Below are 144179 nucleotides of genomic sequence, written 5' to 3'. Positions count from 1 at the left end.
TGAGTCATGAGGGCAGTGGTTGCTGTGTTTGGAAAAAGCAGTGAGGGGAAGGCTGACGGCATGTAAGCAAACAAACAGCATTTGCAGAAAAAGCAGTGGCAAGTGACCTCATGGGTATCTTCCCTAAGCATAAACAGACAGGATTGTTTGTGCTGTGGTTAAAAATGACTATTTCTCCTGCATCCTTTCCCTTCTCCTGCTTCTCCCTGCAGTTTCCTTGAAAAAGTATTTCATTCATCACAGCTAGAAATTTCTGGAAATGTATCAGTTCTGACCAAACTTACCAAGAACATTTTCAAAACTAGGATGATTGTAAAGGGGGGTTTGAGAGAATTGACTAGAATAACTGCTTGAGTTTTGCATGCTCAATGCATATGATAATATGTGTTGACTAATTTAGAGAGGTTTCCCCCACCACGCACCACTTTTCCTCTCCTTTTTAAAGGTCTAGTATTGTCCACTTTAAACATCTCAAAAATGGACTTGCAATGCCAAGAAAATTTTCCTCTCTGATCTGGTTGAAACTGGAAATCCTGCAGGAATGTGATGTGTGACGTGGACTGCATAATGCTCTCATGGGATGTGATGTTTTCAAGCTGCTTGTTCTGCGTGCAGCTAATCCATTTCCATTGGCATCATGGCTGCAAATTAAGCAGGGTCCATCTGCACACACATGTTACCTTTTATAGGGCAGAAATAGTCCTGTGGGACTGACAACCTTCTCATTTGCTGCTCTGGCCCATGTAACTCTGAGTCACAAACCCGTGTGAATGGATGTTGCTCATTTGGAAGACTCAGCTTTTATGGAAGTTAATGGAAACTACATTTTAAAAAAACCTATACTTTTATTTCTTTTGTGGTGAGGCATCCTATATCATTAGCTTTCAACCTGTATTAGTCCAATAAAGGCAATTAGTTTTCCCCATGGCAGAAAGCCTGTTCTGTATTTGGCAACTGCCCTTGGAGCATATCCTTGGAGCAGATGGCTGCTTGCCTGCCAAATAAGATACAAATTAGATTTCCAGATGATTGAGTGACAGTGGCAGGAAAGCAGCCGTTCATCTTAACTCCTCCTCTCTAGCAAATCCAGTTAATCAGAGAGAACATAACCACTCTCTGCTGGGCATGTGTTCTGCAGGGAAAACCTGTCTGTGCATGGGCCCCACAGGGAGGAGGTGGGAAAAGTTAAAAGGAAATGTTTTACTCTCTTAAATATTTATTTATAATGAACAGCAGATCTGTCTTCTACACGAGTGGATTGCCAAGCCTTATGTAGTCGATAAAGAAGGTAATAAATTAGTATCAATGGTCCCCATATGTGTCTCCATCAAAGTCCTGCACTGTCTTGTAACTAGGCTGAGCTCCCATGCAGCAGGAGGATAACCGTGGAGCTGTATTGTGTGGCAGATCTAATTATGATCAGCTTTTAGGTTCAAACACCAACTCCCCATTAGCTGCGTTTGTGTATCTATCAAATGGGAGTGCACTCTGCTCGGCCCAGGAGGACAGGCAGCAGCCTAGTAACTTGTGTTTCTCTCATGTATTGTTTCTTTCTGTGTTTAAAATAAGACACAGTTTTATATTTGAACATGGTTGTTTCAATATAGTCAAAGATAAGCAGGTGATTGCTGACAGGTAAAGGTGACAGCTGGACAAATCACTTTAGTTCTGTTCCAAAACCCTTGGAAACAGCCACAGACTCACCATGCACCTATAAAGTGGAGCCAAGTTACATTTGGAACCTCATGTTCTAGCTAGATAACTGGGAAAAAAAGCACAGTGAAAACAAAATAGCTTTGGAAAAAGACTTGAGGGAATAAAAAGAAATATTTCTCTCATGAAGGAAAAATAAATTCAGTAGGGCCACTAGTATGCTTGGCTACAAAAATGTGTTTCCAATAAAGTTAGCAGTTATGCTGGTACAATTGTGAAGGCAGTCTGGCTTAGCACAGAAGTCAGAGAGCAGACCTGCAGCTGATGCAAGTACAGGTGGTCTCTCCTGTGGTCCAGGAGGCAATGCTTATCTGCAAAAATGTAAAGAGCTGGCTCGAGAACAACTACAGTGTAAGGACTACTCTTTCATGTTCCATTTGCCTTCTGTAAAATGCAGGTTTCTCTGTATCTTTGTCTTCTCTTCCTTTCATTTAAATAGTGTGGAGAGAAAGATTTGTAAGCCTGCAGTAATTTAATTAGTCTAAATTTTAATATTATTTTCTCTGAGAGAGAATTCTTTCTACTTGGTGTATCAATGAGTACATAGATGTAAAATCAACTACATTAGTGTTGCTGTGAGGCAAAAACTAAAATATTTGTGGTAGCTGTATTTTCAGATTGTTGTAAATGCATTGTCTACTGCAGCTATCCTTCGACCTAAAGAGACTTAGTTAAAGAAATACATACAGTTATTTACTTTTTAAAGAAATGTAGAAAGGAAGAAGCCAAAGTCGGCAAAGGATTTTCAGTAGGGTCAGCAACATTCAGGTTTGCCATCCCAAGGGCAGCTGGGGTGCAGAGGCTGGCTGGAGAGAGGCAGGGATGGATCGAGGTGGATGCAGGATCTGGTCACAGAGCAGGACAGCTTGAAGACCACAGGAGTTTTTTCTCAGGAGACAGAGAGGGGCAGAGGGGTTGGAATGAGATGATCTTTAAGGTTCCTTCCGACCCAAACTGTTCAATGATTTTATTGATAAGTCAAAATGTTAATAATAGTATGGAATTTGATGAGGAGGAGTGAGCAGGAAGGTCTGTGAGGTTTGCAGTGTGGGGGTTCTCCTTTTCTCTCACTTTTTCTTCCCTGCAAAGCGGGATTGTATGATGAAGTTCCAAAGAGGGTCTTGGAGAATCAATCAGGTTTTCTTCTCCTGCTGGTGCTCAGGATGGGGCTACAAATTGGGCAGCAACAGTCTGTGGGGCTGCCTTAAATATCCCTCAGAAAAGCAGAGCTGTGTCAGCAAGAGATCTGTTGTGACAGTCACAGAATAACCCCGCAGTGTCTGGCAGGGTGACTTGCCACCCCGGGCCACATCATGTTTTCTGAGTATAGGTTCTCAGGAGGAAACTTCAAACTTCAGAGCTGTGCTCTGAAAAGAAGCCAGAAGGGCTTTAAAGTTTCCATGTCTCTTATTCCTCAAAATATGTGCTCAGTTTAGAAGTAAAAGAAGGTTCATTGTCCTGCTGTTTCTTTGAATGTTCCAGCTGAACCTTTTCTCTGGCTTCCACCTGTTACAAAGGCATACTGCCCTAGATTTAGACCCTCTAAAGATATGTGTACATTGCTTGAACAGCTATGAGCTTTTCTCCTAATTTCATCTAATTTTTGTTTATGTTAAAAGCTGAATGCAGACAAAATGGTTACAGGTTACAAAACGGTTCAGGTGCATTTAGCTAGCTGTATGAAATCCACAGGTTGCCCAGTGTTAATTTTCAATAGTTCTTCTGTGGCTAATATTTATTGCCATCAATGCAGTAGAGATTTAGAAGAAACTTAAGAACTGTGATACTCTGAAAAGGTACTTTTTTTGCTAGTAAAAGCAACAGCAGTGGTACACCAGTGCCACTCCATTGCCTGAAAGCAAAGAGCCATATTGATTTAGCGTGAAAAAGAAACTCACTTTAATTTACCTCCCTTAGTTGTATTGGCTTTGAATTGGTATCACAATAGAAGCCAGTGGTAGCCTTAAATGAATAAGCCTAAAAATCACTAAAATCAGTGCACTAAAATCAATAAGCTTAATAGTCACTACACAAAGAAAATACATCTAAAAGCTAAGCCTGTGTCCTCAGAGAATCATGTTCAGCTTGAAAATATTAGTGGATATTTTTCCTATTTTGGTTGGTAAGAGGTTATTTGGTTTTGATTTTAATTAGTTGATGGACAAACTGAGGCATAAAGAGTAGAAGACGTATCTGTTGTAGTGCACTGTCTGTGGCACAAGTTGTACTTGAATTAAATCTTCTGGAATTTTTATTTTTACCTTGCTATAGCATCTCTAGCATCTAAGACCTGAAATAGGAAATGCCCTGATATTTGCATCAGTATGTGCATTTCTGTACACTGCCAATAAAATCTGTCTTGAGAGCAGCATACAGGCAATATGTAGATGAGAAAAAGAAATTTTTCAGCAGAGCTACTTTTCAGAAATTCTGTGGAACCTTTAATCTCCCATGAACTTTATTCATTCATTCATTCATTCATTCACTCTCTCATTTTAACTCTCCCTCCCTTTTGAGGCAAAAATCTAAATGACACACTTGGAAAGCCTGGCATGGACCAGCCTGACGTGGTGAATTGGTGCTATGTACAAAACTCTGTGAATATTCAGAGATGGTGGATGCTCTGTAGTGGGACAGACCCTGGCTGCCCCCGTCTGTGGAGGAGTCTATCACATAAAACAGCTGAGAGGTGGATGGCAAATGTTTTTTAAAGTAACTTTTTCTGTCTCTTGGTTATGAGTCAAGTGAGTATAATTTACTAAATGTTCTAGGACATACTGTGCCTCCTTGGGACTAAAGACCTGATTACACTTAGACTAGATGCTGGAATTTATATTTATTGAGTTCGTGCTCATAAATCAGAGCTTCACTGTACACCTAACCCTTCAATTACCTTCTCTCCAACAGCAGATTTTTCATGTCAGTGCTGAGCTTTCCTTCCAGGCTCCCTCCCTCCTCTCTGCCCCATTTATTAACCCTTATTAGAATGAATCTGCCCTAGTGCACCTGTTCTGGCCAATGTATTCGTACTTCAAACAGGCTCAGAGCTATTTTAATTACTCTCCTTTTGGTAATTATTACCTCTGTCTTCACACTGTATCTTCTTTCCCCACTCTGAAAGCATTTGCAAGAGGTTTTGCAATTTTGCAACATTAGATAGAATTCTGCTGATCAACTAATATAATTTCTAATGGGATTTCAACTCCTCAGTAAATTTCAGTTTCTCTCTACATTTTTCAAGGAAATCAAGAAAACGTCAAATTTTGTATTAGAGCAAAATTACCCAGCAGTTCACAGTATCCATCACTTTTACCTATTTACAAAAGTTAGGCCTCTGTCATTTTGGAAGGGAACAATAAGAAACGACAGATAGCAAGCACATCTCAGAAGAAGTTTATCATCATAATTAAAGTCTAAATGATATAGAAATATTTTTCTTATGTTTTCACAGCCACTGTGTTACTAAAAAAACTCCAAAACTAACAATGAGCAAAAACCCAACGCACACACCTTTAACCCCCTTGCCCCCTCTCCACTTTGAAAATTTTCACTGTTGAATCCAAATCTAAAACTAGTTTTATAAAAGATGGATGTTTGGTGTTTTGGTCTAATTTCAGTTAACATTGAATCAAATGAGACTGGATAGATAATTGGAGAAAATTTCAGACTGACAAAATATGGAGTAGATGGCATAAATAATCTTAACTGTTCTGCTGCCTATCTTCATGTGCTGTGAATTGTATATAAATATTCCATAATAAACAGCTTGGCAGAGTAAATCATGTAATCAGAATGATGTCTAAGCTATGATGCTACTTGTTGCATTTTTATGGTTAAGAAGAGAGAAACTATGATTTGTTGTAGGTAGATTATGGTTAAAATGAGTAGATGTTTGCAGGGATGGCTCTTACATGATTCATGGGGAAAATGCTGATGATGTTTCAGTTTCTTGCAGAACTGGAACTTACACAACTGTAATAATAGATGGGCTGTAAATTATTTTCTTCAGAGCTTTGTGTTTACTTGATGACTCTCAGATCTGTGACCTACTATTAGGATTTCTTACAGGAGTCTAAATTAAAAACACCAGTTCAACGAAAGAAAGAAACCTGTATAGCCTATTGAGCTGGGAATTTTATTGCTGTTTCCATAATGTGCTGTAATTAAAAAGGAAAATAGAGGATTTGGGGAAAGTAGAGCAAAGACAGAAGGCTTTGATTCATGTTTATGTTTCTGCTGCTTTCATTGCTAATTGTCCACCAGTGAGATATTGTAGCTGGTAGCAGTCTAAACCTGTTCTTAATTATGAGGGAATAGGCTGAGAGTAGGCTTGCATCAGGGATGGACAATCTCACATCAGGATAGTATTTTTATATTTTTTGATCTCCTTTCTTCAGTGTTTGGTGTTGCTGCTTCTCAGCTATAGGATACCAAGCTAGGTAAACCAAAAGCTTGTATCTTGTACAGAAAATAGCAGCTAATCAATACATGTTTTTCCTTGAACAGCAGTGGTCCCTGCTTCATATTGCACTCTGTACAAGAGTATCCATTTCATGGTCTTTGAAGCCTCTAAACAGAGAAGGGAGTTAATCTTGTTCTCAATGGTTTGCTTTTTTAAAAAGTATTTTTCTTTAATTCAGCCATAAGTTTCTGGTTAAATGCTTCTCCTAAATGGTACTGATATAAGGTCTATTTCCAGTTTGCACAGATTCTCACTCTGATTAATAATTTTAATTCTGTTTCTAGCAGGATATAGATAGCAGATGCTAGCAGCCACTCCAGTGATGCTGTTCCTCTGCTGTTTAAAGATCAGCCTTTTTTCTGGGTTGTACTCTTTCAGATTTTAGTACTGAAGTATTTGTGCTGTTCCTTTATTTCTTCAAAAGACTTTTTGTAGTCTTGGTCACTCTTATTCTAATGCAGTTTCCTGCAGCTAGTTGTCTAAAAAACAACTTTCTTCACCAAGAAATGCAAAGTTTGCACAGATTTGTTGCTCTTTCTTTGAATATTGAATACTTCATTTGTTTACAGATGCAATATCTGCAGAGGGTAACAGCTGACCACAATTTGTGAATGGAAGAGGAGTGATTTTGGTTTTGCCCATAAAAGTTGTAAGATTTGGACATCAGCAAATGACACAGTGAATGGTATGTTCTCTGGCATTTATTTCTTTGTAACTTTTTCTATATTTTAGTATTTCTTATCTCTTTTTTTGTTGTTGTTGTTGTTGTGAATAACTTAAATTGTTGTTGTTGTTTTGTTTTTGTTTTGTGTGGTTCCTCCACACACAAAAAAAGTGAATTTTTCCTTCAGTTACTCTGCTACAGAAAATCATACAGTTCCTATTGAAACACTTCTAGAAGTCAGTATAATCCCAGTGGCATTCAGAACAACTGATGTGTGCTAAATGGGATTGCAAAGAGAGCCACTCTTCATAAAACCCTACATGCCAAAATCCATTTAATGCCTCCTTTTAAGAGCCCCAGCTGAGAAAGCACAGAGTTTTGTTAAGCTTGACAAAGTAACATCTCCCTCCCCAAGCAAATGCAACTAAGGTGGATGGGTTCTAACAACATTGTAGGGAAGAGAATTTTGATATGCTTAACACTTGCAAGTTTAAATGCTTATTTTCTTCAGAATATGCAGAAACCTGCGCTCTGCCCTGCTGCCTGCAGGTTTGATGTGTTACTCTACAGGGAAATTGAATTATATTATAATGTATTAAGTTAAACAGGACCATGTTTGGGTATCTCATTCTCATCCGGTTGGCAGACAGGAATTATGGTAGAAAATCACAAGGAAATGGATAGCAAGGTTCTAGAAAATAACAGGAAAAGTATTGATTTGCAACAGCCTTTCCTGACTTTGCATCACTTCTACAGGAAACCCCACGTTGGAGGGATCCTAGTGACTAAAAATGGTGACTAAAATGCAAGACAGTAGGGGAACAGGTTATGAGCAAATTGAAGCTGATAAGGAAATACAAGAATAGGAAGTGTCTGTCTGACTCAACCCAGGTGGAAGCCAGGAGATCTTATCCAAATTGTCATCAGAAGGAGTTTCTGAATGCAATTTTGTATAAAGACCCTTTTTGTTAAGATAACAACCAGAAAGTAAGGATCCTTTTGAACATTGAAAAAACTGTCTTTGAATGGAAGCTGAAGTTTTGCTCAGGTAACATTACAGGTTCCCACAGACAGAGGTTTAAACATGGTGTGTGTATCATCTTGCTGGCCAGATTTTACACGTGACAAATGGAGCAGGCGAGGGAGGCACAGAAGCTCTGGCTGTGGCTCCCCTGGTGGGTGTGCTCCAGACAGACTGAGTGTGTCCAAGGTGCAGTCAGACATGTAACATCATTCCTCCTCTATTGCCCTGCCTCTGCACAACGTGGTTGCTGTAGTGCTCACATTTCTCATGCTTTCACTCTCCTCTTTTCCCTTTGTGTAACATTTACTCATTGACCAGTGTCCTGTCTGCTTTCATATTTTCATAGCATGCTAGACATTACTCTCAAGAATGTGCATCAGTCTCCTTATACTCCTTCTTTTCAGAGGGATTTTTTTCTTCTTTTTTTAATGCAGGATGAGCTTCACTACATTTATTTGTGGTAGACCTCATCACAGATTTGTGCTATCACATCCATGAACAGCTGGAAATGTACAAGTTATGGGTTCTTGCCAGCATTCATAAAACTGTGTTTGTACTTTATTTTTGCTGGCTCCTCATCCACAGAAACTAATTTAATAATTTTTATTGTTTCATTCATTTAGAATTGCAGTATTAATCAAATATTGCAGTTGCCTCAACTGCACCTGTCTGTTCTGCTGTGCTCCCCCATTGGAACACTTGGATGCACAATGATATTACTTCTAACCAAAGAACAAAATATTTTTGCTTCACATTTCTTCTTCTCTTTTGAATTTATTAATTCAATATAGAAATCTACCCTTGTATTACTCATGGAAAATTTTTATTGTTAATACACCATAGTCAGGATCAAGCACGTGTTTTCTATGGATTGAAATTTCAAACTTTTGATGGAATATATCCCACTCCCATCTAAAACTGGAGGACTGTCAATATCACCGTACAAAGCAGCTTGATTCCTGGTAAGGCTAAGTGTGCTTTGGACAGACCTCAGCAGGTGTCCCACCTCTGCAGAGCATAAAGCATTTCCAGTGCCTCCTCTCTGGAAGCTTTTTTTTTTTAATGAGAATTTAGCACCATGTCTGAAAATTCATTTAATCAGTAAATTATACGCTTTTATGTGATCCTGGGTATATTTGAAGCTTGGTTAAGAGGCTCCCAAAGCAGTTGGAGTACTTTTGTTCCCTCATCCTATTCCTATTGTCACTAATATCTATAAATCTTAATTGAAATTACAGAGCTGAAGAACTGTGCTAGTCTGTACTCAGCTGGGATGAGAAGTGACTCTCTGGTCCTGAGCCAGCAAAGTAATCAACGCTGTTTAACCACTTCTAATTGCATAGGGTCGGTGCTTTAAAGTTTGAAATAAGGTTGTCATACTTCAAAGTTAAAGTTAAATACAGGTAAGGGGCTGTGGGAGTTTGAGAGAGTGTGATGGAGTGAAAAAGCCCAATGATCACAACTGTCATGCTCCATGTGTGTCTCTGAATACTAACCCATCCATAGGCAAGACGCTTTTTATTTAAATACGTATTTCATCTGACTATGTAGTAATTCAGAACTTCTTTTCAAAGTTAACTCTTGGAAAAGGATATATCTAAAATGAGGAGCTATGTATTTACCACAGGTTGCACTATGTTGATGTAGGTGCTAGGGAACTAGAGAAAGTACTTGGTACCTAGTTAATCTGTAATCTTCTGGTGTAGAAATGATGCTTTGTTTAATATCTTATTGACAAATTGGGCGGCTGAGGTATCATGGCCAAGATGAATAGTAAAATGTAGTATTAGAACTTTCTGCAGAAATTATTCTGTTCCAACACAGAAGGAAAAATATCTGACTGACTCCCCCAGGAAATCTAACCTATTCACTAGATGTGATTTCAGCTGTGCCTTTGTAGCACTTTCTCTCATGCCTTCACATCCTCCTTACAGTGAGTTTATCTGTCTATAGCAGCAGTGGGATATGATCTTGCTAATCTGGTGCTGAAACTCCCCTCTAATTCTTCACTGCATAACTCAGATGTCTTTGCATGTGTCCATGTGTGTGCTGGGGAGAGGGGGCAGTCCTGTGAAGAATTATTCTGCCCTGTTTTTTTGCTTTTATCCAAGATTTTGGGTCACAAATTCCTTTTGGTCCAATTCTCATCTGTCCCCTAGAGCCCAATTTAATTTTTACAGCCAACACTGTCTCTGAGGTGTTTGCAGCTGTTCCTGTCTCCATGAGTCTGAGTGAAATGGGGTTTGTTTCCTGTGTTGCTGCCCAGTTTGAGCTCGTGCTGGAGCACTCTGCAGGCTCTGCTGACAGAAGGTGCCCTCCTCCTGCCCCTGGCTTTATCACGCACTGGGTTTATTTCATCTCCCCTCCTCTGCTGCCGTCTGAGGGCTTTAGCAAGCCGAGGGGACAGGACTCTAGGGACACACATGCTAGACTGATGGCAAGAGAGAGGCTTTTAGATACTGTGTGCTACCTGTCAAAGAAGAAAACCACCAAGATGTTACAATAAGGAAGAGTCTCCACAGACCTGACAGCTGAACTTCTGAATGAGCTGTAAAGTGCTTTTTAGCTCTTCCGTGCATTGGAATTTAAAATGGTAACTGCTCATGGAGATGAGCACTCCCCCTCTGCTTTCTGCTGACTTCTGCACAAGGTGTGGGGAAAATGCACTTGTCAGGCTTTGCTTCAGGGAATTGGGGCACTTGGGTTTAAGCAGCTTGGAGACTCTGCTTTGGAGGATAGCTTTGGAGGATAAGCAAACATACAAAAAATCTCATGCACTCTTCCACGGAGGATTGTACAGTTTTGAAAGAGATTCCAGGATTTAAATGATCAGTCTCAAGGCTCCTTGGCAAAGTCGATGCATCTAGATTGTTCTGGTGGATGGTCCATAATTTCTGACTAAATAATATTTGAAAGTAATGACTAAGTTTCAGGAGAGATTATTCTTATATGTGTTAAGTGTGCATCTTATGAATGCTTATAGGTCAAAGGAAGGATCTTTCTTATATGTCTAATATATTTCTTACGTAGGAAACATTTTTCTTCTGTATCACTGTACACATCTGGATACAAGACAGATGTAAGTATAATAGTTCATACAGATGAGGATGAATTAAGTATTTTGCTTGTGCCATAGCATGTAAAGACATGCTAAAAAGTGGAAGGAAATAACAACCAATCCAAAAACCTATTTTGTTTTCCCAAAACAATTATACCCGATTACTTTTACACATACTCACTTGAAATGACAGTCTTATAAGGCTATAGGAGTTATTCTTCATTATTTCTTCTTACAGTACATGTGTAAATACATTAGTGGAGAACTATATGAAAAATGTAGGTTAAGGATGGTGGTAATATTCCTAAAGTCATACATTATTTATGAAGTGCTGTTTCTTGAATTGTGATCTGCTGTCAGCCACAGGAGATGTATAGAAAATGGACTTGACCAGTATAGTCAGGCAATTGACTCTGCACTTGTCCTAAATTCTTATTTGCCTAAAACATTTTTTCCTGGAGACAGCAAAGGATTTCAGTTGGGTTCCTCCTCCAAGTTTATGCTCTTATGGGTCCAACTTCTCCTGTTCTGTAAGGTTTTTCTTTGGGGGAGAAGTTGAGTTGTACAAAGCTGTACAAAGTCTTTGGTTGTACTTTGTTTCTATGTTCAGGAATCTTATCTACTTATTCAAAGTAGCCATTATCTTTCCTCCTTGTTTTCTGAAGGCTTTCTGGTTTCATTTTATAACTTTTCTACTGACTCTGCTTTCTGATGCCTAAGGAAAAAATATAGTATTGTAACCACTCTTTGCCCTCTCTGTCCTTGTAGTCAGGATCCTTTCCTTAATTGTTCTTAAAGGAGACCCCATGCTTTATCTGGGCTTGACAGGATTTACTTTACTTTTTATTGGTTAACTGATTTGCATCCATCCAGACCTAGAATTTGTTGTATCGTAGTTTCCTCTGATGCTGCAAGGAGGTGATCTTCCACTCACCAATCCTGCAAAAATAAATCCTTTACAAAAATGCTCAGATTATTCTGTTCAACTCTAAGGAAAATAGAGGACTTGTTTAGCTGTAATCTCTTTTTTCCTGCCCTTTGCATCTTTTTGTCGTTCTGAAAGAACTCCAGAGTTCAGTTTCAGCTGGGAGCTTTGCAGTAATGCAAAAACATAATTCCTTATGTGATCCAGCAACTTTTTTCTTTCAGTAGTAATACGAAAATTAGGGGGTTAATACAGAGGGTTATTATGACCATTCTAATAGTATAAGATTACTGTTATTGTAAACTCCTTTTTATTGTTTAGGCTTTTGGTCTCACTGCCTTGTTTGCCATCACAGCAATTTTCTCTTTTGATGTGACTTTACCTGCTTCCAAATGGAACAAAACCAGTGCTTTGCTTTGAACTCAGAGAATGTTTTACACAGCAAACTCTTAAAATATGGGGATTTTGAATATGAAGTATGCTTAGAATTTCAATAGGCTTCAATCTTCATTAAATCTGTCCTAGGTGAAATACAGTATAATATATTCTGTCATGATTTTGCATCCTAAATCAAGGGTTACTTATGCTGAAATCTGAAACTTTAAATCTTCTGTCAAATTTGACAGTAAATATATATAGATTTTGGCAAAATTAAAATATAATTAATGAAATATAATAGATTTGTTAGTTTGGCAAATATTGGTGGAGCTAGAACAAGAACTTTTGTGAGTGAAAGTGGCAGTAGAATTACCCAGATTCGACAACGTTAAGGAAGCTGGAGGAACTTTTTTTACTCATTTCTTGTAAGTGATTTTGTAAAAAGAACTTTTTCCTCTGCCACTGCTATCCTTGATAGATCTGTTATAAAAGTTAAAACATTTATCAAAACTGCCACAGATCCTATGACCCATAGAAGAAGGACGATCAGACCTTAATTGCAATAGCTGTGTAATTACAGAACTTCCCTTCCCTTGTTCACCTACTCTCTGACCTTTATGTCAGCTTCTAATTTCCTTCTGTAATTGACTCTTCTTTCCAGAGCAGGAAACTGTGGCAGCAAATGCATCTTAGTGCAGAGGAAGATCCAAACAGTGCTGTCAAGTGCCTATCAAATTTACTTTATAATCAAGCTTTTCGGGAAATAAAAAAAAAGCAGGTAGTTTGAAGAAGTCTCAGATGAAAAAGAAATTAGTTCCCTAAATCTTGTTGTGGGCATTTTGTTTGTAATACATAAATAAGGACTTAAAATACTACCTTCAAGCATGTGAAAAGACAGCTGTTTGCTCCAACAATTGCTTATTTCAGCAACACATATTAATGGAAGTCCCCCCTGAGTTTACTTTGCATCAAGGGACAGATAACCAATTGAGACAGGAAAGGAGAGGAATATGCCCTGAAAAGTCTTTGTATTCTCCTCCAAAGGGAGGTTTCTATATCATGCATGTTTCTATATATTTTCTATGTCACAATACATCTCAATTTTATTTCCTCGAAGAGATTTCCATGTCAGCACTGCCTGTCCCAGCTCTCCCCGTGCTTTGTGAATTTACCCATGAATGTCCTTATCTTAATGGTTAATCAATAACACCAACAGCCAGTAACCAGAAACACACAAAAAAAGCTGGGCTAGAGTTCCAGGCTACTCCACTAGGAAGTAATATTTAAATGAATCAAAGTATCTGCTAGTAAGATAATGTTGCTGTCATTTAGAACAATTTAGAACAAAAGGCAGAACTTCATAATTTGCCTTAATTCTCTCTACTTTGTTTTAAAAAATAATCTTACAACAGCTGAAGGGTCGGCCCTTTGAAATGAGGAAAGAAGCAACTGTTTTTTAAAGTTTAGATAACATACAAACTTCATATCTACATCCCCTTCTAAAGTTTTACTAATTTGCTTCCCTCTAGGTACTGCCAGAACAAGAATGGGTCTCCACTACCTGTTCTTCAATATCTTTGGTGTCACATGCTATTTTAACCACCTTTGGCCTCAATGGGGATAAGCATCCATCTAGAAAAGAGTCTCCTTACCTTAACCTGTTTGTCTTGATTTCCCTTCCATTCATGGGATTATTCAAGATCTCAGTTCACAGCATCCTTTTTGAAAGCAACTGTAGCTTAAAGAACAGCTATCCATCATCAATTTAATTCTTATCAATTAGATCACTTTAAAACACTCCTTGAATATTAAGATAAGTGAAAAGTATACGTTTACAGAAATTTCTGAAATTTCCCAAGTCAGTGAACATTTCACACTCTTCTGTGACTGGCAAGATAGAGTCCCTGTCTCCGAGACAATATTTTTAGGAAAGAACTAAAAGAACAGAATTGTCATCCACAGGACTTGTCAATACAATAATATGCAAAATAGAAACTGAACAGCTGCTGAGCCAAAGCTGTCATACATGCAAGTATGCATGAAACTGGCATGCATGATCTTCCTCTCCTTGGACTAAAACATTCTAGTACTCAAGAAACACTGAGCACTAATCAGACTGTATTAAAAATGTGCTAGAAACCAACAACATCTAGCTTTTTGATTTTATTGAGGACAATTGGCTTCAGGAAAAGGAAGCTCACGTCCTAAAAATTTTATTATAAGCATGTTCACTTTTCATTTTTCAGAAAACATTGAATATGGAGAAGATAGGAGATATTCCTATCTGGGAAATCTGATATTTCTATTATACATTATGGATTTTGCCTCCTGGTAGTAACTCAGAGCAAAATCTTTATAGGGCCAATGGCTCTTTGAAATCATATAATTATTTTCATTCCACTTCCTTCATGATACTCCTTACTCACTTCTCTCCCTACTACAACTAAAACAGAATACTGAAGGTAGCTCTGAAATTCTAAAGGAAAAGAATAATGACCATTCATTTCCAATGACAATGACAGAACTTTTTATTCCTGTTTGTAAAGTTTCGGATTTGCCAGCTTAGAATTCACGGTGATGAAAGGTGGCTCAGGCCAAGTGCCAGAACGATTCCAAGCAGTTGACATGCAAAGAGGTGCTCTCTCCTGGGTAAATACTTCACTCACAGGAAAAAACTGCAGGTTTGTATAGAAGCAGTAACTAGATTAGCTTTTGTGGCTCAAGAGCTCAAAACCCAGTTATCCCAGCCTTGTGCTGTGCTCCACATCAGAGACTTCTCAAACAAGTATCTTGGAAAGAGCAAGAACACTGTTTTGCACAGGTGAGTGGGTTTAGTAACTACAGTGTAACCAGAAAATAACAATTTGCATTGTTTAGATTGACTTAGAGACCTACTCATCATGTTTCCTAAGTGCTGTGGTTTGTGTACACCTATGCAGGCCACATGTAAATAGCACAGTTCCAAGAGAAATGGATAAGAGCAAGTTTTTGTCCCTACAGTGGCAGAAAACCAGGAGAGGAAAAAAAGCTTAGACAAATAAACAGATAAAGTAGGAAGAAATAACAGAAGCTTAAATTGTAAATGTATTCTAAAAGTTATAAAAAAGCATCAGGAAACCTGAAAGGCCACTTCAGTGAGCTGGAAACGTGCATTCCCATATAAAGTTGTGAGTCAAATAAGGTACAGCTGAAAGAACAGTTTTGGTAAAAGCTCAGGTGGAAGGGGAAAGGGAGAAGTAATTCATGACTGACAGAGAAATAGGATGCATATTTTGTCTGATATAATAATGCCTCTTTGGACTGAGTGAGAGGTAGGAAAGGTAATTAGACATGGCCTGAGACCTGCTGGGTAAGCTGAGCAATGGGAAGCAGCAGAAGAGATTAGTTTCTCCAGGGAGCACACAATGTGCACTGGCCTGGCTGCACAGCCTTGTTTCTGCATCTCCTTTGCTTATAGAGCAGCTGCTCCCAGCTGTCAAAGAAAACTCTCTATGATAATCTCTAGGCATATCACTATTATTACTTTGCACATATTGAGGAAAGTATGAACTGACAACCCACTCCCTCCATAAGCAGACAGGAGAAAAGATTTCATATTCAGCCTAAAAGATGTTTTTGCTACTGCAGCTAATGTCCAGTCCAGAATCAGTATGTTGATAGAGACTTCAAATGGCATTTTCTCTGAATATAAAGTACTTGTCCCATCGCATTATCTGAAGATAAGCAGTGATCCAAGAGAAGCAATTATGTTTACCTCTTTTGTAGTTATATCATGTAGCTTAAAATATAGGCTAAACTTTGAATTTATCCCTTTTGTAGGGGAAAAAAACATTGATGTCTTGAGGATGGAGAGCAAATTGATAGATACCCGTGGGAGCTACAGTGTTTCTAACTGTAACATTGTGTGCAACCATTTCCTACTGTAGCTAAAAAGGTTAAGGAAAAAAGACAGATGCTAGTTTCAGAGTGATGTGAGTTGGGTTATTTTTGTTGCTGGGGTTTTTTTTGTTGTTGTTTTTTTTTTTTTTTTAGCTGAGTGTTGAATTCCCTCAGTCAGAGATCATTTGTAAGGATTATTTTTTTCCTAAATCACCAGTATATTTGACAGGGGCTGACTGATGGCAGACTGTGCTCATTCAATTCCTGTTCTACACAATCTAGAGAGCCTCTGCAGGGAACACAAAGATGACTGGCAAAAAAAAACAGCCAAAGAGGTCCTCAGCCAAGGGAGAACAGGTAAAGAACTTCCATTTCCATGACTAGAACTTCTTTTCTTCTACTGACTGCTCAGTTTCAGCAGATTTCCTTAAACTCTCAACCTTTTGTTCTTCTCTTCATTATTTCCTCAAGAACTTTTAAGTAGAACTCTCTTGGGATTATAATGCCTGAACCCTTTTTAAAGTAAGAGCTTTTGTTTAAATAAACCTTCCCCTTTTCATTAAAATCACTTTGCTCTTGTAAATTAAAACTAACCTTTGGAATATAATAGTGAATTAAACCTGATCTTCTCCTCTGCACACTGAACTGGGGCACCTGCTCTAGTTCAGAGTGCTGTAAAGAATGGAATCCTTTAACTACAGTTTAAACATGATCATAAGTCTTATTGAAATCAGGTGAACTAAACAGGCTGATTTGCAAGCACAACTTACTAAACATTTTGAAATCATTTGCATGAAATATCTGAGATATCATGCTCCAAAGAGCTGGAATTAAATGTGAAACTGGTTGTAAAATCAGTGAGATGGCCCTGAAGGAAAATTTATTCTCTTAATAAATGCTTTTGCCATAAAAACACATTAGTTTCCTATGTCAAGAGATTAACTGTTTTCTAGCTAATATTGTTTCCATGCAAACCCAAATTGCATAATCCTTGTGAAATGAGAATACTTTTAGTCAGGAAAAAATTTTATGTCATATATAACAAAATTTATTATCCATTTGTACTAGAAAATCCTCTTTCCTCATATGAAAATAAGATGTAACTCATGCTTTAATATAAAACCTTGCTCCTGACTTTCATTAAGACATATATCCCGAGTCTTAGAATGCATGGAGAAGGGGAAAAAATGCCAAAAATGCAGCAGAAATACTTATGACCGAGCCCTTACTTATAGTGAACTAAATAACACTGCAACCTTTTCTATTTTGTCTGTACGTTCAGACTCACCCTGCATATATAATCAGGGTCATCTTACCCCTGCCTGAGCTCTAGGGATTTTAAGCAGCAGAATGAAAACACTGAAAGTGGAAGCTTGGTTTTGTGCACTTTACAGTTCTGGAGCACAAAGACACTTGTCTAAGGGGTAGGGGTGGGACAGCAGGGAATTTCTTAGTAGACAGCATCCAAATATCATAGATCATCAGCTGGTGGTGTAAGTCCAGTCAAAGCAGCTGCTGCCAGTTTAGCTAAGCCAAGGATGCTGCCTACAGTCCTGTATTCTTCTCTCCCAGCATTCCCAGTATTCTTCCCTCCCACCTGCCCTTCCCAAGGGTCTGAAGCAATAGATGCAGGATTTGGTGTAGGTGCAGAACAGGGAGATGCAAATCCTGGATGCCACTGGCAAACTGAACAGCCTTGAGCAAACAGCCTTGGGAGGTCTCCGAAATAATCTCACGGTGCTTGTCCCTCTAATTAAATGCAAATGATACAAACAAAAAGCACTATCTTTCCAGGGTAGAAAAACTAGGAAAACCATGTCAAAATGAGCTGGGCCACATTTCTAAGTGTCAGTTTTAGGCCCCTACATTTCATGCTAGGGGAAAGACTTCTGTGTCCAGCCCTGTATTTTTTGAGAGGAGTTTTTAAGTAAAGACTAGCAGAAGAGAAACAAGGCATGGACATAGGGTCAGAAGGCAAAAGGAAAAGCTGCTTAAGGGGAGGCAACTATATTAAACTCTGTTAAAAAAGTTAAGCAAGAGCAAAAAACCCACCAAACCAAAATTTTTACCCCCCAAACAAACAAAACCTAAATGCCAGCTTAAACCCCAGCAAACAAGAAAAAGAAAAGAAACAAACCACCCAGCAAAAATCCCACAACCCAAAATACACCCAGAACCCCCTAACATGCAAAACATGCACAAAATCCCAGCCAAACCACAGAAATCAATCAAACAACAGAGACCAAATGAACATAACCCCAAATCCCCCACCTCACTACACTCACCCAGTGACTGTGAGTTCTCACTCTCAGTGAGAACTGTGAGCTGCTGTTCTCACATTTACAATAGAGGCCAAATACTACACAGCTACCAGAACTGGACTGCAGCTAAAAAATTGCAAAGATTAGATTTCCTAATTGACCTACTCTACAGCAACCTAAGGCAGAGTCAAGTAACTTCCCACTGCTATCCTCCCCTAAATTATTGGAATTGACACATTCACCTCGAAATTACTGGCTGGTTTAAGAAATCATGATTTCTGAATGATAGGAACTGATCGTGTTGCTACACCTGTTACCCTGTGGTTGGAGCAAGCATCTTACTGCAATTCTTCTAACAATTCAAAACACCTCTCATGGCTAATACCATGTGACTTATTTAAAATGCCTCTATAGTAATTTGCCATTCAAAATGCTCTCTACCTCCTATTTTTTAGTAGCTGCATTTTCAGATAGCTTTTTGCAACTAAATTATTCATCGTTTTTTAGTATAAGATAGAACTTTTAAGAATACAGATAGAGGAGAAGTGGTAGGGTACTTTACGCCCTAAAAATCTGTTTGCAAGACAGTCATATTCTTCACTGGGATTACCAGAAAGTGCAAATATAGACCCATTTATCATACTCTCAAATTCTACATGTTCCTTTAAATGCTGATTTTTATTGCAAAGGCTTTAATTCCCCAAATGGAAGAACTAAGCACCAGCCCATTTTGTTTCTGGCAAAACTGGAGGAAAGCTTATTTCAAATTTCTAATTAAAATTCTTTCTTGCTGCGTAAGGAGCCCTGATGGGATTCCTCAGGGTAGTTGGATGGGTTTCTGATTGAATTACAACCGGCCCAATTGCGTGAATATTTCATTTAAATGTTGTGAACTGAAAACAGCAATTAACGACAACCTGAATAATAAAAAGCACTACTTTACCTTCAATCCTCTCCTCTCCCACAGTTGATTCAATTTAAATGCTTAGTCACTAGCAAAAAAAAACCAACCCAAAAACAAAAAAACCAAAAACATAAAAACCAAAACAACCCAAAACAAAACAAACAAAACCAGAAACAGAAAGCCAAGCAAGGGGCACTGTGTGGGAAGAGGAGACATCTACAGCCTTCATCCTACAAGTCAGAAACACTTTGTCTGGAGTTGATGGCTGTGTGTTTGACACTGTTGCAGAACTGCTCTCACTGTGCTTCTGAGCTGCCATTTATTCAGTATTCTACACTGTGGTTTGTGTCCAATCTCACTGAAAGTAATTTCAGTCTATTGTCTCACCTTTATCATTATCATCAGCAATTTTTTTTTTTTTTTACTAGAGAATCACACTGCTCATTCGCTGGGGAACATTTGCTAATCTGGTTAAAAATTCTGAAACAATCAGATTGGACAAACCCTCCCAGCCCTACACATGACCTTCTGAGTGAATTACCCACATTTACAAATTAACTTTTAGGCCAGGGCAATTAGGAGTGATCCAGCTGTGCCTAATTGCCTGGCTGGATTATAAATATCTCCCAAAGAATACAGTAATATGAGCTGATACTTTGAATGAAAATACTAGAATTTGGGGAGAATTATAGTAAAACTAAATGCTGGGATGACATGCAATTTCTTCTAATATGTTCTAGAAAGCCCCTGTTGTATGCACCCTGCCTTCAGAGAATCTGCTCTTCTTGCATTTTGTAATTTTGTCAAATTTAAAAATTAAAAAGCTCATGAGAATTGTTCTAAATCTGGCCCAAGATCAACTTTCAAAAATATTCTTAGGAGTTGATGACTGATTGGAATTTGATAACTGGAAGAAAATAATTTGATTAATTATAATCTTTACTGTTATTTATTAGTGATCCACAGTGTTTAAATTGCCAACTTGATTATCATAATTGCAAAAGCATAGTGACTAAAACAGGAGAAGTTATTACTAGGGCTAATGTGTTCCTATAATAGAGTTTTCTATAACTGTATCAATATCCATAGTTCATAATAAAACCCTCCTTTTCTTCCCTCATTAGGAACTTCTCAAGTTAAGCTAGCACAGATATACTGGGGGGAAGAAAACCCCAAAACCAGAGACATTGAAAAAGATAGGGAAGAAACTCACAACTTAATTAGTCTTTTGAAGCAGCCATGATGATTTCATATGTGAGATGGAGTCAGCACAAAGCACTGCACGAGGATCAATGTTACAAGCCTCAGTTGCAATGATACAGCTTTATTCTGGCAGCTGCAAACTGCTCTGGCTCTGCCTCTCCCTTGTCAGCACACAAGAAGATCTTTCACTTTGTCTTATTAGTGTAGTATTATCTCATGGGCTGATTCTTCCATAGAAAAAATGAGCCACTCTACTTTGTTTCAGTATAACTCAAACTGATTTGCAGTTGGAAATACATTAAAATTGCATTTACTTGCATAATGATGCTATTTTTCTAGATTTTGGGGCTTTCTTGTTGGCAAAAATCTGTAGATGATAGCAAATTTTAATAATATAATTTAATGTCTATATTTATGTAGGTATTATAATATAATTTTTCAAATACCATTTGAATCACGTTTTGCATATTACTTATTTGCAGTTTATTGTTCTTTTTCTACAGACTAATCTTCATACTTAAAAGGCATTTCCTCTCGTGCAGTTCTTCCTTTGTTTTTGAGCTACTATGCTCACACTAGGAGCAGTTCTCTCAAATGTACTCTGCTTGAATTTCACATTCTAATCTTTGTTCCAAACAAATCTGAAAGCAAAAGTCATCTGAAAGCAATATGGCTTGGATTTCAGGAAATGCCCTCACAATAAACCATAAGTTTTTATGTTTTTGGTGCAAGTTTGGTACTGCTGGAGTAAGCCACAAACAGTCTTAGATGATGAAAAGAAAATCAATTCTTAAGCTGGAAACTAGTTCAGACCAAAATCTCCACAAGTTAGGTCCATACATCAGTGACTAAACCGCATTTCAAATCCCCCTTCAGCTCTTACACTGAGCTCAAACTTCACCAAAATTGAAAACATTCAGACTGCATTTGGATACTATACCTACCAACAACTTCAGAACAATCCTGAGGAAATGTTTGACAATGGATCCATTTTTATTTCATGCCATTTGCATTTAAAAAATGTACCTGGAAATCAGTTTGCTTCAAGGCAGACTTTGGCTTCTAGGGAAAAGGAGGACAAATTTTAATTCTAGAGCCAAAACCAGCAAACAGTTGAACCAGCTGTGTACTGTAAACTTTCCCACCGGTGAAATTATATGGGCTACAGGGAGAATGAATGAGAGAGGGTAGAGAGGAGTTTACCTCCCATTCCCAGAAACCATCCTGGCACCACTGCCAAACTGAATTTTTGTAGCTGTAGTAGATGGGCTCCTATACAAAGAGACAAAATTATTTTCTGCCTAGATGGTGAAGAGCCTTGAAAATGCCCTCTCACACATTACAAGAAGCTCTTTGAAGTGCACCACAGGTTTTAGTTTTGCCGTGGAACTGTTTTACTGAGTCCAAATTCCCAACCCCCACATTATTTTTTTTGTTCCCTGTGGTATTAGAGATGACCTCAAAAAAGTGCTCAAGAATAGTATAAGGCTAAAGCTCTATTTCTAAAGAGAACTGGTTTAAAGATTTGCCTGTTTTGTTTGTCATATAGAAAACATTTTCATCAATCTTTACATTTATGATATTTCAAAGAAATTTCATTTTGGAACCTAAGGCGAAGAATTTAAAGCATCTTGTTTGCCATTTTTGAAAGTAGAGCATTTTCATTTTGATCCAAAACAACATTTCTAAATTGAACTAATTTAAAAAGTTTCAGGAAATTCATAAGAGGTCAAATTAGGATGACAAATTTTGATTTTAATTGAAGCCAAAGTAATTTAATTTTCCCAAGACCTCAGAACTTTTATACATGAATTTCATTTTATAGCAAACCTAAAATGCCTTTTGTTTGAAAATATAAGAAAATACATTATTTAGAGATCATAAAACTTTTTACTAAACAAAAAGACTGTAGTTAATTTCCATTTCTTTCATAACAAAGCACACTGCATTTATTATGTAATTAGATTGCTGCTTCAAAAACCTACTGTTACAAATATAAATTATTATAAATCATTATTGTAATGATTCATCAGAAGTATCCCATAATTGAGTATGCAGCAGTATTATATTTTTAAAATCTGCACTTCTCATATCCTTCCACGTATTGAATAATCTAATTATTTTCTAGTTGAATTTAGAATTCTTGGAATTGCAGAATATGAAGACCCATGATTGCTCTCAACTGTCTCTCCAATTTTACATGGCTGCAGTCCTTTATCTATTCAGATTAGCCAGGAAAATTTGTCTGCAGAGAAGCTGCAGGTTAAAAGTACAAAAAAAAATGCAAGATGGGCAACCCCCTCTGTCTTACAGGCAGCAGGAACATATCTTATTAGACTTCAGATTTTAGCATTTTTATTTGTTGAAATGAGTCAGAGCCAGTTGGACAGCTGTAATTCCAGAGCACGGTTGGAGGTTCTAGTGATAACACTTAATCTCTCTTTTCACTGTATAAATAGAAAACTAGGCAAACTAAATGTGAAAATCACATAATGATTATCATAACTTATAAAAATAGATTACACCATGCTTTTGTTCAATTTTTATAAATAAGGGGATAACAGAGGAGTTAATTTAAGGGGAAAAAAAATGGTCACCACACATTATTTATTTCTCTGCTTCCCTAGCATATAAAACTAGCTCAGTTAGAAGGAAAAATGATGTCAAATGCTGAACTATCAAGGCTGTGATGTGAACATTTCCAAAGTCTGTAATGTACTATCAGCTAGCTTCACACAGGGACCCAACTATTTAAGTATCACTTTAAAGACATAAATCCACAGCTGAGATCCTCAACACCCCTGTCCACCTGTCCCTCTGGAGATAACTGAACCTTGTGCCACTTGGTGTTTTCCACTGGACAAGCACAAAGAGCCCTGGTGCTGATTAAGCTGCTTGGTGTTTAGTTCCTGGGCATCCTCCACCTGACACATTTCTCTTCCTGGCTTGAAAAAAATGACCCAATCAGACACTTGTGGTTCAACTACTCCACCTGCCTTTGAGTCCCCAGAAAACATGTGCAGTTTGGGTTGTTTTTCCTTTTATCCAGTATCTCTGTCACTGAAATCTCTGATTCCTAGCCACTTGCAATAGGCAGTGCATCAGGTGACAATTTCCAGACTACTCAAGGAAAATAGACGCAACCATTACCTGTTAGGGTGCAAATCACTAAGCAAGCTTAGCAAGATTTCTGTTTTTTCCTAATTCTCATAAATATGCACATCACTATATTCTATTTAAAGTGTCTATCAGGCATACGGTAGCTCTAATGCATTTGAAACAATTTATTTTATAAATGAAATTTGGAATTTCCCCAGGTAAGGATTGGGTTTCCTTCTAATTAGTTTTGCAACCATTTGCAAAGATTAATTTGTACTTACATGGATTTCATTGTTTAAAAAAGGAAAGCTATTCAATTTTAACTTGAGTAAAAGTATTTAATTTTGTAGATTCTTGCTTAGAACTCTAAGAGGTGAAAGGAAGATAAAACCTGTTTATAAGCTAGAGTGCCTTTCCCAGAGCTACAGGTTTGATAAGGCTTTTAGACAACAGTAGTGAATTCATATTCCGAGGGCATGCAAACTGTTTTTCAGTGTTTTCTTGACTTTTAGAAGAGGCAGAAGAGAGTGGATCACAATGCACAACACTTTTTTGATTTATCCTGATGTTTAGATTATATGGATTCTGTATGAGGAGTTATCATGTACCTTACCTGCTGCAAATCAACTGCTGTGTGAAGAGTATTTCAGAGGAAATAGCTCACAACCTGGAGTCTATTCAACAAAGTGCAATCAACTCCCCTCCTGCCCCAGTCCTAATCAAAAAGACCCAAACCCACTGAAAACACACTGACAATCTGAAGCAGAGCGACCTGCCCCTCTGACTTCGAATAAATTGCTTTCTTAGTATGCTGTGCTGTGGTTTTCACTTCAAAAACAGATTGGAGTATTCCCAAATAGCTTTTCAATTATAAAAGAATTCTTGGTCTAGCAGCTGGGAGACTCGGAGGTTGGAGGTTAAGAAAACACATCTATTACAGAAGACCCGAGTATGCAGTAATTAAGTGTCACAACTGAATCATAACTAGATGAAATCTCAGCTCAGGTTGCATACACAGAACTGGATTCCTGTTCCTATAACACAATACACACTTCTGTCATAACTGTGTAAATTTTGCTCCTTGCCACAGCAGCTCTCATTAAGAATACTTGCAGAGAAATTCTCTGGGAAACCAGAATATAAGTGTACACTGATCATGGATTTTCCTTTTTTTTTAAATTATTTTTTGCATTTGCATTTACTTTCCACTTGAAAGATGGATATCTTGCCAAGTATGCCCACAAACACCATCACACATGGAACACTGATGTAACAGGGAAAGGAGTATGAACTTCTGATTAGAAGTCAGGAGCCAAGATTTTTGCTCTTTTATTATCGTAGAATCAGAGTATGGCTTGGTTTGGATGGGACCTTAAAGATAACCCAGTTCCAAACCCACTGCCATGGGCAGAGACATCTTTCTCTACACCATTCAATCTTCAGCAGTTGCAGGGCTGAGGCATCCACAAGTCTTTTAGGCAACCTGTTCCAGTGTCTCAGCACCCTTACAGTGAAGAATTTTTTCCTAATATCCAATCCAAACCCATCTTCTCTCAGTTGAAGGCCATTCCTCCTTGTCCTGTCACTATGAACCCCTTGTAAAAAGTCCAGCTTTCCTTAATTCTCCATCTTTACAATTAATTTTATTTATTACAGTATTTGTCTTGGAGTTGTCCAGAAACAGGACACCTATTTTTTGCTGAGCACTATAACACAGAACAATTGAGGTAATTTCTTTATGGGGAAACTCAGGAGAGAGCCAAGCTGCATTTCCAAACTTTGCATTTAGTACATACTGGACAATCATATAAACAACCATTTAGAAATAACCTTCTTTTTATTCAATTAAATTAACTCAGCCTAAGTGCAATATTGAAGTATCTGTCATTTTGTTATAGCCACAAAAATCTCAAATTAAAGTGCAGCATTCATAACCAAGTTTTTCCCAAAACGAGCTTTTTTTTATAGCCCTGGAACTCCTACCATACTTCAAGTGATGGACAAGTAATAGGAACTTGTGGTCTACTCTTTTTTTTTACCAAATAAGAAGCAGAAGTATTAGGGTTTTGTTGCTAACACAACTCTCAGTTACATACCATATGGCCAGTTTTACATAGCAAAACATCATGCTAGCAAGAGTTTACAGTACAGAGGGGGTCTTATAATTTAAAATCCAACACAAAACTCCCCTTTTAGATATGCTTAGAAAAAGAAGAGAGCAGAGGAAAGGTACACAGGAATGTGGTTGCAAATGGCAAAAAAAAAAAAAGCTGTTTTGTTAGATACCACTACAGTTTTCTTTTTCACTGTCCCTCTATGTCCCTCATTTTCTTTCTTTTGATGGTGGCACAACACAAGCTGAGAGCCTCTCATCTTGCTGCTGAGTCCTGGCAGGAGTGTGCAACGTGTCACACTTTTCTGCAAATTTTGGCATCCTCAGAACACATCTTCACAGGCAACAGAGAAATAAAGTGCCCCACCTTAAACTTAGTATCGAAACAAAATATTTTCCTTCTCTGTACAGGAGACAAAAGCACAAGCCTGCCCAGCCTCAAGTAAAGATGTGAGGCTGGTTCAGCAGTGTACTCTAAGGATATTCAGCTGGGATCTCAACACCTTCTGGAGAAGTTCTTTCACTTGCCATAAAATACTGAAATAGGCGCTGATAAGCAATGGGATCTTCAAAACAAGCCTTGGATCAGCTGTGCTACAGTGAAATATTCTTGTTGCATCTTGTCAAATCAAACTGGAGACAGACTCAGCCACGGACTATAAAATATTTTGGGGCAGGGTACTGTCTCCTGGATAATGCATCTATCTTCGTATCAAATTAAGGAGAGAAAAAAAATGTAATTTTTGTCTCTCACCAAAAACACATATATTTTACATGTAAGCTGTTGAGTCTAAGGCACTTCTTCATCTGATGAAAGGTTTATGAAGTTGGGTTGGATATTTCCCTGAACCTCGAGGTTAGATGTCCGGGACTGGAAAGAGTAGTTCAAGAAAACATGATTAGAAAGTTTCCTGTGGAATTTTCTAGTTCTTGTGAATTCTACCAGTATGCTGCCTTCCTATACAATACCCTGAAAAGTTACCCTGAACTCTTAATAGGCTTACATTAAAAAATGAAGCTCCCACAGTCACTGTAAAATGACATGCCTGCATGACTAAGTAGCATTATTCTAATGATAAAGCTGTGCAAACCAAGTGTTTCTCATAATTTGCATAAATACATAAATAAATAAAACAATCACAATCTTGATGTTGTTTTCCACATTGCAGAGCACAATCTTGATTTGTAGCTATTTCTTCTGGCTCAATTTTGGTTGCTTTTGTTATTCGAGACTGCTAGGTGAGCTCAGCAGCAAAAGAAATATGGGAAAAAGTGAGTTTTGTAGTTCTTATTTGACCTGAAGAAAAGAAGAACCTGACACGTGATGGAGAATATTTGTCCTAAAGAAAAGTTTTTTAATGCACAAAATCCTCAGCGGGTGTCAGGCAGCACAGCCCCTCTGCAGCAAATGCTCATTTGTGCCATCTGAGAGCACAGACTACAGAATATTTTTCTCCAGGCTCCCGTGCTGCTCCTCCCCACCTCCTGTCATGAAGGCTGCATTGCTGCAACATCAGCTGAGAGCCCAGGAGATTTCAGATGTCTCAGTATATTTAAAATCCAGTTTAATCTTAGAATGTAGATGGAGGATAAACCCAAAGCTTTGTTTGATTCTTTTAAAATCTCTGGGGGCTGTGTAATTCCACCAACATTTGAACAATACTAATCTGTAGAAAAAAACTGGGGGGGGAGGGGGAAAACTCACTTTAATGCCTCTACTTCTGAGCATTGTGCTGAGAACGAGGCTTAAAGTCAGAGGCACACATCCAATTTATTTGAATTTCAATTACACTGTGACTTTCCCATCTCAAATCTGACAAAACTGAGGGCATGTGAGGGGCAATGTTTCAGACAAAAAAGTTTCATACAAAATACTCATAGCTTCACAAACATATGAGCAACCCTGAGGATCTCTAAATTACAAGATCTTATTTAGCCCATGGAGAAAGAAACTCAGCAATTCTGCTTAGATATGGTGAATATTTTTCCTCAGCCTCCACAAATGCCCCCACTTTAATAAGATATTTTCTCTTTACTCTAGCAGAACATTTTTGTTAGCTCTTGAATCTGCAGCTATTATGCAGTCTGTATCCCACTCCCCTCTTAAAAGCAATGTTAGTTCTATGTCTCAAGGAAATTATAAAATCAATCTGTCTATCCTAACAAGCAAAGAGAATAATGGAAGCTCTTTGCTTTCAAACTAATTTGCACTAGCAAAGCCAACTATTCCTTTTTCTGATGTCTTAATTAAATGTATTAATCTGATTTCACTCTAGAAAAATGAGGAATGTGGCAGTGGGACATGAGCATATTTTATTTTCCATAGGCACATATGATTTAGTAAGTAGATTTTACATGCTACTGGCATTAGTGGCATATGTTCCTGTTAATAATAATTCCAGCCCTTTTCTGAAATATTCAGCCATATTCAAACACAGTTTTAGATAGAGGACTCTGCCCAGACACATTGGTTTGGGCTGTGAGCTGGATTTGTAGTCTAATTTTGTGGCTAAAAACAGACTGTTGATACCTTAACCACTTTAACAAATCCATATGCAATAGAACTGAGCTGCACATATTGTCTATCCCTGGCAGGCTTCCATAATCATCTCCCTTAAATACAAGATTTCTCAAAATGAGACAGAAGAGAAATTTTGTCAGATGCTTACTACCTTTCAACAGAGTAGTGCTGCTTATCTGCATCATGCTGTCTATTTCAACATGAATAAAGTTATGTTATATCCAGTGTCTGAACATAAAATATTTCCCATTGCAAGGCTTTGTGAATGGTTTTAATCTTATTACTAAATAATTCAACCCCAACTAGAGAGACAATTAGACAATGGTCCTAGTGAAAAGCGTTTTTAGTCCTCTACAGCATTGCATCCATCAGACTCTCTTACTTGAAACTGTGATTACAGCTCTGTGGAATAAAGAGATGCTTCTGTCCCAGCAAAATCCTGCTCAACCTTAAGGATGTGCCAATGTACACTGTTATAGACAGATCAAATTGTGCTAGGTGACATCACCTGCCAATTAGCTCAGAGCATGAAATAAATATAACAAAGCTTAAAGGATACTATTTTTGTCTATAAGAAAAGTATATAAATCAGTCATCTCAAATGAAAATGGGAGGGAGAAAAAAAAAGAAAAAATCTAACTATAGCTACACATATATATATATCTTTATATATATATATATATATCTAAATTAATATATGCCTGAACAGTTTGTAAACCAGAGAACCTATCATAAAATCCTCTTCATTCGTAACCTTTTCCTGGTTTCTCCAGTTACTGCAATTACTGGGCAGAAAACCATGGTTAAGATATACTTCTGCCTTGTTGGCAAGACTCTCTTCTTGGCATTTTTTGGATTATGGCATTAGGCATGCATTAGCACCACTTCCAACAGCTTTTGTGGAGTGTTCCCTTCCTCAAGACTTGCTGGTGACAACAGGCTTTAGTGGAAGCTGGTGCTGGAACCAGGGAATCCTCCCTTATCACTTTGCCAAGGGCAGTCAGTATTCACCAGGCATACATCCATTTTCAGAATTTTCTCATTAAGACCACTTCATGCCCGAATTCAGAGACTAAAAGCTAGTACAAACTTATTAGAAACTCTCCATAAACTGCTGCAACAATTGACTGTTACCCGAGGGCTTCTGTAGGTGTACACTACTAAAAATAAAGAACAGAGTTAAAGGAAGAGCAGGAGAGATATGAATTTGGTTCATTCAGAAACAAAGTGCTGAACACATCTATTAAATGAACCTACTTAATGCAGCTAAGTAATGCAAATGCCTAGGAAGTTTATTAGCAGACACCCCTATCACTGACTTGATTCCTTCTGCAAGTTCACAATGTCATCTTCCCTTTGCCAAGCCAGAAGTTGCTGTATAAAACATCTAAAATTGCATCTAAATTAAGCACTATATAAGAAATTTCACCAATAGCTTTTAATTATAAAATGTGTGGGAAACATCTGAGTTGATTCTGAGGGGGGAGAGAAAGAGACTGGGGTAGGAATCAAAAAGGGGTTTAAACAGAATTGTTTTTCTTCAGGGATTCCAGCTGTATTCACTCTAAGAAAATTTACAGCACTTGGAAGCTCTTCCAGTATCCAATATTGCTGTCAGAAATAATCTGAAGAAGATTTAATGAAGCTGCTGTGGCAATCAAGGCCTATGAAAAGCAATTCTTTCTGGTTGTGAAGACCAAGATAAAAATCCAATTTAGGAATCTATCCAAACTTTCATATGGTAAACATAAAATTTATCAATATTTCGGGACAGAGGGAGATAACTGCCACTAACCTTCATGTGTGTTTTCAGAACAATTAACCATAAAATCTCAAATGTGTGATTTTGGGGATATGTTGGTTTTAATTTTCCCAAATTTCATGTGTATCTGTCAAGAAGTTGGAGAACTTTATCAGGCTCACATTTTCTGACAGTGTTTTGTATTTTCTGGTTCCAGAAGAATCAGGCTTGGCATTTTTTAGGTGTAAATGAAATCACAGTGATGATTGTTGCCACAGAAGGCAGAAGCAGGGGACCACATACCTCAAAAATAAAATCAATCGATATTTGCTTTGCAAATTTGAGCAAGAGTTCTGCCTCTTTGCCTGAATGGATTATTCAGTTTCAACTACATTTTATGCAAGATTCTGCAAAAAATTTTTATATCCTCCAAAGAGCCTGTTTTTTGAACTGCTTCCCCAAAACCAAATGTTTTCTTAACTCAGCTTTTTGTTTGATATAGGAGAATAGAAGTGTGACTCAATAGTTATATCCTAGGCAAATGAAAACAGGGTTTTACGTAGGTGTTTTTAAACTGCCAAATCAAAGCAAGCAGTCAGCAAAATACAGCACACAGAAAATGAAAGAGTTTTCTCATTTGCCAATTAATAGGAAGACTGAATGGTGAGAGCATTTTCGGGTTATCTAGCAATATTTGTAACTATTTAAAGCACAAAGGAAAGGCAGGTGAAGAGGCAGGTGAAGCATGCATGGGACAGAGGTTATAAAATTACAGCTGTATTGAAGTCCTTCATCCAATTAAGCACATAAACTGGTGCTGCAGATTTAATCTGAAAAAGTTAGCTCACTTAATATCAAGAGATCAAAAGGAATTTAATTGGAAAGCAGATCTCCCCTTGCCCTCCCCACCCCCCCCCAAAAAACGACCTCTCTGCAAAACTGAGCAGCCTTGTCCACATTTCTTAGCTGCTGTTTCAGCTCAGAAGGAATGAGCTTGCTCTCTCACTTCTGACACACCCCTAGCAGGATTCTGAAAAGATCCAGATCAAATCAACCCGAGCAGACACGAAGTGCAAACAAAACACTGCACCCAGTGTAAGTTCCATAAAGAATTGTCCTCCAGGATCCACCCTCTCAAATACCTGTCCTAAATAATTTTGTCAGAAACACCTTAAACACCCATTGCCCAACACCAAAGAAAAATCCTTCAAAAATTTGTTCTGTTTGACCTCATTGAATAATCTCTTGTACTACCAGCTGCCTCTCGCAAAATTATTTGGCCTATCTTGCATTGGTCACTTAGCATTTTCTCCTTATGGTATTTTTTGATAAAGATTTCCTCCCTCAGTCTTGGAACTGAATTAATAAAGATATGACCAAGTTCCATTCCTAATCTATTAAATCCTTCCTTCCTTTTCAGGGACTTATATACAGGCAGCAATTCTATTCTGCCTGGAGTTTACTGCTTACACATACTCTCCAGGAGATTTTTCCCTTCCAGTTATTCAATGCACTAATCAAATATTATATTTCCAGCTTCAGTTTTAATTCAGATTGACAATAACAATCTTTCCTGAGTTTTTTGACCTTTCCCTCCAGGAATTTATCCCAGTTATCCCCAGGGCAATACAAGGGACAGGCCATTACAGAGCTGGGACAAAGTGCTTCGTTAGAGTTCAGTGCCTGAATCAGCAGTGTGCCAGCTTAACGAGCTGACACAAATTATTGTGCCTTTCTGGAAACAAGTGGCCTTCTTGTCTCAGGAGACCAATGTGAGGTGACATATTGAGGCACTACTGGCATTTCCATCATCACTGCTCCCAGGACTTTAGCCTAAGGACAAGGGTACCACTCATCTAAACAATGTGCAGCATCAGTACATAAAGCCATGCAAAGATTTGCCAATTCATAGTAATAAGACATCACTTTGACTCTTTTTGAGCCATGGATAAAAGTAACTGAAGGAAGCTGTAAAATGAAATCATGTTTGTTACATCAATTTCATTACATGGGGCTCTGTGTCTTCTCCTTGCATGGGCCTGGAATAATGAATAAAGCCAGGGAAACAAACAAAGAGCAGGGGAAAAAAAGGAAATTCAGTAATTTTCTTCATTTCCACCCCTGTTTGCCTTCATCTCATCATTTCCAGGTACTTTGGTACATATCTTAGTCCAGGTAGAACAATGGTAAGAGGGAAAGGGATGTGTTTGTGGGCTTAGTCCAGCCTTTGGTCATTTCAAGGCAGTGTCAGTGTCTAACACTTCCTAACCTACAAGATGCTGAGCATCTGCTACTACATCCTGTGGGTATGCCAGGGAACACAGACTGTTGTAGCATCAGACCTAATACCCCAAATAAATTCACTTCAGTGTGAGAGCAATAGGAGATATCAACGAGCTGCAGGTATTCAGGTTACCTTGAGGGACAAATGGGCAAGACTCATCTTCCTCGTGAAAAAAATCTCTATTTAAAGCAAAGAAACTTTCCATACGAGTAGGAAAACCTCATTTTAAACTACTTTGAGTTTATGCCAGCATGCCTCCACTAGGAGGACAGAACACAGGAGAAATGGAAGGAAGGAAGGAATAGAAGCAAAATGTGACAAAGCAAGATTTTTTTTTTGCCATCACCTCCCAATTGTTTTTAAGGTTATTCTTCCAGTACCCCATTCTTCTCACCTTACTTCACAAGGAGAAACACAAAACACCAGAACACAGAGGTTTTGCCAGACAGCTTGCTGTGCTCAGACAGAAGGTATATGCCATCATAGTGTAATAAAAAAGACCACCCCAACAGAAAAACATCCCTGTAGTCACAAACATCAGTCAGATAAGTTGACTGGTAGAGTGGAGCACTCTTGCTTGCAAAGAAACAGACATTTATGCTAGCTTTGAGTAATGTCTCAGTGCCTTCCAAAGGCACAGTCCCTGTTGTGCCACACTCAGACCCTGGGAGTGTCTTCAGTATCTTGCCTTCCTCAGTTTTGGTCATTTGGTGAGATATGAGCAAGGAGGCTGCTGATCCACTGAGAAATGGACAACTGAACAATTTTTATTCATCAGCTCCCTCTTTAGCCATTTCAGCCTTTTCAGCTCTCAATAGGTGCTGCCAGCAGACAAGAAGGCAATTTAAAGAGCTTCAGGCTGTCTTGGATAAACACAGGAAAATAATGCTACATTTTAGCAGTCCAGTCAGAATTCAACTCCCAGCAAAAATGTATTTCACTGCAGTCTACTGCAGTTCTTTCTGACATTGCAAACCCTCCTGAAAATGGCCCCTGTCCTCCTGGTGTACTCCAACCCTCCAGGGACCCAGTGCTGACAAGTACCTCTGCATGGCTTTGTTCTGTACCAAGAGCAGAGTTAGTCTTTGGTATTTGCTAAATAGCAATCATTCTGTTCTATTCTGCTTGGTCCCTGCTGCCTCTGAGGTGAAGGTTCCCCAGCACTTCTCTCAAAGCTTGAGACAGTAATTCTTTATCTAAAATTATGTTTGTCTCAGTCCATTGAGCATGGTTTTTACTGTACTGTGAGCCGATGTAATACCTGGCAGAATAGGGAAATAGAATTGTTTATTCTGTCTGACATATAACAAGAAATCCAAAGTGTGCTAAGTAGAATGCCTGTTAAAACATGGGAAGCCAGAGCTGTGCTTGATTTCAGTTCAGACTTTCCTCATACCTGTGACCCTACAAAGCTGTGATTCAGCTGTGTTCCAGTACACAAAGAAAGGATTTACTGACACTGAACAACTGAGTATTCAGTACCTGCACATCACCTGGTCTCAAATAACCCAGCTGGGCTGTCAGGAGCAGCTTCCCTCTGTTAGCTTGGCACTCTACCCAGACCCCATGGGTTCAGGTCGACTCGGGGCTAGCTCAGCTCTGCTGCTCTTTCTGGACCAGCACAGGCAGTTCTGCTTGGCCTCTCAGGAGCTGCATCACTGCACCCAAGGTGCTTCATCCACAGAGTTTGTTGCAGAATTGAATTAATCAGGCATAACTGAAACTATATGGTTATGCTGGTCCAGGATTAGCATCACAGGAAAAAGTGAGGAGAGCTAAGGCTTCATAATGCTGGTCAGAAAGTGTTTCCATTAAATGCTTTGTGGAAATTCAATGATTTCCAGAGGTTCTTTGTGGGTCTTTTCTCATTTGGTTGTTGGTTTTTGTTTGTTGTTGTTGATTTGTTTTGTTTTTTTTTTTTTTTTTGGCTGCACTTCAGAGTTTTTTTAAATTTGCAACTTGAAAGCATTTCAAAGTAATCTAAACACTTTTGACATTTTTGAAAATGAAGAATTCTCTTTTGTTTCCAGTGATTGCTTTAAAACTGAAGCAGTTAAAGTTCAAATAAAATATTTCGCTTCAGCTGATACTTTGCTTTAGATTCTTTTTATTCAAAAACTTCAAACAAGTCTCAGTTTGATACAGGAATATCTGATGCAGTAATATCTGCAATCTCTGGCTTTCTTATCCTATCCTAATCAAAGCAGCTCTGCTTGTCAAGAAGGGAACCAGATGCAGAGGGTTTGCTGAATCACTGTGCTGTGTGGAAGGCTCCATGAAGCATCAGACAGAGGGTGAACTGCAGCAAAAGAGGCTCTGAGGCAAGCACTGGTTCAAGGGAAACTTGTTCAGTCTTAAAGTGTCATAAAGATTGAAAAGTAGGTCTGCAAGGAAGGAAAGGAGTGAATATATATTGGGGAGGGGGTGGGTGTTGAAACTGGGGCAGAACACATGAAAGAAAGTTCAGGCAGAAACTCCATGTCCTTGCCCAAGGGAAGAGAGATTCCAGCCTGTGCACTCTTTCAGAAAGGAAGATATTACACCACAGGATGGTGCTTGACAGGCTGCAGGATTATGTCTTCATTTAACTTATTTCCTAGTCAATGATATTCAAAGAGAACATGTCTTACAAGAGTTCATAAATCCAAATATTATGGTTAGAAACTTCCTTCAACCTTCAGTAAATTTAGCACTGCGGAAGAAGTTGCCAAATTGATAGCCCTGAGAAATGAAGCCCTAAATTTATCAAAGAGGAAGATATGCCAGAGATGGTGTAATTGCAGACCTTCTGCATTTCTTTGGATGTCCTGATGGAGGATATTTAAGGCTGAAGGAGGAATTCAAGGCCTCTATCTCTGCAGCATCTGTCAACAAATGATGTCTTGGAGATTTTACTCTGCTAGAAGTTGAACAGAATTATCATCACTGGGGCATTCACAGAACTTCAGGGAAGGTAGTGAGGAAAAGGTGGCCCTGCTCTGGCTTCAAACCACAGAGTTGCTGCCTTCAGTCCAGTAATAGATTTTTAAGTCAAATTGCAGAATCTGAGATGTGCTCCTGCAAACTGCAGATCATCAGTGCATTAAATGAATGGAAATCCTTCCTCTACCTTGCCCTATTTTCTGAGCCCTCAAGGGAACTCTTGGTGACACCCATGCTCTGCAGCATTGATGAGATTCTATCTCTCTCTTAGTTTAAGGTGGAAGTAGCATATACAATGAGATCAGCAAAGCTCTCCAAGCCCTGTGGCCAGCCAAAGGTCACTGAGGGGCACAGGCAGGAGAGGTGTGTGTCCCCTGTGTTCTTGAGAGCTGCACAGCAGTTTCTTGGATGAACAACTAATGTTACTCACAACTGATAGCAGCCTTTTGGAGAGTTTTTTTTCTGTTTTTTCCCTCCTCAGTATTTCTCAGATTGGTAGTGTTTTCACTTTAAAATACTTACTTATTTCAAGTTCTTAATCATCTAGTTACCATTCCTCTTTCATTTACTTTTAGGAATACATACCTTTCAATTTGCTTATTCCCAGGTGTAACCTGACCAATGGCAAAAGTTGGTGCCTGATTTTTACTGGGCCTCTACAAATCTCTCCCTGCAATGCCATCTAGATACTTCCTATTCTGAGAAGCCTGCCCTGGAAACACATCCTAAAACCAGGCTCTTTACATCTAATGAAATAATGCATTAATCTTGCTGTGCCTTGTTTCCCCAGATAAACAGAGGAGCACTATCTCCCTTCTACAGACAGGACTTTATAATAATAAGTACTCAACTTTTTAGAAACTATTTTGATTCTGTAGTGATCAGAGAATGCTAAATGAACCTAGCCTAAACCAAACCAATGCATACGTACATTTGATTTCCTATCTCTTCCCTCCCCACTTTCTTATGGTGGCAACACTGACATTAAAATCCATCACAGTGTGCTACCGGGGTCCAAGTATCTGTAAGAAGTAGGAGTTTGAGCAGTAAATATCTTGCTAATACAGTTGAAGGAAGCACTCTCTCCCCCTTACAAACAGGTAATGACAGGCACTGGCTGTGATGCAGACAGAAAAGTTTATGGAGAGTAGCTGCAAACAAAACAACTTTTGGATTCCAATTCCTTCATCAGTTGTATATAACTTATATTTTATGTTTTCTAGGAGTACCTTAAAAGAAAGCATGCAATGGATGAAAATAAAATTTTGAGTTACTCGAAATTTGACTTCCAGAGCTCTTCTATGATCACAGATCTACAAGGACAAAGAATCTCACACCAGTGTTTCAGCTGCAACTGGCCATCCTGAACTTGTAACAAGGTTTAATGAAAGCTCAAGCTCTCCTCCCTTGAAGACTTTCAGATTCTGTTTCTGAGATTCACAAATTTCATATGCAAGCCACCATTGGGGTTACAATTTCTCCCCCTTATTGGTTCACCTAGTAGGAGACAAAAGGGGATCTGACAGCAGAACCATTAGTAGAATCACTGAGGTCACTGATGACCAAAGTTATTTGCTGCACCCTTTATTTCTCATCCCTGCTGTAAACCTTTTATGCATGTGTGCCACCACGGCTTCAAATCACATATGAAGTCAACATAGCTCTTTCATCATCTATTATATTTGAGAAGAATTTCCCCTTCTTAGCCAAATACCATATGGATTTTTTTTTCCAGATCATCCTGCAGTTCTGTGAGGGTTTTATCTTCTGAGTGGTTTTTTGCCACAATAAGCTCAGTTCTCCCATTGGAGCACAGAACCTGCCTTCCCTATTGGAACAAAACAATGTGATATTGTGAAATTATTCTGTCATTGAATGACTGCACATTCACAGGGGAATTATAAGCAGTCATTAAGATGTTAAACCAAGAAAAAGATATCAAAAAGAATCCACACTAGTATGGATTTTTTACACAGTATTTGAAATAGATCTTACTGTTTAATCCCAGTTAAGGATACCACTATATTGCCAGAGAGTATTTTTTTATCTAATTTGGACTTTCTACTGTTTCTGTGATTTGGTTAGACGATTTTCTGTTAAGCCATGCTGGCTAAGGTCAGTGCTTTTATGAGATCTTGGCAGGGAGCATGGAAGTCAAGAGTCAATGAAGCACAAATGATGACAGCATATCTGATCACAGCATTGTTTTCTCTTTGTTCTGAAGCAACAACACCCAAGAACATTATCCATTTTACACTTCACTAAGGTCTGATGTTGCTGAAGACCCTAAGATGTACCTCAAGATTTGAAGACTTGCAATTTTCCATACTGATCTATTATAATCACCTAGGCTAAGAATTCTAAACAGCAACTTTGCAGGATATTTTAATCGTGGTTTTTACCTAAATTTGTGTACTTCTGCTATACTCCTGTATAAACTGGCTGTACTCTCTAACTACTGTATTTTGGTGACTACAGAAGCAATATCTCTCAGGCTGTTGTAGAAGAACTGTATTTATAATATTTAGCTAACTCTACTTGCCTTCCAAACTGTGATTCTCAAGTGCCTCACTATCTTTGGTGCATTTTTCCCTTCATATTACTGCAATGATTAGGGAGCTATTATTATGCAGATATATAAATGAGGACCTGAGATACAGAAAATAATAGCTCATCTGTAGTCCCACAGATAGAGAAAGCTTGATCAATATATTTTATTTCCTAGAAAAATACCTCAAAAATTCTTTACTGATTCAGTAACAGTCCACTAAGGATTTAATAATAAAGCTTACAGCTAAAGTACCTGCATTCTGTTTTCAGCTGTGAACTCCAAGCTGGAACTTGAAGGTCTCTGCTGCATTGATTTGTGTGAGAAACAACCCAGCATGTCACATGTTCTGAAGAATTTTTGTTTCTTCCTCAAATTTTTCAGGTTGCCCAGTGTTTGAAAACCTGATTGTAATACCTGGTTACTCTTGGGCTTGGGTAGAACCAAGTAATAGCACTGTAAGCTTTTTCAGAGAAGCTTAGACCCAGAGTGGACAGATAAATTTAGGTTACTATATTTCTTGCTTTGGATTTGGTGTCCAAATTCCAGAGAGGAGCAAGCAGCAGCAACCCTCCTACTGGAAGGTCCTAACTCAGATCACTGGTTAACACAAGACAAGAGGACCACAGAGCAGGCAGTATGAACTCTTTCCCAGCCTCTGGATTGGAGTGTAAGGGTGATACAACAGACCCCCTTCCAACAAGGCTGAGCAGCCACAACTTGTGTCAGGACACAGCTGAGCCCAAGCTGTGCAGTGGAGTGTAGCAGAGTAGATTTGTTAGGCCAGGAGCATTGTGCTTTCCCTGTGCCATGCTGCCTTTAAGTCCCTTGTCTTGAACATGCCACTGTCTCCATCACAATGAAACAGAAATGAACTTAATGCATTCATCCTAAACGGATTTACATAATTTGTTTTAGACATAGTATGTCATCTCCAGATGAAGGGAATAATTTAGAAAATACATCATCTATTCTTCTACACTAACAAAAGAGCCAAACTAGAAATACAAAAGGAAGAGCAGACAGAGCAAACTGGAACATACAAGCAAAAGAGACTTATCTAATAGCCTCTTCATTATTCTGAAAGCAAGGATCTAGTGCAGGCTTCTGGCACAAGCTGGATACCTGCTGAGAGTGGGCACATTGAATTATTCATGCTTTTGGTTATAAATAATGCACTGCCTGCATATATCTAATTTAAATAGACCCGTAAAGCCCAGCGGATTAGTGACTGCATTCTGCCTAAAAGTAACAGATCATCTAGCCAAAATCTCTTGGCTATTACCTGATCTCAGCAAGGTTTTCTGGAGGATAACATTTTAAAGAATTCTTTTATATTTTTGTTGATGCAGGGATAACATTCTGTATGTAAGAGCTTAAGAAACTCAAATAGGAGTGCTCCACTGTACCAGGACACCATCTGTTTGGTAGTGCTCTTGCATAATTTTGCTGTATGGTCATCTCGTAATGATGGTACTGCTCTCTCTAACAAGGAGACTTTGCATCTCATACTGCAGACAGAGTGAAAGAGTTGTAGCCCTAACAAGAAGGGACAATTGTACCTCATGACAGTTGTTCTCAGGAATCATTTAAGCAACAAAAAGAAAGGATGCACTCAAACTTTACATAGCACATTGCTGAGGAATACAGTGAGAGGTGCAGTGCCAGCTGCAAGTTGAGCTTCGAGTGCTGGGATCCTGAGGCAAGAGGCAAGAGGTCCTGACCCTTTGCACCACCAGATGAGGGACACTTGGAGGTACACAGGAGCTGACGGCTCAGCTGCAAGACCTCAGACTTAGACTGTGAGGGCACAAAAGCCCAGGGTCTCTTTTATTCAGGGTCCCTCTATGGAGGCACCAGCTCAAGCTGTTGTTCTGTTGCTGCACCACGGTAAAATTGCTTCAAGAAATCCAGCCTGAGTCTGAGACCCTTCTATGAAAAACCCAGGGTTGAGCCTGTGAGGAAACCTTGTCTGACTGTGTGAGTGTGGGGTGTGCAGGGTCACTGGAGCTGCCTGTTGTGAAGGCACCAGCAGTGAAAGTGTCTATGGTGGCAGCATCACTACCAGAGAGCTCCTGAATGGTCAGACAGGGAAATTTCCCTAACAGTGCTTCATAAAACATACAGACTGTATCCCTCACTTCTCCACTCTTGAATTTTGTCCATCAGTACCCACCTCCTGAATCCTCACTGTGACAGGCAGCTGTAATGGGACTCTACTGGCCTAAGAACCCTCCTGGTCTCAAGATTAAGTCTCAAAGTAGGATAGAATCAAGGGAAGTTAGGGTGATTTTAATTTTATGGCATCCCACAAGGAATGCAAGGAGGATTTGTACTTCTGAGATAACAAAGACTTTGTAGGCTGACTGCCAGTTTTACCAGCCTCCCTGGGAGGGGTTTTTTAATTCTGACTGACGAAAAATGTCCTGTTTTACATGAGCCCCTTTTGTGATATCCTGAGAAGTGCTGCCTATTTGAGCTTATGAATGGCCAAGGCAAGCTCAGTTCTGGGATGGACAGTCACAAGTTTTAGGACTGCATATTGCCCCCTGCCCTTCCCTCAGTTCCACTCCCCCATTTCTAATATGCCAGAGCTCAAATGCAGTACATTTTCACAGAGCACCCAAAAAGCAGGACATTTTCACCCCTGCTTCTGAAAGGATGCTGCAAGTGCACATCTCACACATCTCCTCAACTAGTGGACCAGGTCTACATAAACATAGATCTTGCTCTTGGTTTCTAAATAGTGAGTGCTGAAGTTCTCACCTGGTGTTTTTCCTATCAATCATAAGAGGAATATTTGGATGAAATCGAAGTTCTGGTTTTAATAAAATATGTTCAGACAAAAATCCTCAGTGTTTCCTCCCTCCCACGAATGATTTCTTTTTCTTATTAGCTTGAATCATGAAGGGGAGGGGGAGCAAGGGAGAAGAAACACCATTTTGGCTTATTTTGTCATAATTTTTCTTTTACCCAATGATTTCAGCAAAAAATAGGACATTAAAAGGAGTCATGTCTCATTAAGCATTACTGACATGTTGATTACATAGAAGCTTAAATATTCTTCTCTTAATCCATAATATTAAGTGCTGTTTAGTGGTTGCCTTTTTTTTTTGTTTGTTTGAAGGTTTTTTTTGGTTGTTTGCTTGGTTGTTTTTTTTTTTTAATTTTTATATTTTAGCATTCCCTGTTTATATGATTAGAAATTAGAATTGTTCAGCTAAGAGGTAAATAAATATCTGACCTGCATTAGGAAAAACACTGCCAGCAGGTTGAAGAAGGTGATGTCCTCTCTGCTCAGTGCTGGTGAAGCCTCATCTGGAGTATTGGCTCTTAGTTCTGGGTGCCCCAGCTCAAGATATGGAATTCCTGGGGCAAGTCCAGGAAAGAGTCACTGAGACAGCAAAGGGACTGCAGCAGCTCACATGGGGAAAGGCTCAGCCTGAAGAGAAGTTTTCTTGGAGGAGAGTCCATAAATGTCCAATGAGAGCTCTTAAAAATGGAATCATAGCTGTCTCAGAGGTGCCCCAAGAGAGAACTAGAGGCGATGGGTGCAAAATAATGCACGTGGAATTCCACATGAACACAGAACCATTTTTTTTACTGCAAAGGTGGTCAGACACTAAAATATTGCCTGTAAAGTCTCCATCCTCAGAGATGTTCATAATCTTACTGCACATTGTCCTGAACAACCTGCTCCAGCTGACTGCTCTTGAGGGAGGGAGGTTGGACTAGGCAGTCTCAAGAGATTTGTTCCCATCTCAACTAAATCTGTGACTCTGTGAAAAGACAGAATGGCTAATAAATACCTGAGCTGAGGAAAGGTGTTCTTTGCCCATCTAACACTGAATTTGTGACTTAGAAGTTTAAAGGAAAACCTCAGCTTTCAATTTAAAACAAAAGCAGAAAACAAAAAATTCTTTGTAAGTTAACTTACAAAATGAAAGCTAACTCAATAGCCAGGCTGTTTATTTCCCATTTTCCACAGCACTGTAGTTAAAACTAACATCTCCTGTGGGTTCTGGAGGCTGCTACTGCAGACAGAGAGAATCCTCTCTGGTCAGAAAAGCCACACATATATTTGTGGCTGAAGGAATGGGACCCACCAGCTCTCCTCCATCAATAGCAGCAGAGCAGCATTGATGCCTCTGCAGCTTGACTCTTAGTTATGATTCCAGCTGTGCTGAAGGCCATACAGCCTTCACCTCATGGGGCTTGGAGACCCAGCAGGAAGTTCAGCATTCACCTTTGAAAGAGCTCCTGCATTTGCAAATTGCAAAGCCCTTTGCTGTTCTTGTAGCAAATTAGAGACATGGGACAGTCAGTGTGCACACAACCACTAAACATTCACAGCAACCTGCTCTTAGAGACACAGGGGCTTCAAAACATCAGGGACCAACTTTTCCTTAAGAAAAAGGGTGAGGTAAATCTTATCAGCAGACAGTGGATGAATTTCTTATTGAATCACTATTAGCTATGTCTGCTGCTTTTCTTTAGAGTCCAAGGGATTCTCAGCTCTTCTTTATCTGACTGATCACACAGCACACCATAGCTTGATGTTTAGGAGATGGACAGGAGAAAAAAATCTTGGTTTCTGAGCTTCCCTGAAGCCTAAGATCAGAATTATGCTGCATAATTCTACTACATTTCTGTTCTCAAAATAAAATTCCAAAACCCCCAAAGAGTATACCCTAAAAGTAAAGCCATATATCTTAATGGAAGGAAAAAATAATCAATCAGTGCTGGTTTTAGGAAATACACTATCCTGCAGTAAGTTCAGAAACTGTCCTCTCCAAACAGAATAATCAAAACCTCATAATGAGAAGCAAAAAACCCACCTCCACAATTACTAATGGTGTGATGGTGGAAAGGAATACTGAAAATCAAGGATGAATTGAATTATTATTGTCAGGCTAGCCCCTCCTACTCCAACATTAACTACTTTTAAACTTACACAACAGATGAGGTATTATAGGATAGCACCATGTACCATAGCCTATGCACCAAAGGAAATTACACAAATGGAAAATGATGTGGCAAATGAATAATTAGTCAGTACAGTCTTACTTCTGCTCTGGAAAGGGTTTGAAGGGAAAATATCACACAAATTATTGTTTGCATCATAGTTAGACATTTGTTTGATAGCCATTACCTATGATGATTCAAAACTAATCCAATGGGAAACTGAAGAAAATCTCTCATCATATCACATAGTTGTTACCTGACTTGACAGGTAGTTATTTTTCTCTTGATAGCTTTATATGTAGAGTTCTTCTCATCTCCCCCATCTACATTCTCACAGCCAAAATCTAAACCACTCAGAATGTTAGCAGAAGTTGCAGGTTGCTGCTTGTTGCTTCTCAGCAATCCCAACACAGACTGCAGCACTTACTACTAACCTTCATTTCATCTTTTCTGACTCCCACCTGCTAATAGGAATTTCAACATTTGCACTTTTGCACAACTCAACCTGCTGTATTTAAAAAAAAAAAAGAATTTTATAGAGTTTAGAAGTAAACTCTTCTCTTGGTAGTTATAGACTCCCTCCAGACACAATGATCAACAAGTTCCCCAAAAATCTTTGCTGATCATGCAAAATCTTCACATCTGTCTTTTCAGATGTGTGCTTTTTTTCCATGCAAGCAAAGAGGCACCACCACCCATCCCAGCACAGTGATTACAGCATGATTTCTTTCTTTAGGAAAGAAATGCAAGTAGTGAATCTGGGTATTAGAGTTTATCTGCATGTTAGCCTGCAGTACCAACCAGTTCACTCATTTATTTCACGTGCATGTTTCAGCCCATGTATTCTGGAACACATTGCTTTCTCTTCCTGATCAAGTCATGCACACCCCTACTCAATCTGACCAAGAACTAGGAGGTATCAGGAAAGAAAGCCATGCACAGTTTGGAAGCTATTTCCCAGAAGAGATATACCACATGCACTTCCCATCGAGCATCCAGTCTGTAGGAAAGCAGGTGGCACACTGAGAAAAGAGTTGACAGAAAATTGGAGTGGGAAGAAAAAGAAAATCTTGCCTGAGGCAAGATACCATACTATCCTGCTGAAGACATTGTAGAGTCTCTGAAGCATTCCTCTCTGTGCCCTGAGGACAGCCAGTTCACAGATGACACCATTTTGGGAAATCTACTTTATAAAGATGAAAGTCTCCTCTAGGGCTAGTGTGTGGAAAACTTGGAAGAAAAGGTTTTCTGATGGGCTCCTTCCACAGCCCTCCTAGACTCCAATAGTTTTGGGTATAAATGGACACACAGATTCCCAGATGAACAAATTCTTCTGGATCCAATTTATGTTGATTAGTAACATTTCATCATCTCAATACCATAAAGCTGGATTTACTTTAGTTTATTTTCTCAAAACCAAACCAAACAACTAAACAAACCAAAAACCCATTAAACAAACAAAACACGAACTCAGAGAATTTTAAATAGTTCAGATTTTCTTAGTGGAAATCTATCCTGTTAATCTCATCAACTGTTAGCATACAGAGTCTTCATTCTCATTTCCCCAAAGGATTTCAGCACACTGTGGTAAACTCATCCAGGTTTCAGGGTGTGAATTGTTTCTCTCACATAATGCTTTTCTCTCACTTTCAGTTTTTCAGAAATGCCTGAGCTCTTGCAAACCAGAGATTACCATCTTCATCAACAAGTCACATGTGGATACCATTAGATAACAGAAATCACTGTCTCCAGAAGAAGCTACAAGTGCCTAACTTACTACTTCTACCTTCCTCCACCCTCAGCTGAAACTCAGCACAACACAAATAATCCTTCTAAAGAGATCTTGCTAAAAGAAGATATTGATCTTTTTCTCCCTTTCCTTTAGCCTCCAGTTTTCTCCCCTTATTAGAAATGGAGTTAGTTTACCCTATTCCTCACCCAGGCTGCAAACATTAATAATACAGAATAAGATTCGCACTCGCCTGAAGCAATTTTATTTTCCACTAGCTGCCCACTAAATAGCAGTTAGAAGCTATTCCAGCAAATGGAGTGCTCCATGGCCTAGGGGAACGACACGCCACATTCTCCTTCACAGTCATTGCTTTAGTTCCCCTGCAGATTATCTAAATTATCCACAATACAGCCTTCTTCATTATAGCTATAGGAATGAAGCAGGACTATATGAAATTTTAACATTTCTACAATGCATCACTAACCCCATCATCAGCTCAATACATTCGTTAATATTTGGAATATTCAGAAGCAGAAGTTGGATAAATTTGCTGGTCCATTATAATGCTATTTTTGAGAAGAAAAAATATCCAATGTTTCCACAAACAAATTAACACCGAATGGAGGGTATTTTTGCTATATGATTTCTTTTCAGCAAAACATTAAACACAAAACTCGCTTTCAAATGTTTTCAATTGTGACAACTTATCTCTTCCTAGTGATAAAGCAAAAATCAAATCTTTTGTGATTAAAATGTGTCTTTTCCTTCAAGATGTCTACTTGATAGAGATGCAGTGTGAAACCAGTACGAATTTATCAGAAGCATGAAACTCCAAAAGTCTATTTTCTTGAATTTGTAACAACACCTAGGTACACATCTTAAAAAAGCCTGCACGAGAGGCATGAACTTCATCTGAACTGCAGGGGGACCAAACTGCAACACTTTAAACAAAAACCATGAGTGAACTTTGAAACTAATGAGTGAGAAAAGGCTGAATGAATACAAAGAACATACTTTCCAGAATAGAGGTTCTATTATGAAAATGCAAAAATTCTTTACCTAATGCGAATCATAGGACAAAGGATGAAAATCAAATGAGAAACAGAAAGCCATTTCCACTAGGCATAATTAGTGGGCAACTACAAAGATATGACCTCCTTAGATCTGTGTATCAGGTATGGATATCATCACAGGCTCTGCAGAGAGAAGCCTTGTATTTCATCAAATTATTGAAGTCTTGGAAGAAATAAATAACAGAAAAAACATTTATATAACCAAAAGGTTTGAATTGTTGTTTTTTGTTTTGTTTTTTTTTCCCACAAACTCTCATACCATAGACTTTTAAACAAATAAGCAGCAGTGGAATAAGAGAAATATCTAGGAATGAGGAAGCAAGTGGCTAAAAGACGGAAGGTAGAGGAAGTATGACATGGATAATTGATCAGTATTGCAGTGGAGGAAAGTAATTATTGGAAACTCTTGAGTTCGTGCTATTCATTTTATTGAATCTTGACCTTGAAAGCAGTGTTAGTGGTAAGGCAAGGAGGTGTTTCCTGCAAGGAAAATGACTCCTAGTCTTATACATGGCCATTACCAGAGAAAAGAGTGGAAGGTCCCAGTAGTTGGTTCCACAAAGTAACAAATGAGCACTCAATAGCAGTGAAAAAAATAAGGAAACATTTGGAATTAGCAAAAGAAGGATAAACAGAACAGGTCACCATGCCACTGTTTAATCTGCAATTCATCTTACTGAACATAAATATATAAGAATGGTGTGTGTTGAAACCCTTGGCTTGAAAATCATCTGTTATTAGAAAATCAAAAACTTTCAGAAGGGGGAACAGGGTTAAAAAATTTCAAAGCAGTAAAAAAAAAAAAAAAAAAAAAAAGGCTTCTCTATAAGGGACAACAGGCAGGCAAAATACTTTAGGTAGTGGCAGGGATTTAGGTAGAATATAACAGGTGTGCAAAATCATAAATGACATGGAAAGCCTGGACAGGGATAGATGGTCTTTTTAAGGATGTCCAGTAAATGAAACTACAGGGAACCGTGTTTGAAGCAGCAAGAAAGGCACAGGGTAGCATTTACCTGTAATATCTTGCTGGAGAAAGTTGTGAACACAAAACTGTTTATATGGGTTCAAGGAAAAAGGCATAAATGTTTGGGGGATAGGTACATTTGGCATTACCAGACAGACAAACTAGAACAGAACTGGAAAACCCCCAGTACTGAGTAAAGCAGTAGGTTCAGCGAGCATGCACACACGTGCATTAAGCCTTGCTTGCCCTATTTTCACTCTTCCTCAAGTATTTGTGTATGGCCACTGTTAATTTTTGTTGTATTAGTGATTAGCTGCTTCACTTCAGAAAACTGCTTTTGAACAATCTGACCCCATTATAAACCCCTCTTCTTCCTCTGCCCTCTAATACTTTCCCTGGGGGAAGTTCGACCCCCATTTCCTACCCCATGCACTTCAATATCTGTGCTTTCAATCTAGACTCGTGCTGAAACAAATAAACTAACGACAAGCAAACAAGTTCCCACATTTCCAGTGTCATTTCCTTTCAAAAATGCATCAGCTTTACTTTAAATATAACTCCCCCTGCCAAGACAAAGCAAAACTCCTTTAATATTTTTACCTTTATATTGCATATATACACTCTCAACGTGGCCTTTTTTCTTCTTACTGCCTCACTAAAGTATCATGAGTCTGCTGTCCATCATTCTAATTCCACTGAGGTTGGCAGTTAAATTAGTATAAAATTATTGAAAAGAAGAAGGGACTTTAGCCCATGCTATACATGAATTACTTCCTCCACCACAGTGAATTTATAAAGCTACCTGCAGTTTAATAGTGAAGAGGAAAACAACTACACAGTTTATAAAGAGGGAATTAGAGGAAACAGAACAGTTGCCTAAGCTGAAATTTAGCTGCAAACGTTATGAATAAAGACCCTTGCTCTTGGGAAAACAGCATTATGTTGGACATTGACACTGTCAGGGTAGCTCAGTCAATTCTGTTGGATGACATTTTCTTTATACGTATTAAAAAAGAGAAAAAGTTATTTATATATAATTTTACCTGAATTTCATCTAGAAATATATTAAAAAAAAACCCTTTCCTTTTTGCTTAAAAAACAGTGATAAAAGTGCAAGAGGGAGAAAAGTAAAAAGACAGACTTTTAGGGACAAAAAGAATAATGTAACCTTTGAAAATTTGCTAAAGCTTAAGATTTGTCTACTCAGACACTGCTTTCTACCTACATTTAATTAGATTTTAATTTTCTTTTTACATCCTTTTCCTCTACAGATTCTGAGAAGTAATTATTTCAATATAAATTGATTCGAAGGAACAGTCCCAAGTCTGAATTAAGCAGCTTATGGAAGTTTGTCTTGCTCCTGGTTAAACATTCCTGCTATGCAGCTGGGTAAGCTGCTTGCAGTAATAAATTCCAGATGAAATAATGGAATTGTGCTTGTGAGCCCAGGCTTGGTCTGGCTAAGGGGAACTTCCAAATGTCTCTTATCAATGTCAGGGATTTAGAGAAAGCCTTCCCAAACAATCAAGCAGAGACAGAAGCAAGGTATAAGCTCAATTTCTTCCCTCCAGTGTGCCTTTCATCACTACAATATCAAATTTTACATGTTTATAAGCAGTATGTAACATAAACTGTTCTTCTGCCTATATTGTAATAGACAGTTAATTTCACAAACATGAGGTCTTCATGTTCCACAAACAAAATGCCAATGTAAAGAGACCTTCAAATTGGTAGTTTTTGCTTTCAGCCATAAGTTCAGAGAACTTGGCAAACCAGAAATAAAAATACTTAAAACAATAATTAAAAAAAAATTAAATCCACACCAAAACCCCCCACAAGACAAAGCAGTGGATATTTTTGAAGTGTTTGTTACAAACTTACCTTTTGCTTTGACTTTTCTTCTGTTTTACCTTTTTACTTACAGCCAGGAAAGTAGACTAGGAAAAAAAACATGAGAGCATACATGTCAATAACAGAGTTATTAAAGTAAGTATAGGCAGGGGCTGGTCAACAGTGGGAAAAGAGAACAACCCAAACACAGAAAACAACGCCTGTGAATTCTTACATTCTCCTTGTGTGATTCCTAAAAGTCAGCTTGCACAAGCCCTGCACAGCAGGTCCCTATCAGCCTCTCTTTTCTACCAAGTGGAAAAGGCTGCTCAGATTGGGAAATGCACAGCACATGGGGCACCCACCCCTTCCCTGAGCAGCCTCTTCCAGTGTCCCACCACCCTCACAGGAAAGAATTTCTTCTTTGCTGAAAGATGGAGAGGGACTTTTTACAAGGGCATCTACTGATAGGACATTAAGTGCACATAATGTGCACTCATGGAGACAGGATGCTTTATTATTGAGGGGAGAATAAAATCTTTGCTCCATGGAGAGCAAAATTAGAAAACAGCATTGCACCAACAAGACCTAGAAGCATTTTTTCTACATCCCTGGTGGACACTCCACTAAGATGCTTACCAGATTTCAGCAAGGATCTTCATTCTCTGTATATCCCATGACCTTAAATTGAAAGAACTGAGATTCTAATGGTATCTCAAAAACTCAGTTCTTCTAATCATGCTTTTTGGGATTCAGATATTCTCACTTTTGCTCTTTCCTGAAAATTAGTGCTCTACAGTCTGACAGCCCATGTCCACTTAGCAGTGTAATTCTTCCAGAGCCTTTTCAGAGGAAACTGCACAATCCTCAAAATTCGGAGGGCTTAGCTTCTCACCGGTTGAAAATGAGGCAACAGATAAAGAAAGGCTTGGAGAATACTCTCAGTGGGGCTTCTGAAATAATCATGCTTCACACATGAACACCCCACACAATATAATCCGTTGTGGAAAGACACAGTCAATTGGAAGCATCTTTCAAAATCTTTACCTCAGTCTGTTCATTCCTTCAGGTCCTCCCTCATTTTCCTGTGCAAGGCTCCTCATTCCTCACAAATGCCTATTATTAAAGTTACTGTTATATAAAGTTTCAGCCCACTCAGTTAGCTTTTCTCCTAACCCTACAAAAGCCAGTTGATGCCCTTGTTTGGTTGCAGCTCACCTAAAATCCAAACTATTCCACACAAGCTGCAGCTAACTTGCTAGCCAAGGACAGAGAAGCAGACTCTGCATTTCAAGCTAGCACCAGCCATCCAGCAGGGAGAAATGTCCAGACAGAAAATCCAGGATACAGTGTCATTTATAAATCAAATCAACATTCACAAATGGAGTTTGCAGGCTGATAATATGGCCATCCAGTGTTTCAGCCTAATTTCTTAACCAGCCATCTGAGACGTACAAACTGACCATTAAACAATTCCAAAAATAGGACAGGATAAATTCCATACTATCACATTAAAGCACTGTGCAAAGAAAGCCATTTATGACACACAAGAGGCTATTTCCTTGATCTTTTGAAAGCTTCACCTATTCTTCACCACTTTATACTTTCTTCTGAGCTGCATTTGAAAATGGACAGTTCTAAGCAGAAACACTGATTATTTAAACACTGTTCCTACTGTTGCCTGTGTTTGACTTTCCTCAGGGAAGGGTCTGGCAGGGTGCCAAAATAACTGCCAGGAAAGCAGAACCACACTACAAAAAGGACTTTGAGACAGATTCCTCCTGAGCCAAACTTCTCTTCAATTTCCACTGCACCTTCACCTTCCTCTGGAATTGTGGACTTCTGCCACTGACTTGGAAAAATCTTCTGCTCAAAAGACCTTGAATAATCGGGTCATCACAAGTGCTCACCGAGGACTTTATTTATATTTAAATTATCATGTATTTGGGTTAGATAGCAACAGCTGGATGAAAAATCCCAGAATCCCTAAATGGTTTGGGTTGGGAGAGAGCTTTAAAAGGTCATCTAACCCAAACCTTCTGCAAAAGGCAGGAGCACCTTCAGGTAAAGATCAGTTACATCCACTTATCAGTACTTGGTGCACAGTCTCCCATGGCTGAGCTGTGGGTCTGACAGGCCTGCACAAGGTTCAGGTGTTCTCCATGTCACTGCAGTGCAGTGGCACACACGGTGTTTGTAGCCACACCCTGCTAGCACACAAAAGTTACACCCTGGCTGTTTGAAGATAGGATTGAAGTTACACATTTTAGCTAGGACAGCAGGAGTCAAATTTAAGATTAAATATCTCAAACTATACAAGAATTGGAAACTATCTTAGACACTAACCATGAAGCATCTCATTTCTGTGTCCTTGCTCCTAGCTTGAACCAAAACCTTTCTAGTTCAGTACAAGAGCAGGATTCACACTAATAACTCCTCTGCACATGCTTTCTTTGACCCTGCCTTGGCTGTTCACTGAAAGAAGGACCAGGACAGGCCTTAACAGCACAAGTGATGAAATATGATGATGCTAATAAACACGAAATGAAGAACTTGACCCTGAGTGCCATGTTCTCTGGCATCAGGCAAGCAGCAAGGCATTTAAACACCAGTACAGGAGTTTTGTTCTGTTGTCTGTCAGGTTCTGAAGATCTCCACATCTTTTTGACTCTGCACTCCGGATTTTTGTTCATGCCCCATAAATTGGGTGTCTTGGAAATACTAGGCTCCAACTGGCTTGCATGCTCTGGATCTGCAGCAACACTTTTAGACTTCACTGCAGTGCCTACGGTTTGTGTGCATCAGGATCTCAGCAGCCGGAATCAAGGTGCATTTCCACACTACAGACATCGGTCAAAATGTTTTACTTGAAACATTTTATATCCAATAAAGATTTCAACAAAATACTACTGAAGATTTGTCAGTAAGTTATATTCCTAAACTCCCCTTCCAGGCTGTTAAAATAAAAAACATAAAAACAACAGTCTGCCTACCTCTTCATTCTCATGCTGCCACATAAATCATAAAAATGTTTAAGTGCTGCATCTTCTGAGCACTCCTCTATGGCAAAAAATATCCCATTTTGTGGATAAAGTAGTTCAGATACAGAATAAATAACTTATTTTCCCAAAGTGCTGACAGTTCTTCAGAAAATCAAGAAAAAAGTACACAGGTGGTCAATTCTGCCATCAGAGATGAAAAAATCTTGGGGTAGAAAATTTGTCTGTACCTTTAAAAATAAAATGGACTAACAAAGCCAGTATAAGCTGGTAGTTGTATTTCATAACCTGCAGTAATGTCTAATGAACATAAAAATATCATTAAGGGGTAAAAGTGCCTTTAACTGATATGTTCCTAGATTGATCCATCCAAATTTGAAAAAAAGCAATGATGGATTAATGCTTTTAGTGTGCACCTATAATCTGCAGGATTTGACTTACAGATGGTGACATCCAGAATGAGGAATCTGCACTACAGTCTTCAGAGATGATGTACCAGAAGGAAATTTAACAGGTTTTAATTTAATTTTTAACAGGTTGACAATTTCAGACCTAAAATGCTTCGTTAAAACACTGAAATTGCATCTCAGAGCTCCCTCTGGTAACCCTGAAGACTTATCAAAGGAATGTGCTATTAATACTGTATTACCTGAAATAAAGGTAGACTTATAATATATACAAATAAAGGGAGACTTAAAGAATATACTATCTGACCACTTGAAGTAGCCTTGTGAAATATGTTGAAACTTTTTATTGATTTCCCAAGATACAAGTGTAGTTGATTGCCAAAATCAACAATAAAATCGTTGGTTGATAAGAAATAAATAATAATAAATTTGTTTATACTTCACAAATGCCAGACTTGCACGCATTTGTCTTTTTTTTATCTAAGTAATGCTACTTTATTTTAAAGTATAGAGGCAATTCTTCATGAGTGGCAAATATTTTAATGTCTTGCAACCATTTTAAGAATTCCCATTCCCTTCTTCACCCGTGTTACTTCACGTATGACAATTAATTAGCATTTGTAAAAGTGAGTGGGAGGACCCTGTGTGGAGAAGGCAAGAAGTGGCTTTGGGGAGGAGGAGAGCAGAGGATGAGTGTGCAGGGTTGAAGCAGCAGTTTACTGAACACAGATTTGCTCTGTTGGGGCAGTGTCCTGCTAAGAGACTCTCTGTTATTTGTTACCACTTTCTTACCAAAATTTTCACCCTCTTCCTTGTTATGGATTCCAATCCTACCCTTATGAGGCTGAGATTTATAAGGGGAATACAGGAGAATAATTACATATATATATGTGTGTATCTCTTCTGGTTTCACATATCCATCACTGGCTCACCAGCCAACACAAATTAATTTTTAAAAAGCTCTTCTAAATTAAAGAGGCCATGAGTCAGAATGTAGCAGCATAAATATATTTTTTTCTTAATCTTCTAACTTTTTGATGCTGAGAAACAAATGTCAATTCTGTAAGTTTCCAGGAATGTAGATACTGGTACATACCTTATGTTACATGTCCACACCACAGTGTAGACCCATTCCTCTCAGAAACACTCCCAGGTGAATTTAGAGCTAATTGAAGGGACTAGGACAACTGTGAAAACACTCCCAGCTTGTTGGTCAAACTGTTGAATCCAGGACTGTGAGCTCAAATTTATGCAAATTTTCAAGATGAACTTAATGCTGAGAAACATCAATTCAGCCCAACATGTAAGCAAATGAACGATTTGAATCATGTGAATGTTCCCACTGGGATCAATAAGCTGGCCTGTGTTATTGCCACAAAGCATGCTACAATAAATGCCCCTGCTGAAAAATGAAAGGTGATACTGCAAGGAGCTCCATATAACTAATAAAATTCATAATTAGGGTACAGAACTGAAAAATAAGAATGAAGAAAAAATGAAAACAATAAACAGTCTTCAACGTTTTACAGACATTCAAGCAGTGCTTGTGAATGATGAAGAAGAGGAACATATGAAGATTTTTCTCAGATCAGGGCAGACATGGTTGTTCTATTCTGCTGCTGGAGATAGAACAGGCTACTGCCAAAATCAACACCCAGTTCTTAGCTGCCCTGACCAATTTTCAATTCTAATTGAGGATCAGGGCCATCATTTTGAGACAAATACCTTGCCAGTACTTTTTTAAAAGTCCAATTCTCAGTTTGAGTTTTCTTTCGTGTTCTGAAGCAGTCTAAGTAAAATTGCTTTTATTATAATTTTCAGAGCATCAGTCTCTCTGGGAACAGAGACTTTTTTTCTTTTGATCTTTACATTTATCGCTAAAGATATTTTTATTCCTAGCACTTTCTTGGAGGAGGTTTAAAAACTTTGTCTCTTTCCATAGTTACACTGCACTTGTCCTCTAGTGATCCCAGCAGCTCCACATGCTTTCGGTGGGATAAGTGCTGACACACCACTGACTTTTCCACGAGAGGTGCGGCTGCAGATTTGGCTCCTGACCACACCGGGCGGTGGAACAAATGCAGGAACTGACAATGCCATCTTATGGTGGACACACAAACTGCAAATGCACTAAAAGAGACACAAAAAATGGCTGTTGCCCTGCCTAGGTAAAAGAAGTATGCGGAATGCTTAAGGATGCAGCTTAAAGTGTGGAGATGAATAATTGTTAATCACTAGCCTTCTTTAAAGGCTTAAAGGAGTAGGATTAATTTAAATGCCAAAGTGAAGACTTGGCTTGTGATGACAAGTGAATATGGGAAAGGAAAAAGGAAAAGGGGAGAGGAATGCTCTCACATCCTCTTCTGATTGACTTTCTTTCAGTTTCTCTTCCCACCTGTTATGGTCCCTTACCACAAAAACAGCACTCACTCAACATAGATGGCTTGCCCAAAGCATTTCCATGCACAACAGCAGCAGCATTTTGCCCTGGAAGTTGGTACCCAGCAGTTAGGACTGTGTCTTTCAGATGCCCAGAGGTCCAGAAGATGACTGAGATAGTGGGGCACAAAGACCAACAAAGGCAGGGATGTGCATTCCCACTGGAGAGGAACTGTGACTACAGCATGCAAGTTTCTATGGGAACCACACGGATTTTCATCATTCCATTGGAGCTGTGACTTTTATAACTGCTTCCTGGAAGAGGAGGAATACTGAAGCAAAAAAAACTTAAATAAAAAAAAAATTAAGGGTATAATTACTAGTAAAAAATAACAGAAAAAAATCTTGGTTTTCAGACAGCAAGATGCACAGCATAGTTGAGGTTCCTCTGCTCAGTGTGAAGGCAGCTCAGGGACATGTTTGTGAAGAGAAGAGAAGAGAGGAGAGGAGAGGAGAGGAGAGGAGAGGAGAGGAGAGAAGAGAAGAGAAGAGAAGAGAAGAGAAGAGAAGAGAAGAGAAGAGAAGAGAAGAGAAGAGAAGAGAAGAGAAGAGAAGAGAAGAGAAGAGAAGAGAAGAGAAGAGAAGAGAAGAGAAGAGAAGAGGAAGAGAGAAGTTAACCCTGGTACAGATGAGGTTTCCATGCCATGCTATCATCACTTCTGTGCTTAGGGATGAGGAGCTGGATTCCAGCAAGTCCAGATAATTTGTGACAGCTGCCAACAGGAACCATCCTTACACGTGGTGGGCTGTGGTTTCACTGTTGAGGTATTCCTAGTGTTCCTTCTGCTCCTTTTTGCCTGATTTATTTTTTTCCTTAAAATGCAGTGAAAGTTCCTACAGTAAAACAAAATCATTAACATTTCAGATAAAGCTTGTCTTGTGACAGCAAAAGTATTGTGAATTTAACCTGTCCTCAGTGAATAATTGTTCAGTGAACACTCTTAAGCCTTCGGCTGGGAAAGTGTGTGAATATGCATCTTGGACCTATTTAAGTAATTTCTACCTTTTTTTTTTTTGGCTTTTACTTTTGATTTTTACTTTTCTGTTGAGAAATTTAACTCAGGCCAATGCCCTGAAAGACAAAGAAAAGTTGCCTGGGAGGAACTGCACACATGCTGAATATTTATATAGAATGACAATGACATTTGACTTCAGATTTTCTTTGACAAAAACAGTTCCATTCAGCTGTGACCCATATCTCTTTGTCCTGACAAGCTGAGGAAAACATAAAACATTGGACCAAAATGGAATGAGACTTGAATTCTTCATTTTGTTCCCAAAAACCACTGACTTAAATTTGATACATCTTAGTGGATGAGCATGTTTTACAGTGAATTTTAAAATTTTATAAATATTATTCTTGCTTCTATTTTTTCCATAGCACAATTTGTCAAGTGCAGTTCAAACACTATAAAACATCCATAAATTCAATTCTTTTTATTCCCCTAAGAACCTTGTTTTTCAAGGAGAATGACAATAAACGAATAAATAGACTGTGTATAAGAAGGGTGTGATATAGAGAAAAAGTGGCTGAAGATTTCTTTCTTTTTGGTAAGGTTATATGTAATAAGAGTGCCTTCCTCTAGAAAAAAAAAATGTCCTACTTTTCTAAAATATTCTAGCATATCTCTAAATCCTACAGCTCTGCCAGAGTCACAATCCATTAGGATCTGGCTGGATCGTTTATGTGATTAGGAGAGCACTGCTGGGAAACTGGGGTAAATATGGAAAATAATATTGATGTCTTGACACGTCAGGATCTGCAGCATCAAAACTTAATGAGTCCCTCTTGAGGCTGCACCCGAAATAACCTCTTCAGAATTAAATGGAAAGCCATGGTTCTGAACACATGAAAAAGCCCACTATGATCTGTAAGCCTGGGAATATTAAGTGTTGGTTAGTTCTACTGTAAAGTCCTTTCGTTTTCTCTGTGAGTTTATAGCCCTATTCCTTCGTGTAACTATTTAAATATCACATTATGACAATATTGATGCTGAGCATTGAGGCACTGAAGAAGCCACAGGTGTCAAAATTAAAGTAGTTTGCTCAACTTTCACTCACCACTTCATGCATTCTTTCAAATTATAGCATACTAAATCTTATATATAACAGAGTACTTGGAACAGAAACATTTAAATACAATCATTTTCCTAGAATGGTAAACATAAAAGTCACGATTTATTTGTAAAAGATCAAATCATTTTACAATAAATCTTTATTAAATATCTGAGCAAGAATGTCTTTCAGCATCCTGCTCACAGAAGACTTTCTGTTTTTCACATCAAGGAATTATTAGCTTAAAAATCCAAATCAAAACCTCACCCCTAGCTCAGGAATTTGGATCCAGCCTTGCCTTGCTCCCGAGCAATACATACAGCACTATGCTGCACAGCTGTACTACATTTTTCTTGCTCTCCTTTGGTGATGAATCTAAGCAGTCTGTGTGTTAGCTGCAAAGTCACAAGGGTCACATAAATATCTGCAAGACAGGCAGACAATGATGCTTCTGGAATTTTTGAAAAACAAGGGGAAATAACAGAAAATAAAACAACCCATCTGGAATCTAAATCAAGGGTTGTTTACCTTTTAGCACGCACAAACAAACCTTCCAAGGAGAACATTCTATCATTCTTGCTCTTTGTGTAATACCTCTGGGCCCTTTTATAACATGTAACTATCAGATGCCAAAAATCCCAACTCACACAGATTATTATTGCAATGCTTGGAAAGTTATTCCAATGAATCAGGCACACACACACAAAAACGAAGAGAGCTAGCTCTGTTCATTCAAAGGCTGTCCCACAGTTGCTTAAGGTTATAGTCTGATTCACTTGGATTCTCGAGGTTTTTCACAGCTAGCAGAGACCTTGGATGCTCTGAGACTCCTGTATGCCAATCAAAACAAATTCTTAATAAACAAAGAAATCTTGCCTTTGAAATCCAGAGAGAATCATGCTGGCAAGGAGCAGCTATGCAATATTTTCCTTTATGTCAAAGCAGCAGTAACATTCTTAAAAGAATTCAGGAAATGTCAAAAAATATCCTTTTCTCATGCTCCAAACCAGATTTTTCCCCCCATGGTCTTCACAGGATGAGCTGTTGGAGAATACCAATATTGTTTGATTTTAGCAATGAGGAGTCAAGCAACTTTATGTGTCATGACTATTTCAGCATCTGCCTCAGCAGAAGTTGAAGAATGGCTTCAGAGAAAAATTGCTCCAGTTTTCACTCCTTTTGAGGTCTGAGGACACTCCACTTCTGCTCACAGTGCAGCTTCAGAAATCTTGAGTAATAAAGATAGCAAGCCTAGGGCAAGAATAGGTTTCATTTTCTTTTGGAGAATTTAGTTTTACTACTAAGCCTCAGCTTTTGGAGCACTCATGGAGGTAAAACTGGTGATTTAGGCCCCTGGAGTGTGAGAGTACTCAAAGTATTTCCAAAAAATTACTGATAGATGGTGAACCCTGCGAGCCCAAATGCAGCAGGCTTGAAGGAGTGAGGGGGATGATTGGTTTATCTCACCTTCTATTTCCCCATGCTTGCCTATTGCAGTCATGTGTGAGATCCCTGTCAATGCTTTCCACTGCAAAGTCTTTAGCAGATATATACTAAAAATATACTGATTTCAGATGTCCAATAACCCAAGCCATAAGACTGTGTTACCCAAACAGCTATTGTGATTCTCATGGCTGTAGGGATTGAGATGGCTCAGCTAAGAAAGGCAGTATGCTCAATTTACCTCTCTCCTTTGGCTGAGATCAATACCAAAGCCTGAGAGATCTTGTTGTGTGTTAATTACAAGGGGTTCCATGTGTGTTCCAAAAGATGTGAACAGCATCAAGAGGCTGGTGTTTGTGGAAAAGCACAGAGGGAAGGGAAGAGAGCATAGTGTTATTCTTGGAGTCCAAGATGATGACCATCCTTTAAATAGGACTGATAAAATCATATTAAAGGACAATAGTAGACTGTAACACAGGCAGAATGAAATGCATTTGCAGGAAAGGCTTGAAAAGTCAAGAGGTTCAGACAGAGTACAAACATCTTTTCTTCTCATCTCTCTTTTTTCTCTCATAAAATGTGACCTCTCTCCAGGGATATTTCTGGAAAGCAGTTATAAGAACTGGAGGGCAAGACAGGAGAGAAGTACAGGGAGCAGAGAGTGAACTCTTCCACACGTTGGCCATGAATTTGTGAATCCCTGTTTTGGTTGTGGAGAAAGGAATTGCCTAATGTCCACACACTCACACCTCTACAGCACTTTGCTTTAGAGGGGATTTGTTCTGATTCATCAAATGACTCTTCTGAAACAACTGGCCTAAAAATGTCCCTCATCCTCTGCTTTTATGTTGCCTGTTTAATCACTGTTTTAAAGAATAAATAATAATTTAAAAACCAAAACAAAACCCAGGAAGATAAAAAGAAACCTTCAGCTTGTTTTTGCAGAGCATTTCAGATTCCACACATGATTACTAAGGCATTTCTGAAGCAGAAATGAAAACATATCAATTTTTCTAGTTACTTCTTTCCCTAGCCTTGCCCACTGCTTAGCCTTTCCATGAGTACTGCCTTGGGGGTTACCAAAAAACTCCAAAGGGTCTGTGAGGACTCTGCTGAGTTGTGAATCCTCCACTACAGCTGCAGAGGAAAACACCACTTGGATTTGGTATGATGTTGACCAGAAAACTGAAAGTAAAGGTATTTTGTCCCCATAATCACATTAACAATGAATACACTAGAATTAGCCACTAAGGAAAGTAGGGACGAATTTATACAATGCTGCTCTGTGAAGTAACGAGCAGAGTTTGTTCTGGGAGTGTTGGGTCTACATGACAACACGTGCTAACACTTTGGGGCAGCCCCAAACACCTCTCCCATCTCTGTCCATGCTGCTCAGAGAGAACTGGAAGTGTCACAGAGGGGAAGCAAGCCTGCACCAGGGATCCTTCCCCTGTAAAAACCTATCCCAGGATTTGACAATGATCCACCGTGTTTAACCCTGAGCCCTGCATTCACTCTGCTGCCATTGCTGAGCCCCGGGGCTGGGATCTGAGCGTGCTGCCATATGATTATTTTACTGCTGAGAATAAAGAAATATGCATTTAACTTCTGGCACCTGCACCATGCCTGCAGGTAGTCCTTGTTCAGTGACAGAACCAACTAAATCCTTATGTGTGACTTCTGTGTGGCTCATTTATTTCACTTAAGTTCTGCCTTGGCATGCAATACAAAGTATAAAAAAAACCACATTTCAGCATATAGATATATAAATGCTCAGCCCAGTGGATTCTCATTGTGAATTGTGCTCATCGATGGCACTGCAAGAGATGAACATACACACTTGACCCTTAGCTGTCTCCTGTAGATTTGTAATACAGGCCCTGGAATCAAAACAAATCATTAATTTCTTTTACAGCTCCTCTCTCCCTCATGTGAAAATTTTCCTTTAAGTGGCTGGTGGTCAGTGCTGCCTCCAGCATACCTGCTCACTTACATAGGCTTGCACCAGTTTTCCACAGCCTTCTTTTGGAGCCAAGGGGTGTGATAATGTATGTGGGTGAAACCTGTCTGGAGAGTGTGAATAAGCAGAGTTTGACCACCCAAAATTGCAATCTCCCCTTTGAGCAAGCAATCAGCAGAGTCCTCCAAACTGCCATTCTCCTTTGTTGCTGGCACATGTTTAACCTCATATCCCTATTCAAGGACAAAAAGGGACATGATCTGACAGTGAGACTCATACTTTTCAAATCCAGAAAGTGGCCACAGGGGAGATGAATAATATTGGTGCTGTAGCCCTGAATCCTGCCTTTTTGGTAGACAAAATTTAGTACCCACTCTGTGTGTGTCCATGGGAACACCCTTAGGTTTAGTTTCAGAAGAAAAACCTAACTTAAACTGTTTCTTTTGTGCATAACCTCCAGTGTGCCAACTCACTGCTCTTCTCTGTATGCTACAGAAAGAGGGAGGACTGGGCCCAGAGGGAGATAGCTCAAATGAGGGCGAGGGAAGTGAAAAACAGCATGAGAATAGATGAATTTGGACAGCAATCAAACCAGCCTTGTCACCACTCCTTCCCCCCTATGTATTTTAATTACACGGTTCCAAATCTCCTCAACTTTGGGAGGAAATCTGCTTGTCTGGGAGTATTTGATCTGGCATTGACTCTGTCAATACCTGCAACCCTATTACCATGGGGAGATCTTGGGGTTCTTTAGGAAGAGAAGAGATGAAATGGGATGGAATATGCTGGAGCCTGACAAAAACCACTGAATAGAATTGGCCAATAGCCAAATGCTTTCATTCCTAGCAGAAAGGGATTAAATGAGACTGGCTGCATTTAATTGAGCATCTTTCTGTTAAAATAAATGAGTAAAGAAACCTCTGTGTATGTGCATTTGCATTATATATTTACATATAAATTTTGCCATTCTTAAACACTTTCCTCATTTCCAGCCTATTGTAAATTGCTTTAATGATTACAGTAAGGTTGGGAACACACAAAGAATGAAAGAGGAGAATGTTCATGTCAGGATTATGTTCCTTTGCTTATTCTGTGTCATCTGGGGCCAAATCCAACACCACAATACACAGTAGGAATGAACCTGACCCACTGATTTTTCAGGTCCTAGATAAAAACTCCTAAAAAAACAGAAAAAAAAAAATCAAGGTGCAGAAAGGTCTTAATCTTTCTTCTGTGGATATTTTGAAGCCATTCATTCATTCATTGATCATTCTTCTAGATGACTCCCATAAATAAAAGTTTAGTTAATAAGGTAATAGAGACAGAATAGCAGTGCTGTCTTGCATAAAGGTTGTCTAACATTCTCTACTGTGACCCTCCTATTTCAGCTGCCTATAACTTAAGGATGCTTCTCTATTTGGGCTTTTGATTTCTGTGTTTTATCTCTTTCTGAGTTGATTTATGCATGCATCAAAACCGAAGATGGCTCTGTGGCAGCTCACTTTCCTCAGACACCTATGATGTGGAATCAAGCAGTAACTTATTACTGAACCTGTTCTTTGTAGCTCAGGAAAGCTTTTATGTTTCAATGGCAAACTCCTCTGCAAGGCATAGAATATCTGAACATCAAGATTATTCTGCCATTTTAGAATGAAATTTCAACCTTGGCTAATATATATTTCTTTGCTAAAATGCTGATCATCCAGGGACATGTTGTCACTTAGTGAGTAACATGATAACCTTTGAAATCATAAATGGTTAAGGAAAGCCCCTGGTAAAAAAAGTTGTTGAAATTACTTGATCTCTAATTTATGTCCCTTTCTCTAGAATTCTAAAATCTACATGTATTTTACTGAAATATTCCTAGATGTTAATTGCTACAGATCTTCCAGTCTAGTTATCTCTTCTTAGTTTTGAGGTTTGTTGTTTTGTTTATTTTATTTGGTGCAACTTTTGTCCTTTTTACTACCACCATTTTCTACGTGTTTAAATTCTTTGTCTATATTCTCTGCTGACACAATTCCTGTGGACTCATTTCCATCTCTGCAAAATTCATGTAAAGAGGGCATAAAAGGCTGTCAAATTAGAATTATGGCATTCACATTGATTTTTCCACTTAGTTAGAAGTGACTGCCTAAGCTGCAGAGCAGTGAATAATCAAATCCTAGGATTCTCAAGTCAGTGTGCTCAGTGTGACCCATGACTGCACTGTGCTTCATAGTGCTCCACTGTTTTTTGGCATTAGAGTCATGTCTGCAGAAATCCTAATACCCTAATCCCACAGTATTCTCCAGGGCTGATTTAACCCCCATTGGCTACAGGAGACAAGCATCAATACTGATCTGCAGAGAAATTTATCATATGTAAGTTCATCAGATGTTACCAATTCAAACTGTGTACTGCACGTGTATGTGATTTAAGTTTAAATCCTACTTGCTTCAGGAGGAAAGTTAGTATTTAGAAAAATTGTAGTATTTTAGTTTTATCCAATGGTCTGCTGCTATAAAAATCTTGAGTTTAAAACCAGCAGGATTTTAGAGATAAAATAATGCTAATAGCAGAGGTTTGCTGAGATCAGAAGTGAATTTTCTGACTGCACCTAACGGGGCACAGTATCTGGCTTCAGAGAACTGAGGGAAATGGAGGTCATGAGGCATGAGACTGATGAAAAGTAGTGCCTTAGTTCTGTGGGACAAGTCAGATTCGTTCAACTGATTTCAGAACAACTAAAATTCCATTTTAGCATCCTTCATTCTCTTATCAAAGAACTGAGACTAAAAGTACTTTTAGATGATTCATGGTGGGGTGTAACAATTTTCATTCCCTGATAATTCATACATCTGTAAATGAGTTTCAGTCTAGGATTTACTCTCAGAAGAGCTAAATATTCCCTGAACTGGGAACTTTCATCTTGGGTAGGAGATATTTCCTGCTTAGCATATCTGGCACTTGGGAAATCAAACTTCCCAGTCATAGCTTGCCAATATTTGCTGAGGAAGCAAAGGGCAGCATCCCTTTGGGAGCAGATGTGCCTTTCCACAGTGTACAGTCTATTTGTGGGGTATCTCTGCTCCTAAACTCTATCCTGTAGTAGACCATCCCACAGAAGGTGTTATTCCATGAAGTGCCATTCCGTGGTGGGATCTGTCACCTGTGTCACTCATGGCAGCAGTGCTGGCATCAAGCAAGGCTGGTTAGGCAGTGTAAAGGATGTCTGTGAATGCACAGAGAGCCAGTGGAGCAGTCAATGCCCCTGTGTGAGGTGGGCAGCCCCCAGAAGGGTTGGGATACATTGTGGGGATGCCAAGGGTTAATGATGGGGCTGTTGCTGTGGTGTGCTGATGTGTGCTATGGGTGCAACCTTTCCATCCTGACAGGTCAGGAGACCTCAACAGCAGGGAAAAAGGCCTGGACCTTGGCTGGAATACTCACTGACTTTTATTCTTGTTTATTTTTTCATTTTCCAATAGCTTCACTTGAGTAAAATAGACTTCTCTGGAATGGGAGTTTACCAAAAGTAACGTTATTAGAACAATAAAAGGAAGCAACAGTTACAACTTCACCAATATCCATTTTAGTCCCAGTATGAGACATTTCTTTGGAAACACACTTTTTTTTTTTTTTTTATTACATTATATCTTACCTAGACTATTTCTAAAGGGTTTTATTTTCTCATAAAATAACATTTCACATTCTCCATTGCTCAATTACATGGTGTTATTATAAAAGATAATCTTTTGGCTTTTATTTTGTAAATCCTTTACATCCGAGTAGACCTAGATTTGTAGATGGTAGGTTATCTTACCTTACTCTTAGTGTAAGGGATTGGAAATGTTAGCCTCTACATTTGTAATATCACTAGAATTCCCACAAAAAGTGGAAATTTGTGACATGAGTGAGTTGGTGTTTAAAAATATTTAGAAAACAGTTACTTCCATCTTAGCCAGGTTCACTCATTTAATTTCTTTTCATCATTTAATTTAATTTCATTTAATTTCATTTTTTTTCTGAAATATCTGCACAAAACCTTTCATCTCTGGCTTTCCAATTAATACTTAAAGATGATTGTATCCTTTATGGCAAGGAATTGATCCTGAAACACTGTAGCCATTCAGCAAATAAGTATTGATCTTCTCCACAGAAACAGTGAAATTACAGAGTTATTAAATACTTCTGTGTTTACTTATGCTTTTTCTATTCTAATTAATACAAACACCAGATTATGTCAGGAGTTACTAGCTGAAATAGTTAAGTTGCTGTTATCCTACCAATTATAAACCTTTTGGGTTTTGAAACTGTAACTAAAACTAAAACTAAACAAGATGAATATAGTATATACGAAAACTTGGCACGTTTCATCTGACAAGAAATTTAAGAAATAATAAAAAAGCTATGGGTAATAAAATAACCCAGAACAGCTTTCATTTGCCATCTTTGACGAAAAGTGGCTTCCTGAAATGACTACAGAATCTAGAAGTAGATAAATAACAGCAGAGGGAGAGGCACAGGCATAGAACACAGGAAAAAAAGAAATCATTGTGCCAATGTGCTCACAAAGAAGCCACAAGGAGAGAGACTTAAGAAAACCAACTACAGCACTACCAGATTTTTCTTACATTGTTAAATCACCCATGGTCCTCAGATTATTTTTCAGAATATGAAGCAGCATTTACTCCATCCTACTAACCAGAGTACCTGTTTTTTGCATAGATGGCATTTTTAATTGTATTAAATTAATTTCTTGGAGTGTGGATTACTGTTCTTTGTAGTGCTTCACATTCTGTAGCCATTAAGAAAGATAATTTGACTATTAAAACTGTTTAGCCACAATGAAGCAAAAAAGGCTATTCTAGAGGTAACAGAGGAAAGCTTTAGAAGTTTCCAGTTTCTCTAACCATGCAGAATGTCACCAAGACTTTTTAAACTCCATCACCAGTAATTGCCTGTGCCCTTTTCAATCAAGACTGCTTACTTTTGATTTCAGCATTTACTGTGCCTTTCTCACACGGCTGTGCACCATGCTAATACAGTTGCTTTATCAGCTCCTCTCCAGCCTGTTCACCTCACCAGAGAAGCATTGTTCTTTGCAGAATATCCCCTGATGCTTTGCCAAAGCCTAAATTTGAACAGCTTGAGTGAAGAGATTTCTAATGCTTCCCCTAAGAGGTTGATAACACTGTAATTAGTCTTTCTGTTTAGCAAATAATTCTAGCTTTTCCCCTTTCTTTGTTTCATAGATACTTTCCTATATTCACAAGCAATACTTTTAATTTCCTTCATATTGTCCTCTCAGTATTTTCAGGCAAATTTCCTACTTCTGCTTCCTCAGTTTGTAGTTATTTTATGCACATTTAATTCATTTAACCTTTTCCTCATGAGCTTCCTTAGCTTTTGGTATGCCTTTAGAGTAGCTAAAAACATTAGCTTTTCAGACAGGGTGCATGTGCAATGCTGATCATGGTGACTTTATTAAGATTACATAAAGGGCATTACACTGAGGACATATTTTGCTAAATAATTAAATGTTACTGGAAAAGCAGATTCTTTCAAGAAAATCTTCTGCAACATCACCAGGCAATTCTTTGTTTCCTTAGAATTCTCCAAGGATACTTAAAAGAGGAAAATCACATTGAATTAGGGATTAAAAGCCCTGTAGTGTCCTCATGAATTTAGAAGAAAACAAAAAAAGAAGCAGTAATATGACATTCTTGATGCATATTATATTTATGGAGACATTTCATGAAGTATACAAGTGCTGAGTTACACAGATGATAGAATAAAACACAGATTTTGATTTAAAAGTTAATATATGAGATTGGGAAAAAAAGTCTGCAAAACAACCAGTTAAGCCACTTTAGGTCATGTATTATTATATGGCTTTAAATGGTTCTCTTATAGAAATTTTTCATTTAAAATACTACCCAGATAGTTCAAATGTCTACTGGAGAATCATTGTGCCAATTTCAAGATCTAATTAAGTTTTAGTCAATTTTCTGAAAATATTGAATAGAATTATTTGAATCCTGTGGAGATCTCAGTACAGCCTTAACCATAAAGTTATTGCTCACATTTTCATCCTTAAAAACCTCCAAAGTTTCCATATGATTTAATTAGATAGGTGAAGTATTTAAATTTATTTTTCCCTTGGAGCAGTTGTGCATGTGCATGGCTGGATGTGTGAGCTCCTAAATAACAAAGGTCTTGTCAGATCTTTGCTTAGTTAAACAGACACCTATACAAGATATTCTAACTTATTTTGTCATTCACCAGTGCCTAAAGATTAAAAGTATCCAAAACAAAAGAAGGCAGATTTCATCTTTCAGACTGATAGTTTTAAACTCCAAACAGATACAAAGGGTCACTTCTCAAACCAGCATCTGCTCCTGGCTAATGATTGTCCACGCCTTGCTATTAAGTAGTCCCTTTGTCCATCTTAGCTGGACTCAAAACTGGATTTTGTGTCCTAAGAATAAATTCCAGCCACTTAAAAAGATGTGGCTGCAGATGGTGGCATTGAACGACAGTGTCCAAAGCCCGTTTATTTGTGAGCCTGTGCTTCATGATTCCAAGTTTTAGGAAATGGGTGGAAGTGCTGCCAGGGACCTTGTTTTTCCTGAGGAGCATAAGGGTGAATGAAGGAGATTATTCTACCATGCCCCATAGGCAGAGAAGGACGCAGGCAGAGCACGATTTTGCAGTGTACCATTACTCTTGCCCTGCATCAGGCAAGAATCAAACCCCACCCCTGGTGCCAGAGGAGCTGGAGGCTCCAGGAAGCAGCGAGTGGTGCTGTTCCAGGTGCAGCACAGGCATCAGCAGGTGGAGAGGCACCTCGTCACCTCCTGTCTATACCCTGCAGATGTTTTGCTTTGAAACACGCTGTTTCTCTTTGCAAAGCTCCTTATTGTCAATTCCCAGCTTCCTTGGGATAGATAAAACAAGAGAGATTCTCTCACACCACTTTTTTTTTTTATTATTATTTTCAAGGAAACTAAGTGAGAAAAATCTTGCAGCTCTCAATGGAAAAGGTATGAACATCACCATCCTGATCACATTGCCATGGATCAATTTCCAATCTTGTCCCTCTGACAATTTCCATTCTTTAAGAAGCTATGTTTCTGTTTTACTGCTTAAGAATTACACTCACAGCTACTTCTGCTTGCCATCTTCTCTTCTGGCCCAGCATATTAAATAACCTCCTTATTCTGTGATAGGAAGATACCTGGCCAAGTTGCTTCGCTTTTGGCCACACTCTTGACTCTTGCTGAAGCTTTTAGTATTTATCCTTGCCTCCCTCTAAAAAGAAGTGTAATTGCTTTTAATGAAATTAAGGCACTTAAAATCCATTAGCTTTACACAGATCCAAGACAGCCTGTGGATCAAAGCTTGTCCCATTGGCAGTCATATGAATTTGAATGTCCTGTGTGATATCTCCAACCAGGCACAGCTAAACCAGATCAGCTTCTGAGCAGTGACAGCATGTTCACAGCAAACAGCCAAATAAACAAAACAATAAAATATAAAATTTAAAACTGCCCCCTAAAGTAAGGATAGCTCTAGAAACTGAAGATTCTAAATGATATTTCACATGGACGGTTACTCTTCTAATGAATCATTCCAGTGGATTTTCTATGTTGACTACTTTCTGCTGAAAATAAATACCACATTCAGGAAGAAAAAAAATAACCCTATTAGCACTGCTTTTGAGACCTTTCTGTATATTTTTATTTTTTCATTATCACTGTATAAAACTAATAACACACATTATTATCAGCTTTTTTTTTACTTCACTGAACAAAATCTATTACTTCAGTCAAAGCTAGCTTCTATAAAACAGCAGAAGTCTTACTTTGAAAAAGTCCAGTCTTTAACAGTGTTTTACAATGGCAATATAAATTCTTCATCAAGAGATGAATCACCTCTAACAAAGCACTGGGACATTCATCCCATCCTGCCATTATTCATATAGGACCTCTAAGCCAAGAGGTAAATGACATGCTATATTACTTAAAATATCATTTCCTTTATTCTCAATTAATCTTGCTCCCTTTTTGACAAAATGGCACTGATTATTGGAATTGTCTTCTTAAATACTATAAATTGTTTGTACTTACTCCTAAGAAAAAGATGCTGGATTTTTGTGTCAGAAAGAGAGAAATTTAAATCTCTATGCCCAAAATGATGATTGCCTTCAAATATCATGTGGCATGTTCAAAAATAAACAATTTGCATACAAATAATAAACAAAAGGAAATCCCTGAGCAGACTCAGGTGCTTTCCTTCTACTGAATTAACTGGTGTGTTTTCAGAAGCTTTATTGATTTGAAAACATACTCTTTGAATAAAAATTATTCTGGGGCAAATATGGGTAAATACAATGAGTGGTAAATTCTTTGGCTCAGGGCTGTCAGTACTTTCGGGGCTGAAAGGGAAGAAAAATCATTATGCTTACCAAATTCAGAAACCAAGCTCACCAGTGTGCTAGTTTGGGCTGGAAGAGAGTTCTTTTTCCTCACAGTGGCTAGTGTGGGGCTGTGGTTTAGATTTGTGCTGGAAACAGTGTTGATTTTAAAGGAATGTTTTAACTGATGCTGAGCAGTGCTTACACAGATTCCACACAGCCCTGCTGCACTGGCTCATTGGGTGATGGGGAGTGATTTTTTATATTTGCATCATTTGTCTTTCTTGGGTTTTATTATCTCTGCTGGGGTTTTTTTTACCTTTACTTATAATATTATTGTTGGTGTTGTTGCTTCTGCTGCTGCTGATAATAACAATAATAATGATAATAATACTAATAATAATATTTTCTGGTAGGTCATGAATTGGACATTACTGCTCTACGTGCCTAATTCATACTGATTGTATGGGAGCCTCTATGCATAGATGGTATTGGAATTTTCATTAAAGCTTGGAACAATAGACTTTTCCCTTGCAGTCATTGCAGAGTTCATTAGGCCATTTTGCAAGTGTCAAAGCAAGTTTGGAAAATGAAGAATGATTACACACAGAGGTGTGGGTGTAAGATAGGAAAAAGAGGAAGGGAAATAGCCCTTGAGAAAAAAACCAACAAATTAAACCCCATCAAAAAAACCTCCCAAAAATCCACACCAAAGCAAAAACCCTCTTAAAATGCCTATTTTATTGAAAATAAAAATATATAAATCTAGAACAGCATTCTTCTTCAGTGTGTCCCACCATAGGGTCACACAATCATTGCAGACAAATTTGATCACTGATGACAAGTTTCTGATTAATTCAATGGATATCCACTCATAAAATTATTAAATTCAGAATGAATCTCATGCCCAGCTATGCTTTGTTGTGGTGGAATACATTGAGCCACTTACAGCTTGTTATTGCACCTGTTTGGGAAATGCAGTTCACACCAACCTTGCAAGAACCCACAGCTTGCAGAGACAAAGCCTCTCTACAAGTAATCTTGCTTTGACTTAGCTATTAATTGCAACTCATATACCATTGTCATTCATTAGTTCATCTGTTAATCATTCAGCTCAATTTATAACTTAAACTAAATTAGTAATATTTGAATTTAAGACCAAACATCTTATCTAATAAGTATTTAATGTAAAAAGGCTGTGTTTTTCCAAACTGACAGTCCTATCTGGATCTTTGTATTCTCAAAACAACCATTAAAGGGCTACAATCGAAAAATCTTTTGAATTGTTCTTGTAAATCAGGAGCCTAAGTTCTATTTGCTAACTTGAAGCCTTTTGGTTCTCCATGGTATTTTGGAATCTAAATGACCAAGTCTCATTTTAAAATGGTATTTGGATACTTTTGGATACTTTACTTCTTGTCTAATAGTTTGTAGTCTATGACATTCATGGTATTGTCAAGTTGGCAAGTCTTCTGAGCCCACTGTATCACAGAACCACTGAATCCTTAGATTTGGAAGGGACCTCTGGAGATATCCAGTCCAACCCTCCTGCCAAGGCAGGGCCATCTAAAGCAGGTAAGACAGAAACTCATCCAGCTGGGTGTTTAATACCTCCAGAGAGGGACACTCCATCACCTCCCTGGGCAGCCTGGTCCAGCTCTCTGCCTCCCTCAACGTAAAGAAATTCTTCCTCATGTTTACTACTGTAGATTTCTTCCCCAGTTTCTCTTTCATATCAGAAACTTTGAGACATGCCTGCTAATATTTTTCATCTTCCTTTAGGTCTTCTCAAAATTCTTGAAGTAGAAGGGATTCCGAATGCATTTTTATGAACATTTAAATTTTCCTTGTATGCCAAGTAAATGTGTAAAACAAAGGACTGCTATCAATAAGCAGATACATTATACACTGAGGCCATGCCATGAATCTGAGTTTTAAGACAAATAATCAGCCACATGACAAAACCAGAATCAACTGACTCCCGTGGCTCCTGATATACTACCAGCCAGAAGCCAGAGGGCATTATATTTCTTTGGTAGACAACATTTCACTTCCAGTAAATATTCATTGACTGTTAATTTCCTGAGTAGCTGGGGTACTATTATAAATTTTGCCAGTTCATGTAAGTCAGCAAAAAGCAATGAAAGCCAGCACTTAATATCACACGTAGACAGCCTAAGTCAGCACTACAGTTACAGGAGACCAAAGACACACAGAATAAGCTTTACTAAATTCTTAAGGAAAATTAAGAACAAGGAAAAAACTTCCCTTACACTTGCTTGTCCTATTATTTTATTATGCCTTTTTCTCTGTACTCTACAGCTCTTCTTCATCTGGCCTGCCAGCACAAAACTCTGATTTCAACAGAAGCAAGACACTAACTACTTTTGAGAATTTAGCCTGAAATATTTTGGATTAGGCACAGTAATTTCAATTAAAAAAACCCCAAACACAATTTTTAGTGTCTAGACCATCTAGATGACTGAGTCCTCTAGAGAGTAACATAATTTAAAATTCTAAAAATGTTGTTACAGTTAATGACAAGACACAAATCAAGACAAAAGTAACAAAATAAAAAAAAAAGAGTAATTTTGTGCAGATGCTGCTGATGCAACTGCTTTAGAAGTCCTCCACTTCGCTGTGCATGCCCTCTCTAATTTGTCATTTCCCTCATCTGCTTTAGGCACTCATTTCTAACAAGGCATACTGCAGAATACATTATGAGCTGGGTATTAAGAATCATGAGTATCATGCTTTACTAAGACTTCTCCCTCTGACTTTTTGAGTGAAACACGTAAATCACTTCACTCTGTATACTCAGGCTGCCCATTTATATAATGGATTGTAGCTACACCTGGACCAGAACTTCATCACCCCCGAGCATCACTTGGAGAGCTTGGTACCCATTTAACAAATACTTAAGCACTGCAGCTGTGATTCTGGTCTAATCTTTACGGCAGAAATTTTCTTCTACATCTTCTTATTTCTAAAAATCTTAAGGAGGGTGAAATATGTGGACCATAAATTTAATAGTGATGACAGAGAGAACCATAATAGGACAATGTTCTGGGAATGATTTGGTTTATAGTTGGGCATTTTGCTGCTTAAGAAGTCCAAAGAGCAAGTTGCCAAAGCACATTCATCAGGGCATTTGGCAGTCACCAGCTGTTGCAATTTGGTGTGCTCTGCAATTTATTGTTTGGGATCATTTGGTGCCCACAGGGACACCGTGACCCAGGTCAGAGGATGATAGATCAGATTGGAGCAATGATCAATTCTAGTCTACTCTTCCACTTTCTATTCTCCATGATATTACACTTGCAGAATTTTCCATTCAGTGACCTCAGTAATTGGAAGGCACTAATTAAGTAATTTCTCACAACGGCACAATATTACTGTCACAACTTTTTAAAGAAGATAAAACTCATACTGACAGTAACTGAAGTTCAGCCATAGGGCAAGGTGAAACTTTTAGACCAAATATTTATATATCTAACATAAGTAGATTTGGGTCAATGGACATGTTTAATTAATTAATGTCAACTTTGTGAAGTAGTTCAAAATCAGTGGAATGGAGATGAATTTTTTTTTTAAAGGCCTAATAATTGAAATTCGAGGCAATTGTAAAATCATTTTTAAATTAATTGTTACTTTGAAATGAAGTTCAGTTTCTTTTTTAACAAGTATATGAACATGTATTTAAAGTTGAATTAAATTAAATTGTGGTTTTTTTAGAACAAAATTTGTATATTTGTAATGGTGCTGAAATGAACTGAGACCAAGGAAGTCTCTTTTCCTAGCTTGGACTCTTTCTTGTGCTGGTAACACAGGAGATAATATGGAGCTGACAAAGACTGAAAATTATTATTATTATTATTATTATTATTATTATTATTATTATTATTATTATTATTATTATTATTATTATTATTATTATTATTATTTAAAATGCAAAGACAACTAAATGCCTACAAAAATGTTATGTTTCTTTCATAAGTGGAAAAATGTATAAACCAAGTATTTAAATAAGGTCTTTGAATTTTAATTACAAGATGAACAAAAAGGTGATAGACTTCAGCCATCAACACTGCATTTTCTAGAAAGAAAATTCTGCAGATTTCAACCTCTATCTGGTAAGCAAAGCCCTGATTTTTCCTCTTTTTTTTGATTCATTATTGTCTTGGAAGTCAGACTTATTGGCTGGGCCTCCTTTGGTTAACATAAGAGAGTATCATCCTATGGAACCATCCTTCAATATTACCTAAGTAATAAAAATAACCCAGTGACATTTCTAATGAAAAAATGAAGCAGTTTAAACCTGTGGAATACCAAATTTTCAGTGAACTTTTATAAATAGCAGATTCTCTCTCATTGCACAGAATAAATCAGTGCTGACCATCAAGGGAGAAGGATAACATAGAACCAGCTTGTATCAACTCTAAAATTTATATCACTTGTTAGTACTCTCAGTGAGAATGGCAAACATGGGCTATATTGACTCTATTGACTCTTGATGAAAACAAATATTATGACCTCCTTTATGGCAGAATGGAACAGAATTTATTTTTTTTTTTTTTTTGGTAGTATGGAGCTCCTGCTTTGGTTTTATTGACTTTAGGACTAATTTACTTAATCTAGGATTTATAGATTATAAGAATTACTAAAACCCCTGAAAAACATTTTCTGCTCTATTAGGAGGAACACATACACTTATATATTTTTTTTAAAAATCATCATAGATTTAGTCCAATCTTTTAGATAGTTATAGGTACCTTAAAGCTAGGCTGCAAGGAAACCTGTAGCCTAGGAAACAATCAAATACAGTCTTGGAAGGAAATCTTGGGGATGACCAAAGCTTTAATGTCCACAGAGCCATGGGACTATCTCACATGAGATTTTACTGGCAAAAAGAACAAATTTAAATTTAAAACAGAAAGAACACAAAGTTAACTTTGAAAAGGTCTGGGATGGTTTTATTAATTCCTAATTTGAGACAGGACCTTTATCCAAAGGCACATCCCTATTTCTGAAGTATCTACCTTTCTTATGTGAGGATTCATACTGCATTCTTGTTTGTGTCTAACTTCTCTCCATTGTGAAGTCAAGAAAATAAATAACAGTTGTTGTATAATAGAAACCAAATTAAATTATTTGCCACGTGGTGTCTGATAATTAACTAAATAAGATTCCCTCAAACAAGCAAAACTTGTTTTTATGACTACATTAAAATGTGAATCTTAAGCAAAACAAGAACATAAATCTCACTAGAAGATGTTATAATAAAATCAAACAGGGTTCTGAGTAGAGTGAAGGCTTTATTGAAAGCCATAAAACTTCTTCAGATGCCAGTGGAAAAAATTATGATAATGAAATCAGCTCCAGTTTAATGGCTTGGTAAATGAAGAGAACATTAACTGGAGTCCTGCAGTGTGCTTACAGTCCACCCCATTATTATCTCGTCCCTACAATCAGAATGCTCCCTCTGAATGCCTGACTCTGAGCTCTTTTCCTCTCTCCCCACTGGCAGAGGTTTTCTGGCAGTGCAGCCCTGAGACCCAGAGCTGGGGCACTCGGAGGCTGCAGCCTTAGCCAGCACTGCATCCATCACTGCAGGGAGATGCCTGGGGACAGCACAGCCGGCAGCCTTGGTCTGTCAGCACCATTAACAGCACCATGGTCCTCTGCATGTGTAGGAAAAGCCCATTAGCAGCAATAATATCCTAACCCAGAATTAAATTCCGTGCTCTAGAGTGTTTTTTTTTTCCTTTAGAAGGAAAAAGAAAAGAATCAGCATATAAGCATCTGCACATCTCTTAGTACAAGGAGAGGGGAAAACCCCTGATTAAAAATAAAACAAAAAAAAAGAAAATAATATGGTGTCTTTTCTGATATACAGTCTGTTATAGTGCCCCAATTTCTAGTCTTTTACTTCTGAGCCTTATTTTGTGGAGAAAGTCCAACAAAGAAGATTTCAGTCAGGATGCAAATGCATCATTAGGCCCCTACAATTATGCAAATTGTAAATTAGGAATTTAGAGTATCTAAACCCAATGCAGTTACAGAAGAGCACAGTGAAGCCCAGATTTCCTCTTTCTTCATTTTATGGAAATCTCACCCCTACACGCACTTTGTTTACAAACACCTTTCATTGAAGATATTCTAAAATATAAGGGAGTCACCAGAACGTGAAATTAGTTTTATCTTTTCTGGGAAGAGCTTTTCCAATTTCAATTCCAACTGTCCTTTTAATATTCCCAATTAAACAGAAGCTTTAAGCTCACATGGAATTTTTGTTGGAACAGAACTATATGTTTTCCATATACAGTGAAATTCAGCAGGACAGATGCTTGAAAAAGACTTTGACAGAATTAGAGAATGGTGCATGGAGAGGAGGTGAAAATTTCTAAGCCTAGACCTAGCTGTTCAGGACACAAAAAGAGAACAAAATCAGAACATACCATAGGAGAATGATTATAGAATCGATGAATCAAAGAATGGTTTGGAAGGGACCTTTAAAGGTCTTTTAGTGCACCCCACCTGCCGTGGGCTGGGACACCTTCCACTCGAGCAGGATGCACAACTCCCCATCCAACCTGGCCTTGTGGGATGGGGCACCTGTCACCTCTCTGGGCACCCTCTTCCAGTGTCTCACCACCCTCAGCGAGGAGTTTCTTCAAAATATCTGATCTAAGCCTGCCCACTTTCACTCTAAAATCATCACTCCTTGTTCTGTCACCGCAGGCCCTTGTAGGAGGAGTTTTCCCTTCCTGTTATTTATGGGGTCTGCAAGGAATTGAAAACCAATTTGAACATCACTGTTCTCAGATTGTCTGCGAGCCCGTGTTAGGAGACCAGGAAACTCCTATAGCTCTCCTTTATTTAAATGATTTGACAGGAGATGTGAAACACATAGGCATGAATACATTGTTAAAAATAACATAGAGGAATATAGCCTAAAATGAACTAGATAGTGCAAGTAAACCCTTTAAAAAAAAAAAAAAATCTAAGACATCTTTGTGTGGGCAAAGCTGTGGGTCATGTTCATCTGAGGCACTGATGCATTAAATGAAGTGTTGCCCTTACGTGCTGTCAGCACCATCCCTCGATATTGTGTGAATTCCACATGAAGCTGGCAAATAGCTTTATGCCCACTATTTTCTCATCTCTGTGCTTACACTATTTTCTCACAGAGAAATTAATGATGTTGTTGTTTGTTCAGCAGCCCAGAATGAGAGCTAATCTGACAGTTTGTGTCACAACTACAGTTTGTAATGGAATTATTAAAGGAAGGGACAGGTCTAAAGGCTAAGCTTCAAATATTATGGGCTGAGAGAGAGGGAGGAATATAGATCACTATGCATTGAAGCAACGTGAGAAGTGGGGAGCTAAAAAATTCCTTGAAATAAGAGGAAAGAGAGAATCAGTTTCTGATTTTCCAAGGCTTTATGTGAAATACTGGGAAATGGACATTCTGGCTACCTTCCCCCTTTCTTACCACACACTCTTGACCATGCCAAACCCTATGCTGCTCTGCACACATATTATATTGATTGTATTACATTACATTTTATTATATTAATTATATATATATATTATGTTATGCTATATTTATATTATTATATATATTGCGTCTTCCAGGTTTTGTTGCTAGAAATAGGGTTAGATATGTGTGAATGGGGAATCAGCTGGGGTGACTGGAATGAGAGGTTGGTTGTATGAGTAGGCTGCAGTGCAAGCTTGCAGTGCCACGGATTGCTGGCATGTTACACAGGCTCAAGCTGACCAATTTCAAACGAGTGTATTACTGATGTCTGTATTGCTTTGCATATGTGGGTGGGGTTGTAGTGGTGGTCGTGTGCATGTCTGTCCCCTGCCTACTCTCAAGTTTCTTTTCTAATCGGAAAAAAACAAATTAGAGCCAGAATTTTTGATACAGCATCAGGCATGTTTAGACAGCAGCTGTCAGCAACATCTTTCAGAGTCCTTTGAACCTGCAGTTTCTGAATTGCAGCAGCAGAAGAACGGAAGACAACCTTTATGTTTCATTTTAGGGAAAGCAGCATTTCAGGCTGATGGGGAAGCACTCACAGAAGTAAAATTTAAATTTGGTTTTACTTTAAATGTTCATAGAGTTTGAATACACCATAACTAAGCAGTAAACTGTGAATCAGTCAATTTCCATAATGGAAAGGAATGACATTGGTAGGAGATGTGGAGATGGCATATGAAACAAATTTGAGACACATTCCTAAAAGACAAACAGTTTTCAATTTGCTCCAATTTATTAAAAAAAGCCCTAATTCATCAGAAAGATTGAACAAGATAAAAGTCAGAGTATCTCATGGATATATCTGTCATTCCTACTATAAATCAGAAAGAGGACATTTGAACTCAGATTTTCTGTGTCTTAAGGTGAACTAAGGCATCATTGTGATTTACGCAAGTTTTCTGGTTGATTTATTCTTTCCTGCTTAGTGGGTGAATAGGGCAAATAAGAACTTAAAAACAATGATTTCAACTAGCATATAGGTACCTATAGAACCTTATCAAATAGCCTTTGTTTCCCTCTTAATCAATATGAAGAAAGGAAAAAAATAGTTTTGGAAGTGTAAGAATATTTTGTTTTGAATTTTCTGGAATTTGGGATTTGTTTTATGGATGCTTTTGTCCCCCATCTGCCTGAACTGTTTATTTTATGTGACCTTTTCCTAAGGGTATGTCAAATTTTATGCTCTGGAAAAATTCCAGGCTTGTTAGCAAGCACGTCTGAATGAATAACTGGTTTATACAATATTACTTCATTTTGGCTTCTTGTCCCATAATAAGAGAGCTAAGTGTCTTTCATAAAAAGTAAAATAGTGTCTACTTAAAACTAAGAACAGCAAATTATCATGCAGTGTAATTTCAGCCTGTAGCACTGTCTTCCACTTAGGATCATGTATTTAAATATTTGAGACAATGTTACATTTCTGTTTGTTAAACTCCAGAATTTATGTTCCACAAATGAGTTGTTAAAGCCTCAGAGAGCTCTGGCAGCTCAGAATAACTCTAAAGAAAAACTCAGTGCAGGTGAGGCAGGGAAGGGAGGGCACTTGTTAAATCCTGTACACTTTCTATCTAATTTATTATATTACATATATATTTACATATTATGGAAGAAGAATTAAGTCCATGGAAGAGAATGGACAAGAGTGACATACTATGGACATGCAAAGTTTATTTATTTATTGATATTTATTATAAACTGATCACCACAGAAGGTGAAAAGATCCAGATTCATCCCAAGTAGTCTTTCTTCCACGCATAACACTGCAAATTAAGCAAGAATATTTTTAGTGGGAACTGACAAACACCAGGAAGTGGCCACTGCCAGAGCCAGGAATTGAAGTAAGATTGAACTGTGTCTCGATCTGATGTGACACAAAACCAGCAGAGAGGGCACTCAGGTGACTGATGGCAGCACTGGCAAGCAGGTTGGGGTGAAAGTCCTTGGCAAGGTATGGGCAGAAGGAGATGTGCATGGAGAGAGCCCTCACATCATAGAAACTGAGAAGGAATTAATTCAGGAAAGAGAGGTTTTCAAATTGAAGAGCCCTCCCTCAAATATATAATCAACAACAATGCAGGGAACTGCTTCTGATTTCTATTGGAACTGGTGTACAGTTGTGACTGGAAACACAGGAATTGTTGGCCAGAGTATCTTTAATCAACTATTTGCTTCATATTGTTCCTTTTTTAACATTTCTCTTGTTCTACCATCACTATGGACATATCAGGTAATGACATTTTATTCTAACTTTCAGTCATCTTTAAAGTTAATCAGAAATGAAAATGTAGATCTTTTATAGCTGCCAGGAAAGAAGATAATAGAAAGTCTGAAAGTTGGCTTTTTCTGAAATATCCTTGTCTGAAAATGTTAACGAATTGAAACAAACTTTTCAAAGCTGCACAAGTTTTAATGACTCCTTCAATAAAGGCCTTTCAACTCCAGTTTGGGATTTGGAGTCTGAAAGACAGAGAGATCCAGCACAATTCTCAGAATTATTTCCTACATAATTCAGAATTCTCACATCACTAGAGGATGCTCTAATCAATCCATTCCAGGCTGTCCTGAAAAATGCCATTTCTGCTTCTGATTAATTCAAGTTATGATTAAATTGAATTTCTTTTTTTTTTTTTTTGTATGAATGTACAGTGTGAAAGCTCAAGATTTCTATTTCACAGGAAGAGAGACAAAACTTTTCATAGATCTTGCCTGTCAATACTTTAGCTAAGTAGAACATTTGAGAGGTTCAGGGTAAGGGCAGGGAGGACACTGAGACAGAGGCCACTGTCTCTTTATGAGAGTGCTGGATTATGTTTTACTCCAAGATAATCCCCAAAAAAGAAGTTCCTTTGGCTACTAAGTCCTAGAGGACTTTAGGTATAATCCTCATGAATTTAGGTTATGGTTATATTTCTGTCATTAGTTCATAAAATATGGGTCCTATAGACTATCACCAAACGTTTTTCTCTGCCTGTCATGTTTCCAGAAGAAACCTGTGCCATAGGAAAACACTGCTTCCAAAAAATGCTCACAGTCCAGTGAGAGCTGACTCAAACAAAAATATATAAAGGGGATGCAATCAATTTTCTTTTGTGTTTCCAAACTTTAAAACATGCTGCTCCATACATAAATATTGAATAATACTCAGTACTATAGTCTGGCTAGAAAGACATTTTCTGCCAAAGATCTGAAGTACAGAGAGACCATTCCTTCATATTGGATGAGTATGAAACTATGCAGCAAGGGGAGAAAATAGCCCTTTACATATCAACACCAAAATCTGATATCGAGGACTTTTTATGGCAAAATTGCATAACATGATTCTAGTTTGAAAAAAAACCAACCAAACAAACAAAACAAATTAAAATTTTTCATCTGGATAATTTAGAATACTGTATTTTTATACAGTTAATACAATAAATTCAAGAGTGCATTTTGATAAACGTGTTCTTCTACAAAAAGTTTTTCTGTTAAAATATGTACCACCAGGTTTTATGTATGGCAGTCTGTATAGCTACAAAATTGCCCTGCATCCTCTACAAGTGTCTTGGGCTTTAGGGTCTTTCTGGGCAGATTTCATGACTAAGGTCAGCAAATGAAAATCACAGTTGGAGGAATGTTTTCCAGTTCCCTTTCTTTTCTTAAGACCAGGATTCAGTTTCTGTTAATAAAGAGCTCGCTTATTTCTTAATTTTTGCCAATATATTTGTGAATGTGAAAGTCTTGCACCTAATGTCAATTTTGATACATACTTAGAACAGATGAGCTTGTATTAATATCTCATCAGAAACAGGTACTTGAAGTGATGAAAATTTAAGTATAACCTCTAATTGCATTGTATTTTTTATCATTGAACAAGTAGGGTTCTGGTATTATGCACTAAGAAGACAGAGGATGTTGACATGATTAGTGAAATTTTTTTTATGTCCAGGAGGACCCCTGAAGAGGATGATGAAGAATATAATTTAGAATATACACGTGATCTGTGGGCTTTTTCGTTCTTGTGTGTTTACATTGTAAACAAGATAAACAATATATTGTTTGTGTTTCATTGTGCCTTCATTCATGGTGCTTATGGCAAACCCATGATTGGAAGCTCAGGCACAGCAAGCTCAGGCAGAACAAAAGCCTGTGCACATTATTAGTATCAATCCTTAGAAGAAAACTTGAAGGCTATTCTGTTTGAGATTTTGGTATAGGAATAGCATGAAATGCAACTAATATCAATATATCTTCTGGTGCAAAAGAGTGAGTAGGAGACTCTCATTATTTAACAGTGCTTAAAACAACTAAGATGAAAACAGCTCTCTGGGAAATACTTAGAAAATTTCGTATCCCAAACCACCTTATTTTGATTAAAAACAGATTAGTAATTATGGATTCTAGAGTTAATTTCCTTTTAGTAGAGCCTGCAGTAGTGCTCCTATTGTGTTTATCACATTAGTCCAACTATTTCCCTGTGATTACCTTTTATCACTGGGGCTGGCAATTAGGACACCTCCAGTAGAACAGCAATTAAAACACTTCCATACTGGCTTAGCTCAGCACAAACACCCCATCCCACACGGTATTTTGGCAGGTTCCTAGAGCACAGGGACTGAAAAGAGAGGTCTCAGGGCTACTGAGGCTGACACTGAGCACTGTTGAACCTTACTAGATGTGGTGTAGAAAACCTTGTGGTAATCTCTACTTTCTTGGGATGCAGTGGGTAAAACACTGGGAATTCTGCCCAGTTAGGAACGTGATTCAGCTTTAATATTTTGGTGATCAGAATACGTGGAACATAGAGAACAGAGCAGAACTTGACAACAATTTGTGCTGCAAAAACCAATGCAAGGATGAGTCCCACTCATCCTTGAGGATGGAGTAATTCAAAACTTTGGTCACCCTAAGCCCCATGAGTGCTCCAAGGGTTTAAAGGGACCCCTTCATCTGTTGGAAACAAATTCACTTCACTGAGATTTCCACACACGTCAGGTCCCACACATTTAGGTTAAACTCAAGAACACAATCAACAATTTTTTACACAAATGAATGCACCACCTTCTTTTAGTTAAAAGCAATGCCCAGATAAAAATAATCTATTAAAAAAAAGTTATAAATGAAAAATCTTCATTCTCCAACTCCTACTTAAATTTCCACCCCCCCAATATTAAGTTGCCAAAGATTTTGCTCCTAGGCATTTGCAGAGTCCTTGAAGCAATTTTGAGAGTGTTCATTCCTATCTCATGAGCCACAGCTCTTCCACAGTTCTTCAAAAAGCTCCATTTCACTCAGCTCCATAATATTTCGGATTTGAAACATTATGCTAAAAATATTTTCTAAATTAACTATTGAAATAATGAGATTTTGATGTAAAATTTTGGTATACTGTATGGTACATCTTAATATTTATCACTTTTGCAAAATACAGTCGGAACAAGCTTTTTGATCTAGAAGTTTTCTGTGCTATTGTCTTTCATTACAGCAACAGACAGAATATAATTGAAACTTACATATGTTTGACATTGAAGGATTAGTCAACATTTGCATTTTATGTTGTATTTTTTCAATTTAGTAGTTCACAGAAAACCTGACCCTTGAAAATTCATTAGAATGCTACCTGTTTACTGAAAGCTACGTAGTGGACTTGGGAAAAATTATAAAACTGTAAGGAACTCTTTCCAGACTTCCAAGAGTTCAGTGAAAGTAGTCATGCTCTATTTTGCTTGTATCACTTCAGAATGTATGGTACTGCCTTATTCAGTTCTATATGAGGCCTCAAGACATACAATACATGGTGGGGAAGTGACCAGTGACATACTGAACTCAGAATATTCTCCAATGGATATTTTAGGATAATTTTCTCCTCCAGGTAATTATTAATTTTATTATAAGGTAAGGAGATATTGAAAAAACCACAGGGCTGACACAAAAGTCAGGATTGTGGAAATATAACAGTGTCCATATTCCTCACTTCCCTTCAGAAGATTGATTTGAAGACAGAGGACAGGTTTATGGTGAATGACAAAGAAATCTGGCCAAAGGCTAGAACTCATTGTAAAATTCTTAATCAGAATATTTCTTAATCAGAAATACTTCATGGCTAAAATTCAGGCATTGGCAATGAAACTAGAATAAAGATTGGATGGAAATAAGATCTCATTCTGTCTCATTCTGTTTTAATGGCAACTGTGCACTGACACGGTTCAGTTCAGGTTGTGCCTATTTCCTGTACCTGAATTTGATTGTAATTCCCACAGAAACTCACTAGCTCCAAGCAGAAGTTTCAGATTTTTAATTCAGGAAGTAAACAGCATGATTTTATAGCTGAAAGTTGGGCTATTGATATAATGATGCTATCTTGCTTCAAAGATGTGACTCGTTTCCTGAGAAGTTGGATGGATGTTTGTATCCCATTCCATAGGTAAAGTTTCATTAACTTGATTAAATAAAAACTGAACTAACCTTTGAAAAACCTTTGCATAATGGCTATGGTGTAGCACAAAGAAAATTTAGAATCATGTTAGTTTTTCACTTTTTTTTTCCTGAAACCACATTCCCCTGTACTCCAGTATCCCTGACACAAAGCTCAAAACCTTGTCTAATCATAAATGTCATCACTGCTTTCAGTAAATCTAACTTGGGTTTTGAAAGTTTGCTTTTAAGCTGAAAAAGAAACAACTCCAGATGTTTTTAAGATGATAATTTGTTTTTTCTTTAGAGTAAGTTTGGTTAAGGAGCCAATATGAACAGTTAAAGGTGTGTAGGTGATCAGTTTATCAAGTAGAGAAAGGATAATAAACTGAAATGAATCTCATTTGTTATTTTAATATGCTTCAAATTACATCAAGATATCTGACTTCATTTGTTCCCTCAGACCTAAAATTATGTTAAGATGAAAGCTACCTGAAGTGGTTAGAGAGACTCCTTATCTTCTGTTTGCAAATTATTAGTGAACTTGGGCCGTGCTTTTACATAAATCTGAAGCTGAGTTATAAATAACCCTTACTGAATTTATGAATTTGAATGAAGAATATTTGAAACCCATTGGAGTCTAATGGCTTCAACTGCAAACCAGGAAATGCATATCAGTAGAGACGAATTTCCTTTAAAATTCACTGAGAATGAAATACCACTCCTTGTATTAAATTCCTTCCTCAGATTCCTGCTGTGATAATATCTATTGAGCGACTGCTACCTACTTTGCCATTCGTGTTTTCTCTAATATAAACTGAAATCTGCAAAACAAGAAGGGAGAAGCAGGGGTGATTCTCAGGCCAGTGATAGTTCCTTCCCATGAGAGAACCTGCTGTAACAGCAATCCTGGAATTGCAGGTGCCAGGCCATGAGAAAAGCAATGTTTGAGTGAAAGCAGGGAACAGTAAAGGAAAAATATTCCCACAGAGGCCTTGGAAAACTGAGCCTTTCTGGGAAAAAAAAAAAAAAATGCTGCTCCAGCAGCTTGAGTGAAAGGTTGCAGAGCTGCAAATAATATAACTCATGCCAAGAAACCAGGATAAATCAGGTGCTTGTGGAATGCAAGGTGACTACATTCTATGTGTAAGGATGGAGTTTACAGGAGTATACCAGCAATGTGGTTTTTTGAGCAGCCTTGCTTCCCTCCTGGAGGCTTACTGACTCAGAATGGCATTGCAATTCCACGTCACCTTGACCCTTGGGAATTCCTGGCTCAACTGGATGCTTTCCTGATCACAATAAGTGCCAGCAGGACAAATCAGTCCTTGATTAGCATCCTATCACAGATTCAAATCTCAAATGCTTAAGCAGACTTTTCATCTCAGGACACTTTGTTGGTTAATGGTAGCAAGTAGAATGTAGTCATATAAAACTTACAAAATAAGCTAAAATAGGGGTGTTGAAATGGGTTTCATTGTGCTATTCTAGATGCAGGGTTTGTGTGTATGCAAGGTATTTCCCTGCCAGCTTTATCAAATATGATAGTTACACACACAAGCAGATCTGATTTTGTTCTTCAGAGAATCTGATTGCACTTAGGTCCATGGAAGACAAGATAAAGGCTTTGCCCATAACTAGGAGTAAAGGATTTAAACTGGAAGATTTGGGGAAGAGGGAATAGTTTTTGCTCAAAGTGACCTTAAAGCTGGGAATGCTAAGAAAGAAAATTCCCTTTATTATGCCTAGTGTTGCTCACCTGACTCTGCTTGTTTTGAGAAGTAGAATTCCTGTGTACAGACAACAAAGTGTCACAGGCACTCTTGAGCCTCTTACCGGGAGAGAGGGAGATCATAAAAGCAGTCTTGTGACAAACTGCACATGTGTGAAGCTCCTTGATATATCGGTGATATATTGATATATAGTGAGCCCCTCTGCTGCTCACTAGGATGAACTAAGCCCGATTTGTCTCTGCCACCCAGCATTTTAGTGAGGTAACAAAATGAATCTACTCTTTGCATTTCCACCGTGGTTTGGTTGTTGGTTACCCATATGTATCGATTCACAAGTCCCCCCGACCTGTCAGGTGTATGAAACTGATTATTTCAGTCCAGAAGAAGGCAATTTTTGTGTAAATCACCATCAACTAGATCCAAAAGATCATGTGGTATAGTGATGAAGTGGAGATATTCACAGCGCCTGTCCAATATGTGTTAAGAGTATAAGATTCTTCAGAAACAAGTAGTTCAGATTTTCCTGAGTCTGTGAAAATATCCCTGAGGCAAGAATACTGTTTGGATTTTTTTTTTATGACTCAAGGCAGCTGCTTCTTCTGCTTCTGTTATCTTCACTTACGCTGTACACCTTCAAGTTGCTTTTGGAATGAATGTGCTCTGCTCAGGTCTTTTTATTTTATTACCCCTGGGATACTTGTGAAGCACAGAGTGAGAACAGACTCTCTTACTTGCAATTTAGTCTCTCATTTGTGAGAAGGTGAGGAAGTTCATAATTAGTGAGAAGGGAGGAAATTCATAGAAAAGAACCAGCTCTAAACCAGTGTTTGTGCAGACATGTAGTGCATCAAAACAGTGAGCTACAAACCTGTGCTGCAGTTTTCTCCTAAAAGTGTTAATGTTGTGGAAGCCACGAGGGCACCAGTGAATCAGATCCACTGTACCTGAGACACACTGTCTGAATACAGTGAAGGACATTCTGGTTACAGGACAAAAGATCATTGCCATCCATAATCTATGAACAAACGAGCTTAGTCAAAGAAGGAGCAAGAATTCTAAATAGATTGTTCATCTACAGCAAATCTGCCTTTTCAAGAAAGTCTAAATCTTGCTTGCACAGTAGCTGCCTGTGCAATACAGTTATTTCTGCATTTTCTGTCTTCCCAATTTGTCTGTGATAGAAAATACAGAAACTATAACCAGCCTCTTTCTTTCTCATCTGTGTGTACATCTGAGTAGCAGCTATTTCCCAAAAGGCAGCAGAGACTTCAGTTATTGCTGGTCATTGCACAAACAAGTACAAGGAGGATTTGACAACTCCTTTGCCTTGCCAGTTTTATACACCTGTGTATGGCCAGGCATGAGATACAAGAACAAATAGCTACCTGCAGCTGGAAAGCACTGAGGAGGACCTTGGACCCGCTGGCTTGCCCTGAGGTTACTGCAACATGAATTAATTTTCATGAGTTAAAAGCCATCACAGATTATCAAAGAGAAGGGCATGTGTTTTCCCAAAGCTGCTTGTGGCAGGTTGTCTGTCCTTTTCACACACCCTGTGGGCACTTGCATGCCCAATCAGGTAAAACAGTGTCACAAAGAACAAGTGACTGATGTTCCCAGATCACCCATTTTAGTGCATCTTTCTTCAGTATGAGTCTGCCACATGCACCCATACTGCAACTTCACCCTCAGATATGCTGAAGTGTTAAAATGTTTTAAAACAGATATTAGTAGTAATTAACAATTAATTATTAATAATATTAATAGTAATAAATACATATATGTATTATATCACAGAGCATAAGCAGAAACTGATAAAGTTTTTACCTTTTATAGAGTTATGGCTAGTTATGCCATATGCCACAGACAGCGGAGAAGACACAACCAAAAAAAAGCTGCAGAGGCTGGATTGTGGCTAAATTAATTTAGAGGCTAAATCAAGGGCAAACGACTCTGTGTCTTTCACTACACTCAGATCTTACTCTTAAGAAGTAGTAAGATTCCATAGCACATACTACCATGTTAATACAAATTAATTAACTAATTGATTAATTTTTAAAAGGATGCCTGAAACCCCACTTGCATTTCCAAGTCATTTGATTTTGGTGGTTTTGGGCACCTCAAAGACAACTTCTGCCCACAAGAATAAGCCTGAACTTAGATTTTGTATGCAAGTTATGGGCTGACTGTGGGCAGTGCTGCTATGCCTAAATAATTTATGCCATCCTCTTTTTCAAAGAACTTGTACAGTGAAAGCACACCATCCAGACTGGGCTCCTCCAGGGAAACCAGTCTGGAGAGGTCTTGCAGCCACACTTCCATTCCCCTTAGCCCACCCCCTTATCTCTCCAGCAGCAGCTTGTGGGGAGCTGTAAGCTCTGACCCAGGGAGATGCTGCTGATGCTCAGGCTTTAATGTCTGGAGAATTCCAGCAGTGAATTAATGGTCTGTGAGTGGAACAAGCACAAGATCAGTAGGACTCTAGTGCTGCTTTTCCTCCCATAGCACAGCCACACCAGAGTTCTGCAGAGGCTCCACAAGTGCCTTCAGACACTGCTGCTTGCCTCACTCACAGCACAGGGTTGCTTATTTGCAGAGTTCTGCTATTTACAAAGTAGGAACTTCGCTGTTTTTATTGCAGACTCTGATAGGATTATAGATGAATAGATAACTCTGGCAATTGTGTGATGTAATATTTTTGTTTGGCCTGCCTTCCTGAGAAAGTGTACTTCACATGCTTGTGCTATCTGCAAAACTGACCAATTTCTATTTTCCCCAATTCACCAATTTTAGCCAAATTTGCCTGAGTGTAACTGAATACAGGAGAAAGACTCAAACTGTGTCCTGGGTGGCAATAGATGTTGCCACTCTCTCAGGCAAAGACGAGGGGATGTTGGAATGTTCAGGGCACAGAAAAGGAACTGATACTTTTTTTATGCTGTCTTTAAACATTGCTACTCCACACTTTACAGTGTCTTGACCTTACAGGTGAAAGCCACTTTTTTTCCTCACCTGGCCCAGAGGTTAACTTTTTACCTGGAACTCTCTTCCTAAACTCTGTAATTTAGCTAGACACTGCTCCCATCACCTTACACTCTTGTAAAAGTGTTAAGAGAATAGAGCAAATGCATTCACCACTTTTCTAATATTTGTTGACATAGGGCATTAATGATTGGCTCGAAGGAGCTGATGGCCTGAGGCACAGCTCCAGTGATCAATAATCCTTGGAACATCCCGAGCCAAGGTTATTTCTGCCCAGAAAAATGAAATAAGAGTCAGGGAGATAATTTATTTAGCCCATTCATTAAAAAAATATATGATTCTAAGCACAAGAAGAGGAAATAAATTAATGATATTAAAAAACAAAGATAACAAGCTAGGACATCTAAATATGAAAATAAAAGCACTTCTTGCCAAAAATATAACCACTTGCTGTCAGCTAATGAACTACAAATAATGAATGGATAGTACAACCAAGAGCAGATAAAACACACAGTGTAAGAGCCCTAACAATTATGAATAAAATTTGTCTGTTCTGAAGCAACTTGCTGTATACTCTAAAATGAGCCAGCAACAGACAGTCATGAAGTCCATTTTGGAGGTAATTTCACACCTGAAAGTTTGCAGCTGAGGAAGGTGCTTGTCAAGCAAAGTAAATGAATATCAGGTATCCTTAGCTAACCTTCAAAATCACAGCAGATCCAACTTGGCCTAATTCAAAGCAGGATAGATTGTCAACTCAAAATTAGTAAATACTATGAGCTATTCACTCGACCCTTTTTGCTTCTTATGGAGTAGCAGAATATGTGGAGAGACGAAGCTACTTCAGTGCAATGCTAATGCATCCTTCCTGCTGTTGTGCATTTCTGAAAGAAAGTGAATTTCAGCATAATATAACTGGGAGCTATTTCCTGTCCACCTAAAAGTTCAGAAAATTTCACACATTATGTATCTAGGAGATAACTAAAATCTGCTGTCAGCACTTGCCACTGCAGACATCTGCAATAGCCCAGCCAGGTTCTTGCTCGCTCTGTTTGATCTTTCAGTTTCTTCTGTACTTTCAAAGGCATTTCTGCAGGGTGGGTGTGGGGTGCTGGAGACTTTGGACATTATGCATCCATGCTCAGTTCTATGCATGTGCAGATAACTGTAGGGCTGTGGCAGCTGTGAGAAACCTGGCTGAATTGTCTGCAATCAGATCTGCTGTGTTTTGGCTATAGGATCCTTTTCAAGGAGAGTCTGGAGCCTGGAACTGCAGTCCTTGTTAAAAAACCCCACACATCTGTCTGTGCTATGACTATGAGAAAGGACATTATTTCACCAGAGCTGGCCACCAAGCAGGATGTGGTATTGCAGGCATCCCTTTGAGTTCAGAGACTAAAGTGTTTTCATTTCTTTTGGGTGAATTCAGAAAATGCATCCCACAACAGCTCTGTCTCCCCCCATAAACGATCCTCCTCTCAGAAACTATTTGAGGTTTCTCACCTTATCATTTTGCTAATCATCTTGATCATGAACTCTTGGTACATTCTTTCATGGTTTGAAGGGTTCAGTGGTAGAGCCACAGGAATTAATCTGAGCTCCTGTGATCCTAGCAGTATCTTGCCAGTGCACCCTTTTCCAAAGACAGACACGCTCTGCAGGTCCCAGGCCCTCTGTCACAGCTGATCTCCAATGGCCTGAAGGACAACCTGTGTTTTCCAGTTCCAGCTGGCACAAAAGCAATACTGCAGAAAGACAGCCATCCTAGGTCAAAAGGGTGTAGCAGTAATTAAATTGCAGTTCTGTGCTGAAAAGTGACAGTACAAAAAATGCAGCTGTAGGCTTCTCTTTGTACCATGCCTCCTTGACTCCAAATATACTCCGTGTGCAGCTGAGAAGATTTTCTTTGTTAACTTGCCTCTTTTCCAAAGATAATGTTAATCAGAGTGAGGCCAAAGTCCTTTTATCATTCCCTACATTACTACCAAGAGTAAAGGGCATAACTGGCCAAATAGGCCAGTAGAAGAACATGCAACTTCCTATCACATCAGAATTAATTCTTAGGTCTGTCTGAGCAGCCCAGACCCAGTGGTTCCAGCACTGTTTACTGCAGAATGTTCTATTACTCTCACTGGTGATGGCTCTGCAGGAATAATATAAAGTAACATATACTTACAGCAAACATCATCACAGGAAACTGATAGAGGAAGGAAGCAGTTTTGCTAGCAAGAAGAGACCACTTCTACACAGCCATTTTTTTCTGCCTGGAATGGCACTTTTTGTGAGCTCGGGCCCTAGGGCAAATCACTTCATGATGATGGTAAATGAGCTGAAAGCCAATCTCAGTCAGCAATAAAATGATAGGATAGGATTAAGAAAGAAGTAAGTGGTGATCTATCAAAAATATGGAGTATTTTTGACAAAAGATGTGATGAGGAAGCCAGAGGCTAGACAGAAGGAAGTAATGAGGATGAAAAACTGGAAAACCACAAGATGGACAAAGAAAGACGAAGGAATCTGAAAGGGTTTGGTCAAGGAGAGCAAAAATAAAGAAATCATCTACAGAAAAAAGGAATAGGAAGTTACCCACGTAAATGGGAGACAGACATTAGAAATTAAAAGAATGAATGAGATAACTATGTTAAGAAGTATAGTAGAAGAGTGAGGAAAAACACCAGAATTGTAGTGGAAACAGATTAGAAATAACAGAGCTTTGCATCCCTCAAACATGGAATCATCTCTCAATATTAATGAAATCTATCCCTGATCATGTAAGAAAAAAAGTAAAGGAAAGCAATGAAAAAATATGCTACTTATTTATTTAAAGGGTGGGGTGCAAATGTGTGTATTTTACTTTAAGTTGTGCTTCAAAGGCGGGAATAGTTTCATTTCAGGGCATCCTCGGGGCTTTTGTACTGCACCATTTAACAATGTTATAAAAAGGGTAATCCCACTGGCTGATCTCCAGGGCACTTGATAGTTAAGGTTTCTACAAAGAGTCATGAGAAGGCATTGCTATTTTGACTATGCTCTTTTCCTAGAAGACTTTTCTGGGGCAGTATGTCATTTCTTTTTGACTGCCCACCATCCTTATTTCGCTGACCTCTCTCTCTCAGGACTGTCTATTAATGTTTATTTTGTGCTGTGAAAAGTCACTTCATAACCTCAGTTCTTTCCCTTTATATATTAATCATCTTCTGCTTTGAAAATAGTATCTATACAAATGAAGAGCTAGTATAAATTAGTTTTTGACACTAATCTTTTCATCCCAAATAATAATTTTCTTATTCTACTTCATGCTCACAATCCATCTTTCTATTCATCTGAGCTCAGTCCTCTCTCACTTTACACTTCAGTCATCTCATCTGAAAGAATTAAACAAGATCTGACCTTATGGATAATCTCCCAAAGGTGTATTTGCATTGTACCAGGAAAGATTTAACTGTCTGGCTGCTGCTGTCACCACTGTCTTTATATCATGGTGATAACTTCCTAAAGATCACATGCAGAACTTTTTCTGCCTGGGTTTACAAAAAAAAAATTACAAGTACAGTTCCACTCTACCTGGAAACAGTTTTTAATCTAAATGCATCTAGAGCTCCTCTATGGCTGATGCATAATAATCTAAACTATTGGGAAAGGGAAGTAAAGCCTTAGGGAAAACAATACTGGGGTGGGAGTGAGCAAGTGAGATAATCAAGCAGATTAAAAGCTCTAAACTCAATGGTTTTCAAACACCAGTATCCAGATCTGCTACTGGCTGTGGTTTTCTGTGCCTTCCTTGTGACAGTGAATAAGAGGGATGTTTTTCATAATAGATAATATTTTATCATTCTTTAAAAACTCAATTTCCTGCTAAGCATTCTCAGAATTTAAGCAAATGCAGTACTGATTTTTAATATTCCATAAATTATGCCTCATGGACATAAAAATTAACACAATAGTCTAAATTATTCATCATAGTAGAATTTATGGTCCTTTAAAGAGGACACAAATAGCCAGTACAAAAATAATTTTATTACAGGTTTAACAACAGTTGCATCCCCTTTTACCATCCCCTTTACGTAACATTATAAGCTGGCAGACCAAAGGAAGCTCAGAAATTCTATTCAATGAAGTAGTGTTCTTGTATCTTTTACAAAAGAGATTCAACTATCAGTAAATTTAATGTTATGTGCAAAATCACCAGCTTTTTCTCCACATCCTTATCCTTTTTCCAAAAGATGCTGTAGATAGTGATTTGCAGATAAGGAGCTGTAATTCCTGTGTAGAATACAATAGAACAGAAAAAGACTAACTCACGTATATGCTCTTGAAAAGCTCAAACTGAAAACAGACTGTGCTGAATAATTGATGCTCTAACTTCAGATAAAATTTCAGATACATGTGAAGCAGAAAAAAAAAGAGTCACCCTTACACAACTAAATGAAAATCCCTATAATAAATCTACAAAGACCATGAAGGACACAAAAGTTCCTTCTTTTTTGATCTGAGATAGCTGGAAAGCTCTGTCAATGGTGGAAGTATACAACAGGTTGGTGTATGTAAACCAAGTGCATAGAAATACATCCATCCCTTCAACAAATGCAAGAATTATGGTGGGTGTAAGGTGAATAAAAGAAAATATTTGTACTGTAAAGAAGGTTCTAGGATTTCCTTCTGAGAATACATATATCATAAAATAATGGGTTTGGATTAACTGCTGAGCCACATTCTGATATTTTTATATCTGGCTATTTAAACCCATTAATTTTTGTAAAAAATCTTATTCCAAGAGAAGGCAAAAGGACATAATTCTTTATCAGTATAGCTGCAAGACAAGGTACAAACCAGGCCATGGTTACTGAATTCTTAGTCCCAGCCCAATCATGACAGAACAGGTCAGACTGAGGGGAAGAAAATCACTAAAGTTTCTCCAACTTGTAAAAGAAGAAACATGCTTCTTTTGCCTAAAGAAAAATGTCACTTGGTAAGAAAGTAGGTAAGAAAAAGAGAAGACATTTCCTTCTGCTACTGCCATTCTCCACAGTTAGGAGAATGATCATATTTTAATAGTCTACCTATATTTCACTGTAGCCAGGATCTAATACCTGTGGAATATTTTAATTTTGTTGTGAATTAGAATTTGTTATGAATACAAGAAATTATTAGAATTTGTTGAACTGGAGCTGAGTTGGAAAAAGAGAACCTATTTTATTATAGTTATAGATTAGGGGAAAGCACCTGCTATTCCATATTCTCTTCCCCAATTAAGCATGCTCCTCCCCATCAACATTCCTGAGGTTCTGCTGCAGTGCTGTGTAATTGCATTTCTATCTATCACACTCCCTTTTGTTTTGTTTCCCTTGTACTGCAGGGCTGTGACATCCTCACTGCAGTTTTGACACGCTATCTTATATAATCTCATAAGAATTTCATTGGTGACACGAGTGTCCCCCCAGAACGCTCTGCAGCCTGGCAGATCTTTGCCAGGAAAGGCCAGAAGGTCACCCTGAAGCAGTGTTTCAAGTCCCAAGTGAAAAAAAAAAAATTCTCGTGCTACCAGAGGGGGGAAAAAAACAAGAGAAAATCAACACACATTAAAGGAGGAAACAGAGAGGGATAAGAAAATAAATGGAAAGAGGAATGAGTGTGTGAGACTGATACAAAATTTTGATTTTAAAAGTTAAATATTTTAAAGCCTTATCTGTCTGAACAGTAGCCTACAGAAGTACAGTTATGCTCTTACGTATCCTGGCAGGAACGTGCAAGACTGTGGCTTTAGTCTCCCTTCTCTCCCAAAGGTTTTTAGTAGATGTAATGCTAATAAAAGCAGTAGTTACTCCCCTCCAGACATTATGCATTTCTAAACTAAAAAGCTAAATTGAGAACATCATGCAGTATTTGAGGCAGTTTTAGGCAGCTTTTACAAGGGCAAATGTATCAGATTTTTGATATACACTGCCCTTTTTACAGTACCTCATCACAATGAATTTGGTATGGTTTATGAAGATTCATTACCACAAATGTCACAATCTCAGAAAATCAAATAAGAAGGAGATAATGACTATCTCCATTACACAAGTGGCAAAGAAAAAAATTAATAACCTGATGGAGGCTTTACAGTAAGTTAGAGAGATCAAGAAACACAACTTGGCAGGTTGACTTTCTTCCCCTTGGCACCAGGGAACCAGTAAACAGAGATGAAGAACTGTTCAGCATTCAAATTAAAAAATGACATACAAGACTTATTGCATTCCTAGTGTTCTGCTGATATTCCACTTCTATGGGTAATGAGGAAGCTTTCAAAACTTTCCTGTGTTTGTCTTAATTTCATGGCAATGCCTTTGCTGAGAGTACAACAGTGGCAGTACATGTAAACTCATAATTTACCTTTATGCTTTCTAGTGTTTTGTTGGAAATATTTTTGAATCTTTAAAATGTCTTATTTTCACTGGGCTATTCACTCAGAAGACTGCTTTGGAAAATCCTTCTACATATTATTTTGCAATTCAGGATTTCTTGCAACATGTAGATAAATATGGCAAAATCACTTACAGTGAGATGTTCAGGGAACTATAAGCATGAAAAGCCAGCTCTCAGACAGAGATGGCAAACATCTTTTTAGTGACAGGCAGAATGATCAGGAATAAAGTAGCTAGCCCAGAAAATGCCTATATACTAAGGAAGCCTTTCAATTCCTATATTCCTGTCTTTAAATTTGATTCAATTTTAGTTGCTGCACAATTTAAACTTACATAATAATAAATGGTAACACATATAAAACATGCAAGAATTAAATCTAGACCTTTAGGAATTATGAGGATTTAATATTTAACATATTTTGGTTTTTAAAATGCAAGGAAAAGACATTTTCTTTCTCAGTCCTCTTGCTAAATCAGGAAAAACATAATGTGAGAAAAGTGGCAGCTTTACTACTTCTACTTAAAGTAATACCCATTCAGTCTTGCTTTTGGAGAGCAAGACAGCAAAGCTCTTGATTTTCTCCATTTAGAAAGTAGGCTGGCCACAGTAAAAGTGTTTAATCACTTGCAGGGATAAACCCCATTTAGAACTGATGACAGTAGATAAGGAATTTCTGTTCTTTGGGCCATCTTAAGTGATCTTTCACCAGGACATGACCTCACAAACCTGGCTAAAATAACCCAGCAGCCAGGGACTGAGCAGCCTTTAACATGTCCTTCATCCTCCTCAGGACCAGATGTGATTTCCTCTCATCAAAACTGAGGCGTACTGGCAAGGGCTGAAACTGTCAAGCTGTCAAGCCAAGTAATTCCCATACAGGAGATAAACAGAGAGCTTCTCTATCCAAGCCTGGCAGTGTAGTACCAGATTTATTTTCAAATCCAAGATTAAGAACAATAAAAAAAAAAAATAAACCCTCTTCACAGAAATGTTTTGACTGTAAAATTCAGGAATCCCCACTGTTAACACTCCAAGACAAACTGCATTTCATCTCATTTCAAGGTGTACACATGGGACAGTTAATATCTGTTGCTTCAGCTGATACATGGATGAACTCAGATCTCATTAAAGAGGTTTCAGAAATAGCACAGACATAAAAGTCATTCTAGAACGGATTATTTCTAATTGACAAATTATCCTGCTACCTCTGCAGAGTGGGCAACATATCTATTTCCTGTAATACTGTAACTTTAAATAAGGGAACCAGGAAACATCTTGCTTAGGTGTAAGATCAATAATTTAGAGCAAGGAAAAGACAGTAATAAACAAGAGAACAACTTATTTTATGCATCACTTCCTGCTCTAAGACCAACTGGCCACTACTATTCACAAACATGCTGCAGGTGTGGGAAGTCACAGAACAGATCTGCTTGGCTGGAGTCATCTGGAGTGTGCTAGAGACACCAGCTACACTGCACACCTGCTGTGGCCCCTCTCTTGGCTTCCTCTAAGGCTTACTACTTGGTAATTAGCCATCATAAGCTCTTGGTGTGAACTTTCATTTTGTACTGACCCAAGACTCAGTTACTTGCTGTGTATTGATTGAGACAGCTGCCTGTATTTTGGACAGTACCTTCACTTTGCCATCTGCCCTTGATCCCATGACAAATATGAGGAAGACTAGATAGTTCACCTCTGTATGCCCCAAGGATAGAAGAAATTATTGTGCACGTTGAAGTCAGCTCTCCTGAGTTTTCAAATGTTTGTACAAATCACTAGAATGTCTTCATCACCATAAAAACATATAAATAGAAAGCAACAACAATAGACTCCACAACTCAGCAGCACACACAGAGAAGCTCTTGCTGTGTACTTTGGAACTATCTATTGATATCTCTGTTTCTGAGAGCTCTACTTTCAAACCTCACAATAACTGGGGATACTGCCCAGTTTAATGGCAGCATAGTCTGGAGAAGCAGAAGGTGTTGTTGCTGTCTCATCACACTGCATCATAACACACTTTAGGATGAGGTCAGGAAGCCTTATTTTCCCCAAGTTTGAAAATTGCCTCTTTAGAGGTGTCTTCTTTGCATTTACTAAGGTGTCACTCCAGTCCCTTGTACCCTGCATAGACAGCTCTGTCCTCCTCTTCCAAATGGACAGAGGAAATACATAACACTGGCATTCAATCCCACCTTACAGCCACCAGCCTACAGGCCAAATTAAAGAACCTTTAAAGAAAACTGTAGGCCCTGAACTGGAGAAGTGTGCCTTGGCTCAGTCCAGCTGCACATGACTAGGTTCCCCTGTGCTCCAAAACCAGGTTGCTTTATCCAGCTGCTGATAGGGAACGTTCCCTGGCTGCTTTAGCTGTGGTGCTGTGTCCATGCCTGATTTGGGCAAGCACTGGTCAGTGTGGGATAGTAATGCCAAAGTCTTAATACTAACCTGACAACAGCTGGGGTTTGCAGATGTAACAAGGCAGTGCCTGGAGAGCCTGTGTGGTGAGACAAGTGCAGTCACAGATATAAAAGCTGGATCCTTCTGTTCTGATCTAAGTGGGCATTGTCTGCTGCTTGGGCTGTATGGGACTTTTGTCATTCAAGGAGCAGTGAACAAAATGCTTGCCGTGTTACTGAGTTGCTGTATTCCCTCTTTTCCCCCAAATGATTTTAACTTGGAGGGTCATAACTAGCCTGCAAAAGCACAGAAACAAACCTGTTTGATAGGTCTGGGGAAAGAAAAGACAATTTCATTTTGAAATGGGAGGATTTTTTTTTTTTTACCCCACAGCAAGACTGTTTGATGGTAAAATTCATCACACCATTATTGTATTAATGATGAAGAAATGGCAATTATATAACACCATTAATCTAAGGTCCCAAAGTAAAGGGCAAAAAATTAGTAATGTGTCCTGGGGATGCTTCCAGTGGAATACTGCAAAGAGCAGGAAAGATCAATGAAAATTGCTTCTGGCTGTTAACTTACAGCTGCTCCATCCCTACTGTTCAGGCAAGAGCCAAAGCAATAAAAGGCTGAGGATGGGACCTGAAAAGTAGCCAAAAGAAGGGTTCTCTGGGAAGTCTGTGCTATGCTCAGCCTAAGGAATGTTTTATTTCCTATATGGTATCCTTTATGTGAAACCTGTTTTGTAGCTCTGACAAGACAGCTGTCTCCATGGTCATTAAGCTGAGTCCTTTAATATCATCCAGAAAATTTAATGTTTGTTTTGCTTAAAGATATTGGTGAGAACAGGTTGTCTAGAGAGGGTGCTATTTCCCTACCCTTCCCCATGTGTGCAACAAGCCATGTTTGCCTAGTTATCCATCTGCTTACCTCTTTGGCTTCTGACTGCAGCTTACAGCCTGTGCATGTTTTTATGCCTTGGCTTAAAATTCGTCACTTATGCATCAGGTACTGATTAATAGTTGGGCAGGGTAGTGCTTTTCAAGCATTTTGTCAAAAGTACCACATCCAGTATCAGGTGATTGGAGTAAGATAAATTCTTGCAATGAGATACCATTTTTTAGCAATGAGAGTAATTAAAAGTTGAAGTAATTTATCTGGGGATGGGGATTTTGCAACTGCACAAAATGTTCAAGTCAGATTCAATACTTCTCTAAAATCTGGTTTAATTCCCAGTTTTGGAAAAGTCCTACAGCTTGTATATCCTGAAAATCTGGCTGGAATGGATCCAGTATGGGGGAAAAGCCAGAAACCTCAGCCCTTTGGAGGGCTTATTGGAAACCCTGGCATCATTCTTAGCATCTCATCCTCAGTGTGCCCGCCTCAGCTTCCCCACTCTGCTGTCCATCCATGGGGCAGGACCAATGTGGGATCTAAGGACAGTGGATGGCTTTTCTTCTCCTCCTCCCTTGCCTTATCTCGGCAAAGCATGGCAATCTTGTTCTGCTCATTACTCCATGCTGAAGGGTGTTGTGAGAGCTGTGAGCTTGTTGAAGTGTGTTGCAAATGTTGAGGGCTTGTTAGCTGACACTTGAGAAGTTTGTGGATTGGGAGCTTGGTGAAGTGGGTTGTAGAAGTGAAGGGCCTGTGAGCCAACACTTCTAAGTGGTGGGCTAGTCACTGGAGTTAAGATGATTATACAATAGAAGCACAAGAGCTCCCTGACGTGTGGATTGGTGTCTTTGCTCTGCCTGACAAGAATTTGTAGCAAATGTTGTGCCCAGTACACAGTGGGTCATGACAACACATTGAAAACCTTTGACAAAAGCCATTGAATTACATTTCTGTGGTAAAATGAATCTTCAGCAAGGCTGTCCATGATTTCAGGAATGGGTATTTTGATATTCTAGAATGCAATAACGTGTTTACATTAAGAAGGCAATAAGATGTTTGCCTTAGTCAATATTCTTCAGATAAATATATTTCTGTTTAGGAAAATCCTTTTTTTTCAATGGAATACTCCTTTAGCAGAAGCAAAGTGATAAGAGACTCAGGAGCTGATAAAAGAAGGGTCACAGTGATGATCAAGATGTTTTAAATATAAACTATAAAGATTGCAAGCCTCAAGTGGCTACAGTTTAGGCTGTCAAGTTTCTCACTTATATGAAAGATATGTAGTGAATATACTTTGAAATCTCCAATAGCCAGGAGATGGTGTATCCTCCAAGAAACCTATTCTCAGAGATAAGAAGCCAAGTGCACATTAGAGGAGATTAACAAGAAATGTATAACCTCTCCTAGTGATGCAGGGGGCAGGTGGAGGACAATGCAGCAAAAGTGCATGGAGAAATAGTCGTGGCATCCCTGAGCATGGTATCCTGAGCATGCCAGTGCCACAGCCAGCATTGTTGCAATGCCTGTCATTGCTAACAGCCCCCATGAAATTGCCACCATCATGCAAATGCATCCATCAGTGCAGCTCTCCCAGCGTGGTACCAGTGCAACCAGCACATCTTGACTTTGAAACCTCCTTCAAAACTTCCTTGTTTCACAGCATCCTTGTGCAATCTTTTTTTTTTTGGGCACACACAAACAGTATCTCTGTTGTAACTGTAATCACAAGGAATTCTTCTTCACTTCTAAATTCTAAACCACTAACAGCAGCACTGCCAGGGCCATCCTGGCACACAGTGCTGCCATTAATACCACTGTCCTTCACATCCACCAACACTCACAGACTTTAGAGCTGCCTTGTTCATTCCATAGAGATTTTGCCTTCTGTGATCTATTACTTTCAATTGTAATTCTTTTTACTGCATTTGCAGTTAGACTGCAGTCTAACCACATGAGACAGAGTTATGCATTGGTTAATTTACTGAGTTCTGATGCACTGCACAGTTTGGTTCCAATATCTAGGGTAGCTCATTAAAGACAGAATTGGATATCTCTGTACTATAGTGCAGTGTGCAATATGGACAGCTTAAAAAAAAATTAAATCAAACACTGCAGTATGGCAGAAACACATAACTACTGAATTTCCTGCAGCCCTAGTAAAAAATATAGTATTAAGTAAATGAAACAGCCACCAAAAAAAACCCCAAAAACCCCTAACTATGAAGTTTTATGTCTAAACCTGGAAATTAAAAATGAAATCTTTCCTATCAGTGTCAAGGTGTTATGTTCCCTGACTGTAGAAAGTACAATTCCACAGGCATATGTGACCTACCAAGCAGTATATACACTTGAGAGCATGTTCTGTTAGCCAGTCATCAAATGGCATTGAAAAAGCTGAAGCATAAAAGAAAATCAACATTTTCCATAGCAATGTTAAACTTTCAGATAATTAACAAGTTCTACAGATTTTTGGTATACAAGCTGATAAGCAAATGAATCTTTGTTTTGAGAAGCAGTTTTGTTTGTTGTGAAAAGCAGTAAAAACAATCTCCCAAGAATTCAGACCAGTCAACCTACATTCACTTAAGACAACTTGGATTATTATTTTCTAAGTTTTTATTACTTTTTATGTTCTCCAAAAGTATAGTCCAAGAAATTATCAAAGACCTTTGAAAAATGGTTTGGAGTTGTTTTGGTTTTTCCTTCAGGGAAATCTATTTTTAACTAGCAGTATTTTTTATATTAAAAAAGATTCTTGTTTTCCAAACACTTTTTTTCCAAAGCTAAGAATCAAACTGAAAAATAAAACCAAGAGGTTTTGCCAGAAAAAGTATGAGGACCTTAATTTATTTCCCTTGGGTTATGAGAAGGAAGAAACAAAAATCCAAAAGCAGCAGCAACACTTTCAAGTTCATACTTTTATAAAAAGATGTGCTTTAGGTGTGGAATCTCTTTCACACTAGAAATTATGTTGGAAATTTCCAGTAATCAATAATGTGTTTACATAGTCTGTATAATCCTCTGCTTCTCTTTTCTTAATTTCCTCTCCATTGTTCTGTTACAAAATAGAGAAGTCCTAAAATAAATTATTTAGCAGCTAGACCAGGCCCCAACTGTCTGCAAGGTTACACATGTAACACCTCTCATCTTTCCTTAAAAACAACAGCTCGGAGCCCATGCTTCTCTGTACACCAATTTCCTATGCAACATCCTTTTGTTCTTGGCCTCTAACTTCATTTTCCTAATAAATTCTTTCCACTGAAGTTCCCAAGGTGTAGGCATCCTACTCTTTTCTGCTGAAAAGGACCCTAGTTACTTGCTCATTTAGTATAGACCATAAACCCTTAATACTACAGTGTCTTCTTAATACAGTAAAAATTAAATCAATTAAGATTTTCTGCAAGCTAAACTCATCTTGTTATGAGATCAAAGTTTACTGTGACATTTTCAAATGTGCAATTATTTTCATTCTGGAAATGCATATTTGTATCAGGAGGCTGCCCTCTGGAATGCCAGCTCACACAGGGACTGCAGAAACACCTTCCATAGAAAGCTTTAAATTCTACAATATCTGCCATCACATCGTGTCAGACTCTGGGCATGCGAGGGCGAAGCCAGATCAGAGATGCAGCAGAAGTGTTTTACTGACTCATGGAGGGGAAAAAAGAACAAAATCAATAACCCACATCAGTCACAGAAAGTTTTCACAGTGTTTTTTTTTATGCCCAGTCATCCAAACTTCGAAAGAGAACACAGCCCCTTTCTGTCCCAAACTCTCCACTCCCCAGCAAAATGTTTCTGCAAGTTCAAATCAGACTGCACAATGTGGTTGTCTTCTCATCACCTTGACCAACCTGAAAATTCCCTGCTCATTCTAATACTTTATTTAAAGCTTGAGAAATCACTTTCTTGGCCTTCCCTTTTTCTTGATTAAACAAAGTATGGTTTTAATGTTAAAGTCATCAAGACATCATCAAATATGTTCTTCCCTGAAAGAAGCTTGATTACAAAGCTGGAGCCTCCAGTTTGTTAGGAAGTAAAATAATGTCATGCTGTTTGGTGCATTTTATGTATTATGTAATGAATGTTTTCTAGCATCTTGCTCATGCACAGTAAAGATGGTGCAAATTGACTGTGCAGCTCTAAGTAAACTGGGGATTGCCTGTAATCTACAACCAAGGCTCATATAATGACAGTAAATGAATTTCTCAAAGCTTATTTTTCTGCAGGCAGTGAGAAAAGTCCTAATTGTGAAATTTATTCTAAGTCTGAAGAAGGGAAAACCTACAATGTGCATATCTGGACACAGCCAGTTACACAGATTGCCAGAGTACTATCCTTTACCATCCTATTTCATATCTTTTTTTTAAGGAGGTAAACCCAAGAATAAATCCTGGAAGACAATTTCTTGATTCCACCATAGAAGCATTTCTACAATTTTGGGCTCAAACCCGTATCCAAAGCTAAAGCAGACAACTGCTAATTCTCTGATATTATATCTACTCCCAGTATTTCCATTGATTTCTCTGGGACCTTGAGTAGGTCACTTTACTTTGCATCTTTTCCCTTATTTCTAAATATAAAGATAAATGAAAAACTAATTTGACCTCAATATCAAAGGTATTGATCTTGATATACTGACCTGTTGGTAAAAGAACCAAATACAGTTCTCATTTCTAGGACTCCCAAAGGAGGAAAAATTTGACAGGACTTTTCTTGAGTTACTGAACCCCAACCATCTTTGGAAAGAATCTGTTCTGAAAGCAGCTTGTCTGACACCAAATCACTGTTTCTTTCCTGCTTTTAATTGTCTAACTATGTTTCTTGAAGGACTCCAACAGATGTTTTTGAGCTGGAGGAACATTTCCACAGAGTAGCATTTCAACTCTTACACTCCAAGTGATAAGCCTTCCAACTCTTTATTTTTTAATTCTTATAACATTCCTATTTTCATGCTCCCCCCTCTAACTTCCACACTGCCATCAGGGCCAGAATTGCTCTAATAATTCACACTGACATTACAGATACTATTAAGTCTACATACTTCAATGAAATTGCCTCTTTGCTGTCTCCTTTATGGCTTATAAAGATTCCTCATGGCTCACAAAATCCTATTTTGTTGTGGAATCTGTTGCATTGTCCTCCACAAACCATATCCAAGGCTAAAGAGATTTTTTTCCATGAATCTTCATGCTGATACCCAATAAGCATTACACAGGACAATGCATGCTTTTTATTTCCTAAATGCTGGCCTCTCTTGCAATTCACTCCTGGATGTCACTGTAATTTGGTGCTGATTCTCAGTAGTGAGCATAAACACAAGTAAACAGTAATTGTGCAGTGTGGCCATATGGAATATTCATGAGAACTGATTCTGTAAGGACAAATGTTCACGACCATCTGCATGAATTCTTTGTAATGCAGAGGCACTCTCCATGGAAAATACAGCCCTTCAGTGCTCATCATGATCATGAATTTTTGCCTCATTCTTTACCCACTCCTGCAGGATCTGGGTGACCTTGTAAAGCATTCACCCAAAATGAGCCCTAATCAGTCTGAGGCAGTGCAGGTCTCCTTAGCCACTAGTGCAAAGCAGATGAGAATGAGGGTACAGGAGATGCCCTTTCCTGAGAGCAGCACAAAGTGACTGCATGTTGGGACAATGCAAGGTCTTTCCTACTCTGCTACTAAATAATAGAGGTCACTTCGGAAATACTGAGTAGGGGGGATGCAGAATCATAATTCCCAGAGAACTGGAGCTGGGACTTCCTCAGTATCTCAGAGCCTAGACATTATAATATTAACATGAATTTGGGAGTGTGATGTAACCAATAGACATCAAAAAATCGATGCATTAAGGGTATTTCTCCTTTGTATTGTCAAAGTTGCTGGGGAAACATTACTACCATACATTTTGATAAGGTGAATATTCTATTCACTGCTTAAGATTTGTTTCCTTTACTCTTTTATCAATGCTAGATACAGTAAATAATTATTTTTCACATATTCTGTAAGGAAGCTTATTTTATTTATATTTCCCTTTCCCCTTCCCTTTCAGAAATAACTAAGTATTCAATTCTTAGATCAATTTATCCATTCATGGTGCAGAGACCTGGAAATGTTGGCTGTTTAAATCAGCTTGTATACTCAGTTTAAAACAAGACCTATACTTGGATGTATGCTCACTATAGGTTACAATGCTCACTTGAAGTGCAATCATGAAATGCTTTAAAGCATCACAAAGGATTTTTTTTTCTTTTAAATTTAGAAAGTTCAAATTTAAACAGTTATTAAAAACCTATTTACGCAGTCCCCAGTTCCCAAAATGAAATAGAGGAGAGCACTGTTATCTGAAAACCAGAGAGTGAAAGGATAAATTAGATTTCTGAAAGACCTTTCATTTTAATAGTCCTGTATGTTTTTAGTAACACAGGTATATATTTTTTACGATGTCATTTTTATCCTAACAATTCTCCTTTAATCTATCCAGTTCTGTCTCTCCAGCCTTGGCCGTTTTCCTCCCACTCTGAGGTTTCATAATGCTTTTTCAGCCATCATCACTTCACCTAAATAATCCCTCATTTTCTGATTCTCAGGAGCAATGTCTCAGCTGAAAGCCTAATCCTGGCTACTGCCTATAATGGCTCCCCAGGATAAGTGATCACCTGATCTATTTGACATTCACTTATGTTGGCCTTACCAGGACAGTAGAGGGACAGCATTTTGTGCTTCCTAACTTTACCAGCTGTGTCTTCCTACACAAAATCCTGCAGGCTTGTATGGCATGGGCAGCATTGGCTCCCAGGAACCAGATCGGTCTTTAAAGAGCCTTTAGGTTTATAAACCAAAAATATCATTAAACAGGAAAGAATTATTCATCACTGTCTTCCCACTCAGGGCACATGAACTGCACATATAATTAATCAATATGTGTTGTCTTTCACTAGTGTGTGATCAGGCATGGTACCTGCTTCAACCTCCTCTCAAAGTAGCATCCATACAGAACAGGCTGGCAAAGATCCAGTATCCTTTTATCCTTTAATGCAGAATGCCACATGAGTGGTTCAGTAACCACAGCAATAACTTTTACAAATTAAACTTTTCCTTCTCCTAAATCCTTCTACAAGTTTTTCCTCCACTGTCCTTTATGGATACCTTCATGCATGTCATTTTTTTCCTGTGGTTTCCACGCAGAAACCCAAGAATTTCCAACACTTCATCTATAGCCTATGCAGTATTGTTTTCCTACACCCTGACGACCATCCTATGATTACTTGTTGCCACAATACCAGCTCTGTGATTTGTATGTACTCCAGAATATCTCTACTCAGAATCACAGAGAGGGAACAAACCTAGCCTGTGTGTCGTTCTACCTGCAACATCTCAGAACACAGCTGGGCTTCCTTATGCTCCAAAATATGAGTGCAAAAAAATTATTATTTATATGATTCTTTGGGGAATGTCTGTTTGTAGAAGACCGAAGGAACTACGTATTTAGAAACATTAATTGTATCTGCCACTTATTTTAATCCTCTTCCTTTTCCTGGTTAAGAAGGCTCAGCTTTTTCCTTAGAAAGGAAAGAAACACCACTCTAGTTGATTTAAGTGACCTGTTGTGTACCCTTGGCAGCTGAAACAAGTATCCTGAAGACATTTGTCGAGACTGTGCAGATTTCTGAATATACATATTTGAAAACTATAATTTTCCAGTGAAATCAGAAGGAAATAATGAGCAGCCATGACTGGGAGAAAAGCAATGTTATCACATGTAAAGTATGGAGTAGTTCCTTCAACTCTTACTACATGTTTTGAAATACATTACAGAAGGAAATCTACATGAATCTATACACCAAACCATCACCTATATATCAGAAATTCTCTGCTTAGCTGAAGATTTGAAGCTGTTCATTAATATTTACTAACATACTTCTGATAGTCAAAGTACCTGTTAAAATCTGGAGTTTGTTAATCTCAGTTGATTTTGTATGCCTGATGAGAACCCTGGAAAGCTTTTTCAAGGGGCAGCTTTGACACTAAAACTTAGATATGCTGAGATTATTTCCTAGGAGCTGACGCCAACCTGCTGTAGAAAAGTAGAAGTACCAAAGGTAAAAAGAAAGGGAAAGCAGCTGTCTCTCCATGTGGTGGTGCCCGGGAAGGCAGAGTGGCAGCACTGCAGAGGCTGAGGCCAGCTCTCTGAAAGCTGAAGCATTACAGAAGGACCTTTGGGGTCCCAGAGGCTGCCCAGGTCAGAGGGTCCTGCAGCTCAGGGGGCTCCACAGGACAGCACCCAGCAGGGATGCAGTGGCCGAGTGTGGAGGTGATGGGTGGGAGCAAGTTGGTGCTTGCCTGTTGCAGACAGAAGATCCCAGGGTCAAAGAAGCAGTGGCATGGAACCCTCTGCAGCCCTGTGCAGCAGAGGAGAGCTGAGCTGGGCTGGTGGACCCCCCCAGAGCCACTTGCCAAGCCAGCCCCCATCACTGACACACCCCTGCTCTGCGCCAGGCATGTGTGGCTGGAGCACTCCCTGCAGGGTGAGCTGCAGGCTGGGGAGAAGACTTGCTCATAGCAAGTGAAACAGGAGACATGGCTCTAATACTTGCCAAATTCTCTTCATCACCCAGGCAAGGGCAGGGATGCTCTCACAGGATCGGTGCATCCTTGTCCCAAAAATGCCGAGGGACAAGAGTGTTTGAATGTCTCCAGTGGAGAGTTTGTCTCCAGAATGAAGCAGTGACTGGGCAAATCTAATAGGTGCATACACTATTCTGCAATATGATGTACTCAACCCTGCCTGTAGCAGGTTGGTCAGGCAGTTAGACTGTGCCTAGGAAGTGCTCACAGCTGGAGCTGAACTCACAGCTCAAGAGCCGTGACTGAAGATGCAGAGATTGCTGATGCTGTCAGCTGTCAGCAGAGGTTTGTACGGGAGCAAGGGATCACCAGGGCACTGCAGGGGAGCTCTTCTGCACTTACTGTATAACGTTCGAGTCTTCTTTCCTCTGCTAAAGATAGCCCAGATGCCAGTTTAATTCTCTTTTCCCTCTTTTTATTTATTCCATTTAGTAAATAGATGGGCTGCTCTATTTTCTCAGCGCAGATTATGTCAGCTTTGACATATTATGTATTTTACGAGATGCTATCTGTCTTTAATGGGTACAATGAATTTGATTCTGGCTTGGTCTGGTTTACCCAGGTGATTTATGTGGTTATGATACAATATCTAATTGATGGATCTGACAGGGAATCTGTCCCATTGGGATAAACATGGGCCGACTGATAGACACAGAAAATCCGGGTTAGGACCAGATGTATTTCAGGGCAGTGAAGCACTCAAAAGTCTCTGATCCACATGTATCCCTTAGCTCAACACCAGCATATTTACAGTAAAGCACTGAGCAGAATGGATGTTTTTCACTATCTTATCTATAACAAAGCTGCAAGCCAGGACCAATATGGGAGTTAATTCCTAACAAATTAATATAACCCAACTCTACAAAATAAGGCTTGAAATCTCATCTAAAAAACCCTCTCAAAGTACTTTCATTCACACAGTCTACTCAAAGTTACTGTTAAAACATTAATTATTCCTCACCTTTTTCAACCCTCCACAGTTTGATGACACCGAGAAATACTGACAATTATTTGGATTTGTAATAATAGTGGTTTTCACAAAGAGAAAATAACTTTTTAACAACACCTGTAGAGCTTCCTTATTAGAATCTTCCAAACTTGAAATACAAAATTCAGGGTTTTAATTACGAAGTCTTATGCACAGGGGATAGGTTTCAAAAGTCTTTCTTTTAAGACAATTTTAAGCAGAGTTGTTCATGTTTTTAAACATAAGTATCTTTTCATATCAAACTCCCTTTCCTGGTCTCCTTTCTTTTAAGGTTTGCTGAACTATTTGAAGCCATTTATCTCAACCCCTATGTTCAGAAAATTAAACAGCTTGCAACCAGTTTTTAGATTTCAGAATTCATTCAATGGGGAAAAGGCTGCATTCTATAAAGAACAGAGAAGTTATACATGATCCATTTTCTCCTGTTGGCCATGACATCTGCAGCAGCAGCACTCCACTCCTCTTTCCATCTTTACATGACACTGTCTAGCTTTATTATGTCACAAATTTCAGGTTACTAGTTTATAGTGATTTGTGGGAAATACACTGTCCTGGTCTAGAAACTAACATGGGATTTGCTGAGAATAAAAATTTTTTGTTATTTCCATTTCACTTCATACATTTTATTGCTGAAGGTATGCTAATGACCAATAATTGCTAAATACTGTCTCATGTCCTCCAATTCATTTTGGAGGAAATCTCTGGAGGCCATCTGGTACTGACAGTCCTTCTCTGGGTAACTTGTTCCTGTATCTCATTATCCTCATGAAAAATATTCTTCCTTGTATCCAGTGTAAATCTACCTCTGTTGGTTTTAAATTTTTGCCTTTTGTCCTCCCACTATAAGCCTTGGTAAGAAGTGCCTGTCTTCCTTATAACTCCCTTTATGTTTTGAGAAGCCCCAATAAAGTCTCCTCAGAGCCTTCTGCTCTCCAGGTTGAATGCAATTATTTAGCAGAATTTTCAAGACAACTGGAAACAGTAGGATCCAAACAGAACTGGGAATTGAAGTTAAATTTCAAGTATACAGATTTGAAATAATGCTTCACTGGGCAAATCCTGTGTATGGATACACTTTAAACAAGACTAGATAACGATGTCTCTAAAGACATTAAAGAGAATGTAACCACTAGTAACCATCACCACGGTCCAAACTGTGTAAATTAAAAAAGAATGCTTTGTTTATGGAAAAGGAAAGTGTTCTAAACCGGCTGATCAAAAAAATGGACTGGAATAAAAAATTCCTGCTTATTATTCAAAGAAACCACATAAAACCCTTTAAAACCCAACTTTAAAACACTTTTTAAATAAACCCTTAAGCAGAGCGATGATCCAAAACAGAGTAGGAACACTACTTCATACTGTAGAGAGCAGAAAAAGCAGTCTAGAATCTAAATTACAGGTCAATGAAGAACTGCCACACTCAATATTGTCCCAGTTTCTTTAAGTGAATTTTAACAACATGCCTGCACAGATAGAGAGGCTGGCTGTTGCTAGTTCATTATGCTTTAATATGATAGGAGAAGAAAACTTAGAGTGCATCAGTATTCAAATGAACACAATAGTAGGGACAGATAAGGAGCTCCCAAACTCCCAGCATGTTTGGAGAACTTACCCTAGAGAAAAGCATTACTTCTACTCAACTGGCCAATAGGGACTGGTACAGCAGGCAGAGAATACTGAAAGTCACTGAAAATAACTGAGTAAATGGGAATCCTTACATCTCCACCAAGATATTTTTAAAAATCAGTGCTGTTTTATCTTCACACACCTTAGTAACTAGAAAGTATTTCTAAAGTACTGAGAAATCAGAGATTTTCCACTAGGGAAAAATCTGATGCATAAATACAGAACCTAAATTTCCCTACATATTTTTCAAAAAAATGTCCGTGGATCACTGAGGAATATAAAGAGTTAATTTTCTTATTAAAGAAAAACAATGGTACATTCAGTGGAATTGAAATGCAGCAATAAAATATTTTCATTTTTATCACACTGCATAGTTAAGCTGTGGTATTAAGTGCCACCAGAAATCACTGATTCCAACAGTTTAGGACTCTAAGGTGAGATTTCATGTTTACATGAAAACTTACAACATTCACAATTATATTAAGTAGGAGAAAAACCCAAACAAACCAAGTCTAAAATTTTATAAGCCTTCATGCATCAGTAAACAAGCAAATCTTTAATGGCTGAGAATTAGGAAGAAGCCTTCCAAGTGGACAAGTTATTCCATAATTGCCCACCTTGGGGTTTCTTGCACTGTTCTTTGAAGCATCTGGTGCAGGCTTAAAGAAAATGCATGGATGACAGGCCTGACTCATAGTGGTAATTCTTACTCTAGAATGTAGTGCAACTCTTTGTACTGTCTGAAAACATTACAAACTTGCAACACAGAAATCCATGTCACAGATGTTTTACCTGTGAAAATTAGGGGCTACTGGTTAATCTCAGCTCTTCAGGGCAGCATTACTCCTGTGTAGATCAGCAGGAGTAATGATCCCTTTGGTCAGGTTTAATTACCTCACCAGTACCATAAAGTGCTGTCAATCTCACCAAACTACTGGAACTTTGTAGCCCAGCACTGTGACATTGCCATAGCTAGCAGGGTGTTTTTTGAAAGACCACAGGCTCTATAAATTTGGAAGACCTGAGGGTTATGTCTTGCTGGGCCGGCTTTGTTTGACTCTTCCTGTGCTTTGCTTTACTTGATTTTGCTGTAGCAGCAACAGGCTTGGCACTGGAGATCACTGTAAACAGTTCACCAATGCTTAAAGAAGTTAAAGAAATGCAGATCTGGAAAGTGACAAAGCTGGTGTTAGGGCTTACAGAGAGAAGAAATAATACCTACATCACATATAGTGTCATATATAGTGAATTCAGGTATATTGTGAAGCTGCAAAGTAACAAGGAGTGACCAAAAAAATATAAAAGTGTGTCAACAAACAAAAATTACTCCTAACAGATCTTGAGCAGTGGAAGAAGAAGATGTGAACATCAATTGTCTCCAGTGAAGGACACAACACGAGGCTGACTCACCACAGCCTTGCCCATCGAATATCAGAATGAAACCACTGAGGCTGGAGCTCAAAGGAGAAGGAGAAGAGTGAGCATAACAGCAGGAAAAAGGAGCAGAAAATAAGTGGGAGTTTAACAGGTGGAACTGTATTCTTCTACCTGGTCTTCTCTCTTTTGGTAGGAATGAACTATGACTCTGATTAGATGGTCAAGATTTCCTTCAGTAAGTATGTAGTTTTATATATAAAAGATTAATAATTTATTATGCATTTATATGAGGATATAACAGGAATTTACAGAAATTTACAGATTTCTACTCTTCTGTTCTCTGGAGGCATAAAAATAACCCTCCCTTAAGGCATTTCCTGTATGTTTATAAGAGTTGAACCGACAAGACATTGGCATAATTGACAGCTCTTACTGTAGGTGTTTCTATCACCTAATAGTGTTTCTTTAACTTCAGAATTCAAAAACTGGGATTATTAGCAATGTTTTCCACATAGTTGTATTTATAATTTCTTGCAGCATTTTTTCCCAGGCTATTAGTTCCATACTTTTCTTAATCTTAAAAATGTTAGTTTCCTGCACTGCCTCGACATTAAGAAATCTTAGCAATAGTTCACTTTATTTACTCACAGTCTCAAAAACAGTGAAAGTAACATTTTACTAAATGTGGTGAATCCTGAAAGGAAGACCCTTTGCTGAAAAGTAGGAATGTTTAATGGAGAAGAAGAGCATTGGAAGGAAAAACATGGAAAGCAAAAAGTTTAATTAAAAAAAAAAAAAAAAGAGATTGCAGGAGGAGAAAGAGCAGTTTCAAGTTTAGGCCAAGCAAGTTCTTTTCTATGAAATCAGAATCTTCCCCTCTTTGATACAGAACATTTGGGCACTATCAGGCAAGTCACTCAAGCCAAGCACGTACTATATGCTCTTTTCCTCAGTTCTTGAATGCCTGCCTTACTACTCCAGGTCTGCTCAGAGCAACATTGAGCATTTCCAGTTGGAACTGAATGGTGCTCTGAACACATAATAGGCTGTACAAAACACAGAGAGCTCTTTAAAACTATGCCACAGACACACGAGGGTGCACAACGACAAGCACGTGGTGCTCTTCACCTCAATCTCTGTGAATAAACTCTCCCTCAGCCAACTGGAATAATGAAAACTCTTCACATTATGATACTAAATGCATTGCCATTTATAATGCATTTAGGTATGTTCGTAATGTTTACAACGGGAGGGGTGAAAATCTCAACTCTTCATAGCTTGGGGTTGCTTATAAGCCCCGTAGTGCACGCTGAATAACAGAATAAAAATCAAGTGTTGAGTATTTGCCAACAAGTGAGCATGATTCATGCAAATGAGCATGATTATGGCAAAGAAATGAGGTAACCAAGTTGAAGCAGCAATGTTTCATAATGGAAAATTAAATTTTAATTATGAACTACAAAAACTTTCTAAACTTTGGAGTATCCTTGATATCTTGCATTTTTAAATAAGTTGAAAACCGGAAAATGCTGCATGTAAAACCAGCTGACATCTCTGGGGTTGGACTTGTCAGTTATGACATTTGAGCATTTCCACATTTGAGCTTCTGGAAAAAACAGTGTCAGCATCTTCCTATCCTCTTTGCAGGCCTGCTAATTGCTTCTAAGTGCTCCATAGGTCTTTTACAGGACTCTTCCTGCTGCTTTTATTCTGGTTTGTTTGCTTTTTTAATAAACCAAAACAACAACAACAAATTACCAAACAGCTCTTTAGGCATGTGACCAACATCCTACTAGAATCAGACCAGATCTTCCTCTCACACTGCTTTGTTTCTATCAGACTGTATCTTACCAAACATAAATTGTCTCCTCATCCTATCAGTTTGTTCATGGTAGCCCATTCAGGTTTCCCTCCTGATTTTCCTTTCCCTGTCAGTACTCATTGACAGAGGAGACCTTCAATTTCTTTCCTATTGCAATAGGGACATGGCACCATTGTTTCCCAGACAGACATTTTTCACTTGTCACTTTTCTCTCAAGGATGTTAAACAGCAGCAATCCCCCCTTCCAATCGGGCACACCCTGTACACACCTATTTCATCTGCCAGCTTCCAACATCTTCACTCTCCTTCCTCTAGTTTTACAGATTCTTTTCTGCACAAAGAAAAAAATCCTTGCAGATTTTTTTTCTAATTTTCAGTGCTTCACTGTACTTCTATCTAAGCAGAAGGTGAGTGTGTAGCTCTACATGCACACTCCAGTGCTGTAATAGAGATGTCAGGGAATAAGTCCTACACATTCCTTCTGTTCAGCAATGAATGAACATGTGCTTTGGCATCAGTAGTGAGAGGTAAACTAATGTCTACAGTTTGATGGGTGAGGGTGTGGGTGTTAATGCCTTTGAATGGGTCCCAATGTCTCTCCTGACTTTGGGCAGCAGGTTCCTGTCAGAGCCCAGACAGCTCCCGAAACAGACACGGCTCTGCCCAGCCTGAGTTTCTGAGCTTTGGGGTAACACAGCGGGTTCAAGGGGGGAATTTGTGGTAGGGGTTCGGGAAGGCTGGACCTTCCCTGTGCCTCAGGCAGTGGGGAAAGGAAGAGAGCAACACGCGGCCGGGAGTTCAGGATAAAAGGAGGCTGCGCCCCCCGAAAGCCCGAGAGAGAAAAGCCCGCGGGCGTGTGCCCCGCTGGACTCTGCCTTGATTCCAGTGAAGCTGCAGGACCTTGTAGGACTCCTCTGTCTCCTTTTCGGACATAAGCCTCCGGCGTTTGTGGGTTTTCCTGATAATAAGAGCTATAAAAGGATTAAGCATGCTGAAGATGGTAGCTGTAAAACTCTTAGAAGTTGATATTCTGTAATTTGATCAACTTTTGGACTCTTTTAAATATGAATTTCACAGAAGATACACCCTGCTGTAAAGGCTTTCCTACTTCTAAATTTTACATTTTTACCCAAAATGTGGACTCAGAAGAGGCTCTGAAAGAAAGGTGCTTTTGAATCATGAAACTTTGCACAATAGCTTATTTTTCCCAAACTTTCTTCTAAAAATTGACATCACTTTCTGATGATAAATCCAGCCTCTGAATCCAGAACTGCCTGATGAACATTGCATCTTGTCATAGTATTTAATACTGCAACTATGGTTATCAGAAAGAATTAATAAAAATAACAGAAACTAGTTTACCAGATACGTTAGGTTCTAAGACTGAAATTCATATCCTACAATCTCTACTCATTATAAGAATATTTCTGCACACAAGGAAAGCAATTGCACGTGTATTTTATAATATGACCGTGTGACAATATGACTCTCACAGAGAGGGTTAAAAATCCCAATATGCACACATTAATCCTTAATGGTGTGAAAGAGCTTTTCAGTTGACATTTGCATAATTTTGCTGCCAGAGTTACGGGGATGTATTTACATATTTAGTTTTCATTTCGTATATATCATATACCTATGCCATCACAGAGACACGCGATAAGCCACCGTTATCTAAATTGATGTGAAGCAAAACTGACACAATGCCAACCAAATTCCCAGAATGACAATTCAGTCTGTCATTGCATCACCCCTCAGGCAAGGCCTGAGTAAGAAAGATATTGCTGTGTCCCTTGAAGGTCAATAAGCACAGGTTCAGCTAGAGCTTGGGAAGAAAAGAAAATGCAAGTATTTTTCAGTAACTGTTGAGCTCTGGGGCTGTGCATGTAAATTTTGACTTGAACTTGAGACTGAGTCCTTGATCTAATGTGTAACTGTTCAAGCCTTAAAGCTTTTTTGGAAGTACATTCTTTTCAGTACCTTTTCAGACATATGGATGAGTACGTTAGATAATTATTGAAATATCCTTTCATAAATTTCCAAGCATCTTATAATGGGAAAAAATGTGGCTAAACTTCAAAAGTATGTTTAACTCAATCATCATCATCATCCCCTTTGCCTCATCTATGTACTACATCTGAGATCCCCTCCACCTGAAGAGTGATCCTTATGGACAGCATTCTGGAAGGGGATCAGCTACCTGGTATTTAAGACTTTTATTCCTGGTTACCCAGGGAAAAGAGTGGTTAAGAGTGGATTTAGATGTCCATCATATTGCCATGTATGTAAGAGCCAGGACATAGCTGGAAAGAGTCAGAGCATCTCATTCTTACTCTAAGATGAACATCCAACATTCACTAAATGCTCTCTGCATCCTTATGTGATGTATCTCAGTTTTTGGCTGCCTCTGAAATTACTCAGTTCCTGTTTAGGTGTATTACTTGGTATACTGTGGCACAGAGTAGCACAAGTATCCAAAAACATGAAGAGAGACACCAGTGGTACTAACTTGCTGAAATGCAAGCAGAAACAGAAGGAAACAGAAGGAAAATATTGGTCCACTTTTGAACAGGAGAGGTGAACTAGTCACCAACACTGAAAAGGCAGAGTTTCCCTACACTTTCTTCACCTCTCTCTTTACCAGCACTTGGGTCTCAAGCCTTGTGAACAAAAATCCAGGTTGATGAAAACACAGATCCACCATCAGTGAAGGAAGAGTTGGTGTGTGACCTGTTAAGGGGTTTGACCCCTACAAATTCATGGCCCTGACAATATCCACCCACAGGTGTTAGAGAGCTGGCTGAAATAATTGTGAGGCCAGGTAGATCCCAGTCTGGGCTGCAATTATGTGACAGACTGAGGCACAAGACAGTGACCAAAAGAGTAGGTCACACTGACTCTGAGGGTGAAGGACTGCCTGAGCTCCCTGCATGCTCCACATTCCCTTTATCCCAAATGTTTACATAAATACTGGTCATTACCTTTGTCTTTATTCTTTTATTTTTTCAATAGTGAGAAAAATTATTTAGGATTTCAGTGCTGTTATACTTGGAGTTGTTTATGGCTACAGTCAACCAGTACTCCAGCTTGCTGACAATTTAAATCTGATAAGTAGGGATGGCTTTATTGAGTGGAAATCTGATGGACTTTATGCCTCCTTTTCAATTTCTGTGATTTTCACCAGAAAGAGTTTGCTAAAATGCTAAGATAAAGTTTGCCACGTTGTATCTTCACAGACAGGCTAGAAAAGCAATCACTCAGGTGATCATGAGATACCATGGAATACCAGTAGCTGAAATCTAAAGTACCTATTGAGAATAATAATTTGGAGGAAGATACATGCTGGTTGTCAGAAAAAAATTGTTTGGTCTTTGCTACTGGAAGCCTAGTTTAAATCCAGTTCTGGTTCATATGAGTATAATGATGGGCAAAAAGCTGGAAAAAAAATCTGGTTTGGGATATTTTTTAATTTTAAATCTTTTCTTAAAAAGGATACAAAGACAGCCACAGAAGGGAGCAATAAGCAGTAAGAGATAAAATGGTCCAGGTGAGGAATCATTAATTACTTGCAGATGGTGGCTTCCAGCACTAGGTATGACAAATGGGCTATATAGAGCAGACAAGTCAGCCAGTTATAAAATAAGGGACTTACAGTGGGAGATGAAAACCACAGACCACTGCACTACTGCTCCACTTTTGTCTAAAACCTCACAACTCCGTGACAATGAGCAGTCAGAACAGATGAAGATTTCTTCCAAAAGAAAGCTGTCTATTTAAAGAGATATTGTAATAATATACATTTTGAAACAGATTTACTTTCTTCTGCAAAAATCAAAGAGAAATGAAAGGACAGCATGTTTTTGCAGATTGGCAATAAGACATACAGTGTAATCAAATAACAATACATTGTATTAGAGCTCTAAATAAAACAGTTACTATAAAGGCATTCAGAGAGTTAAAAGAAATAAAATGTAATTGAATTTAAATTATGGAAATCAGTGATATAAAAACATCAGCAAATCCCAGAAAGATGTCCATTCATGAAGTTCATTAAGACCAAAGAGAAATAAATAAAACTCTGGATATTAAAATTTGAAATAAGGGAAAGAGTCAAAGTGGAATATCATGTGACACAGCTGAAAAACACCTGGATTAGAGAAGTATGAACCACCTTTCTCACCTTTTCTCTACAGGCAGGTGCTAGAAGGGGACAAAGAGAGAAGAGTGCTGTGAAATCATCTACAGCAATTCTATAAAGACCCATCCTGGATTAAATCTTGACATAAGTGATAAACTAGTCAAAGTACTTAGGGAAGTAGTAGTGAGATTAAATCTTCTGGTGTCTATTAAAAGACTCTATATCCTAAAGTTAAAAATACTTCTAGAAACTGGCAAAATCTTGAGAGTTCACTGAATGATGTTATAGATGACAGACAGAATTGAAGTAGACTACTGTAAAGAGGAAATCTAACATTGTATATTGTTCTCTTGAGCAGGTTGCACGACAAATTTCTGTGTGGAAAGACCACTGACATCCAGTATTTAAGATAACACTGGTAATAGGAAAACTATCAGACAAATAATTTGCAATGCAAGACAGAAAGAGAAACCTGAGACTTCTATGTGACAATAAATGGCAGAAAGCCATATGAGAGGGGGTACAGATAAGAATATGAAAACCTATATAAAGGCATAGTGTAAGAATTGTGAAAATTAAAATGAGAGTATGAATTCCAACCTCATAAACTCAGTGTTGTAGTACAACAGTTGAACATCCCATGCAAAGTGCACTGGGTATATTGTTGTGTGACTTTTTGCCACATAACTTTTGGGGTTTTTTTATTAATATGTTTACTCTAATTACCTGATCTTCATTTAAATTTAAAACTGTATTTCAGTGTAATGACATTGCTGTGAAAAAGAATCAAATTTTCTCTGTACTTTTGAAAAAAACCACTAAATTTTGCCAGCAGGTCCCAGGGTTTGCCATCCATTATATTAAATAAAAGACAGGCAGCCTGGAGTTATCTAACAGTGTTTTCCCTAATTTTTTAAGCCTTTATGAACAAGAGCACAGCCTCTTCATAGCCACACCATGCTCCCCCAATTCTGGGGAATCACAGACAAGCAGCATGTGAAGTCCACACCAAATCAGTACAGTTTGTTAAGTTTGCTAAGAAAAGTGCTAATTGATGTCTCAGTGTTGTCAATTTGTCTTCTGAGAGAAGACTCTCTTATTAAACCTTCTTGATGGTGGATCAACATTTAAAGGGTTGGGGGTTTGGGGGTTTATTTTGCTTGATTTTTGTTTGCTTCTGGCTTAGGGGTGAGGGATGCTAGGTAATGAAGATGGGAACAATGAAGAATTTTTGAGAAGCACGGCTTGCCTTTTAACTGAATAAGTATCACAGATTTTCTTTTACCATTTTCTGAATCACTTCATGCTGGCCACAATCCAAGATTAGGACCCCAGACTCTGTGGACTCCTGGTATGCTAATTCTGCCATAAATATCCATAACACAAATGACCCCCACACTCAGCAGAAGCACAGAAATGTTAAACTTGTCTGGCAAATCTGATGAGGGAGTTTGGTGCTCTTTTAAGTGTTCCAGGAACTTCCCACTGACTCCATGGTAGGACACCATGAACCTTATTTTAACACCATCAGCTGTAGACAGAAGAGCAGCCAAATTAGCTGCACAAATCATGCACCAGCTGTTTTTCTAATATATTGACCAATATCCTAGAACTGCAGGTGAAGTGTGGCAAAAAATACAAGAGATTTTGAGAAATCTTTTCTATACAAAAAACATAAACAAAAAAATGAAAAAGTCATTTTCCTCCTACAGTTTAATCACCAACATCTGGCCTTGTAACAGTTTTTCTCCATTGTATGCTACCCAAAAAAGAGTTCTGTATCTGCAAGAGAAGGGGATTTTCTCTTCAATCCTAGTTCCCAGCAAGAAGTCCTTCAATTTAGCTGGAGGAGGTTACTACAGTCAAGAATCCAGACACTGAAATTGCATTTATACTCCATGCTGGAACAGGAAATTGCCTTTTTTTTTTTTTTTTTTTTGGCATGGGATTTTTCTCCAACTGTTCCATGATTATTGGGACAATAAGGGCAGTGGGATACTTGTAATAAGGGGGGAAAGGGTTTTTTAAATTATTGATACACTGAAAACTTGGTCCAAATTCCTACTAAGAGTATATTCACCTTGCATTTTAAAAGGGCTACTGTGACTTGAGTATTACATATAATAAAAAATATTCTGTGTACCTGAATTCTTACAAACTCTTTGCTCCTGGGATGAACTTCAAAGCCTCTATTCCTTCTCCTCATTCTTGGATGAATACATGTATTACCAGGCAGGATAATATTATTCATCCCTTTTCCTATATGCAGAAGATGAATCAAGAGAGGTAGTAGATCTGCAGTCCTTCATAGAGAATGCATGAAAGAATGATGTTTCTCAGAGAGTTGGAGCTCATAAGAAAATATAAGGAGGTAAAATCTTTAGTTACGACAAGTGACAGCTATAAAAAAATAAGAATGGAGAGAAGTGTTTAGAAACAAAGCCACGTTTCTGTAGATTGTAAAATTAAAGAATTGTAGGGTCAGGTGAAGTAAGCAGAAAGAAAAATGACAACAAATGAATGAGATGCAGGGGTCACAGTGCAAGAGTGAAGAAGGGCTGGATGGGGTCAATGCAGAGGATTTTTCTAGGAGGCAGAAATACTGCTCTTTATAAAGAAATCACTTCAAAATTCTCAAAATGAACAGGGGAAGATGATATCTCCTCCCAGTTTCCTTACTTCTCTAGCAAAATTCTTCATCCAGCAAGTGTTGCCATTTATTTCACTTTAAAAATTAATAATTTTTTCAGACAGAATGACTGGGTATGTCAGTTATTACTCACCATGTTACCATTCATGTTCCTGTCTTGGCAGTAATAAAATTTCTGTTTTCCCTTATGTTTAAAAAACTTGATGTTAAGAGAGGTTAAATGAATAAGACGTTAAACTAAAAATAAAAATCAGTGACTATGGAAAAATACCTGCTGGCCACACTATAGATCCTATCAGATAGGCTACATCAAATATATACATCAAATATAGTAATTTTCTAAGGTTTTTACAGGGTTCCAGACCTAAGTTAGGCATCCAACAGTGCTCACTGTAAATACACAGAACTCTTCTAGAGCAGGGTTTATTTGCTCCTTTTAAAGTGAGTCAGATAAACCTCATTAGTGTGACCCACCTTCTTAAACAAGGGAAGTCTATTTAGGTTCATCTGCAATTGAGTTGCCCAGAAATTATTGAGTTACCCACAAATGTTCCTTACAGCATAACTGACATTGAAAACTGAATATGAAATGTCAAAAGTAATTTCAATATGACAGCAACAGGGCCACCATTACCAGTAACACCAAGAAGAAGAAAATTTAGGTAGGAAAAAGAATTCTTATAGCCTAAAAATGTGATAAAGGGCATTTTTACACGTTAGAAGTGTTCAGGTGCTGAGGGTTAACACAGTAAGACAACAGCCAAGGTAAGAAGGATAGATAGGAGCTCTCCTTAGCCTGAAACATGGAGTATTTTTAGAAGAACATTAGAAGACAAATTTTTAAATTTTTTTCTAACATAAGCAAGGCAATTTCCTTATGTAGCTATTTTTTGCCTTTAACAAAGGAAAACTTTCCCACTGTACTTCAATTTTGCTGGAACAAAATGTAAGATCCACTGGTTTTATGTCTTGGCTACAGGAAAATGAACGATTCTAAGTCACATCTGCACTGCTCTGTTAACTTGTTTTTAAGTGTGACCACTTGCTGAGCTCCCCAGAAGTCTCAGCTGGGACATTTGGGCAATAATTCCTGGGTTTATTTTTGACATGTTGACCCTCCACCTGCACATCCCTGGGGAGACTCTAGGTTCTGTAAGCACTGTAAGGGCGATTGGGAAAGAGAACCTTTCCAAACTGTGACTGCACCAGGGCAGGACAGGGTGGGGTTACAGCTCAGCATGCTCCAACAGAACAGGGAGAGTGCAGCCATTTGAGCACAAACAAGTTTTAAACGAAATTCCTCAAATCTCAGTCTTGATTTCATAGGAAAACTGTCCCAAGTTAAGGGAAATGTAGAATGGGTTTTGAATAAATGAATAAATAACGTTGTTAGCACTTGCTGTGTATTCTGCCCATAAGCAGACTTCCAGGCTATCAAGAGCAGCATGTCAAAAAGAGCTTCAGTGAGAACCACAGACTAAGAAATATCAGTAAATTATTCTGGAGGTCATCTACTCCATCCTACCATTCAAAGCAGGGTATACTAGAGCAGGCTGCTCAAAACCTTGTGTAGCAGAGTTTGGAATTTCTGCAAAGATGGAAATAGAAAAGTTTATACCAGAAATAATGAGAATACACCAAGCTCATAATTAAAATGAGAAATGAGTAAACTGATTTAACTAGAAGCAGTTCTCTCTGATATTCTCTCAAAGCATAAAATAAAATAATGAATTCTCTGCCATTCTTCAGAATGATGTGAAGCTTTGAAAATAAATTCTCAGTGGTGTACTCTTTCCAGGCAGCCTCAAAGGCCAAAAATTCCTAAAGGATATAAGAACATCTGATATCCCAGTGTTAGTGCCAACTGTGTTTAAACTTGCCCTGTAATTCTCACAGTGAATAGTTATACTGTGGTCAGAAGGCATTTAAAAATTAAAATAAGAAATACTGGAAAAAATAGCTCTTCACATGAAGTTTCTGCTACAGATTTATGACTGGGTTACAAATTGTTGAACCCTGAAAAGCATGCAAAATTTTAAAGAGGCATTCGACCTTCCTCTCCCCTGTCTCCTTGCCCCCCACCCCCAACAGAGCATGTGTTAGAAACTCTAAGTTCTAGCAGAAAACATTTTGGAAGATCTCTGTGTTTTATGTAAGAACAATCAGTTTTTTCAGCTCTTTGCCTCCAGTTCTACTCAGAACCCGAAGGTATATAAGCAGCTGCAAAAAATAATGAAAACAGAATTAATTAAAAAAATATTCAAAGAACATTTGGGGCCTAATTTTTTTCTCTTTGTTAATTTGATTTTAACTTGATTGCCTGGATTAAAATGAGGACACATTGTAGTTCTTGATTCAAATTAATTCCATAGGGTATTTCCTGTTTTGTGAATTGGTATGCGGATTTTTTTCAGAGATGAGAGAAGAGGGAACGAGCCTAGGTCTTCTTAAATCCACACTTCTCTCTGTTGCTATCTGTTGATAAGTAGACTATAGAAATTTCATAGCTTTGATTATTAAAAATTGCAAATTGTTCCGTGCAAACATCCATTTAATGCACACAAAATATTTTATGGGTAGCCAGTGCCAGTGTTTGTTAGGCACACTGTTTGGCTAACATGAACTCTGTGTATTTCTGCCAGAGGATTCCACTGTGACGTTGTAATTGCTCGCTTCTTAAAGGCACGATTAAGGCAGCGACTGAAAGGGGACATAATTATAATTTCCTAAACTCTAATCAATTTGGATTTAGGCAGAAAAAGCACAAACTTCAGGGGATTTCTTTAGTTCCTCAACCAATTGTATGAAGTAGCATTTCTCCATTATACAACACTCATATACATAAACAAGATAATCCTGCATAGAAATAAGCCTGCATACAATTCTTTTAGCCTCATCAGCTCAGCAGGAGGCTTCTGTAGAAGGACTATATCTGTATAGGACGTGATAGGATTGAGGATCACTTGTTTTTACTGAGAATGTGAAAGCCAATGACAAGAGGTCGTTGCTCAGTGACATTGCCTTCCTGAATAGAACTGTTGGGCTACAACAGGCACTGGTCATCAGAGCTCCAGGTGAATATTACAGACAGTCAAAAACTATCCCAGTCACAAGGCTTCCTAATCCAGCTCTAATAAGCAAACCAAAACTTTTCACTCTCACTAAAATGGGACTATTTTGATCAGACTAAATTTAAACGCTTCCCACAACGACGTTCCCATTATTTTCCTTAAGGGATCCTTTTATTATATGTTGGGGAAGCCATTATTTTCAGATTATTTTTCCTGGGCAAGGCAAAGTTCCTGGAGCTACAGAACTTATTGATGATTACTCAAATAGAGAAAAGCCTGGATTAAGGATTATGTGTCTTGTGACTTTCCTTTCTGAGGAACAGGAGGGTGTGTGAAGGGAGAAAGCAAAGGGGAAGACAGCTGTTTTGATGATGAAATGTGCTCCTATTTTTCTGTGTATTTTGTGTATTTCTGGTTCCTTATCATGTTTCTGGTGAATCAGAAGGCTTGTTTTAATTTGGAAAAAAAAAAAAAGAAGCATTTACAAGTAGACCGTTAAAAGCTCTACAAAACAAAGGTAAATATAGCTATCCTCTCTGTGGAAACTAAGCAGAAAAGAATGATTTGGATCAGTCAGATAATGACCTATGGAACAAGATCCAAACTTTTTATTCCTAATTGTGTGTCCTCTTTAATTCCTTTCCTGCTATTCTACCTTTATTTCTGTTTGGCTTTTTTCCCCCCTCTGCACCTTTTGCATCTCCCTATTGCTAGTAGTTTTCTCCTAGAACAGCTGCGCCTTGTGTATAAACAAATAACACCCATGGCTGCTATCCCACCATTATTAATTTTCTTTCTGATGATTCTCAGGAAAACAAAATTAAATGATTGGTTCAGGGAAGCACTAATAAAACTGTAGGGAATCTCTGAGCGAGGCAGAATTTTAAGGATCTTCTTTTGATCGGAGCTGGAGAGCTGACATCTGCTGCCTATTTGTGGAATTTATTGGAATGGATTTGTCCGGGAGAGGCTCCGTGAGGAACCACGCTCACGTGTAACAGCTCCCCCTCGTGTAGACGTTTCATAAAGTAACAGGTAATTAGGTCGCCCTGATAATAAAAAGTTTTAAGAAAACGCTAGTGAAATTAGGCAAGAGTGTAGCGGCTGGAGAAGAGAGAAGCCAGACACATTAAAATGCATGCTGCTTTCGTTTTCAAGGTGCTGGTGCTTTTCACTGGATATGTCCCCTTGAGTCAAATCACCCTAACAAAGCTAACTGCCAAATGGCCTTCCTTCAGTTCAATTTTCAATTTAGGAGGAGCAAGAGAAATGTGTCTATTTGCAGTCAAAACCACCGATGTGTAAGTCAGTCTGATTCTATGTTGCAGTGCCTTAACGTGGAAGTTCCTGAAAGGTAAGATTTAAACAAAGACAGACCAGGACCAGCAAATATCATTACAAGATGCAAATGAAATGCAGTCAGTAGGAATTCAGCTTCAGTGCATAGCCCTGATGTCAGAGGTCCCAGCAATGTCCAGGTACAGGTGTTTATTCTGCTGGAGTGTTCATCAGCTGGAGAGCGAGCCTTGTTTCTTTCCTTTCAGCTTTTTAGAATCAGTACTTCAAAGCAACATTCTTCTTTGCCTTCATTTATGAGCTACAAATGCAGTACTCGGTTATTTCCCTACCTTTGGAATGGAGTTAAGTAATTAGCCACATCTTTACTTCACTTTAAAAAAGCTGTGAAACCCATCATATGCTTAAATTGTAATACTTAACTTACTGATTTCAGGTACTTATGTTCAAAAATCCACTAGGGAAAACTTCCAATCAGCTGTCACTTCAGTCTAGAGACACCTAAACTCCCCGAGGCTTCCCAGATGTGTGTGGGTGGCTGCTACTTAACCTAGTTCTGGCAAAGCAAATGGGCCGGTGGTAAACCTTAACTATTGGAAGTGTGTAAATTAACCAGTTATTTTCACAGAACTAGGCTGAGAAGCAAATAGGTCATTGGCAGCTAAGTTGAGTAAAAATTGTCATGAGCAAGAGGAGTGGATGGTGATGAGGACAGTTAAAGGCACAGTCTTTGTCTGTCTCAGCTTAAGCCTTGCTGGTATTGTGCACACAGAAATGATCAGTTTGCAGTCTAGGACAGAACTATGGCCAATTAGGATAAAGGAAACTAGGTGTTTCTCTGCCTAATTAGAGTAAATGTTCCCAGTACAGCTGTTGTACATTGATAAGATCAGACTGATGGCAACTACATTCTGTAACCATGGCTTGGTCTCTACTGAAATCTGTCAAATGAAGGAGATGGCAGCTGCACTTCATGTAATAGCCTGGCACTCAGCAGGAGTTGGCAGGTGCAGATTTTTTTCCTTTGAGGAGGTTAATATCCACATGTCCTATCTCCTAATGCAATAATTGATCATCAGACACAAAGCTGCTCACGGTGGTGGTGCTTGCTGTGCTCCTTTGGGAAGCTGTCACAAAGTATAAGAGAATTCAAGATTGCAATATCAGGAATTCATCATGTTGGACACCTGTAGCTGGGATACATTCCAGGAAAGTGAACGTTCAGGTTTGCTGCTCAAGCACTATTTACACATTTATGCACTGTCTGGCTAATAATAAAACACATAAATAAGTTTGGTGGTGAGAGTCCAACACTCCTGCCCGTCTAGGTGAATGAACTTGATACAGATTAGGCTGGGAAAACACCCTCTGATTCTCTCTTCTGCTGCCCACAATCTTAAAATGAATCTGTGCACCAAATCATGACTGGAGGAGGAGGAGAAGAAGGAGAAGAAGAGGAGCAGCCTCCCTTCAGCCCCACGAATAGTTTTTAGTACACCAGGGAGGGCACTTTCTGAAGCCATAAGTTTTAGCCTACCTGAGGCTGAGGGAGTAAATCACACCTATTTTGCTGGGAACACTGCAGATCCATTCCTTCTTTGCCTCATTTTTTCGGCTCTCAGCTGGACTTACAGAAAAATTGGTGCTCAGGCTGTGGACAATCTTAGCATGCATGGAAACACAGCTGCAAGTCTTAAGAAAGAAAGCTTAAAGAAAGCTTTAGCTGCCTTAAGAGATCTGTCTTAATGAGAAGGCTCCTAAAGGACTGTAGGGTTCAAAGGGTTAGGCAACAACTAAAGTGGAAGTTCTGGATTAGAAACAAATGGATTTAGGAGCAGATCCAAAAATTACTGAAATGAGCTTCAAGTATCTAAGATTCACTCCTTAAATTATTCTCTGTATATTGATTTGCCTATCAAATACAGCAAAGCTGATGCATTTGTAGGCTGGACTATAATTAGGACCTGCCACCTGAAGCAGACTGACATACACGGGTGAATCCTTTACAGGTGCTGTTACATGTGCTATTTCCCCACTCTAGTAGCGGACAGTGTTACTAAATTATTTTTAATTGACCTTATCAAATGGAGTAATTACTTTCATGGTAGTAATTAAAGCAAACACTGATCTCTTACCCAGAATGTATATGAGCGGATACGTGGTGAGATCTGCTTTAGTTATTTTTTTAAAAATCTATTTATTCTTAGACTAATATCTCACATTTTCTCTCGGGAAAGACTGAAGTGAAATTTAAAAGCACCTGAATTCTCTTAAAACAAACAAGTAATGCCTCATACTCCTACTTTCTAGAAGATTGGAACACTGCCTTTGTGCTTTTTCATGTAAATCAGCTGTAGAAAATATTCCCTGTTGATTATGATTCCACAATAAACCTATTACTAACTCAACTCTGGTTTCAGGAAAAAAGAAATTTGATGGCTTTACAATGCAAGTATGTTTCCAGTGTAGAAATATCATATTCTAGATAGAAAATAATACTGATTCTTACTAGAACCACAACAGAATATTTTATCTCCGGAGGTCTGAAGAAACTCCTTTTTAACAATTCCACTGAGGGTCACATTTGGCAGACTGTTATCCTCTATAAAGCAACCATACAAAATGGACAGCAAAACAGTGCATAAAGAAGCAGTCCTGGAGAGAGCAGAGAAAACCTTTCCCACAACTAAACTGGATCTTCCCAACAAATCTTGCTTAAAAATCAGTTGCAATATTCCCCACGTAAACTTTATAAAACACACATCAGTATGAGATAAAGACTAACATAAAATCTTGCAGTCTGAACTACAGTGATCACTAATTAAAATTATTATGGTGGAGAGTGTTCAACAGTGCTAACCCTGGTGGTACAACCATTACATAAGATAACAAATACTGGTGTTTTGTCTCTGAGACAAACTTGTGTTTATCCCAACAGCAAACTGGCACCAGTGAAATACAGCATAGGAGCACAGGCAAGAGAAATAGAACTTCAGGATGACTAAGTGCATGCATGCAGTAACCCACCTGGAATGAGTGCTGTCATCCTCATGTTCTCATAATACATACTTTGTGTGAGAATTCAGGGTACCTATTTCTCACTTTGGCATTTGATGTGCAAGCTACTGCTACAGATTTTTAAATCAGATAGCCCAATCTCTTTTCTTTGTCAGGTACTGTAATTCCTAGGTGCCTGTCCTCTGCAGAGTATAAAATTAGGAATTGTGTACTCTTCACTGTTAATATATTACTTTAAGGTTTTGTAAGAAATGTGATAACAAAGGGCTTATTTCTCATGCCCAAACATAATTGAATTCCTGAACTCTAAGAGGCAGGCAGCCTTATTCACTTTATGCAATACTTTACTCTTGGATATGTACCAGTCCCAGGACTCCAGACCCTTGGATTTGGCCAGGGCTGTCAGAATAATCCACTTCCAGAAGTTCCCTCCACAGTTCCAGTTCAGCCTTGTTCCACGAGGCTTTCAGTGACACGGCTGCTCATGGTGCCCAGCAGTTCCTCACACACACACACCTCCCATGTCACTGTACAAGGCACAGACAATAAATAGTCAACCAGACCACTGTGCCAGCAGAGCTCCAGCACCCATACTCTCCCTGTGGCTCAGTGGCTTGCATCTCGTGCCATTTTTTCCTCCGGCTGTCTGCACATTTGGCGTCCCTTTCTCACCAGCTGGGAAAGGTTACCAGCCAGCTGCATGCTTCTGAACAGACAGCAGAAGATCTGCACAGACATACAGGCAGAAGAAAACACAAACAGGAGCCAGGGTTTGGCTAGGAATCATTGCTTTTGACACATGGCTGTTCCTCCATAGTGCTCAATCCCATCCATCCTCTGCCCATCTGCTTCCCCCTCCGTGTTCTCACCCCCATGACATTTGCAAGGTCGACATCTTGCTGAGTGACAAGATGGAGCACAGACTCATATAGAGGAAATTTTATGTTCAGGATGGAGTCTGGTACATGCACAAATACAAATCAAAACAGATTGAATCACCCAAGGATGACATGGAAATATTTCAGAAGGAAAACCTGGCTGAGCTCCTACCTGTGATTCAATTAGTCATCTACTCCAGTCTTTCATAGCAAAAGATGGCTCATTAGACTAGGGACCAAAGGAAAAAAAAAAATAAAAAAGAAAGCTGGATGAGTCAGAAATAGGTTGTCTTGAAATATCTTGGAAATACACCTCTGTCCACATACTATTCTGACTGAGATGTTTGCACATCTGACAGCATCCACAACTTGATTTCCTGGCCAGTCCAGAAAGACATAGAGATACTTCTCTTTCTTTTTTTCCCATGATTTAGGATATAGTTTTCCAACCAAATGCTATTGGCACATTTGCAGTGTTAAGTCAGGGACTTCTCTAGAGGACTGTGACTGGAGAGGCCCCTCTGAATATTTTATACTTCTTCCTTTGTATAGAGCCCTGCTGGTGAATGACTGTCCCCTCCAAATATGTTGGCTTGGAGTATATTCATGAAGGAAAAGAATCACATATTGAATTCCACTTCCTTGTGTCCTGTGCAGCCAAGAAAGCTTTTTCTAGAAACTGTAAGGATCTATTCAGTGCCTACAAACTATATGAATCTGAGCCTGAGGAAAGATATTTTTACAACAGCATCAAATGCGAGCTCTTTGCTTGATCAAGCTTTATTTTTTTTTCCTGATTAAATGTGTGTCCAGAAGGACCAGAGCAGTGATTTCCCCCCTGTATTCAGCTCTTGTGTCTCAAATCCATGTCTCAAATCCTGTGTTCAGTTCTCAGCCCCTCACTACAAGAAAAGACATTGAGGAACTGGAGGGGATCCAGAGAAATTCAATGGAGCTGGTGAAGAGTCTGGAGCACAAGTCCTTTGAGGAGAGCTGGGGTTGTTTAGCCTGGAGAAAAGGAGGCTCAGAGGAGACCTTACTCGTCCCCACAACTCCCTGAAAGGAGCAGGTAGCCAGGTGGCAATCAGTCTCTTCTCCCAGGCAAGAAGTGGCAGGACCAGAGGAAGTGTCCTCAAGTTGTGTCAGAGGAGGTTTAGATTGGGTATTAGGAAAAATTCCTTCACCTAAGGGGTTGTCAAGCATTGGAACAGGCTGCCCAGGGAAAGCAGTTGAATAAATATCACCATTCCTGGGGATATTTAAAAGAAGTGTAGATGTGGCACTTAGGGACAGGTTTGGTGGTGAACACAGAAGTGCTAATGGTTGGGCTTGATCTTTTCCAAACCAAATGATTCCATGATTTTAAACTCTGTTTCACCTACAGGCACACACGAAATCCTAACCAGTGGCCTGTGCCGTGTCTTTCAATGATGTCTCAAAGGAAATAGCATCTGGGTGTCATGGCAAAAAGCAGGTCCATGGACTCAGGCCTCAGCATTTGAGCATGAGGAAGGCGTTCAAGCAGGACAAAGTCTGTCAGGATGGATGCTGGCAACAGATCTTGGTGGGATCCGGGCCCAGACAGAGCCTGAGGGAGCAGCACAGAAGGCTGCCCCAGCACAGTCCTCAGTAACAGTGCTCTGATGTAGCAGAACACATGCAGTAATTGAGACAATACAGCTGGTAATGGGATAAAGCAGCACCTGCTGATTGCTTGGCAAACAAGACTGGTCCAAGAGAAATAGAAATTCAAGAAGCAATTTTATAGACACAATGTGAGTTGGGGTGAAATCACTGGAAATAATGAGGGAAGGCATCATAAAAAAATATTAAACAGGGACTTGAAGAATTTGTGTAGCAACAGAGCTTATATAAAATTGTCCTAATAGATGCTATGGAAGAAAAAAAGGGGACATTAAGAATGGAGAAGAGAGGCTATGGAGGCACAGAGAGAAAAAAAAATGTATGCTACCATGGGAGAATATGTAGGTGGAAATATGATCAGTGTTGTACACAGGAGCAGAGAAATGTTTAAATAAAACATGTCCAGCTGGTTTGTTCTGCTACTGTTCTTAAGTGAAGTGAAACCATTGAGACAGAAGCTCTGTTCTGTGTATTTAATCATTTTTCAGGGAGTGGGGTATTAGAAGCTTTGGGAAAATACATCAGAAAATGATGCGAAAAAGACTCAAGGAAACAGCATGGGACTGAAGCAGATTTTAAACATTTTTCAGGGCAATAGGAGGCTGAGTATATGGAGTGTGCAGTTGTCTTTGGAAATGGATGTCTCGTTAGTATGCTGTTACTCAGCTGCATCTTTCAAGCTTGATTAATGCTTAATGTGATTGTCTTTAAAATCTGTCAGCATTTGGCATAGATCAGATAAGTGGCTGTGACAGAAGTGCAAATATTTGTACTGCAGTTTTGTACCCTGATGTGGTTATGATTAATAAGTTTTGCTTATGCACCTCTAGAGATTGTTTTGTAAATTATCCTGCTTGGATATATTAAATTTATATTAAATCAAAGTGCTCAAATATATTTTCCTCTGGGTTTACTGTTTTAAATAAATAGGCAGCAACACTGCTTAGAGAACCTAGCTGGCACATTTTAAAAATCATGCCAAAGTTGAACAGATTAAATTGATCAGAAAGAGATCAAATCACAGGATATTTCCCCTGATATAGGCAGGAAATGGGACTAAAACAACATTTTACAAAAATAATTTTCAGGAAAACAGTATAAAAGCTTCTTCAATAAAGATAACAAAAGATTCCAGATGCTGTAAAATTTAAAGTTCACAAAAATCAAGCTGTAAAACTAAGTTAATTATTTGGAGACAGAGCACCAAGAAAGAGAGTTGTTTCCTCACTAAAGGATCAATGATGCATTAGAGAAGTTTTTTGCTATCCCCTCTTTATCTGAAACACATGAAATAATTGGCTCTTCCAAAATGGTTAAGCTGTGCAAAGAGAGAAAAAAGCAAAGCTTTTGTTTAGTCTGGTGTTCAAGCAGCCTCCTGTTACCATAGGTGTGTGATGGATCTTGGTAACATCAATAAAGACAGTCACCAACTGCACTGAGCTGAAAGAGAAGCCAGCAGTTTCTCAAATTCATAGCTAAAAGTGAGTTAAAGTCATTGAGGAGAGTAGCTGGGGAGAATGGCTGGTGAAAGATGTAAATACTCATTGGTATTATTGATATTTATCAGATTATAGTTTCTGATTAGGTGCTAGAAAATTAGGGCAGTTAAAGAGTCAGAGAAAGGGAAAATGCCCATTGCCTTTGACAGTCTGATTTTTTGGGATTCTCCATAGGGGAATAATTGCCAATTCTTGACCAGAAATTACGTTTGATCCAATGGAGGTCTGAGCTTCGGCAGAGGAGACAGGGTAGGCAATGCTGCTGTCCTGAAACTGAAGTTTCAGTCCAACCATCACACTTCCAACTCTGACAGCTTCCTTTTCCTCTCCTACACAGGGTTTCCCAATTTTCCCTCCTCTTCACTTTGATCCACCAGAAAACCTATAAGACTTCCTATAAGAATTTCTGTCTGAATTCATATCCTTACCCTTTAAAACTTAGTTTCCTACTCATGTTTTCCTTCCATCAGCTCTCCTAACAATTTTTTTTTCCATATGCAATTCAGATTCAGCAAAGGGTGCAGGCACAGTGTGATAATGTTTGTTAGAATGAAAATGACAAAATGAGATGAGACACTTGGCAACGATAAGGAAGGTTCAAATAAACTGTATTCTAAATCTGAAAATAAGGTCCTTATTAAAACAAAGATTATTAAATTATTCCTAAGTTACTGTCTATTTTTGCTTTGAAGTGTAACCAGCCTGGAAACTTCCCAACTCTCACATCTGGCTTGACATCAACTGTAGATAGACAAACAGTTTTACATAAATATCTTCAACAGAATTCCTGTCTACATCTGATTTCCTCTTGTAAGTCTGGAAAATTTCTCCAAGACATTCAGATGATGATATCCTCAAAACAAACATATATGTTATTCCAGAACTCTTCAAAGGACAACCTTCCTATACCAAACAAATAGCACAACAATTTGGATAAGATATGATTTAGTGGCAATTCAGATTTTTTTTTTGGACCCTGAAAAGAAGCTCTCTGTTTTCTTCAAGCTGAGAACCATGAATATTTGCATACAAATACAGCTTTGGGACATAGCTACTTTCTGTTGTATATGCTGATTCCAAAGAGTGAGATGCTTGAAACCGTATTTCAAAAGTTCTGAATTCATAAGCTGCAAACAGCCTGTCACTAGTGATTATTTCTCCCCAGACAACAGGATGACAGCAAAGTTATTTTCTACATTTTAGTGATCTGAACACTAATGGATTCATTGAGAAGAAAAGTGTCTATAGAAGCCAGACAGCCGCATTCTGTCCTTCTAAGTCTTCGGGCAACAGATTATGGGCTGTGAATGATCAAATCTTTGTCTCGTTTTGGTGACCAAATCCTTACAAGGGCAGTGTTCAGCTTCTGATTCTGCTGCTGTTTGTGGAGGTTTCAGCACATGTTCTATCAAGAAGTGTTAAAGTAATGCCCCTCTGAGGGGCGTTAGGACAAAAGGAAACACATCTGGACATGTTCTCAATTGCAAATTTAATACAGGATCTCTGAGCCACTGCCTTAGTTGTTGTTTTTTTAAAATTGAAACTATTTGAAAAAACCTTTAGTGGTTGGAAAACGTGGAAATCAACTAATTTTCAGCCATTTAGGCTGTTAGATGGTCTCTGGATTCACGATCTTGAACTTAGATGTCTAAATCTTACCCAAAATCTATGTTGAATTGAACACTTTCAGATATCATGTTTAATTTAATAAGGTGACTTAAGGTCTATCTTATTTTCAACTATCCCTGGATTTCAGCCCAAGCCATCCCAATATTCAAGTCTGAAAGTACTTCAATCTCTAGATAGCTTATCAGATATGCAGGAGGATTAGAAAGTGGGTCTTTGTTGTGTTTATTTTTAACTTCAGCTGTTATCTACCTGCTCTGGAATAAAAGCATGCAAAATACCCTGATAGAAATTCTGATAGACATTCAATGTCTTCCTGAATATTTTCCCTACTGAAAAGCCAGTTCACAACAGTTGAGAGAAGGACAGAAAGAGTAATTGGAATGCCTTGTCCTCAAATGCTGATCAGTCAAGCATATTTTGGCTGCTCTGGAAGAGGTAGTAAGGAGTCACAATGAAGAGATAGTCTTAAAACATAAAACAAACTTTTACCTTTGTTCACAGTGCCTGAGAGGTCTCAGCTCTTGAAATGGTAAAGGTCATTTATCTGCAGTTGTGTCGCTTGTCTCTCTCAGCTTTGAAGCCTTTCAGCTCAGCTGCTGTGGCAGTGTTTTCCCAGAGATGCTTTGGCCTTGTTCCCTGTCATTGTCACCCTGCTGTCCCCAGAGCCTGGCACCTGCAAACCCCAACGAGGCTCTCGTGCTGAGCTTTCATTTGGGGTCACAGATTTCACCCCTTCCTGCCCCATGGCTGCACCAATTGGTTTATATTAGGGGAGCTGCTAATATGCATGCACAGGGTTTTAACAATGAGGCCACACCTGTGCCTGATCAAAGCATGCTCCACAAGCTGTTCTAATCACGGGAGGAACCTGCACAGGAAAATTTGAAGTTTGTCACCCTGGAAGGAGCACATGAAAAGGGCAAAGGAAAGAGGCAGAAATTGGTCCTTGGCAAGAGGCTACTCACTGCTTTTACTGCCAAGAGTAAAGAGGTTGTTTAGGGTGAATGATTTTTATTGCTTTTTTGTTGTTGTTGTTGTTATTTTGTCTTGCTTTTGAGGAAGATGATACCCATCCTCTCCCTGGCAGTTAATACCTCCCCATCCATCCTGACTCCTTCTCCTTGTATAATCAGCAGGAAGCCTGTCCTTGCTTGACAGAGGCTCCACAAAGTACACAGCTGTGCTGTGGCTACTTCTGTGCCCCTTTGGTCTTTGATCTTCTACCCAGCTCTGTACTCATTGTACTTATTGGCCAGTGTTCTGCACAGGTACAGTGACACTCACTGGCAGTCAATCAGTGTGTGGCAGCAATCTCCTATCACTGAAACACACCTCCAGAATGTTTCCAAAAACCAGTCATTTGTGCAACAGTTCCAAGCAATTATGGACCACAGGTCAGCAGTAAGTCGTAGATAAATCATCCTTGAATGCCACCAGAAATTAATTACTGTTTGTTATTTGTTATTAATCACTGACACCAACTGTTCACAAACCACTAGAAATCACCAGTATATAGCACCAAAGACCATTTGCTTTGCCACTGTATTTAGTTGCAAAAGCTATGAGTTTTATACAGGCAAGTTCAACAAGTTTAGCACATTGCACTTGTTGCTTATTCCCAACACACAGGGACAGAATACTGCTGTAATCAAAGGGTGCCCAAAGACATTCTGTGCTTTTCCAGAATTCCAGGTGCTTAGGTTTCTTCAGAATAGCATTTGCAATATGCACATTTAATGTCCATTTCCAAGTTTCAGAACAATATTCGCTCAAATAAAGGCTTTTTAAGCCTTTATTTTATTTATAATCTTGTAAATTATTGGTGTGCAAGATAGCAACCAAAGGCTTTGGAAACAGTCAACGTACATAAGACCATTCTAAACATTAATGACAATTCTCTGTAAACACTGGAGGACAAATTACAAAAAACATTGGTATAGAGAAATGGATGACAGTTATAAATATTTCAGGGGAATGTTGAGCTCTAGAAATATGTTGCCTTCTAATTACCAGTAAATCAGATTCTTTAGAGCACTTGAAAAACACCTGACCTGTTGGATGGATAGACATAAGCATTTTCCACCTAAATATTCTTGCAGTATTATTCACTCTCCTGAATAAAGAAAATCCGACAGAAAATTAATGTCCTAGCAGGTTATATCTGACATTTATGGATGTAATCAGATACTATTCTTCTCTGCATGGGGTCACCATTGCCTCTAATTAGATAGACAAAATTAATCCTCATTTTTAAATATAGATTCTATTCCTGTTATGTTTTATTTGACATAATCTCTTATGATGACTGACATACATTATGTACAGGTGTACTAGAGCATAACTCCTTGCTAATTACATATACTTATTACAGATATAATGGAAAAATAACTATTCAAGATACTGGCAACTATCAAAGTTTTTTCTACATGGAGACATCACCCTGCAGCTTAACAAAATGAAAAATCAAGAAATGGCCAGGAGATGCAACAGAGACTTCCCCCTTCCTATCCTCCCCTTCAAAGCACTGATCAACATTCTCTCATCTCTATTCAGAGTCTGTCAACACAGGGAGATGGAAAGTGGTTTGCAAGTGTATTTCATAAGAAGGAGAAAACATATTCATAGCAAATGATCCTCAGAGGGGGTCACCCAAGAGAGGGAATCTGGTAACTCCAAATCAACACAAATTTCTTGTCTGTAGAGATTCTCAAAAACTGCTTTCATGTGATAAGGAGTGAAGGAACAAAATCACAGATAAAAGTCCTGCAGAACTGCAGGATTCAATTACTGAAAAGTAAATTGCTATGCTTTTAATCCTATACTCTAGTAGAGCTCAGGCTTAGAAAATTCTGTTTAGATTTCTCAAAATATCAGAAATATTGGCAGTACCATAAAGACAATATGATGAAATCAGGGTTCCTGAGTCACTGGGACCACATAATCTCCAAATTCCAAAGCACGATAAGCAAGATTTTTTGACTTCACAAACTTCTACCTAGAACATAAATTTATCATGTACTGTAACCAGAAATAAAACATATGCCTGCAGAAAAGTTGAGAAGTATTGATCTGAAATCTTCTTTTAAATAAAATGTTAGAAAGTGGTAAACATCACCTTCATTTTTGGTTTTAAACACATCACCAAAACTTGGTGTGCAGCATATGATATGTCCCATTCTTTGGTTTGAAAAAATACATAGTAAAATACCACAACAGTGCTTTCAACTGACTGCAGCAGAAACACTCATACTTCGTTGTACAGGGCTCTGTAGACATGGCACAGAGTTAACTTCATCTGCTTCAAATTAAAAATATGCTTTTTAATGCCAGATTCCCAGTTGGTATATCAGGCATTTCGAGATCTGTGCAAACATTTATGTGAGGCACTGCCGGAATGATGCTCTTTATACCAAATGCTGAAAAACATTCCATCAATCTCAGAAATGACTGAAACAGACCCTCAGCAGCTGGGCAGAGTGTGATGGAGCTGCAGAGACAAAACAAAGTACACCAAATAACAGCAGTGAAGCTATCAGTTTGCAATTCCTCCTCTTCCTTTTCCTCCCAAGAGAGCACAGTCAGACCCTTTGTAAGCTTTACCTTGAATATTTTTGACTAATTAAGCCATTTCAACCATGTGCTGCTTCTGTAGTGCAAACAGAACTTTGGAAGACAAATGTGACTGGCAGCACCACAATGACTCAGTAGTACATGCAAAGAGGAAAATATGATAAACCATTGATTTATTCTCAGTAAAATTCATGTACTTCCCACAATTTACTACTGAGCTACCTCTGCACAAGTAAAGGCACAAATGGTAGATGAAACTGAAAACAAACAAGCAGTCCCCTTAAAGGTTAGTCCAATTAGCAAATGATGGAATCAAGCTGCTAGTCTCAGTTGCTTTTCTCCAGATTAGAAGTGTTTGCAAAAATGACTTCATTAGGTAGAGGAAAAACTGAGATTAAATAGCCAAAGAATACTTCCTGACAACGAAAGCTTCTGGATGTGAAGCAATGTCCCCAGAGGAAAGGCATCAGCTAACCACCAGGATTATTTAAGAAAGAAATGGATGATATATTAAACAATACTAGTAGTTTAAAGAATAATTTTCCCATTTTCATTCCATTTATATTCTAGTTACTAGACAGCATATGCAAGGAGAATTTGCTTTTATAATGCTACTAATGATATCCTTGATTTTTTTCAACTTCAGTGCTACGACAGATTACTGCTAATTTGGTGGTGTATTAAGCTAAATTCATGCAGTGAAAAATAATTTAACTCTCTTCTGTATCATAACATAAGTAATTCAAGTAAATTTTGAAGTTTTAAAATTTTGTTAAGACTTTTTTTCAGGGGAAAAAAAGTACTACTAGGTCTTTAGTAAAGGTTTGCTTGATGCAAAATATTTGCTAGAAATGTTAAAAGAACTTTCTTTAAAGAAAAAAACCAACCAAACAGCAAACCACAAAAAAACCCAACTACATAATGATATGCAAATATTCCCTTTAAAACTTTTGCTCTCATGATGCCAAACGAGTTGGATATGAAGAAAAAGTTCTTTACCCAGAGGATGATTGGGCACTGGAAGGGGCCAAGCACCAGCCTGACAGAGTTCTGGAGGTGTAATCAGTAGTTTAATCCACTTTTGCCATTGCTTAAACAAAATAGGAGATCATAGTTCCAGCCTGCTCATAACAGCAATATTTTTCTGGCCCCAAATTATAGCACTCTGTAACTCTCTACAATCTCAGGTGTAAACACCTGTAATGACTATTTCATAACCTGCCTACATGGGACAAACAGCCAAAATGAAAACTCAACAGATAAGATACTTCAGAATACCTAGGGGAGGGAGTCCTCATCAGAGCACCCAGAGGATCAATCGATGTAAACATTGAAATTTCAAATATAACCCGGTTCCCCAAAACAAAAAAAAGTATTTCACCACACTTCTCAGCCACTACTGAAATGTTTCATAGAGGGCTGAACTTGAGCGCTGTTACCGCCTGATTTCTCCTGCTCTGTGAGCATGAGAACAGACCCAGACCCTCTGTTACTGCCACTGATCTCCTGAACCTTCCTCAGTCCCACCCTAGAATCTCTTTCCCATTACTACTGGCCACTACAGGTGGGAAGTGAAATAGAAAGAGGCGGGAAAGTGGAAATCTGGATAGTGCAAGATTTTCTAGTCTTCAGACAGAGAATGAGCAGTGTGTCCAGGGTTAATTTGATATGAACTATATTGACTGCATAACAAAGTTATGGAAAAATTCAAAGGAAAGGGTTCAACTTCTAGTATGGTTAGGGCTTTAATTGCATTTTCATCTTCCTGATTTTACTTTTGGCAAAGTAAAATTTAATTTTACTCTGCTGCTTCTTAATAATTTATGCAGGTTAATGAGGTGTGCCTCTACTAACCTTGATTGTAAAGGTGTTAGGGAACCAACCTGCCAGCTACATACCTAGAACTCCCGAGCAGAATCCAGTGAAGTTTTAGGAACACCCTAATAATTTCTTTTTGCCTGTGATCAACAGGGTTTTTTAACACTAAAATATGTCTTTATTAAGATGAAGACATGAACACACCACTCCAAAAAAGTTTTTGAATCCTGAAGGACTCTACAGCTTTGTCTGGAAACAGCAGTTTTGTTTGCTACCTGCCCTATTTAGCTTTCAGGTCCTACTCCAGAGAAAGTTGCCTTTTAGTTTGTTGAAGTACTTAATGAATGTAAAAGACATTTTGACCCTAGGGAAAGAAAACAACTTGCAAAATTCAGTGTATTTTATGTTGCACTACATTAAAGAAGGGTGTATGAATAAACATGCTAGCTCTGTGGTGCTGCTGTTACAACTGATTGTGGCTGCCTTCCTGCCCGGCTCTGCTGTTTCAGGTTGCAGAGAAATTCAGCACATTTTGAATCTCTAGCCAATCTGTCCCTTCATCTTTGGTTTCTGCACATGAAAGAGAACAAAAACTGACATATATTTGTACAGACACTCTTTACCCTGAAGTGCATGTTTGCTCATTGGCTTTATCTGAGCCACTGGAAAACTGTGCACGTTGGAGAAGGCATTCCTCTCACTTCACTGAGCCCCAGCCACAAAATAAGAAAAGCCTCAAAGCAGAGAAGGAAAGGCATCTGCCAATGCAATTGCAATCAGCCATTGCTCTGGTGCCCTGAGGAAACTAAAACACAGTGTCTGTCTAAAGCAGCACTGAGGCTGCTGTTTCTTGCAGGATTCGTATTCAAGCAAGCTACAGGGAGGAGTGGGAATTACTTCTGCAGACTTCAAGAAGGAGCATTTGCATAGGGCACAATGATGAAAGTGGGATTGAGCAGCCAGGATTTCAGCTGGAGATCTGCAAGTCTTTTGTAGTGGTGGAATTAACAGGACAGAACCACCTCTCAAACATTAGTCCATGTAAAGCAGTAGAAATGGAACCTGACACACAGGAATCCTGCCAGACAAGAATTCACTTGTTCCTGCACAGACAGACTGTAGGAATTGAGGGGCTTCCTAGTCTATTTTTCTATGATTAACTGCCTTACTATTTGCTACCACGTAGGGACATCTTTTCTATATGAATACATTTAGGAATATTATTTTTTAACTGGTTAAATGGTTAAAACCATTCACATTATTATTAATTCTCTTGTCTGTAGTGACTGATATGTAATATCATCTCTATTGGTTCTCTTTCTTGACTGATATGTAATATCATCTCTATTGGTTCTCTTTCTTGTTCTGTGATTTTGAGGGAAGTGGCCTCACTTCTTTTTTTTATCCTTTTTTTTTTTTCTTTTTGTTTTTGAGTCTAGAATTTTTCAAAGGTTTTAGAAACAGGCTTCTCCTCTTCTATTCTGTTCTCTTTAGAAAGCTTGCCTAAACCCTGGTACTACTTTCTAATATTTTCTTGTTGCTTGGGTTCCCAACTTTCCAAAAAGTTGCATATTTTAATGAATGATACATTTTTTTCTAAGCAGTCTGAGGAGCTACAACTTCAAACATTTGTTATTTACCCATGCATTTGTTTCGTATGCTTCCTTGGTGAAGCCAACTGTAATAAGCTTGAATGGAAGCAAAATATTCAGGTTTTCTCACTTATCAAGCACTATCAGTGTTTCTTCTCCTGTACTAATATTTTTGGGGATCATGGTGACTTGAATACTGATCTCCTACTTTGTCCAAAACTGTCCATTACTCCCTGAGTTTCCTTACCTGCATCAATGCTGCTGTCATTCTTTGTTCATGCTGTGAGCATAAATTGTCATTAGCTGTAAGCTGTTAATGCATTTGCTTCACTTTTTCAAGTATAAGGCATCTCTTCAGCTTGTGGCATTTGTCACAAGAAGCACAATTTACTGGGCTGATTTCTGTCTTCAGCTTTTCTTTGCCTGTTTGCTCAGGATCTTGCAATTTCTTATCTGAGCTGTGCCTGTTACCTCCCTAAAACGACCAGAATGACTCACCAGCTTTTAATAATTTTCATGTATGTTTTCGACTTCTTTTTATGTTCTTTCATACACATCATTATACATCTTTGTAAAGCATGTAATTCTCTGTGCAGTTCAATAATACAAACTCATAAAGGCATATTTTATCAGAATTAATGGAAAACTTGGACTTCCAAAACAACTTCGAATTTTTTTCAGACAGCCCAATAATTTTTTTTTTTTTTAAGAATAACACACTCAAATATTTTTTCAGCTGCTCTCCGTGGGTTTGCAGGTTTTAGGTGCAATGGTGATTATGCCTACTCTCCTCTTTTGTGCAAAAACTTTTCTTCATCAGTGACCCCCAGAGAGCTGAGTTTTAAAAACACTCACTTCATGCCTATGTTGTATCAATGTGCTTGCATGGCATCAGATGAACCTCTGTACAACACCACTCATCTGCCTTGTGCAAGAGGCTCTTTCTATCGAGTTTCAAATCCCATGGGTCCTGCACTGTTATCTACTGGGGAAAAAACAAAGGAAAAAAAAAAGGAAAAAAGGATTATGCTACAAATCTTCCTGCGCATTTGCTTTGAATATGAGTTCAACCAGAGGAAGCCAAAATTCTGAATTCAACTTTTCATGTCCATAATTGCATCTTCCAAGATGGGGATTTTCATGGGAATGAGTGTGATTATATTTCCTGTGCTAGCCAGGAATAGGTCTTGATGAGAATCTCTTTCAGTCCAACATCTGAAGCCTTGCTAAAATCTTGCTTTGCAGTGGTATATGAGAGTAATCTCCTGTCTTCAGCTTGCTCTCAATTCTATTGCTCTCAGTTCAAGTTCAGTAAAAGAAATTTTGTGACTTTGTAAAGAGTGCAAATTTTGAATTTTGCAAGCTATGATGGTTTATGGCAACAACGGTTTTGCTGTGCAAAGTAGTTACTTTTCTTGAAAATGCATTTTCCCAGCATTCCACCAAAATTCACAACACAGCCATAATTCCATAGTGTTAACAATGAAACCCATTTTCTTCTATGTAATAGAATAACAAGACTAATATAGAGTACAGTGTTACCACAAAAAGACCATCCAAACCAACCAAATGAGGAGATCAATCATTACCTCACTTGACTACAGTAATCTCTGGCATTCATTTCTGTAAATGAAAAACACTTGGAAAACATTGATGGCTGTCCCCATCACAACAGTGGCCCTGCTTGGCTCACAGATTCTTTCCCCTTTTAGCCAGTACCAAGCCAGCTCAGTCAGGAAATAAGATGAGCTTTCCCAGAGAGAACCCTCCTCCCTCCTACAGTTGTTTTATTTGCATTAACTCAGTCTAGACTTACCCCTCAAAACATCTCTTTGCTTATGCTCAGAATTGTAGACCAAAAATACACACCTGACTACGATTATTTTCCATATGCAAGCATCATCTTGAGGTTAACCCCTGGTCCACAAGAAGTGGCAGAGGTCTGAGTGACTTAAGCAGAGCCCAAGTTCCACATGCAGGTGTGCTGCAACAATAGATTTGGGTTTTTTTCTGAAACCCTCTCATCTGAGGCTTTGCATGGGAAATGTTGCACATCAAGGAGATTTTAATTGGTCTGAAAATACCGGTGCACCTTTTGTTATCTTCTTGAAGCTTGGGTTTGTAATAAAAATATGGAAATTAATGATGCTTGAAGTACAACATTTGGTAAAAGTTTATGAACATAAGGTTGCACGGACAATTGTATCAAATATAAATGAAGTCTCCTGGGGTGAAGATTGAAAAAATTTTTTAGGTTTGCTAAAGAAATTTCTAACCTTATTTCCTTAACATTAAAATAGAAAAGCATGAAAAATACACAAAAAGAACAGATTTATCAATGCATAAACACTTCACCTTCATTAGTTTTCATTTGCGAAGGTAATGAAGTAGAAAACACCAGCAGTTTGGAATTTACAACCCTAAGAACATCAGTAAATAAAAGTAACAGACTAGCCCAGTATTCCTGACTTCTGCCATTTAAAGTCTCTTCTGGAGGACTTAACAGGTAATATATATTAGTTTTTAAAAAGTGGCATCTAAATCAGGAGGAACATACAGAATCAAGCAGGCTGATGGAAATCTATCTTTTAACCTGATGGCAGAAATGACTGCAGAATTGGGAGAGATTTATGCCAGGGCTCAAGGAATATAATATTCCTCTTGAATTAACTAATTTTTGCAATCACTGTACTGTGAGTGGTACACAGCTGCCAGGAAAGATTTGTGGCCTGCCTGAAGTACCAATTATCTTCCCTTTTCTACAGTAAAAGTGTCTGGAAATGTGAGTGATAGCAAATTTTACACATCACTAATGATGGAATTAAATGTAAGCTCTATCATGTCTAGTAACAATTTTTGTAAATAGTATAAAATAAAATACAGAAATGAAATAAGTGGAATTTGTGTAAGAAATGTTAACTTCGTATTTTTTTTTCTTCTAATGATATTTCCCATTAAAACTGACTTATCAACCCTAGATCCTACTAGAAAATAATATTATTAGGAGAGGCTAATTTTGTTCAAGTAAAGGGTAGCCCAGAAAGGGCAATCTAAAACCAGCCTATTGTGGACTAAAAATTCTATCTAAGCCACTTCTTTAAAGCTAATCAGATCTCACACTCTTGGCATGTACCACGGAAAGTCTTTTGGATTTCCTGTGCTCAATCTTGTGTTCCAGACACTTGCCAAGTCCCAGCTGATGACTGTGGGACACTCCCATATGATTCTGACTCATTCACTAATCACAGTGCAGGAAAATCATCGTCTCCAACTACAAATGTTGGCTTCTTTCCTGACAGGTACATCTCACTAAACTCTTTGAATAACTATATCTAAAAGACTGATTTTATTCGTAGTTTATAAATATATTTTTCTAACTAAATAAAAGCTACAGGTATTTGAGCAAAAAGATAATATATAAAATCACATTTTTCCCACTTGAAAAAATGCTCTATACCTGAAAAATGAAGGTTGAAAGGTTGAAGCCAAAATGTAGGTCAGACTTAAAAATGGCATGGAATTAATTATCACTGAGGCACAGAGAATGAGCTCAGATTATTTAGAGTATTTGAGAAGCTGGGAGCATTTGAGAATTGTCTCTGGGGCATACTCAAAAGAGAAATTTAGTAAGGTCTTTAAATACGCTCCTGAGAATCAATGGGCCATAGGGGAATGTAGCAGAAATGCCCATTGGTCTCAAGAAGAAATTTTCAAGGGCTAACACACATAAACACACAGTCACAGAGGGGAAGCTTGTTTAAGAATGTGGGTGATTCCACAGTCAGTTTAGTGTATTTGTCAGCAGTGAGATGTTTCCAGCTTTGCCTGTGACAATTGGAATTTTTATGTACACAGGGGAATACTTTTTTTTTTTTTAATCAGTAAATGCAGAATCTGTATTGGCATTTTAGCCTGATTAGTGTCATCAAATATCAAAGATGTTCATGCACATGTACTACACAGCTCACTGCATACATGCCCCCTAGTTTCTAATTTTCAATATTTCTGTCTTTTGTTACATATCTTTTGGCTCAGATGTTTGTAAATTATCACAAGGTGTCTCCAACCAGACATGAAGCTGTAGGGAAACATCTGGGGTGAGAAGAGAGGAGAGCCACAGCTATGAAATCTTGTTTATAGGCAACATCCCTATGCACACTATTGAGTGCTAACTTAGAGTTACTCAAATAATATCTTTTCTCAGTTTTAAATAAAATACAATGTTTACCAACTACCACAGTGCAGCAGTACAGCTCTTATCTTGGTAATTGCCAAAAATCCACACATTAGACCAGAGGTCCAATTATTATAAGACAAAGTGAAAATTATAGAAAAGCATACACCTGATGTTTACTGCATACACTGTCCAACTGGCACAAACTGAGTGTCAAAGGAAGACTGCTCAGGCAGTGGCTTCTCCTTCAACACTGGGGATGATGGATGGAATGGAATTAATAACCTTTTTAAAAGGAAATTATTTGAAGAGCCAGTGCTTAACTTAATAAGACCCTAACATCAGTTTTAGCTGAACCTTGCTTAGAAAAAAGAGGATATAAATGCCTCAAAAAATATGTTAAATGCATTTTCAATCCTGATGCCACTACTTACAGGCTGAAAGTGACCTAAGCAAATGATAAGTCAGTAAAATGCTTTTCTCAGCTCCTCAATGGGTGACTGTACACCTTGAGGTTTAAAGGACAGCGTGGAGCCAGCTGCCATCCTGCACCCATGCTAAATAACAGTTAACAGTTTCTTAAGTAGCTCTTCTATTGTAGCTGTTACCTGATTTAACCTTCCTCAAATGCTAAAAAACAAAACAAAACAAAACAAAACAAAACAAAACAACAAAACCCAAAAAACCTAAAAACAAAGAGGAAAGAAAGGAAAACACCTTTCCAGGAAGGTGTTGCAAAAGTTTCATTTGTTGTGACAACCTGACACTACTGAGACTGTGAGGAGTAAAAATGTGTTGAAAGTGTGGTCTAACAGGCCAGCAGTACCTTAAACAGTGAGGGAGCAAAACGCTGTAGCTGACAATAGCAAACATTTAACAGAAAAATAATGAAGAATTAAATCTGATGGAACACACGGTTCCATCCAGGAAAGAAGGTCAGCAGAAACACTAATAAAAATCAGTGTCCAGAGGTGATTAAGCACGTTCAGCAGGGGACGGTATTTTCCACTCTGTTGATGCAATCAAGCTCTTTGTGCTGACGTTGGTAGAAGAAGTGAGATTAGATCTTTCTCTCCTCTGGATGTTCTGAAATCACTCATGGCAGAGCTGATTCTCTAGCAATTATAGGCACCCTGAGCTGAGAGGACTCAGAGGCAGCAAAGAGCCATGGACAGAGACTGCACACACACTGCACACCTGGGGACTGCTCACACACTGCACACCTGGGGACTGCACACACACTGCACACCTGGAGACTGCACATCTGGAGACTGCACACAGACTGCACACCTGGGGACTGCACACACACTGCACACCTGGGGACTGCACACACACTGCACACCTGGGGACTTCTGTGAGCTCCGCTCTGACTCACCTGCAGCACCCCAACACACACAGGTACGGGGCACAGCCGGCTGCAGAGACCAAGGCACCTCACAAAGGGGCTAGTAACACCTCTCTTTTTTGTGGGATGACCCTGAACGTGCCAGCTCAGGTGCTAGACCTTCTGGTTTTACATGTCTCAAGGCAGAATATCACGATCCAGCTTCAGCCCTTCCTTCCTCTGTGTCTGGGGTGAATGGGCTTGGAACTTGAGGAGAAACTGAGACACAGCTAGACTGGCACTACTGTGTAAAGCCAGAAATGTACGGGACAAGGCTTCACACAAACGACATGAGACTAATATAATTCATACTGCAGTAGTCTGGTGCCTATTGAAATGGATTGTACTTGATATACTTGATACACTCACTTCTCCAATTATTACACTGTATTGCTAGTTTCCACTTATTGCTTCTGAAGTGGCAGAAAATTTCTCAGAATACAAAATATGCAACCAACAGTACTGCATATGTAAATCTTATCAGGATATACTGATTTAAGTTATTTTGAATTAAAGAAACTATTTTGAGTTCTCTGCCTGTTGCTTAGGCAGCCTGTGACCTTTTCTCTTGCTAATATATTCCATTGTTTTTCTTAACTCAAGTCTGCCTTTTGAAAAGATTTTATTCACCTTGAGCCTGAGCTGTCAATGTAAAAATCATGTTTCTGCAATTCCATAACTGCTCCCAGAAATGCAGCAAACATGTAAGAGTTTTGTGGCACAGTCCCCAAGCACACACGGCTCTGGAGACAAGTCAAGCCAGGGATACAGACAAGCTTCCAAACAAGACAGGAATCACAGGAAAGGAGAATAAAGAAGTTGCAGTAGCTTACAAAAAAACACTTAGGGAAAAAGACAGGAAAGTGAGAAAACAGATACTGTGTAGTCCACAAGGTTTTGTATGGCTTTTGCTCATTCTTGCCTTTGTTCCATTATATTAACCCCACACCTGTTGTGATAAGACAATGACACAATTTCTGTGGAACAAGGCAGGCTGGAGGCAGTTGCACAGTGTAAAGTGGGGTAATTTAATGAC

The sequence above is a fragment of the Sturnus vulgaris genome, chromosome 6, assembly GCF_052056855.1.
Source record: "Sturnus vulgaris isolate bStuVul1 chromosome 6, bStuVul1.hap1, whole genome shotgun sequence".
NCBI classification, from domain to species: Eukaryota; Metazoa; Chordata; class Aves; order Passeriformes; family Sturnidae; genus Sturnus; species Sturnus vulgaris.
This window is presented reverse-complemented; position numbering follows the sequence as displayed.